General features: G+C 36.9%; 2 protein-coding genes across 3 annotated transcripts in view; one reads left to right on the plus strand and one right to left on the minus strand.

The window, feature by feature from the left end:
• Positions 1 to 8249, plus strand: part of ABCG8 (ATP binding cassette subfamily G member 8) — a 13244-nt gene extending 4995 nt beyond the window's left edge. For both annotated transcript variants that reach the window (XM_018085112.2, XM_018085113.2), the window contains exons 4-13: positions 1 to 187; positions 593 to 725; positions 1812 to 2081; positions 3948 to 4113; positions 4204 to 4296; positions 4616 to 4815; positions 4943 to 5019; positions 6364 to 6631; positions 7168 to 7295; positions 7771 to 8249. The exon at positions 1 to 187 is cut by the window's left edge and continues 52 nt beyond it. In XM_018085112.2, the coding sequence (XP_017940601.1) occupies positions 1 to 187; positions 593 to 725; positions 1812 to 2081; positions 3948 to 4113; positions 4204 to 4296; positions 4616 to 4815; positions 4943 to 5019; positions 6364 to 6631; positions 7168 to 7295; positions 7771 to 7908 (1660 nt within the window). In that variant the 3' untranslated portion in view covers positions 7909 to 8249. The remainder of the gene's footprint in view (positions 188 to 592; positions 726 to 1811; positions 2082 to 3947; positions 4114 to 4203; positions 4297 to 4615; positions 4816 to 4942; positions 5020 to 6363; positions 6632 to 7167; positions 7296 to 7770) is intronic.
• A 12273-nt stretch (positions 8250 to 20522) lies between these two features.
• Positions 20523 to 97379, minus strand: LRPPRC (leucine rich pentatricopeptide repeat containing). Its single transcript, XM_008932906.3, has 37 exons — positions 97180 to 97379; positions 94849 to 94971; positions 94045 to 94166; positions 93896 to 93954; positions 93066 to 93152; positions 92457 to 92583; positions 91259 to 91403; positions 90364 to 90506; positions 89987 to 90092; positions 89798 to 89905; positions 83885 to 84003; positions 83176 to 83269; positions 79851 to 79920; positions 76693 to 76720; positions 74391 to 74448; positions 73132 to 73238; positions 72841 to 72918; positions 72461 to 72514; positions 71632 to 71745; positions 70308 to 70438; positions 68899 to 68984; positions 67056 to 67260; positions 59248 to 59372; positions 58578 to 58684; positions 46759 to 46827; positions 46391 to 46481; positions 43666 to 43808; positions 43469 to 43556; positions 39495 to 39618; positions 35799 to 35887; positions 32400 to 32604; positions 30278 to 30417; positions 30000 to 30115; positions 27084 to 27158; positions 25437 to 25521; positions 21957 to 22099; positions 20523 to 20651 (listed from the first exon to the last, which is right to left on the minus strand). Exons 1-37 carry the CDS (start codon positions 97373 to 97375, stop codon positions 20595 to 20597), a joined length of 4017 nt encoding a protein of 1338 aa, XP_008931154.1. The 5' UTR covers positions 97376 to 97379; the 3' UTR covers positions 20523 to 20594.
• Between the last annotated feature and the right edge of the window lie 46800 nt (positions 97380 to 144179).

The following is a 144179-nucleotide window of genomic DNA, read 5'->3' on the forward strand; positions in this document are numbered from 1 at the left end:
CAAAATCAAGTCTGGTCAAATCCTGATCAACAACGAACCCAGCACTCCCCAGCTCGTTAGGAAATGCATAGCACACGTGCGGCAGGATGACCGACTGCTCCCCCACCTGACTGTCAGAGAAACACTATTGTTCGTTGCCAAACTGCGCCTTCCGAAGTTTTTTTCAGACTCACAAAGGAAAAAAAGGGTAATTAAGCTGTTGGAAAAAAGTAAAGTTGTCAAAAATGTGTCTGACAGGAATTATCCAAGAGATCCTGTGTGTTTGGAGTCAGAACAGCTAATCTGATATTTTTTCATGTAGATTATGAATTATACACCTTTTTCATCTTTCAAGATAGAAACCAGCAATTGTTCCAAAGCTCATAAAAAATGACAATCTAGAGAAAGCATTACAGAGGCTGAAAGACGAACTAAATTTTTGATCGCTGAGTCTTTTTTAATGTTATCTCTAAAATCAAGAGTGTCTCTTGATCACATAGCTCTGAAATATCCAGACGAATTTTAACCACGTTCATCTTATTTTCAGTTTTATCTATGCACGAGTGTCCAAATGAACACTTGCTTTCTCTCTGTTGCCCTTCGGATCCCGCAGGTGGAAGATGTCATAGCAGAGCTGCGCTTGCGCCAGTGTGCCAACACCAGGGTAGGGAACGAGTTCCTCCGTGGCGTTTCAGGAGGCGAGAGGCGGAGAGTGAGCATCGGTGTGCAGCTGCTCTGGAACCCGGGTGAGCAAAACCCTGACACCTCGTGCCTACCACAGACCACCCGGGGATAATGGGGCAGTAAATGAAGACAGGAGCTTTCAGGGAACAGTCAGACACACTGCCCCAGGGGCAGCTTAAGGAGTTCATACCCAGAACACTTAACCTGGCACCTCCCTCTGCCAGAGGTTACCTCTCCACAGCACACTTAGACACAGTGACCGAATGCTGGTCCATTTGCTTAAATTGAAATCATGGCTGATCACAGATAAAACTGTAATTATTACAGTAATAATTCTGTAAACAGAGTCTTTTTTAGCAGCTGGCCCACTAGTGTTTCTGTCACCTTGGCCAATGGAAAAGCGGAAGCAGACCAAGGCAGAGCCCCCCTGGGATACTTCACCCACTGCTCTCACCCACCAGCACAAAGACTACTAAAGTTGCCTGAAGTTACCCTCAAGCAGTGTTCTGTTCTGTGCATACCAGTGTAACATTTTTGTTTATCTGACCACATACCACAAGTTATTTTGGAAGGCTGCTGGCCTATTGTAACATGGAGATTGTTTTCCTTTCCTCTGACCCAGCCCCCATTTACATGTACAGTATTCACAGGGAAGGTAATTTTCTTGGCTGTATAGTCAGTCCTTGCAGTGTTGTGCAACTCACTGACATGGCTGGCTCATGCAGCAGGTGAACTAGAAACTTCCATTGTCTTCAGTAGAAGCAAAATAAGAGGCTAAATCCACAGCTGATTTTGCCGGATTGAATCCCTTATCTGATCTTATATATATCAAAAGCACTACTAACCTGACTGAGTCTCTTGTTAAGCAAGATTTTACATCAGTTTTTTCACTGGGAAATGGATTTGAACATTTTTTGCTTGTACAGGGTTATATTTTTGTAATTATGGAGAAAGTAAAAGATTTTTTTATTTTGTAAGAAGCGATGCTCAGGAATAAATGCACTGGTACTGAAGTAAAAGAATGTATTTTTTTCCTTTAAATTTAAAAATAATCAGTGATATTTCATGCACTAGCACCATTTCATTTAGAACATATTTTCCAAATCAAACATGCTGCTTTCCACAGCTAAACTTATTGCATTTGGCAGGAATACTCATACTTGATGAACCCACATCTGGACTGGACAGTTTTACTGCACATAACCTCGTGATAACATTATCCAGACTGGCCAGGGGAAACAGATTGGTTCTTCTTTCACTTCATCAGCCTCGGTCAGATATCTTCCAACTGTTTGATTTAGTTCTTCTGATGACTTCTGGACTCACTGCCTATTGTGGAACAGCTAGAGACATGGTCCAGTATTTCACAGAACTAGGCTACCCCTGCCCAAGGTACAGCAATCCTGCAGATTTCTATGGTCAGTATCAAGCACTGCCAAAAAAAAAGGTTACTGGAAATTATTTGCTTTCATAATTGTCTAACTAACATTGATTTTTGTAGACAATAACTGTCTTAGAAATGTCTTATAACTGACTCAAATCAATATTGCAGCAAGTTCCATTTTTAATGAGATCCCTATTTCTCAGTACAGAAAATGTAAGAAAAACAAGATGTATGGACAAAATCAATTTTTTAAAAAATCCTCCTTCTAACCCTGACAGGTATAGCAACTCCTCCGCATGTTTAGCACACTTAACCATGTTTTAGCTGGTTGAAACTTTGACTGGGAAAGACACAGATAGACTGATGAATTGCTTTCTGTAGCCAGTTCTCTGACTTCTCAATCAAGAAATGTAGAAGCTAGTTTCCCCAGAGTGAGCAATAACATGTACCTGGAACAGTAAATGGGAAAGAGAAGTCTGCCCAACAGAGCACACCAGAAGGGAGGAAAAGCTAACCCAAAAAAGCAATCCTTTTACTCCTCAAAGAAAGTTTACATGGTTTCAAATACTTCTTCTTCTGGTTTTTGCAACGTGGAAAGGGAATCTGACCCTCTTAATCTAATGGGCGGGAATCTCTTAACAGAGGCTGGTTCAGTTGCAGCCCTTAGGTCTTTGCACTCAAGTTGGCCAGGAAACCTCACACAGACACCAGTGAGTGCTCTGGAGTAACCTCTTCAGCTGTGCCTATGTGGCAGGCAACGTCAGCTGTGCAGAGATAAACAGAAGTTAAATTTGCTGTCAAGCCCTACAAAAAGACCTTTGTCACCATCAGGGTTCAGAGCAGTCCTCAGCCAAGGACAGCCTCGGGGAAGGCTTGAGCACCCCTGGAGGGGAATGGGGAGGCGGTCCTGGACAAACTTGTAGCTGCTGCCTGCGGTTACAAACCCCTATGACACAGAGGTAGGGAGGGATGAGGGAGGGAAGTGGAAGATCTTTTAGCAATACGTAGAGTCAGCACCCATAGGAAAAGAAATATGGGCAGCAGGAAGGCGGAAATAGGACAGGATGGCAGAGGATCCACAGCAAGAAGGAGCACATGATGGAAACACACAAATGCTGGTTGTGTGTCTGATAGAAAAACAGGAGACCATGCTAGAAGGGAAGACAGGGCAGATTGAACTAATTTCTGCTGGACTCCTGCTAAGGAGTGGCTGAACAGAGATGATCAGCCCAATGCAAGGAATCAGGAAGTGTGCAGCGATAGTTCTCTCAGAAAGCATCTGCAAAACATCAGGTATTGTCAGTCTACATTGAAGATCAACATAGGAAAATACTACTATAAGTTTAGATTTTTTAAAAAATCACTTTGTTAAGTAAAAAAACAATGCTAAGTCAACCACTGTCTCTCTATGCTGTCCTTAGATAATACCCCTTTTGGACTTTCTCAATATCTGGTAAAGTTTATGGCACCTCCATAAGATACAAATAAGATGATAACTGTAATTTTTCAGATGAAGAAAGAAACATGTGATTTAAGTCAAAGTCACATAAAAGATTGTAAATGCCTACACACCAGGAAGGAAATTCAAATAGCTTTTTTTCTCAGCACTCCTCTCAAGGCACTATGAAATTGCGACAAATCTGAAATAGTAGTTTATAATATTATAATAAGCAATTATGTAATCTCTCAGTGATTCATTGAATCACTAGGTAAGAAACACACACATGAACAATCCGTTCATCTCTAACTGCCTAAGGTAACTGATAAAGTTCTAACTATTGTAAGTCAATGCATGTACACAGGTTGTACTATCTGTTCACAGTGAAATCCATGATCCTAAGCACATCATAAAGTTATCACTTCTATAGCATATGGACTTACATCAAGTAATGTCTTGCAGTTGATTTGACCAGTATCGATAAACAAACTGCAGAAAAGGAAATGGAAAGTCGAAAAAGAGCAAATACTCTTGCCAACTTGTTCCTAGAAAAAGTCAAACATTTCGATGACTTCTTATGGAAAGTTACTGAAGGAGACAATGTTGTGACCACAGTCAGCAACCAAAGGTAAAGAAAAGAGTGTCATACAGAGGATCTGAAACAATAGCTACAGCCTGTGTTAATTTCATTTTTTTTTTCTCTTTTTCTTTTGGACAGGTCCCATTTAAATTCAGAAGAGGCTATCAACATGCCTCACCATTCAAGTGATCAGTTACCAGGAGCCTTAAAGCAGTTCACTGTATTATTAAGGTAAACTTCTCTTCAGCATAAACAGTTATGTATCATGCCCATTTGCATTTTAAATCATAAGAAAGAAGCACAAAATGTCCCATATCCATTGCCTTCCTTCAAGCTTTCAGCATTTCAGGCCTGAAATACTCAGTGGCTACAGATGCTTTATAGCTTTGATTAGGTAAAAACCTTTACAGAAAGAGGCAGCCCAACTCCCATCACAGTCAAAGTCAGCAAGTTCCATGAATTGATTTTAACAGTGTTTGGGGCAATATCTCTGAATGTGACTGGTATTATTAAGTACTGTATCTTACAGTCAATGTTGCTGTTTTCCTAGTCGTCAGGTCTCCAATGACTTCCGAGATCTTTCAACGTTACTAATCCATGGACTTGAGGCCCTTCTTATGTCATTATTAATTGGATTTTTGTACTATGGCCATGACAAAGATGGACTCTCTATTCGTGACACAACAGCACTGCTGTACATGATAGGTGCCCTAATCCCATTCACAATAATTCTGGATGTTATTGCCAAATGTAAGTGTCAGTTTTCTTGTAAACATTGTAAGCAATCAAAATCAGAAGATTCCTAAATTAATGAAAAAAATTAAACTTATTAATACAATCCAAGGCCTAAAACAATCTGTTTTTTCCTACTCTGCAGGCCATTCAGAAAGAGCAATGCTCTATCATGACTTGGAAGGTGGAATGTACTCTGTTAGCCCGTACTTCTTTGCTAAGGTAACTGGTTTTGTTGCCAGGAAATACAAACAGCTGTCTTGAACATTAAAAAACACAAGCAAATCAAAGACTTGTTGTATAAACAATCACGTTCATATCAGATTTTGTTCTTTTGTGTCTGCCAGCTAAGGCTATCATTCTTGCTTCCTTGACATTAATAGATTAAACCTCATACTACTTTAGATCTGTTGCCATAAGTCATGGTTGAGATCCCACACCAGAGAAGCCAAAGAAGAATCTTTCGCTAGGCTGTTTGGCCAAAATTTAAGAAATCTCAAACTCAAATTTGAAGGCTTAGGCAATTTTACATACCCGCATAATTCACTGAAGCATCTCTGAAAGTTTGCTTACATGTCTTGATCTGTAAAACAAAACATTTGCATCAAAATCTAAAGAAAAGGTAAAACAGAAATTACAAACTGTGATGTTTCCAGTAGTAGTTTGGGTCTGTGGTGGTCGGAGATAAAAAAGCTGTATTAAGTGCATAAAGAGCCAGAGTTCCTGGAATTAAATTTAGAACTTTTTTTAAAAATTACATTCTCTTTTTCACAAGGGTTTAGAATAATCCCTTCTTTGTGATGTTGCCGCTGTTAGATGAGTTCTGCCTGCCATGGCATCTGTAATTTAGGTTTCCATTTCTGCACAAGATTTTAAATGCTTATTAGTGGTTGCCAGAGAAAAATATTCTCTGCATTGTGTCACAAAGATTGCACATTATTCACAGAGAAATCGATGTAATTTGTTACAACCTTAGTATTACAGGATAGTAGCAACCCTCTTAGGAACAACTAATGCTCTCTTATAGACCTCTTCAGATATTTGAGAACATCCTATTTATGCTTTTGTTTTACAACAAACTAAGCTGCTAACTGGACTGCCTTTGGGAAAAGGTGGGGAATGGACCAACAGCCAAATTTGTCTCAAATTTGATCTAACACTAGGTTCAACCAAATTGGGCCAAGTACAGTAGCCATGAGTCAGGCACAGTATTGCTGTTATCAAGCACACCAGTTCTCAGGGAAAGCGTCATAAATTCTTAGAAACTGCCCAAATTGTAACAAAACAAGACCTCTAATATATAACAGGAGTCCTCTCCATTTAACAATTAGCTACAGGCAATGTCACAACTGGAGAAAAAACTAGCGTGGATTTCAGTTTCTGCTGCGGATTGTTTTTGCATGTCATTGACAACCCCTAACAGGGAGAGGATTCTGTTCTAGGGGAGTATTTCCTGTAATTTTTATAAGAAGTCCATAAGTACATTAGGGCACATCTCATGTGGCTTTGTAATTATCATTCAACAAATTCTCTTTTTTTTATTTAATTTTTCTTCTCCCTGAACAGATTTTGGGGGAGCTTCCAGAACACTGTGCTTTTGTTATAATTTATGGAGTTCCCATCTACTGGCTGGCAAACCTCATTCCTGAACCAGAGCGTTTCCTGCTGAACTTCCTCTCGGTGTGGCTGGCTGTGTACAGTGCCCGTGCCATGGCACTCTGGGTGGCAGCGCTGCTGCCGACCTTGCAGCTCTCGGCCTTCCTCGGCAACGTCCTTTTCACATCGTTCTACCTGAGTGGTGGTTTTGTGATAAGCCTGGAAGGTCTCTGGACAGGTGAGACAAGCTCCCACCATCCCTCCAAACTGGCTTGGAAACATCAGTGGCTTTCATCACTGACTAGTTGTTGTGATGCTGCAGGAAAACTCAGCTTTACTCCTACCTTTGCGATTATCTTCTTGGATGGTGACAGTGGAGTCATTCATTTTATATAAGTTTCTCCATCTGAAAATGAGGGAAAAGGAAGTTTGGTCAAAAAAGCACTAGTGAAAGGCTTGATTCTTATGTGGTTGCCAAACTTTTCAGTAAAAAGAATTGTATTCAAAAGACGAAGATGGAGCTCCAGGAAGAGTTAGTTGACAGTAGGAGTTTGATGGATATGGATATTAGCTTACTCCTCACTTCCCATCTCCATGTAACAACGTAAAGTATATCTGCTATTTTGTCCAATAATAAACTCCCACATGTTTACAGCCTCTGGCTGTCAAGAAATGAGACAAAGCTGCTGTATTTGGCAGTAGCACAGCAGTTTTTGAGGTCTCAAGTTTTGTGTATGTATATCAATTTCTTTCGTTCTGTTTTTCCTTTTTCAGTTCCTTTTTGGGTTTCTAAAATCTCTTTCCTCAGATGGAATTTTCAAGGAATGATGCAAATTCAGTTCACTGACCGGAAATATGAAATGACTGTTGGAAACACTACTTTTCAAATACCAGGAAAATTTGTAAGTTGGTAACAAAAATTGTTATAAACATTAGATGTTATAAACATTTAATTGTTTCCACAACAGGTGGAAAGCCTGTCATATTTAAATGGATGTTGTAGATCTCAAATTTGGCAAGTGCCAAATCAATGCGTGAAGTCATGTTACACTTAGTATATTGTAAATTTGTCCTTAAAGATGTCCCTATAGCAGTCACTCATATGCCTGCTAAAAAGAAAATAATCGTGGGCCACTATTTTCTACACAAAACCCAACTATGCACTTGCTGAAACTGTTCAGAAGCTGAACTGTGTTCCTCTGAAATAGGAATAGTGTAGCTGCAACCTGCTATCAAAAAACTCCGAAAGATACATCCAGCTGGAAACCAAGGGGGAAGATGGCATGGGCCAAGGGAACTCACATGTAAAATACACTTCACAGATCCAGCATGAAAATTTTGTGCCTTTTCCCAATTTCGTGTTATTGGTCATTACAGATCATTCAGTCTCTGGACTTGGACTCCCATCCTCTCTACGTGAGCTACCTCATCCTCATTGGTATCATTTGCAGCTTCCTGCTTTTATACTATTTATCTCTGCGCTTCATCAAGCAGAAATCAACCCAAGACTGGTAACAGCAGAGGAGGCAGCGGGTGACAGCGTCCCTTGCAGGAAGGTAGGGGAAGAACGAGCCCAATTTTGGTCCCCCCCGGCAGCCTCCCAGAAGAGGCGGGCGCCGGCAGCGCGGCTGCCACAGGATGGCAGCAGAACCCCAGGAGTCGGGATGCGGGCTGTGCTCCCCGCAAGGCTGCCACGGACCGCAGCTTCAGCCTGGGCTGGGGGTTCGGGGTGGGCTTTGGGCTTTTTGTTTGCTTGACACACGGTTTTCATAGGTGACAAGGCATATATGAGCTCTCCACACCTGGATACATTCTGAGCTATGGGCGACCGATTTAAAAGGCCCCGTTGCACATTGTAAGAGATGATATTTTAGTATATAATGTTTGAACATGTAGTGATCACATACTTAATTCAAAGAACTGCGAGAGAAAAGGATCGAAACACTACTTTCTGTGGTATATATGACATTCAGCACTCACAAACACAGCACAGAGGAAAGCAACACAGAAGATTTCACAGTTGCTTCAGGAGAACATGTGCAATGATGGAATATAGAACTGTTAACTACTCTGTGTTATTTCTAACTCCTTATGTATTTTAAAGCTTTGCCTTTATATTCCAGTTAGATGCTGATGATGCCCAAAATAGGTATTTGCTTACTGTAGAGACGATAACAATAAAATTATTTCAAATACATACTAATTGATTGCTATTAACAACATCTTTCTCCCTGGCAGTACAAATCATAGCAATTCACCAAGTTTGCTTCCTAAGGTTCTCAGGTGGAAAATACCAACCTGCCCCTGAGTAATTAAAAATCTAACAATGCAATCTATTAAATGCTTGCAATTGTGCACCTAGTTTTGCTCAGAAAATTACTATCAGTAAATAAATGGGCATAATTCACACACAGTCACAGTAAGTGCATGTACAAATTAGGTGTACAGTTGTGAGCATTTTGTAAGATTAGCTTGCTGCTTTTAAATGTTTAGATGCACATCTCCGTTCTTATATACAGAGACCCAAAGCAGATCGACTACTTGACTTTCATTTACATGTTCCATACAGTGGAAAACTCCTCCTGTAATTGGCTATAATGACCCAGATACTGTTACGTAAATCCCAAGGTTTGGTTTGGCTTTTTTTAAAGAATTAAGAATGACAGAACATCCATATTTTATTGTTCAATTTGGCAGTTAGGACTGCCACATTACTTTCCACAGATTCCACGAGGTAATATATTCCCAGGAAGACCTCGGTCTAAAGATATTAAACAGGACTGATAAAGTAAGATCTTCAGCCCTAGGCAGTAGTAGGAATCCAAAACACTCCAAGGTTCTTCTAAGGCAAATTCTACCATATCTTTCTGGTTCTGCTGTATTTGATTTCAAAAAAACCCACTTGATCTGATTTCAGTGCCATTTTGAAATTATCAGATTTTCATTGCCTTTTAATGGCAAAGCCAATTCTTTCAGTCCAATTCAGCATCATTAAATTGTCAGAATAGCAGCTTCCTGTTTGATTCTTAATTATTCCTTTTTATTATATTTAAGACATTTAATTTTTTTTTAATGGTTTACTCTTCTTTGTAATGATCTGTTGTGATTAGAATCTCTTTTATATTACACTGAAGTTTTAAGGGTATATATTGGTACTTCTAGTCTAAACCTCTATTTTCAAGGTATTTAGAGGATTAAATTCTAGGCTGACTCTCTGTTGTGAATTCACTTTGATGTTTAATAAAAAAAAAAGGAGAGACACAATGGGAGAAATTAAAGACATAAGGGACAGCTCTGAATTTTAGGGGCATATTGTCATGCACAGAAATCTTCAGGCATCTAGATAAGAATATACCATAGCCTTAACTTTGAATTTCCTTCCTTTTGTGAAATTAGTCAGGCTGCTGACATTACTTAAACAGCCTTTTTCAATTTAAAATTCCACCCTCTTAACATTATGCAGCAGGACCAAACGGTGTGAGTGTTTCAGAGGTGGTGTTATGACAAGGGGAGATGTATACATAATGGGGACTTGAGCAGTGAGCTGAGGAACAGCCAGCATGTGGAGTGGAGGAAGAGCTATCATAGGAGGTGGCCAGGCCTCTGTTTACACAGAAAAAGCTCATATTCTATATACTACAATTACATTAGCACACTGCCTATGATCATATCTTGTTTCCTTGATGCTGAGAGATGGGGAATATAGGCTGTGATTATTGTTACAGGCTTTAGCAATAAGAAGGTAGGAGCCTTGAAATACCAGCAATTAGCGTTCACGCCTAACAATAGCATGCTGTGGGGCTGTGTACAGAGAAGAGCACAGGGAAGAGTGGGTGGATGACACACAACCTGCCCCACTCGCGCTACCAGGAGTTGCAAATAGTGCAGGTTTAGGGGAATTATGCATCTCTCAGCCAGGGAAGCTCATGCCGTATGCTTTGGCCTCTACTCACACTTCCACAGCGGAGCTGCTGCAAAATCAAATGGTCAGCGAGGCAACAGAAATCTTCCCACGAGTTCTAATCAAGTGTGCCGCTTTCAGCTGGGGTAGAGTTAATTTTCTTCACAGTGGCTGGTATGAGGCTGTGTTTGGGATTTGTGCAGAACACAGGGTTGATAACACAGAGATGTTTTTGTTACTGCTGAGCTGGGCTTACACAGAGCCAAGGCCTTTCCTGATTTTCATACTGACATGCTGGCAAGGAAGCTGGGGGTGCATGAGAGGCTGGAAGGAGACACAGGTAGGACAGGTGACCAGAACTGACCATAGGGATATTCCATACCATATGACATCATGCTCAGTATATAAAGCTGGAGGAAAGAAGGAAGGGGGGTTTTGGAGTGATGGCATTTTGTCTTCCCAAGCAACCATTACACATGATGGGGCTCTGCTCCCCTGGAGATGGCTGAACACCTGCCTGCCCATGGGAAACAGTAAATTAATTCTTTTGCTTTGCTTGTGTACATGGCCTTTGCTTTCTTTATTAAACTGTCATTATCTCAACCCATGAGTTTTCTGGCTTTTGCCCTTCCAATTCTCTCCCAATCCTGCTGGTGGGGAAGTGAGCAAGCGGCTGCGTGCTGCTTGGCTGCTGGCTGGGGTTAAACCACGACACCAAGGCTAAAAGTCATAACTGAATTTCAGTACAGCTTTGCTCTCCAAGTTTCAGAGTAGCCATTCCTTTTCCTTTGACTGGCCTGTATCAGCAGCAGCTCGCTGTGCCCTCCTGTCTGCACTACCTGTACCAGCCTAATCAGAGTTGCTGCAGTCCATAGCAATCTCAACACTAAAGAACACAAGGAAGACACTGCCCAAAACTTACTGTGCTGTCTGTTCCACACACAACATTCAGTTTGTTACCAACTTTAGCAATGTGGTTAAGGCAGATGTGCCTCTTGAGCAGAGCACTGCCAGCTAGTCCAACAATGCCACCACCCCAAGGATTCACCCACTGCTGTCTTTGCTCTCCCTGTATCCTCCCTGACCAGCTTCAGAAGGGAACCCCTCAGCTGTAAGCCATGGTCTCCTGCAGGCGACTCAGTGAAAAATTGGCTTTGAAATGGCACCACGTTTAATTGGTCACACGGTTTCCAAGTTGTTTTGTCCAACTACTGTTTGAACTGCCCAGGGCACAACAAAACTGCAACAAGCTATGGGGCTTCAGTCTGCAGACAGGTCAGAGTGGGGAGGGGGACTATCAAATACAAGCAAAAATAATATTTGTAAGGAAAATTCACCAAATTTAGAACCAAAAAAAAAAATCTTTCCTGGTTACATAAATATTATAAAGTACTGTCTGGACAACAGAACTGTGTGTTGTTACAGTACCTCTAGAGGTGGCATCTGATCTGTAAAGAAACAGGTAAGACAAATTTGTCATTATTACTTAAGTATTTAATATACAGGCAGAGGTAGGAAGATATTCCCCAATTTCCACTCCAAGTTTACGCAGTCTCTCCACTTGGCAAATGAATAAACTTTTTTAGCAATGGAAAATGGATTACAGAAACACTGCTCTACATATTGGCTTGTGGGTAGTGGCAGTCCTCCAAAATACTTTTAACTCGTCCTTGGGAAAGGACTAGCTTTCATTATGGCTAAGCTAAATTAATAAGTAGCTGCCCAAAGTTTCGTCCCATATTTGTTCATTGCAAAATCCATTGAGAAATGCTAAATAAGTAACAAGTATCAATAGCCATTCCTTTCAATAAAAGTAAAACTCCATGACATTCTTTTAAAAATAAATCACAGACAATGCAGTACACGTGGGGATTCTTTGGGTAAGAAATCGCAGGTGTTGGTATGTCCACTTGGACCAGAAACAACAAACCTTTCAGGTTTTAGCCATAATGATTAATTTTAATGGCAGTAGACAAGAAACAGTGTACACAGAGCTCTGTGACATGCTGACTTTTTTTTTTTATGCTCGGAGAGCCAAGACAAGCCCTTCATATGTTAGCAGCTATTAATTAAGGCAACAATGTTTAAGCAGTGGGTTGAGGTAATTTTTAAACCGCTTAACCCTTTTAAGAACTGAGGAGCTTTAGAAAGCATATATATGAGTGTGTGTTCATATTAATACGTAGATGTAGAAGTATCTGCACGAATGGATTACATACATATGTATATACACACACAACTAATGCCTATGATTGCTTTTATTTTTTTTTTTAGGGAATATTTAAAAAGCAATTCAGATCCATAATTTATAAAAGTGCTGTTGCCAATTTATATAATTAATTATAAAACTGTTTGCTGACATTTATTTTGTCATTAAATCAAACTTAAAGGTTATTTTGAATTGCAAATTTTGTTGGCATTATTTTGCTTTCATGGTCACAATTAGATACTTATAATGCTTCCAGTGCTAAAAACCTGCAACTTTAACCCCTCAATCCTCACACCATGGCTCCCAAACCAGCTTCTTCCATCAACAACACATATGTACCTTTTGCTTCTCTTTAAGAACCTGATCAGATTTTGCTAAGATTCCTAGCATTTCTCACTACTGTTTCTGCCTAACACAGTATTTTTTCATGTTTAACAAGTGGGTTTAGAGGCACAAATGTTAATGGACTGGCCAGAACAACACGGTGAGTAAACAAGCAATGCCACTAGCCTCAAAAAAAAATTTGTATTTTGTAAACAAGCAAATTAGCCCAAATTTTCTAGCAAATGCAGAGCAATTGGAAATCTATAAACATTCACAAATTGTCAAAACCAAAATGCACAGAACAGGAAATTTTCAATAAACTCTCACTGCCTTGCAATAATATACAACTGTACTAGGTAACAGGTAACATCATCAGCCTTCAAGACACTACCTTTGCTCACTTTCATTTACTGGGGACTGGGGGAAGAGTTTAAAAAAACAACAACAAAAACTTCTTGAAAATAAAAAAATCTTCATGTTCCACTGAGAAAGTCAGAAGAAAAAACACCAAACAGCACAGCCCCCACTCCTATGCCTGTGTAGCCTCCACCAGCAGCTCTGGCCTGACACAAGTAAACATCGTCTTTCTCATGATTCAAGTCACGATGCTGGGAAGACTGCCCAAAAAGAACTGAGTATTATCCTTAACAAACACCCCAAATCTTCTATGACTCTTGGTTAAAAATAGCTAATCACCTTGTGGCAGTGCTTCAACCGATGGCAGAAAGGCATGAAGCTGAAAAATGGGAGTTCCAAACCAGGCAGCAACAAAATGTGGTACACAAAAACTCTGAAAAATGAGACACGTGCTGCCCTTATTAGCTGCAGCCAGGTATTGGATGTTATGCTACACAAGGCAGTTGCTGGATTTTCATGTGGGTAAGCTGGAGGTCAAACATGTGGTAGCCATCACCCCAAGAGACTCTGATCTCAGCTGAGAAAGGCAAAACACCAACAACTTCTTTGTTCTTTTATCATCCACTTAACAGAATCATTTAATCAATTTTCTGGGTTGTAATTCTTAGGAATAGGGGCACATGCTGCCATTCCCTGCGGAGCCACAGGGGCATTCCAGGCCCGTGGGAACAGGCAAAAAGCCAGCCCTGTCCCACCAGTCCCACAGTAATTCTGGGCACAGTGGCTCTGGCCGTCCTCACCACAAGCTGTACCTGCTTCCCCACCTTCCCTCCCAAATCCTACAAATACTCATGTAAAAAGGTATTTTGGCCAGGTATTGTTGTTACCAAGAGGAGAGTGCTGTCTGGTCACAGCAGAACTAAGCACCGCCAAACACTTTGGACAAACTTGCTCCAGGTTTGTCCCTTCTGAAAGCAAGACAAAAGAAAAGTGAATGAATATTTTTAGCTTTATGTACTTCCTAGGGAATTTCTAAGTGCCTTTGTACTAGAAAAACGCCTTGCAGCTCTGTAGTATGCTCAGTGACAGGCGTGTGATAAATTTCCACTGGAAAAAACCCTTGAACGTGACTGACAATAGTAAAGCCACAAATTACCGTAATTTTATGCCCCCTGCAGCTAGTGGTATAAAACATAGTTTTCAACCTTGTTTTTACTTGCTGAATTTAGACAAATTTATGTTATTGATGACAGTGAGAAAGACACTCAAATACAGAAATTGCATTCCTGGGCATAAAAACAATTGGAGCACAATATTTTATATGTACTATAGGCACTGAAAAAAATATGGCTGTCATTAAAAATATAAAAAAGATGGAAAACTTAAGGGTTCAAAATAATTATTTTCACATTATATACATATTTATTTTCAGATATCACACTTGATCAGAGTTTTTTGCTCCTCCCTGGAATGTTGAACATGAACCAGGTGTGGCATGCAATATTACTAGCACACTCTCTCTGAACATTAATGTTTGAAATACAGGCTGTGTCAATACTATCATGAAGAAAAGCAAAAACCTTGTTTAAGTCGTCTACAGATATACAGTTCCTAATGGATTTTCCAATGAGCATATGCTTTCTATCGTATTTCTAATTTTTAGAGTGTAATTTTATTTACAAAGGGTTCCGAGGGCCCTAAAAATGGGCAACTGTGTAGAGATGATCAAGCTTCACAGTTTAACTAACCCCCACACAGACTGTTCAAGCTACTAACTAAACTAATGGGAGGAAAATCCCAGGGAACTTTGCAAGTAATAAGGGCAACTGCATGATTTATTTTTGGTTTAGGCAGAAAGATTTTCAGAGTATGGCTAGGTAGTGGGCTCAGCAACCTGACACAGTTGCTTCAGTTACAACCTCACCTCAGGCTGCAATCTCAGTATCAGAACACGCGAAGAAACGGTGATGGTCCCAGTGCCACACACTGTCCCGTATTCAGACTTCTTTTTAGAAGAAGAACCCCAAATTGCACTAACAACACACTTACTCCTAACAGTCGCTTTCGAATTTGAGGAGAGGTTGAAGAGGCTGCTGCTGGAACAAACTTCCTTTGGTATTTGTGGCAGATGAAGATGCTCCTGTTCCTTCAGTTAAGCAGCTGTGATTACAGGACTAGTATCATCCCAGCTCCCCATGGTAGAAAGGCATGAGGACCAGGTTTGGCTCAGCAGCTCTGATTAGTCCTTCAGGGCCTTGTCCTTCACTGAGCTGGGCTTAGCAGCCAACACACCCTTCCAGTCCTTGCTGCTGCCACTGCCTTCTTCTCCAGCAAACCTCAAGGAGAAGTGGTTGAAGAGGAGACAGTGGGAGTCATAAGAAAGGCAAGGATCCTTGGTTATCGCCAGGGACATCGACGTCATCGATGCGACATCGACCACACAGCCAACAAGCTGAGGGTTCCTCCTTGCTCCCTCATGGTCCTTCACTCCCAATCCAAGCAGGCCTAAGCATCTTGATGAAGCTGCTGGACTTATCTTAATGAGACCCACAGGACCAACACCCACCCTTCCCCCTTCAGCATTTTGCCCATACTTCCCATCCCTTCAGAGTTCCTCTGCAGTGGTCCTATACTTTGACAAACATTCTTCCCAGCCCACCTCCCATAAATAAAAATCCAGCACCCAAGAAGCATTTCAGAGTTGCCTTTGCCAGCCTCAAAGGAGGCCAGGATGACTTTGTCCTGTCCACACCCACCTACTTTCTCTCCAGTCCAAACTGTTTTCTATCTTAAAGTCCACCCTTTACTCCTCCCCTCAAGACTTATCTCTTATCTACAACTTCCCTTTTCAGATCTGCCCTGGTTTCCTGGACTATGGGAAGAACAGCAGATGCAAACTACTTGCAAAACCAAGAATTAAACTTGCTGTTGGTTGTCAAGACTCATTGCTGTGAGAGACTGAGGTTTGCTGCTTTCTGAACCTTGAGTTCATTGGCACTTGCAGCTGAAGGAAATTAAGACAAACACAGAGCTACAGAGAGGTCTGTAGCAATCACTGCAGACAATCTCAGTTCTACAGATACCACTGCTTTATCATGGTGTTCAAGAGTAATCACGTGAGAAATTGTGAAGCATCAGCCAATTGCAATATAGAGGTTTAGGAGTATCAGAGAGAAACCTTGCATTAATAGCTTTATCTAAAAGTAGATCAATGTGGAACCCCCGTCTATAGCAGGCACTGCATTAGACAGTTTCTATTATCTCATTTTCTTAATTACAGGAAACAGTAGAGAAAACTCAAACCTCAAACTTCCATATCTGCTCTTATTTCCATATCTAATGGGAAACCCAGTATTTTGCTCCTGTAGCTGAGGATCTACATACACTCAGAAAGATGCCCTCAGATTGAATTACAGTCTCAGTAGGAGCCTGTGACTTAAAAGGATATTCGGTTTCCTCTGATTATTGGTTCACAGAAGCACTGGCTAACCACCAGAGGCTGAAGCCATTCCGGAAAGGAAATATCTTTTGGCAGTTGACTTTATACAGAAATTATGAGAATAATTTTAAGAAATGTAGAGAAATCTTTGCTTAATAAAGGGCTAAATTCAATGACAGTCTCAGCTTTTTCTTACATGTTTACCTTTTTCACCTTTACAGCAACAATAAACTGGTGCAGGAAATTGGACATTCCTTCTAGGTGCTGACAAATTTCTCACATTGAAGAGCAAAACCTCCTGGTCACATCCATCACTTCTGTCACTTTCTCCTCTGCTGTGTTCCTGGGGAGTCCGGAAGCATCACGCATTCAAGAAAAGCAATAAATACAGTAGTGCCCCGGTGAACACACCACCAGTCTGCTTCTCTGTCAATATGTGCACTCGTGATTCTACCTGCATGGTTATGATCCTCCCTTGTCATGTAAACTGCAGCTGGAATCCTGCTGACTCAGGCATTCAATCTATAGAACCCCCATGACTCTCACTGCCAGAGACACAATGCATTCAGCTATTCCATTTTCAACAGTGGGTACATATTAAGGAAAGTCTAAAGACAGCTACAAGCCTACCAAGCTACAGTTCTTGCCACAGAAAAGGGTCTCAGGAGACAATGGGTCGAATGAACTGTTTTAGTAGATAAGGATAAAACTACAGCATGTAATTATCATGCAGCAAAATGACTATATTGGTGGTTAACAAGGAAACTTTTCCCATGTTGATCTTGACACCCCAAAAGTCTCTTCCTCCTCCCCCTGCCTCAAGGGGAGTGGGGGAAAAGGCAAACCCATAATGTGGCACAGGGCAGAGAAGTGAGATTAAGTCATCTCAGTTCAAGCCCAGTCAAGACACATGATTATGCAAACACATACACACTCCCACAATTTGCTTTCTACAGTAACATGTCAGGTCATTTCATGTCAGCAGGCTCTCAGCTTCCCACAGAGGCCTCTGGAAAGGCACGCTCCTATCTTAGACACTGCACCTGGTCTGGATCTTGCACAATCCCAGTTATGCACTAGCCAGTGGCAAATAATTCTATTCTGCTTTAGAGGGGTGCATGCTATGGTCAGTGTAATGGAGTACGTTTGGTATCTGGACTAGTAAATCACCATGACAAGTTCACAAGGCTGCCATTCTGCATTTTGTCATGTTGCAGGTTTCTCTTTTTGAATATGAAGAAATAATGAAACCGCCTACTTATCTGGTGAATAAATCCCAACCTTCTAAACTGCACTTTTCTTCATGCTTGAAATGGCTGAGTCTCAGCACACCGATGCACAAGAAATATTATCACTTCAAGCGTGTCCTTGAAGAGTTGGCACAAATGCCGATTCCGCAAAACCTTCCCGCTATAACCTTGTTTCAGACTGAGATGATTGTGTCCCAGAGTGGCACAAATCCCTCACTGGCCCACATTTTAAAGACAGGAGAGACTGTACTCCTCTGTGTATATCATCACTTAACTGTATATGAAACATTTACTCGAACAGGGAATCAGAAGTAGTATCACACAACAGCAGCCCATCCTTTGAATTATCTCTGCCTTCCCATTTATACCACAGGGTTTCATGGGTCTGGGCAATTCCCACATGATCCCAAATGATCAGCTTGTCCTTTTGCCCATTGCCCTGTCATTGCTGCCATGAAACGCTGGTTCTGTTTGGTCTCATGCTCCTGCAGCACCTCATTGACATTTAACCAGCTCAGCAGCCAGCACACTCAGCCCATAACTTTCCATGAGGCCACTCAAAAGGCAATTTTGGAGCTGAAGAAATTTCATTTATATTTTTCAGTTACAGGCTGTCAAATTTACTTTCTATTTCCACAACTGTAACAATTCAATTATAGGGCATGATTCTGGTAGAATTCAAGTGAAACCAGCTAGAAGGAAAATGCAAATGCTAACTCACAGCAATCCTGCACAGTCAGACCCCATCATGGGCACGTGCAACACACAGCCATGCATCTGGCTGCAGCCTTGTGTGCTGCTTTCTGTCTCAGAGGGCAGCAGCCAGCAAACATGACCTGTCGGTATCACAGCACAGGCTACTGATGGGGGCAGTGCCTGATCCACAGCCACATGAGATTCCACCTCCTTGTCAAAAAAGGAGTCAGGATCCACAGGTCTGCTGTTAACTTCCTCTGTGATGACCTGGTGTTTGCTCCAAGTAATATTCTCTTCCTTATCCCTTGTGCTAGTTCAGCTCCAGCAGCACACATGCCCATTACCTCCAGTTACAGTCAGCTGTGACTCCATTTACAGGAACATGTGAAATGGAGAGATTCACGAGATGACCTCTAAAAACAAGAGCTGTGGCACTAGAGAAAGGGTTGCCAACTAGTTGACACAGTCTTCAATTATGCTGCTATTACACTGAAACACATGTAATGTAGCTGCAGCTTTAGAAAAAAGAACCATCTCCATTTGTGAAATGAAATAAACTGAGTCCTGGCTAGGCTTGCTTTCAGATAGGGCACACAACCATTAGGCTATGAATGAAATTTCAAATGTTAATGCCTTATCCTGACAACCCAGGAACAAAGGGTGCCAGACGGTTAGAGCCACGTAGCTGCCGTATGTTGTTGAGCTATGCCTGTGAAGTGATGAAGGTCACTGTAAAACCACACCACCGATGGAGCAGGCACTGCTAGCATTCATCCTGGTTGCCTGGAACACAAAATTTACCATTCTCCCCGCTCCTGATTAGTGAAATCTCATTTTTAAAGTACAGCAGGATTTTTTCTGTGTGTTTTTCAATAAAATAGTTGATTAAATTGTAAATTTCACTTTAAAAATATTAGGTATTAATTTCTTTTTTAACTTTGATACATTCAGGTTACTTGCAAAACTATGAGTCTTGCAACATTTTGCCGAAACCTTGTATGCACACAAGAATTTTTAGTTTTGCCTACATGGGAAAACCTAAAAAAGACAAGGTTAAGATAAGGTTGAAAATATAAAGATTAATAAACAAAGTTATGAAATGCACAGAAACAAGCTTTCGAACTGCATAGGCAATGTGTTCCATTAGTTATACCAATGTGTACATATGAGAGTTTCCATCATTATTCACAGAGATAATGGCTGTATTTTCTATTTACTGTTTCACCTTTGTAATTTATATGCATCTTATTTTCATGGCCACACAACTTCAGACTGTAAAACATCACATCAGAATAACTTCACTCCCATATTCGTACAAACAAAGTGTGCCTACCAGTCTCCCAGCAAGTAAAAACTGCTACCCTGCAAATAATGGGCACTGGGTTGTTTAAAGGGCATGTTTTCATGGATATGCAGTTCTTGTACCCATAAAATTAACTGGACCTAGAGTTATGAGAATGAATTGAAGATGTACAGAACTACAACACACAAGCCAGTGTAAGAGGTGGAAGTATTTTGTCTCCTTCCATGTAATATCAAACACCCAAATGAGATACTTAACACAAGAAAGTACAACTGGGAGAAAACTTATAAAAATGTGTTTATTTTTTATGTAGATAGAGCTGAATGTTGAAGATGATGTTCCTTACCCTTACACTTTCACCCCAAAGTACATTGACCGGGCAAAGAACAACAAAGGATAGGACAGTCTGCTTAAGTTACACACCCCTCCAGCAACCCTCTTGATATACACATATCTGGCAAATCAACACAAGCAGACAGACAGAAGAAGTTATAGCAGATCATACACCAAAACGGAATATCCTAGAAGGCTGCATCTTGTATTACATCAGCAATTTTAACAGCATTTCTATTAATGAATGTTTCTATCAACTGCAGTTACGGAAAGTGTTGTTAGTCACAGATTTAAATTAAAAATTACACATGACAACATGCTTTTTAAATTTTTTATTGAATGTAATATTTAAACAATTTCATAAACAACTAAATCATAAAACCGTCTGTTCATGATGCTTCCAGTCTTCTGTTCCTCCATTTTTCCACATAAAACTTGAATGTCTCCTATAAATAGAGTAGAATAAACAAGTTCAACATTGTTTCAACTGTAAAGTTACTAATTCTGAACGAAGTCTTATGTCCTGACAAAATCTGTTATTCTCTGTCATGAAAAACTAGATCTGTATTGAAGTCTGTATAATTAAGAGAAATACCAGAGAGAGTGAATAAAAGGAAAAGGAAAACCTTGCCAAAAATGCATAATGAAGCTTCTCTTACTAAATGCAATAATATAATCAATTTCATTTTTTAAATGAAAATACTTCTTAACTGCAATCTGCAATTCTGTCAAAAAAATTGAGATGCTTTTAAAGACCAAGCTGCATTAGAGAAAAATTGAACAGGGAAATCAGAAAATGAATCATCTCAGTGACCTGGAAAAAACACTCTTATTTTCACTAGCTACATACAAGAAACAGACATTCTAGGTTTTAAATTCACCGTCAAAAAAATAAGTAGATTCTAAATTATGTCAAAGCTGCAGAAAAACACACCATAGCTGTTGAAAGGGTAAACCACATATTTTATGCCAAAATTTTTTCCAATCCTTTACAAAATTAGAAAAGAAAATCATATTTATCATGAAGCAATGTGGAGAAACAGTATATAATCAGATCTTTACAGAACTATAGAAAAATATTTGTTTTAGAATATAAAAAGTGGTGAGAAAATAGGAATTAGAAGTTTGCTTTGACAGGCAAAATATAACAAGTCTTTAAGATCTGCTTAGCAAAAATGGTACTAATAGACTTTTAGCCAAAGATGTACAACTATTTGCAGTCTTGACAGATTTAGCATCATGCCACTTGCCACCCTCAAGTAACATATATTTGCACATTTGCATACATTTGCTGGCCAGGCAGCAAGAAGCAACACTGCAATAGGAATGTAATTCCTACAGTTCTAAAATCCCACCCTACTAGTGCAGCAACTTGTACTAGACACAAAACAGGTAATTAATGAAAACTAAAAGCCACTAATTGCTAATGAAATACCCATTCTGTAAGCCTTTTCAAGTTCAATTGCTTAGATAAATGCCCCAAGGAAATTTGATAAAGGTACACCTGTAGATGAGTGCCTGATAACAATGAGGTAGTTCAAATATCTTAAGCCCCAAGAGGTTTTATTTCCTGAAGTCAAATCCTGTGCAAGATTACTATAGCTCCTACAACGCTCAGGACTTCATACACTACCTCCTTTGAGGAGTCTCTGCAGAGACCTAGTCCCTATTTAATTATTCATGTAATTTGGTTTACTAACATTGAACATACGCAACTCTGCAGATCCATTTCTTAATTAGGAAATACTCACAGGGGGTTCCGTGAAAGGGACAGGCTCTCCTGCTTTCTTCAGAAAATTTGCTAAAGACTTCAGAGATAGCTCATGCAGCTGTATATTCTTTGCTTTTGTTCTCTCATACACAGCCTTTGCAGATGCAACATCCCCATCCAATTCTGAGGAAAAAAATAAAACCCAAAAAATCCCAGTGGTTACTTGTTTCTCTTTTCACCTGCTTCCATGATGTCATGCATTCCTACTACTTGCCAAAACACATTCTATATATTTTAATATACAATATTTTAAATATTCTGGATATTCTTTGTATTCTATATATTAATAATCTATATATTTTAATATACAATATTCTAAATATTCTGGATATTCTTTGTATCCTACTGACAATTTACATCAGACAATTTACATACAGCCATTCCTTTTCACCTGAGGCTAGATAATCAGTTCCTTCAAGCATGTGCTGGAACCACAAAGGAGGAGGAGTCGCACAGTGTAAACACACAAATGATAAAAAATAAAAACAAAAGCTAAAACATAAGCCACCCAAATTCAGCCTAGAGGACTCTAGAACAGAATGTTATTCCCTTAAGTAAGGGCAGAATATTGATTGTTATGGTTGCAGGTGCTGGCTACCTGAACCTAAAGGAACAAACAAAACAAAGGTCATACGATCATTTTAGAACCCAAATTGAAAACCATTTCATCCTATTGAGCAGGAAAAAAGTTTTGCTGACCCACTAACTCATTATAAACCTTAAATACTTAGGCAACCAATAACATTTTTCAGGATATTCCATGAAAGGCACCACCCCCTACAACAGGTTCTAACTAATCCATTCTTCATTTATTTAAAACATTATTAACTTCTAGCTGGAATGGAATGTATTTCTCCTTCCTCTAAAGTGGGAGAGGGGAGGAACTCCTCCTACTACATTGACTCATGCTTAACCATCGACTTCTCTGCTGCTCAGACACTTCCTTGAGAAGCATCAGGATGAAACTGAAGTGACCCCTGACAGTTTCACTGCTGCCCCCAGGGTCCTAGAAACAGTACAACTGTTCCTAGCACCTTGTGAACAACAAGAAAGCCATCATGTCCAGTTGAATTCATTCTGCTGCTTGGGAAAACGCAAACACCTGCAGCATGAGAGCTGTCTTAGCTTTTAGTTGTTCACATTTGGAAACACCACCTTCGCAACCACAGGGCCTACAAAAACAATGGTTCATAAAGAAAAGAAAAAAGCTGTCATTACGCAGAAATGGATAGCTTGTGTCCCTTTCTCGTGAGAAAAAGCTTCCCACTCACATCTGGGAAAATGGCTGAGCTCCTTTTTGAACGTGGGAGGCTACTGCAAAAACTGCAGGAAATGATGGCTTAATGAAAGCATAATAGAAATAGTTCACTTTCTATTTCTTTAAAATAGATTTATTGTATGGGAAACACCAACAAAAAGAGCTAATACTTAGATTGCATTTAATGGACCACACAAATGTGATTTTACATATTTCTTTTTTTCTAGAAAGTATACAGCAAAGGATTATGCATCTCACCAGATAAAGGAAAACTAGTCCTGGCAGTGGATCACATCACAAGACAAGGAAAGAAGTAAATGTCCTTTTATTTGTTCTGTCACAGATGTTTGATATATGATCAGACTTCTTTCAGCTGTGATCTATACTCTACTATATCTCTGCTAAACATATAAACAATTATAATTTTATTTGTCCATTTATTTTGATAGCTAGCAACAGTAAGAACCTGTAGTAATACTACACTCTTATGTTTCATTCCCCTTTCTAATTAACTAAAAATAACAATGGCCTGAAAGGAGAATCATTTGTTCTCTTGAAAATTATGATAATACAAGGTTGGAATTGGCCCAAAATAAGAAATCATGTTTGAAAGCTCATTAGTTTTAAAATATATACTAAAAAAATTCTTTTATTTAAAATACCTTATTTCTACCCCTCGTGGCTAGAAAACAACCTAAGCACAGCCTTCTGATTTTCAATTGCGCTAAATATTTTGCTGATGATCACTTTAACAGTCAAATGATCAATGTCTCATACAGGTGAGGTGTTTGCACAGAATAACCTGGGAACAGCTTTTAAAACTCTCCATGCTGATACTGAATGTCTCCTCTAGAACTTGCTATGAGCCACCTACATCTCTGCCTAAAGAGAGCACGGCAACCATCTGTTCACATAACAGTGTGGCTTCATATGTTGAATACACTCCAATCACTCTTTCAGGTATAAAAGAGCAAGTGACTGATTCTCTGCAATCTATGAAACTGCTGTACTATGATGTAGTTGGGAAGGATACTGAGAAAGCTGATTAGTTCACTTACGGAATTTGTACTGAGGTAAAAGCAGCGAAGAGGTAATGATAGTGTAAAGCAGCAAGTACAGTGTTGGTGACAGAAAGGCATTGTTTGTCTTATAAAAACATGTTAGAAAACTTATCCTGCTGTGAATGAAGCCACAAGGGTAAACAATTTTGGTAGTGATTGCTGTTTGGAATGTTTATAAGCATGCAAACTTCATAAGTTAGATACCACATCATGGGAATTTCTACAACTTGATTCAATAAATATTCCTTTAAATAAATAAATATTCCTTTAACACCATACCTTGGATTTAAGTTCGAAGTATTTTACCTAATTATTCCTATTTATCTCCTCTGTGACAGACTGGAGCACAAGGACTTCTGTCATTGTATTTTTTTGCTTCTAACACACATGTGGGAAGTATTTACTCCCTGTAATAAAACTGGAAGATGACAGAGTACCCAAAGCAAAGGACTCTACAGCAGAGGTGCAAGCTTCCAGCTGAGTGTTGCCATAGGGGCTGTATGTCCTGGTTTTTGAAGAGCGAGTCTTGCAAATAAACAAAATTTGATTTTTTTAGAGGTGCTCATTTTGACTTTAAAGAGAACTGATGAGCACTTCAAATCAACTATTTGTGTAAATTCAAATGAAGGCATCTGCAATATTAACTTTGGCTAAATTACAACATGTATAAAAATCTACACTAATAACAGTAAGATCCTTTCACCTTAGTGATAGAACTGATCACTTACAATTTTTGAACACACACACACACACACACACACACACACACACACACATAAAAAGGACCCAATATACTTTCTCCATGTTTTTTGGGAAAAAAGCTAGATTCATTTTAAAAGCCATTCATTTCTACAGTATTTTTCTCCATGGGTTAGGATGGATTCCTTTTTATTCCATGAAGCCCCTGCTTATCCTCTATGTGTCAGTTGGTTGCTCTTCCATCCTAATAGCCAGGACAGTGCACACACCCAACAGACTTAAACAACAAAAACCTCAGATACCCCAGTATATCCTTATGATTCAAATTGTAAAGCCACTTACACACTGTAGACCCTATTCCCCTTTATAATGGTTTCCATGACCTTTCTGAATGTCTCAAGAGTTCTTACTATAAGAAACTATTCCAAGGAGAGTAAATTACCATAACATCTCAAGAGGTAACGGTATGCCACTTCTGGATCTAGATGCTCAGGAATCAGTTCTAGAAGTCTTTCAATCACCTTTGCCTGTGAAATTTAATGCACAGACAAAAAGAGCGTTAACTTGAAATCTTAAAGAACAAAACAGAATCACCAAAGTTAGAACAATGACTTAGAACAATGACTTCACAGCTTTGAAGTGAAATGAAGTGTACTGATAACAAGGAATGGACCTGTGCGCCTGAGAGAGGACATCATAATTTCCTTCCCAAAATTCTGTATGCAGAAACAAAACAGTAAAAGAAATGTTACAAAAAGTGTAACTAATATAATAAGGGAGTAAAATCCATACTCAAGAAGCCTAAATATTACTGTCTCTTTTTTTCAAGTAAGCAATTAATGTATTAATGAGAATATGTAAGGATTTCAACCAATTTAAAAAAACTGCAAAACACTCAGCAGCCTTCATTGACCTAGAGGTCAATGGTAGCTATGATCAATGCTTAAAAAGCATTAGATCACTAACTAATGTGTTTAAATTTGGGGCCTCCCTCCCTTAACCTCTGATTCCAGTTTCAAAAACTCTCAGTTTTGAATTAAAAACAGTTTATTGAAATTATTAACATCTTTATCACATACTATTAACTTAAATGTGTTACTAAAATTTCTGCTTGACAAACTAAAAACATTCAAGGTTTTTAGCTCCTTCTACAGACACCAAATGACAGTGTTTATCATAATCATATTTATCATCACCACTTCAACAGAAGAACTTTTAATCTCTGAGTATTTAATGTTAATTTCCACAAAATGTAAATGTGCATTTTCCTCATTTGAAAAATACTTATTCTAGTTTGTGTGTTGGTTGTCTCCCGATGCTGCTCATCTATGAAAGAAAAATCAATGTGGTTTTGCATGCATGTGTGGGTTTTGGGGTGGTTTTTTCGTATTTTTGTTTGTTTGGTTTTATTGTTGTTGTTCAATATTGGATTTGGGAGGTATTCAGGACTTTTTTGTTTGGTTTTTAGGGATTTGTTTGTTTGTTGGAGGAGTGTTGGATTTGTCTTGTTTTTGGTTGGTTGGTTGTTTTTTTTGTTTACTTTGAGGGGTCACGTGAGGAGGGAGGGATATGAGTAAACAAGAACATCAACAAGAGCATTTCAAATTATAGGGAATGAGCACAAAACCAGGAATCCAAACAGATGTCCAAACCACCACAAAAAGTGATATGAAATGTGTCTTTTAATGTAAACATAGAAGCATTTTATCATTAGAGAGAGATTGAGGTTTTTTTTGTATTCATACAGCGTAGCCAATAAAACAAGTACTTTCAGGTTGTGATACTGAACTGGATAATGCAGTAAAACATTTAAAGCACAATGTTTGTAGGATATATAGTGTAACATCAGAAATGTAGGAAATTACTGAAACAATGGAAAATATTAAGTGCACCCTCCTTTCCATCATGATCCACAATGTAAACTGTTCCTTTAAATGTAACCAGTTCTGCAAATGAACCTCCCCCCTCCCTGAGAAACCAAATAAAACTGTCAACTGTGAAGTTCAAAATCCAAAACACTTTAACAGAGGTTGATGAAATTGTATTCTGCTACATATAAAATTAAATACATGAAAAAAAAAATATATACCTGTCCAGGTTTAGTTGCTGCTCTAGACATAAAACTCCCTAAAGTTCTCTTCTCCTGAGCTATTGCACCACACCTCTGAAGAAAAAGAAATGATTAATGTAGCAGACGTGAGCAGGTTAGTGATAAACAATAAGGTGAAAATTTCATATTACAAATGCTTAAAATAATATCCTAATATATTACCTATTTACGAGGTAAGTAATTGACCATTAGATTGAAAAAGAAAAGCAAAAAACCAATCACAAAACAAGTTCATGTCATGCACCTCTTTGGTAAACATTTTTAAAATGGTAGCTATAGTTTGTTTAAAACAATAAGGGAAAGAATTAAACTAATACTTCAACATACCACAAAAATGAGATTTAGGACTGCAAAAGAATGAAAAAGAGAAACACTATTCCTCTCCAATTATACTGCCAAGCATTCACAAGTGAGCTAGGGATCATAAGGTTAATTATACATTTAATAAGGTGTCAGGGAGATAACTGCTCGTTTCTTTATAAAAATTAAAATGTACAAAGCAAGTTCTCTTTAAAGTATAATTACCTACACTTATGCATACAAAGGACTGATTTCAATCTCTCTATTTTATAAAAGGCTTTAACTGCAATAGACAGTGTTTGAGAGAGAAGTTGAACTTAGAAAAGTTTGAGACAGACTAGATAAAAATCAAAAATCTATCTTACTATAAAAACAAGGTCAAAATAAAATATACAAGACAATATTTAGTGTATGTTTCTCAAAGATGTCAGTCTTAAAACTCTTACAATGCACAGTGCTTTTCTTTTTTTTTTACCAGCTGCAATATATCTGTACCAAAATGCACAGCAAAAAGAGAATATTGTGCATATAAAAATACACATATCATGAATTTCCTACAATCAATTAGTGTTGCAGACATATGCAAACAGGAAATTTTGGGTTATGTCACTATGAATGTTCTGTATGTGAAATATGGTTCAACAAGGTCTTTCAGGTCCAGGTGAGAAGATGTGAAGCCTCATTCCAAACAGACAAAAATGTACTCGTAGTGTTCTGACAAAAAATGGCTTTATGGTGCTAAATAGAGGCAAAATATTGACGGGAGAAACTTGCAGCATTTTATTGCCATTCTCATCTACTGCCAGTAGATGCTCTGAGAGGAAAGAGTCTAGTTGAAGAAATGTTTTCCACAGTCCCCTTTCATGTTGAAAATATCAAACCACTTTTGACTTTCAGCAGCAAAAGCATTCTCCCTCCAGACAGTACAAAAGACACTGCTGCTGTTTCATGAACTTTTCAATAGATTCCTATATGCATTTTTGAAAGCAAGGAGTCTCCATGTATACACTAATATTTCAGATTATTACAAGAAAAACAGTTAATTTAGATTGTGGTTTACTTTTCAAAAAAATAACAATGGAGAGTGATTATTCCTATTTCTAGTTAGCTATTAGTAGAATACTTGATCCACACAGCAGTCACAAATGTTTAACACAGCTCAAAGTTTTTCCTGCACTGTATAAAACTCAATTTTTCTCATATACAAGAAGTTCCAACTCAAGCTTATCTGTGAATATCCACTAAGCACAAAGTATTCTTAACATGAAGAAATTCTCCCCCAGGATATAGTGGATACAATCTTATTTCAAGTATACTGTAGCTATGAATGTAATTCCAATATTTGGATGCTGTTGTAGTAAGTTTTAGGAATACGTGAACGAATATCCCACGTTTTTGAAAATTTTAAGAACAGACAGATTTTACTTAAAAATGCAAAAACCTGTATCTTCACAAAGGCAAGAAACTGTGACCAATTTTCATTCACTCATTCCATTTCATTTATTTCAATCAAAAAATCAGGAAGGGTAAAATAACTTGAGACTTTTTTTTCATTTTGATGTTCCCAACTATACAGCAAGAGGGTTTTATATCAAAATTGTTGAGTCTCCTTTTAATTTAATACTCAGATGACCATCTAGGTAAAGCAATAAGCACAGTAAGGGAACATACAAATAATCCAAGCTCCTGCTGTAGCAGAAGTAACTGAATACATTTGTTGGTATGCATTCTGCTCAAAAAACGGTCTCGGAATATCATGAAATATCTGATGGATGGAGCTTTTTCTTTAACAGTTTAAAATACTTAGTTTAAACTTAGTTTAAAATACTGGTAAATGAGTAGCATGCACTACCAGGAGATGATAAGAGGCCTCAATTTGAGGCAGGACGCTGCACACACATCAGCATGACTGCTGGACTGTCACCTGCTTGGATCGTACTCTCTGACAGGGTCTATTTGTGCAAGCTGCCAGAGCAGGTCCCAGCACCCACAGTTCATCCCACCTCTGCTTGTCTTTGCCTTTAGCTCTGTACAAATGGCATGAACGCAGCTGTTTCAATTCCTAATTCAGCTGAGACTGTGACCCAGAGACCAACATTTGGGTTTTAATGCATCTGTGACAGTCAAATGAATAGAAAGCAAACCGAGCTCTTAATAAACTTTGAATACAGCATTTACAATGTTATAGCAGCCAAGTGAAATAAGGTCCATGAAAAGCACACACTGCCTGCTTCTGTTTTGCAAACTGTACAGCTGTAAGATATTATGTTTACAGCACTTAAAAAATCAGGGGAGAAGTTGCAAGGAAATGGTTTGCAGGAAACAAGTGATGTCTAGCAGAAAACTTAATAGTATTTGCAATATACAAATACTTCCTTTATTTCCTTCAGGGTATTGGAAGACAAAATCCCCTTTGACTCTGGCTACTGATAGTAGCTCATGGTTTGGAGTAGTCTAAACAGTGCACTGCTACTCACACTGTAATTCAAATGCATACCAGTACTAGTCTGTGCTATACAACACCTCTTTTTGACAATTTCTCAGTTAACCTTTGAAGAGCTCTAAGCATTTCTGTACCTCTCGTTATGTCATTACCTTTATCAACGATCTGGCATCATCCACTCTGTCTGCACTGACATACTGAAGGAAAAGATCCGTGACAGGTCTGTAAATTCCAAACTGACTGGCCAGTCGTTCTGCCATCACACCAACTGCAAAATGATGGGTACACAAGGAAAATCTTTGATTGAAAAGTCACTTTTGTAAACTTCACAGGCATGATTTATGCTGACTGAGCAGGTTTTACATGTAATAGCTCTTTCATAACACCTCTGTCTAGTCAGAATATTTAAATATCATTGCAATTAACTTACATTTTTCCAAAGCTGGTTCTAATCCTTCCTCAGACACTTTTCTTAACAAATAGGAAATACTTTTGACAGCTTGATCAGGATTCTGTGCACCAGAGATAAGCAGAGGCTCAAGGTATTCCACAGCAGCATCAAGGTCATTGCTAGGAAAAGAGATTGAACTGGTTCAGTTTCTGAAATCAAGATTTCTAAACCTAAAGAAACAATTATATTAAAGTTTTTGTTTTCTATATCAAGTTTATATTTCCTAGAAATAGTTTATAGCAAAATATTAATGAAAAAAAATTACTTCATTCAGATATTGTAAAAGTGAAACCATTTATGATTGAATGAATAAATTAGGCCATACACAAAAGTTTAAATGGCCTTTGACCTGTAGAAAGTTTAAGTATTTTTTTCCTCCTTAAGAAAGAGTAGTTCAGCTTGCTGCTTTAGGAGAATGTGTCCTGCAAATCTAGAAAGCAAAATCCAAACATTAATGGAGGGTATCTGAATAATTAATGCACATAAGTACAATTTAATACATAAGTATTTTTTTTATGCTATTCAATTAATTATTTACCTGATTTTTCCAATGCCTGCTTTTTTGGATGCAAAAGACAATCCTAAATGTCATTTGGTCATTACATTAATCTAAATGCTTTTAATCTTAAAACTTAAGTACAGCAAATGTTAATAAAATCATGCAGGAAGTATTCACCGAAGTGTAACCTCTACTTCCAGCATTCTAAAATATTCAAATGACAACATCTCTTATCAGTCCACTCTAAAAACTAATTCAATTGAAAAAGAAATCTGAGCACGATGAATGCTTTTAGGTGAAGCAGAAACACAGCACATTTGAGAGCTATGAAAAACCCTTTGAAAACTTTATCAGAAACATGAACCTACCAATAGCTGAACACGTATTAAAAATATCTGTAAGAACCTGTTTTTCAGAGTTCTCAAGGTACAGATTGCAAGGTATTTAAGAATATATAGGGTGTGTATTTTATGCTGCTAAGTCTTTTCATACATCCAAGTGAGTTTCAGTATGGGAAAAGTTAATGCCGCTTAAATAACATCTGTTTGCATACAGCAATTTATTTATTTATTCTTGTCACCAATCTGCATTTTAAGAATACAACCTGACTTTGCAACACTTTTATGACATGGAAATACAGGAAAATATAGCTTACAAGACAAATATTGAAGTAACTCTCCTATCTGAAGTGTTTAACTTAGGTCCATGCACTAGGACTGTGTGCCAAGGACCACCCAGATCTAAAAATTTACAAGATCAGTCCTTTGTACACAGATTGTTTTTTCAGTGTTTGTAATATAGTAAGATCACTACTGAAACAGGTTTGAGTGGCTCTCCTTCAATTTAAGTCCTCTTGTTGTTCCACACGCTCCAGTGACTATTCTCTCTGGTGTGGCATGACTGAGGCAATTGGGTATCTGTGATGTACTACAGAGTTCTACAGCTTTCCTGCAGAGTCAGACTCGGGGGGGGTGGTCTACCTGATGAAACTAGTTTGAAATAAAATAACAGAATATGTAGGATCCTTGAAGATTGGTTCCTGCAAAGTATATTTGAGAAGTTGATAGTGTGCCCTTTCTCCTACAGGTGCTTCGCCCATGCACATGCTGCACAGTACCAATGTATCAACTAAACCAGAAATGCCAGGCAGAGCACGATATGGAATTAAACAGTTGAGTCACAGGATACTCGAAATGTGGGGATAATTATCATAGTTGAAACTGTGGCCTAAATCAGCACAGGATTCAGTTTTACATTCAATTTTACATTCAGATTTCATAGATGCTGCTTTTAATCTAACCCCAAGGACACTCTTTACAGGTACATTAGAACAAAGGTGTCACAGCTAACTTACAGCACCAGAGAAGACTTTATACTCTCCTAAATGCTTCACAGTTATCCCTGTATTTCATTAAATTATTTGCAGCCCCAAATGTGTTTGGGAAACAATACCAGAACAGAACTGCATGGTACACTCAAGTTGACCAGAATTTTAACACCTAGGACACTGTAAGAATGGAAATAGAACTAAATGGATAATACCAGAGATTTCCCACTACTCTGCAGAAAAGAATTACATGCACTAGTCCTAGAAATACTTACGTTTTCATATGAGCCAATGCAATAGCATTAGCCATTAGTGAGGCAGAGAGACCAATTGATTTTGTGATGTCTTCCACCATGTTTTTAAGTGCTTGCAGGTTCTTTAGATCTCCTTTTTCTGCCAGAGCCTGAACGAGAGCAGTAACTGCTGGTCTGGAAGGCAACATGCCACTGTCAAGCATTCCTTTTAAAACAGCCAAGGCATCTAACAATGGTAAAGAAACAAGGCAAGCAGAAATCAGACTTTAGCTCAGAAGGCAACCATGCTGCTGGTATCATTAATCCTACCCGCTTAAAAACATGTACAGAAAAAAATTATTTTGGCAAACTTCAGCCTCAAAATCGCTATAGTGAATTCCAACTTGAATATATACACATACAAATAAAAACTTCCAACAATAACTTAGGTTAAAATCCCATAATATTTCAGAAATAAAAGGCATTAAGCTACTTTTAAGATTTCAATATTTTTTTAGTAACCAGCCTAAAGAAATCAGCTGTGCCATACATGTCCCTCCCTTATGACTTCAAAGTCCTGACCTTTTTACCTTGTTTTTTCTCCAAACTATAATCAGTTTTCTTTACTAAAAACCAAAACTGTTGAATACTTAAGAACAAATATAGTTTAAAAATGTAGTTCATTATTGAAACTGAAGTATTATATTGAGATTTGTCTTTTTAAGTGTGCACCAAAACTTTTGTTTCCCAAAATTTAATTTTTAACTAAAAGTATGGGACACAAGCCTCCATACAAGACCAAAAACTCAGAACTCAGCAATTACCTGAAAAACTCCAAAGATTATAGCAATTACCTATGTTAAAAACACAAAGTCAATCTCCTGTCCATCTGGCACAAATTCTCCAAACCCACAGCAGATGAAGTCACCCTTATTTCTCTAAGCAGAATTCTTGTCAATTTATGTTATACATGAGCAAACACACGCAGAAAGACATGCCCCTCTGGTAAAAATCTCTTGCTCCCTACCAGCATAGGCAGGATTAGTCACAGATGATAATTATAATACCAAGGGATAACACTTCTAACATAATATACACCCACATGAACTCCACAGCATTAGCATTCCAATTCAATATGCAGGTACTGCAGAAACCAAGTATTACCTTTTACAAGACAATAAGAAAAAACATCCTGTACGCCTAGCCTTCCTTCAGAGGAAATTTTCTTTCTGCCCCCCCTCTCCTTCTTGTTAGGGAAAAAAAAAAGAGCAAACACATCAGGGGCAAGATTTGCAATACTTAAAACCCAGTCTTAGACCACATGCCAATGTTAAGTTGTCTCCTGACTGTAACTGTGGACCTCCCTCTAGCATGGAGCACGACCAGCCTTCTCAAGAACAAGGAAAGAGAAAGATTTGAAAGCTGCATATGTGCAAGACTACTTCAAGAAATTACGTACTAGTAGCATATTGGGTAATTCTGCTTGTGAAAACCAGTCACTCATCTTTCAAAATTCTTTCTCCTATAAACTCTGCAAATTTCCTACTGTGAATCTGAAGTTGTGACTCTTTAAAGTAACCTGGTTTTTACCAAAAAACTAGAAGGTATTAGAGTTCTTGTTAGTATACTTAGGGGCCTACATAAAAACCTTTGAACTATACCCCATTACACAGCAAATAATGTGGTGAACTATATTAGGAAGTGTTAAAGCAATCACAGGATGCAGGTCAAATGGAGTTCACCAACAAAGATGACAAAAGGAGTGTGACCAAAAATATTTTGGGCAATCTATGAGCCTCAGAAAATGACCAATATGGTTGAAATATTTAGTAGTTTGCATTTTAAAGGCTTCCCTTAGAAAAGAGAGGCAGTATCTTTCAAATTAAAATAGAAACAAGGATCAAGTCTGACTATTCAATGAAATTACCAGAGTAAAGCTTGTTCTATGCACAAGATAAAGGAAAATAAAATTTTGCAAAGGGATGTAAACTTCTTGAGAAACTTTGTACTGTGCAAAAAGGAAGCTTTTTAGAGTAAAGCAAGGAAGAGAGTTGATATGGTAGAAAATTTAATATGCTAGCTAAAAAAATCCCATATAGTTAGTGCAACAGACTGGTAGAATATAGAAACATCAGTGATGTTCTGAAGAAGGGAAGAATTTTGGTGTGCAGTAGTAAGGAAGAACTGGCAAAACTTTATGGCATATTGGAGAAGAAAAAGGAGAAATTAGAATAAAATCAGACAGAAAGTCAGCTGTGAAAGCTGAAAAAAAAAGATCTGCCGAGAGCGAGAGAAGCAACTGCATTCACCAAAACACTTCAGTCGATGACAACTGGCAATGATGTAAAACTGGAGACTGAATGAGGAAGGCATTTATCAGCTACAGGAAAGAAAGAGTACAAGTGAGAAGATGTGTCTAAACGCTCATCTTGAGTGTTTTAACGTAGCTGATGTTACATGGGTATGGGCTACTACAGCTACGCAAAATGGAATGAAATAAAATGATGGCAAAATCAAAAATGGATTTTCTGGTATGCCTTGTAATACCCAACTCAAATAATACATTTAAGTTGTACACAGCTGCTTTAATGCTTAAAGGTACTGACAAAAGTATGTATCAACACTGTACTTAAGACTTGCACAGCATTGCACTCCACCTAAAATTATGTGCCTGCAGAGTTTTCCACTCTTGCAAGAGTTCTACAGTACAACTAAATAAGTTAAGTGTAACGCTGCAGAGGCGACCTCTAGGCTGCAAAGCAATCAATGCCAACAACTAAAACAAAACAACTGTAAACTTTATCCACCATCTTGCTGGCTACTCTTACGTACTTTTCAGCCACCATTTTTTTTTCCTATCATCATTGTTACATTAAAAAGAAAACCAAGCCGAATATTTTGTTACTGTTGGTATTGAGAACTATTAAAAAGTATTTGATTAAGTTTTTAAATCAATATTATAATCATTTAGTGCACAATCACGCACATTTAACAGTCAATTTAACTCATCTGGTATCTCACACAACCAACACAATATGCAAGAAACAACTGCTGGGAATTGTTTCAGATGCTCTAAAGTATGTTAATTTCCAAAGCAAAATGACTTGTGCTGTGAATTTTAACACACTTGAAAGCCTGTACTTTCTCTCGTTCTGGAGCACAAATTTTGCATGTCTGAAGAGCTGTGATTCATCTTAAGAAAACCCATCTTGTGTTAAATGGAATGGAAACTGGACTAAGTGGTCAAATGACAAGTACATTCATATTCAAGCTGTATTATAAATGCATGTACAGTAATTTACGTCTCTCAGCTACCACAAAAGGCTCTTGATAAGCAGGTAATTTGCTAAATGGACTCCTTTATCCAAGTATTCGAAGGGCGTTACAAGAAAAATCTGCAGAGGCATTAATGTGACGTAAAGGTCAAGCATTGTGACATACCTTTCAAATAATCCCGCCTAACTTGCGATATGATGAGGAGGCTGCTGGCAGCACTGTTCAGTGTGAAGCCCTTGATGTGGGTCTCAGCACTAAAAGAAGCAGACATTTAGAAAGGAATTACTGACATGCTTCTGATACGATAATAAATGGTTGAGCACCAAGGTGAAATTATAAAAACTACTGTTCGTATGTTAAAAATATTGCTGCAAAATATCGACCTGGAGACAGCTTTTGTGTTATCCTGTCAATGGTTATAGAAGGATAATTTTTTTTTGCATTCTGACAGATGACAAAGTTGGAAGTGAGCAACAAAAGAAACAAAGTACAAGATTTTTTTTAAACAATCGGTTCAGATTCTTGAATGCTGACATATTAGATGACTAAAATAACTGCATGCCCTGCATTGTTCTGTTATATCCCAAGCTGGATACTTTTTCTTCTTTTTTCAATAGTCACCATAATTATAAAATATAAAACTATTCTTTCAGCAATAAAAAAATGAAACATTTATTTTCAGCACTGTATATTTTAAACATAAACTAAAGCATATTATGAACTAACACCATGTCATTTGGTTGATTAATTTTCAAATTTCTGTCATCTAGATGTATACAGGTTTTAAAGTGAACATCCTACATTTGCTGCCTTAGCCACGTTAAAATTGTATTTTGCTTATCAATTCTTTATCTCCTCTAATACAAAACTTCACGTATGTATATAACAAAAACAATCTTTAATGACCTTGCTAAAGCTTTTCTAACATTCTGGAAATTAGTAAAGAGAGACCAACCAGCAATTACATTGGTCTTATAGTACAAAATGTTCCTGTTCCTAAATGACATACAGCCAAGACCCATTTTTAATATATAAGGATAACTTTACAAATGTTCATTTCTAGATTACAAAATCTCTATAGAGCAAAGGGGGGCATTGCCATTTACCATATCAGCAATCAAGATAAACCTCACTGATCATCTTGTGGCAAACAACTGAGCAGCCTACCTACTTGAACTTAGGGGCTGAGCGGATTGGGAGGTAAGCAGGGTCATTGCTAAATTGTTCTCCTCAATCCCAAGAAAATCCTTCACATTGCACACAATATGACTATCCTCTCAGTCACTTTCAGCCTCCCAGGCTCACAAATGCAGTCACTGGACTCAGGATTTTCTTACTCTCCCAACCAATCCCCTTAATCCCTGCCTAAGCACCCACTGCTCAGTTCCGCCTTTTTTTTTTTCCTTTGTCCCATCTGTCAAAGCCCTTAAGTCAACAATTCATGCATGAGACTGTAAATTACATATAACAAAGGATTTACTTTCTCCAATCTTCCAATCTTTAGTGTGATTAAATAGATGTTAGCTACTATTACAGAACTAATCCATCATTCCAATACTCCTAAATTTCTATTTAAAACTTCTTGGACTACATGCAGTAAATATTCCTCAAAACAGCTCTAGAATGTGAAAGCAACTACACTTGGACTAACCAATAGATCAGTAATCTGAGTTGTTTAGTGTTTGTTTTTTTCCAAATGCAGAGTAGGAATGTTATTTCCTTCTTCTCCCACATCCCTTTCTCACGGAAGTTTCTCAGTTCTTATAACAGGAGGGAAGTTTTAAAATTATTGTACCTTTTTAAATAAAAAATTGTTATTTTGTTGCCTATGCTAATGCTCACAGTAAGACTGTGTAAATATTATTTACATTTCAGATGTGGCTTCAAACAGTAAAAAGAGTATTTTATGAAAATATTAGGAGCTGCACAGGTTTCAGGCCACATTTAGACTTTGTAAGAGTAATCTCTTTGTAGTATGAGTTTGGAAAAATTGTGAAGCACGCAGAAATGTGTGCAAAACACAGACATTTGTTATTTTTCAACCACAGGCACACACACAATCATTTTCTCCATTTCAGTGAATAATTTAAAACTTACAGACTTTTGAAAATGCTTAATATAAGCATGATTGTGTTACTAGAAAAAAAGATACACAGATACATCATAAACACTGCCAAGACTAAGCATGTTCTGTCTTAATGCAACAGTGACCTGTTACAGGCTTCTTGGAATGTCATTATTTGGCATTTCTATGCTACAACATGGAGTATGAGAGTTCTGAAAAGCACAGGGGTTATGATGATGGCTGACCAGTGACCAAGAATAGAACCTCTTATAAAATTCTATTTACTTTGCTCTTAAATATCTCAAGGTTCAGAGGCTTAGTCCTTTAAAACACATTTCCAACTTTTTTAGTATTTCAAATTACTTGTTTCCTACAACACTTATGTAAAGTGGGAATTCTGAATAACTTAAATACTAGCAACAAGAAACCACTTTCTTTCTGCTCTTCCAATCTGCAAATTCCTGCTGGTAACATGCATTACTTTTGCATCTTCTTTACAAGAGTGTTTAAAGCTGCAGAGCAGGGAAGAAGTCCATCCATGTACAAATCTTCAGTAAAATGTTTCAAACTTCTTCCCTGAAGAACGTTTCAATACATCTTTAGATACCTGAGTATTTTCTGTGAAACAAACTAGCTAAATTTCATCAACATTCTTTGTAATCCTAAAACATCTCCTCTCCATCTTTTTCTATTTGTAAAGATTTATCAGTTGCCTCCATTACAGGGAGCTTAATTTGATAAGCTGTTTTAGTTTTCCCTTGATGTAAGCCATATATCCAGCAAGCACAAACATTCCTTATCATAAAGCCTAGTTACTGTGACCTATTTGAAAAAATATTATTTGTTCTTCTGAATGCAGAACTCAAACACTTTTTCAATGAAAGACATTTCTCCAGTCTAAACACTTTTAAAGAAAACATGAAAATAATAAATATAATTTTATACTACACTGTTCCTGGTCATCAAAAACTAAGCTAAGTCTAAAAATTACTAGGTTTTTTTACAGTGTTCTATGCTTTAGATAAGTTACCTACAGGCACTTTCAAATTCACTGTATTCAGTCAGTGAGTACACTTGACAACAACTAGTCTTGTTTTTGCTGAAGAAACCAAAAGACTTAAAATCCTTAAACTTAAATTTTTGTTCTTAACTCTACACCGACAAGTCACAACACTTGTAATTTGAAGCCTATAACCTGACCAGAACACACATTACAGGCAATAATTAAAGCAAGTGGTGTACCATATAACTCACTAAAGGTTAATTCAACTCTGTTGATTCTAATAGTTCATGACAGCAGGTTGGATTTATTTCAGAAGTGTAAGAGTTGGATCTAAGGTTTATGGTCATCTCCTAGCCACTGGCATCAAAGTCAAACGTACCATTTTGCATTTGGCAGGCAGCCAGCTGCCAGGAAGTGTGGGCAGGGTAAGACAGGCATTGAGGGGAAGGCTCACGGGCAGCTAAGTGAAGGAATCTTGTCTGTTTGGATACTGCTCTAAAGAGGAAAAGGCAGACTGCCAGAAGGGTAGACTTTCAGCTCTGATGCCAAGTACATTTGTTCACACTGTTAGTTCAAATAAGTTATTAGCAATACATACTGACACTCTAGTACCTTTTAAAAATATGATATATCGCCCTATGAAAGGCTAGTGTATTTCTTACCGCAGCTCCTAATGACTAGTCATGACCTGTTTTCCCATTAGAAGACAAGGACTTGCCTGAAAATGATCCAGAAATTGTTTAACCACCCTCTCCAAACCAACAAAAATCTGCCAAACAAAGAAAAGCCTTACATGCGTTTCACTTCAATGGCTTCTTGAAGACAATTCTGGGCTAACAATGCTCTTATAAGGGTGTCATAAAAATTATACTGAAACTCATCCTTCCCTTTTGTTTTCATGAAAATATCGTAGGCCTCTAAAGAAGAAAAAGAAAGTCAAAAAGAAATGTCAGATTGCGATAATGTTGATCACAGAAAGAAATCACATTGCAAAAGGTCCATCTTAAATCTATTTATCCTTTGCTTACATCTTTAAGCCCAAAGCTGCTGATCACAGTTTGTTCAAAACTGCTTGTATACAACAATCGACACATACTTCCACAGAAGAATAAGTTTGCTACTGCTCTTTCTTTACACGTGGCTGTTGCTTCAATACCAACATAGCTGGTTAGAAGGGGAAGACTTGGGATTTTTAAAGCAACACCTAATTCTGGGGTATATAGTTACAGCATCTGGTACGTGATCACAACAGCATTTAACAAATAATATAGGAGGTGACTCCAATATGGGGAGATCAAATTATTTGGCTACGACAAGATTTATACAAAACATACAATTTACAAATATACAGATATTTAACAAGTAAACTACACTGCATTTGTTTGACTGATTAACAGTTTTATTTCATGCATTCACAATAACTGTCAGTGTATGAAAAGATGTTACCAAAAAGGGGGAAAAAAATGATAAGCACACTTTTCAGTCATTTATTTTTCTGAAACAAGATTATACAGCTATAAACATGCAGCTAAAACTGCCATCCACACTGTAACATACACTAGAAAGCTGTGTTAAGAACCATAAATGTTCTTTTATGTCTAAACTGAGACTGCATGTTTCATTTAATGATTCATAAAATAATCCATTTGCTAATTCAAATCACAGTCACAACAACATTTACAATTTAGTCCAGAAATAGCTGGACTATCACTACAAATTTCACAGCTACGCATCAAGTTTTTTCTTATACTTTGAAAGTAAAGATGAGGGCAACTCATTTTAATCTTACTGACACAAGAAGCATCACACTAACCACAGTTATTTGTGTGTTGTGGACTTTTAACCAAAGCTGTTGGTATGCCTTTTGGTTTGAATCCTAAACTTCTTCAACCAAAGATTATACATAAAAACTTCCTGAAATGTAAGCACAGAAATGACTATACGTAAAATTTGTTATTTACATAGCACCAAGTTAATAGAATTAACATGGCTATTCACGATCTACTTGGATGCTTGGAACTACATTAAAAATATATATGAATGGAGATAAAGGATAAGAATATCACAGGAAAAATTAAATTCACTTCTGTGCATGTGAGTTTCACGTACACCAGAGAGACATAAGAGTATGACTCATAACAGTATTGGCATTACAATAGTGATTGCACTGTCGACCAAAAGACCAATGAAACAACAACAGGATCACACAGGAAAGGTCTTTAAATCCTTCATCACTTTTACTTGTAGGTCTGAAGTTAAGCTCGGCCTGCAGCAATGTGCTGAACTTTCTTGCCTGCTCAGATGCTGATCACCAGCATTCATAGACTCTTTACATTTAAATTCAGAGAGAAAGACTTTTTTTCTTTCTGTGGTTCTGAAATCTGAGGTACCAGCAGACCAGCAATCACATTCAACAGTATCAATAAACCTTTGGCTGGTATCATGTGCTACAAATGCAACTAATGATTTACAAAAATGTAGCTGACTGGTGATAGGTTTGTTCTTTCTGCTCATAAATGCCTGTTTAAATTCTATTTTTTCAAGGCAAAAAATTCCTTATGTTTAGAGACTCCTACAAAAGCTCTGCTGTCTTCAGACTGAACTACGATTTCACTCTGTGTTTAAGAATTGCTTTGTACTGGTTGGGTACAGAAATGGACTTGCTACATGAATGTAAAGCACATCATACCATTAATTATCACAGTCCTTAAAATGCAAGATCTCTTTCTACAAGGAAATGTATTTAATTTTTTTTTTAATGACTTGTTCAATGAAGAACTAAAATAATCTTTGTGTCAGTTTTGTTTTCCTCTTCTAGGATGTTTTACTGTGTATGTTAGTCTGAACCTCAGAATGACTATACTATTTAGATTATTTTCTTAACTTTATTTTGCATCAGTGCAAGTAGCATGTTTGAAGTATTATCAGCTTATGTCTTCTTCAGGTGGAATCTAAAATTACTAAAGTATATTAGCATTCAAAAGAGAAATTTCTTGGTTTTAAAATAATATTCTGTTATACTAGCTGTTTCAAGTAGAAAGATTTGTTAGAAAAGTGACAACTTGCCAAGAAAGTCTCAGCTCTCAAAACAGTCAAATCTGTTTCAGAAATTGTGACTGCTTGGGATATGTATTCTCTCACTGAGAAATCAATATAAAAATGAAAATATGACTTTGCATAAATCAAAAACTCCAGAGAATAGACTACCAAAACACATGTCAGAGTTGGTAAGTTCATGAAATAGTTACATAACTAGATTGAGTTAATCTTTTTCCCATCAAAAAGCTGCTCTATTACATTCACACCAAAATTACATGACACTGTTATATAAAAAAAAGCAACAGCTTAGTCTTTTTAGGTTTTCTTTAAGGCCAAGATAATGGTTTCCAAGAAGAGAAGAACTGTTTTCCAACACTGTCTTTTTTTTTCCTTCCTTCCCAATAGCTCTAGACTAACTCCTCTCAAATACTGCATCTTTAAGTAAAAGAAGATGCAGAAAGGGTTTACAGATAAATTCAATATCCAGTGTCATCACAGACTGTGATTTTATATTTTTGTTTTAAACTAGTCTTCTTGCAAAGTCCAAGGCATATTTAGTTTCCTCCTGCTCTCAACCTGATTTAGGACACCAAAGGCACAGGACATTTTTCTAGTGATAGTGTTTTAAAGTACATTTCATTAATTTTGCCTGATTTTAAGTGAAAATGTTTCTGCATTTCTCATTTACTTATGATTCCCAAAATTTACCAACAAGCAGAATCTCCTGAAAACATTAACTTTATTTGTGCCATAACACTCATGATTCTTAATGTGATATTGCACTTGCTATATACAGAATGTCTTGACTCAATTTCAGACTCCTAATCTATACAGACTGAATATTTAGACTGAATAACTCTATGGAGTGATTTTATTCACAACTTAAGTTAAATGTGTCAATGACTGATATATTCTCCTTTTAAAAACTCAAAGCTTAAAAATCTGTGTGTCCAACCTGTAAAATATACTGATTACACTCAGAGAATTACGAGGTGTCTTGCTTTATAAATTTTCCTCATTCAGCAAAATTAAATTCTTTAAACCTACTGAATTCTATTTTCTAAACCACTTTCAAGTGAGGTACCTAGTTACTGTAGTACAGATGAAGAAAATACGGATTCCCAGAATATTCAAATGCTCTGCTCCTTGGTAAATACTAGAAATAGACTGATTTGGAGCCAGGCTCTTCTCAGGGGTGCTGAGCAGAAGGACAAGAGGAAACAGGTAGAAATTGATGCACAGGAAGTTCCACCTGAACATAAGGAAGAACTCTTTTACTGTGCAGGTGACCCAGCACTGGAACGGATTGGCCAGAGAGGTTGTGGAGTCGCTCCCACCGGAAATATTCAAGAATCCTGCGCCATGTGCTCTAGAATGACCAAGCTTGAGCAGGGAAGTTGGACCATACAACCCACTGTGGTCCCTTCTGACCCATTCTGTGATTGATTCTAATCCTGCTTTGTAAGGTCCAGTAAAGTTATTTCTAACTCTGTCCCCCTGCTCAGGATGAGATGGATACGAATGGATTTCCAGTGATTAAACACAGACTAAACCAAAGGAACTGCACTGAAGCACACTCCTCTCTTCTATACAAAAGTCAAACATAAATGAGTAAATCAATTCTGTTTTTATTGGAGACAGGGAAGCTTGCACCAAAGAGCGCTGCAGTTAATTGAAACCTTAAAATGGATGTGGAAGGGGAAGAAAATCCAGTGGATTTCAGTTTACCTTTTGCTTTATTTTTTCTGCAAAGCATCCTTATTTTTCTTTCTTCCTCAATAGTAGCACTTAAACTTCTGGTATCTTCATGCCTAACCTTTAAAAGATACAAACATTTAAGTTAATGCTATCTGTTTAATGTTGTTTTTTATGAGAAGAAATACATTCAAAAGTGATGTTAACCAGGAAAGTTAAACTCCAATTACCTTAGGTACCTCAAATGGAACAACCTGGCCATTTTTCTCAAATATATCAGCAAGTAAAGTTAGCGTTTTCTCACGAGGAACAATATTTTCTTCTTGAATTTTAGTCCAAACAGCTTCAGCCTTCCCCCAGTCATCATTGTTCTCTGAAACAAGATTAAAATCTTCAAATAAAAGCAATTGAGAATGTACATACTTATCTAAAGTGATTCAAAAAAGGTGCCTCTGGAAAATAATTAATCAATTAGTCACATACTTCTGCTTCATATGATCAGCAATTTGAAAAGTTCTGAACTACTTTAATACATAGAGGATGCTAGAAGATGTAAATAGAAAAAAACCCCAAAGATTACATGAATTTTCAGATGAACGAGCAATTAGCTAGAAAGTATTACAGAAGTGATCCTCCCCACTCATCAGTTCTATTGTTCTTGATTGTTAATTGAAATTTATATATGCATCACTGTACGTAACTGCAAGTAAATAGAAAGCTGGACTTCAAGCAAACAGTTAACTACTATTTGACTACCTAAGCAGGTGCTCTCATGTTGCCTTTACGTTTTCTAGCTTTGTAGTCACCAGTTGTGAAGCATTTTTGACTATCAGACACTACTGATCTACATCCTGGTAAAACTAAGCTCTCTAAAGCAGAAATGTCCTTCCCAGTGAGCTGCCTTGGCATTTTATTTAAATCAGATTTAATTCTCCTGCTATACATGCAAATTTCGTAAATTCTTCACTGTTGCTTCTGCCACAGTTTTGAGTTCCACAACTGTAAGAGATCCCAGCAACTGGAGCAAATTCAGCCATGGAGACAGACATGATCCTTGTGGGTCCCTTCCAGCTCAGGATATTCTGTGCTTCTGTGGGGCTGGAGTAGATCAGCAAGAAGAGGAAGTCAAAGAAGATGAGTTCTGGGCAGCCTGGAGAAAATAGGCTAACAGGGAATGCAATTGCTGCCTTCAATTACCTAACTAACAGCTACAGAGAAGAGTGAGTCAATCTCTCCTTGCAAGTGCACAGTAAAGGATGACAGGTGATGGTTAAAAGCTGCGGCAATGGAATATCTGAGAATGATCCAACCCTGGAACAGATTGTCCAGAGAGGCTGTTTGATTTCCACCATTAGAGGCACTCAGAACTTTACTAAATAAGGCCATGATGTGATCTGACTTTGGAGCTGTCCTAGCTCCAGGAAATGGCCAAGCTAAAAATTCCTGAGGTTCTCTCCAGCACAAATTATTCTGTGATTCTAAAAAATCAAATGCCTTGTTTTCAACATTTTTGATCACTGCTTGGACTGGATGGTAGGTTCTTTTTTTATATGCCTAAAATAGATCTGAAGTTATGGCTTAGGTACACAATGACGGCTCTACTATACTTGTGCACGGGGCAGCTTTGATAGGTAATCTAAAATGGTTGAAAGCAGGATTGTGAATGGGTTTTGTCTTTCGTGGTGACAGAAACCTACAAATGTTTTCCACTTCTTTGAATAGATGGAATTGGTTCTGTCTTCTGAAAGAAGACTGAAGATTTTGCATGACAGAATTTGATAAACTGTATCTTCTTAGATTCTCTTCCTAGCAGGCACACTGTCAGACTTAGTCACTGCCAGAGGTGAACAGGATGAGCAGAGAAATAGGAAGGCTCCCTCCCTGTTGAGACAAGATTGATTTTCAGGCCTACTTGATTTTTGATGGTGAACCAGTATGTGCAAAGCCAGAATTAGGTAATGCGACAGTTTCATCTGAAGCTTTCCAAGGCTTCAGGAAATGAAAGGCAGGAAAATTCTCAAGGGGTCTCTGGTCACTTTTTCTGTGGAAGTACTCATCTCTCTAGCTTGAGCTTAGTGCAGTGGGGAAGAGGTCTCTTTCATTACCATATAGAAAGAAAAAAGACAGTTCGAGTAGTATTTTATTTAGCATTACAGCATCACTAGTCTTAGTCAACCCAAAACATACATGAGGAACAGCCTAAAATTAGTTCAAGCTCAAAAGAAAGCTTTCCCGTCACCAAATATATCAAGTTGCTATAATGGCTCATTAATACATATATACACATATATTACCCAAGTACATAGCAATCACTATAAAGCTTTATGTCCTGATTTACTATTTAGTGCTCCATATCCAATTTTAAAACAATACATTTTTTCAAGACTTTAAAATAAGTAAAGGTTTCAAAAATTTTATTATGATACACTGAATAACAAAAAGAGCACAGACTGAAAAATACAGAAAAGAGGAATGAAAACCACTACAGACACATTGTATGTGTCTATAATACAGCAATGAACTTTCAGTTTTAAAAACTGTTCCATTACTATAAATGATGCAAAAGTTAGGTTGTGGCTGGTGAAGAACTGGTAAATAAAATAAATATATGCACCTTTCTGAATCAGGAGACCTCAGATTTTTATTAGCTATGAAGAGAACATATGAGTAGGTTTTCTTCTTTAAGCATATTGAGAAGCAAAACAGAATTAACTTTCAAATTACAACACAAGACAATAGCACGGATTGGAAGACTTGTACTATATAAGTGCTACATAAGTGTTCAGGTCTGCAGGTAAAAACAAAAACCTGACCTCCCCTCACTTGCAAGATGCCTCAGAAATGGCACCCAGGCTAATTGCATATCAATATATAACTTCTACCCAAGGTTAATTCCTATCCCCATCCACAAAAGAAAACAGATTACAACACGAAAGAGATCTCAAGCTCACTTACCACACAGTTCAAGCAGGTAGTAGTACATCTCATCTCGATCACATTCAAATAGATTTTGAGTTAATTCTACCAAATGCTCCAAAGTTTCCATCTTTCAAAAGAAAGAAGGAAGAACATAGTTATACCTCAGCCAAACAATTATTTTTCTATGTGCACAAACAGAAATACATAGATAGCATGTGTGCATTCAGCTAAAATAATATTTCTGTTTAAGTACACACCAGCATTTACACCAAACATTAAGTTCACCTCATCAGCCTGTCACATGTCCTTTCACAAACATAAAAGTCAAGCGAGGAAATATTTCAAAACAATTTTTCCTGGAATATAATGACAGTTCCACAGAACACATCATATGAGTCACATACCTGATTATTTGATATACACTTTTTTGCAAACCACTGCAATCTTCCGGAGTGTGCTCTCAAGCCAGGAGTCTGTAAGATATTTCCACAAGAAGAAACACATTACTTCACATAGAACATTCTAAGGAAAAGTAAACATAATACATGTATTCATAATAAAAGTTCATGGCTTTTGTTTGAACTCCATTTGGTACAGACTACCACATTGTACCTTCTTGGCACCACTGAGAAGTAGTTCTTCCACTTAAATAAACTCTTAAAAAAAGACAGGAAAAGTCAAAATTCTTAAAGAAACATGTTACAAGCACCCCAGGACTCATGTCCAACATATATAAAACAAGTTAGAGAAAAAAAAAGTGTGCAAAGCATCCATCATTTTTACATCTTACCCTTTCCTCCCACAGAGTACATGGATTTATTTGCTTTAAACTACCTTGTTTTAGCAAAGGATCATTTACAGAGAGGACTTGGCTTTCATTTCAGGTGTCTAGATTCACATTAATATAGCTCAAAGTAATTCCAAGGAAATTTCTGTTCACCCCTACAGAGAAACATGTTTTGACTCTTGAAGGCTTTTAGCTTGCTTTTAGCTTTTATTGTAAGAAATCTCTACTGTTTAAATGTGAAGTGCAACTTCCAAAATTTTAATGCTACTTTGCATAGAAGCAGCAATTTGAACAAAAAGCTCTGAGAAATATTAAGTCTTAGTTCAAAAACAGTGGAAACATTACCATTGAAAAAGTCAATTTACCAACACCCTTAAATACAAATAATTTCCTTTTCCCATATTCTCCAACTGCAGAATTATTACCATTGCATCTTTCTGAAATAATTCAGCATACACCAGAAAACCAGCATACAAAACTTCAATCAAAACTGTTAAAATTTGCTAAATACACAGGAAACAGTGTTCTGCAGGGTAAATCTTAGGCCATATAATCCTACCAATCACCCAAACCATTTTATGCAGTCATTGTAAGGTTTTGCAAAAAATAGGACACTAACTCCACAGATCCTCAACATGGAGCATCTCTATGAGTTTAGCTGTACTAAAAAATAGTCTCCACCCAAGAGGTTACAGAAAAATACTAGCTTCTCAAGTATTTAAAAGTGGTATATATAAACACAGTTTTGCTTTCCAGGTACATGCTTTTATCCCAATTAATTGTTTGTTCAGTTTTGTCCTCCCTACAGTTATTTATATTTATAGGTACCTGTTCAGTGTTTTGTAAGAGATACAAGCAGTTTCACATAAAATATGCTTAAAACTAAGTAAAGAATTAACATCTTACACAACAGGCTCTTGATACACAACAGGCTCTTGAAAATGAAAAAGAAAAAAGTATGTTGCCTGCATTTGTAGCTAATCCTCTTTAGGACATGGTAAAATTCAAATGCTGAATTCACTTACAACTTCCAATATCACTGCTGATCCGAATGCCAATGAACTCAACAGCTCCAAACCTACAAACTTTTTATAGTAAATCCTTTTCTGTTCAGAAATGATTGATGTGTCTGTCACTACAAGGACAGCTGAGTTATACAACAGATATCCTTGTGTTTCATTTTGAAATTGAGAAGTGTTTTCACATACTGCAGGTCTCAATCATCAAAAGAACATCTAGGTCAGATTAACTAAATCTCCAGGGCTTGCCTGATAGTCCATATTTGTAGCTTATCCCTTACAATCTTAGGGAATTTTAAACATTGCATTTAGCAACAAGCAGTCTTTCTACAATACAGCAGACTAAAATACAGAACAAAAAAAAATGCACAGAATAAAAAAAAAAAAAGGAAAAACTGTTACTCTAATTACTCTTCCAAATTCCCATTTACAATTTTGATCTTGCTTGTTTCGATGGACAAAAAAAAACCCAAACCTGTTATTGAGTCTTAAAGTATTTTTGTGGGTTTTGCTTTTTGTTTTTTCCTTTTGAGATTCTCAAGCAATTCATACAGCATCTAAACTAAACATGGAGGTTTTCTGGCTTTTACATTCTCTCAGAATATGGAACAGTTTTACTGTACCAAAGCAAAGCCTGTTATCCTCTCCCTAACACACTGAATATAGGAGAATATAAAATGTCAGAAAACACAGCAATACTCTCCCTTCAGTGCTCTTCCACTCTCCAACTACCTGAGGTTTAGTGGATCACAGTGTTTCTAATAAGTGGTTTCTTTTCCATGAATTTTTCTGGATGCCCCTGGAACACCATAGATCTTTTGGCAAAGGGTTGCCTCTACTACTTTCTGCTGAAAACAACCAAAATGCTACCACTTTTTGTTTGTTTTCAGTCTAATTTCTACTAGCTTCATTGGAAACCTCTAGATTTTGCATTAGAAGATGATCCACAATTGATTTTTCTTTATCTTCTCAATTTCATATAATTTAATGGTAGTATTTAAATAATTCCCAGTTTCACTGTTCCTTCTCTAGGCTAAGCAGAACTCACCTACTTCATCATATCTCCTATAGAAACCAGTTCATACTCTTATCAACTTTGTTACTATCTTTCTGAGGTTCAACTTAAATGTGGTGTGATTCTTGGGGCATCCTGTGCAGGGCCAGGAGTTGGACTCAATGATCCTGATGGGTCCCTTCCAACTCAGCATATTCCATGTTTCTACAATAATTATATTACACTTATACCTACACCAATTTATTTACTGATTCTGTACCTTCACACACAGAAAGGAAAACTAGCCAGAAAGGGAAAAAATATGCTGCATCTTTGGAAGAGCTCTTGTCAAGCAGCACTCAAAAATCATGGAAATGCAATGATCCCAACGCTTTAAAAGCATTTGATTTGTTCTCCTCCTTCCTAGAACCAGTCGCTTCAGACAGGTGATTGAAGGAGTCCAATCACCAGATTTTCTGTACTAACATTTTTATTTGAGGTAATTTCTACCTCTTACAGCTGAAAGAAAACAGACTGTCTGCGAAAATACTGACCTGTCAGAGAGGAATCTATTAGATGTTTTTCTAGATTTTTAGATAATGATAGAAACATTCAAATTCTGTTTACATTAGCATTCTGTAACTATTACAGTCAATAGAGCAACAGTACTTTTTTACTTTCAAAAAAACTCTTTAACAAAAAAGTTAAATAATTTACAGAAGACACACAGAAATATTTATTTACTTCTCTCTACTTGCCTAAACCAAACTTTTTCCTCTTTAAACACAAAACTTACTGAGAGAGAAAAACCACAAGAGACAACTTACAGACCAGAAACCCTATCTTGCTCAAAAAGATGACTTTTGGGAAACTAGGAGCTGAATCCATCCCCTAACAGTGCCACTTTTGCTCTAGTTGGTTTAGGTTGCATAATTATTTGAAAGCCAGCAGAAGCATTTTTCATTTGGCATACACATGACATGAGATAGAGGACTTCTTTTTTAACATTCCAACACTGCACTCTTACAAATTACTACTGTGCACTGTTTGGCAAAATAATTCTTACATATACTGGTCAGCTTACTCTGGCCCTTCTTGATGTAACTTCACTGTGAATAACACACCAATTCCAACCATTAGAGTTTAACTCTGACCTCCTTAACTGGTTTGTTTTCTTCAAAATCCCTGTATTTTCTCTGCAAAGTTCATTCTTTTCTTAGGGAAACAGTTCTACTATAATCACCAATTCAAACATATTGGAAGCAAACAGCCAAATTTTATAAACATTCATGTTGCACTTTTTAATGATATTCTTTGGAAGGCTAGATCCATTCATTCCTCTCTTTGCAGCTGAAAAAGTCAGTAATACTAAGAGACAGCTAATGCTGCTGAAGGAAGAAGAACATTTCATGAAGAGTTACATCAACAGCCATAACAGACTTATGCTACCAGTACCAGAACCAGTTACTGAGATTTAAATGCCAAAGCAATGTCTTGCAAGAAAATGCATTACTTCTTGGAACAGACAGCCTTGAACAGACAGCTATAAGAACTGATGTATGTCATTTCTAACAGCTCTCCCTAACATAAGCATCAGTGAAAACAGAACATCTGATGGGAAGTTCTTAATTTAAAGGCAGATTTTTCCCTGATTCCACAAAAATGCCTATGAAAATCTCAAAAATTCCAGGCAGCTTCAACAAAGCCGGGGATATTTTTGCATGGCAGCTTACTTGAACACAGTTTTTTACAACATAAACACTGTATGTGTTTTGCTTGAATCTTCCCCTTTGTTAAAACTCTCAGCAAAAGTCTTCACTTCTACTAAGCAGTATGTGTACTTCTTAATCAGAAGTCAGAAGAACACACAGGTACAAAATTCCTGTACCTTATGTAGCCATCTTAGCCTAGTTGCTAGATAAGATGGAATTATGCCACTCTTCTATTATGTTTTTTCCTCTTATTAAACACTCCTTCACCTTCAAATAGCAATGCATTAGTTTTCAAAAAATACACATTAAAACATTTACTTTTTTTAAAAATAGAGTTCATACGCATGGAAGTATACTGCTTTTTCTATTTCTCACATTATAAAATTTATAGCAAAATATAAGTGAAGTATCATAGTGGGATACACAGAAAAAAAAGAAAGCTGGTTATCAGCTCTGAACATACCAAATAATACGCAATAGTCCAAAAGTTTACCAAAGATCCACCTTTGGAGATGGAGGGATCTAATTATAATCTATGCATCGAAGCAACTTTCCGGTTGCAATCATATCAGCTGTCTAATAAACTATTTTAGTTCTCTTCTAGCTCAGCTTTTCTTTAAGTTTTGTACTATCAGGATGACAAGAGCTACACTGCATATGGTTGGCAATGGAAGCAGTACTTTTTCTAGAATTTCATTTCCCACTTTGAAAGAAGTTTAGTTGTCATGGATTTAAAAAATGGTTTCTTCTATGATGGCATAGAAAGATCCCTCACTCACTTTACTCTCTAAAAAAAACCAACCTTGCAAACTGCTCATAGCCAAAATGGGATTTCTCTAAAAAATTAATTATTCCTTTTGTTCCTTGTAAGCAATTTTGACCAGAAACCAATATGACTAAACACACCACAATCCGTATAATACTGATGTCTTTAACAAGAAACTCATCTGAAATATCTGGACACTTGTTCAACTTTCTGGGCAAGGGCTAACTGTATGAAAGCCTGAATACAATTATAAATATACCTTCAATATAACTACTTTTCACATTTGATGAGGGTAAGTACTTTAATGCAGTACTGAAGTATTAAAACTTATGAGTTGCTCCACTGCAAGTCATGCATGTATTTGATATTTTATTTGCACTACCAGATATCTAATGAAAGACAAAGGGACACATGTCTACATACCTACCCTCCCTAACTCTCCTGTTATGAGTGATTAGATTTCAGGCTCATGCCCCTTTCCACCTATCCTACAATTACCCAAGATAGCAACCAGTCTAGTTCTATTAGGTTAATTTTTACATAAAAAGCAGCAGTTCACAAAAAGAAAATACCAAGCTTACAGTCTCCACTGGGAAAGTTTTTACTGTTTGTTTGTGGTTTTTTTTCCTGAAGTATGTATTTGCCTCGAAACTTCTGTCAGCTTCACAGTTCATTGACTTTACCAATACAATTAGTATCTGTTGAGTAAATACTCATGACTTAATTTACTTCACTTGAAAGAGACCTATGTGCTACTTTATGTTAGGCAAACCTTAAGAAAAAAGTAAGGCAACTCGATTATTTTCCAAAACTAGTAAAATAAAAATAGGAAAGAGTTTTACAACTTATTCATTACTCATGACAACTGGGATTGATGTATGTTTAATCACTACTGGAATGTTCTACATTTGCCAGTAAGATTTCCAAGATAAATTAGGCAGTGAAGTATTATTATTAGACAATAAGAGATCTTCACAACAATAATCACACTGGAAGAAAAGGTGACATAAAAAACATGCAAAAACCCTGCTCAAAACAAAATCATGAAGAATATCCTAGACTCAAAACATAGCAAAAATTTGCACTTGGCCTTGAAATGTGGTTTTATGTTGTATGATGAATGAAAAAAGCATTATAAACCTCTTCCTTCTAACAGAAAGTCCCTGGAGCTAAGAAAAGAAGCACAGCTCTTGCCATGATCCCACATTCTGAAGATATTACTCTCTCTCTTTTTGGAAGGAATTTTTTCAGTAGTCATTTCCTTTACCAAATTTACTTTATTTGAAACATATTCCTTTTCTTGAAGAGAGCAATACTTAAGAACTTCTAAATAACGTGCGCTGAACTAGTAAGCACCCTTTTTTTTAATTAACCCACATACGTGCATGGACACAAAATCCAAGTTCACTAATGACTAACTCTATTGGAGTCTAGTTTCAGAAGGAGAAGTAATGTTTTTCTTGGACTCAGTAATAAGAAAATTTTTTTTTCTTATAATTATAGGGCTTGTATGCCTAAAAGCTCTTCAGCCTTTCCCCTCCCTCTCAGTTGTATACAGTTACTCTAATAAAAGCTATTACACCCCCTACAAACTATCCCTAAATCTCAGACCACTGTTACACAAACATTTAAATTTTGTTTTAATCATCTCCACTCTTTTCTCAACAGGACCAAAAATAAGTCTTTGTAGGTAAATTCAGACACTAGATATAACCATCATTAAATTACACATAAACACCCCCCCCTAAATCCTGCTGTCACAAATCAAGAAAGCATCTTCTACTGATAGTTTATCTCCAGCATAAAATCAGCAAGACTCAATTTTATGATGTAGACTCTTAAAAAAAGCAATCTGGATGAAAGAAGGTTGTAATCTCTCAATATCAAGTAGAAATATTCTCATTGTTTTTATGGTAGATTAAATCCAATGGCAACTGGTATCTTGAGGTCTGCTGACAGTGGATGTCACAATTCTTTGCTTAAATCTATTTACCTCCTAAATTAACCTGACATCTGTTGATAGATATATTCCTGTACACTATACTCACCCAAACCAGTCCTTTTGTCAGGTCTCAGATTTCAGCAGCAAATGCCTTTTCCTGCATTTATTCACATCAGAACACATTTCATTGAACTATTTCACATTTGTCCCTCAATTCTTCACATAAATGTCTTGAGATATGTGGGATATGGTATGATATATTTAACTATTAAATATAAATGACATATTTAATATGAGAGCAGAAGATGAAGATAAGTATCACACTTAATTAAAATCTGGTTAAAAGAATTCTGAAGCCATGCACTATCCCTTCTCATTTTCAAGGCAGGTTCCTCTAGTGGTAGCAAACTGTACAGGTTGATCTGAAAAATTTTGCCATACAGTTCTGAGACCTTTCCCTATATTCCAAATACAGTAATTCTCTTAGCCTTCATTTGCAGTAAAACCAAAACCAGAGCAGAAATGAGAGCTTTTACTCTTTCATTGAAGTAACAAATTAACAGCCATTAATTTAACAGCTGATGTGATTTGATCTAGAAAGATTTCAAGAAGTTATCTCTCAGATAACACAAAGACAGTCCAACACTGCTACCAACCCATAGTTCCTATCGGAAGAGTCCATAAGCACTCAACTAAAAATGCAAGTAACCTGTTATTTTTCTGAATGTGGGCCTTATTTGGTGAAGTATTTTGCTGTGCAATGAAACTTCATATGAAGTGCAATGATTTTATCAATACAGTGCAGAAATGGATTTAACACCAGTTTTAAACCTTGCATATTTAGTCACATGTGTAGTGTTCATTTCTACTCCATGAAAACATGGTTTAGACTTCTGCTAAGCAGATTTATAGACGAGCTTGCTTGAACCTCTGCTGCAAGATTGTTACAGCAGTGAATGATATATAAATCTTCTAACTCTACCAGAAAGGGCCAAGAGTGGACATGGGCTTCATTACACGTAGATTAAGCAAGTATTTTAATAGCTGCAACCAGCATGAATAAATGAAGAAAAAAGGTCAAATCGAAATGTATTCAACCATCATGCATGTAACACAGCTGCAAATACGAGATCTTGGTGCAAAACTCAGAGATTAAAAAAAAAATTAAAATTGAATGAAAATGACGGACATCAACTGTACTTTAACTACTTCAGGTAGTGAAATCTTTAAACCTCCCTGCAGCATGAAAACAATAGAACAAAGTAACAGGTGACAGGGAGAGTAAACAAATTCCCCTAAGGTGGTGTAACATTTACTTCTTCATTCCTACTTGCCTGGATGACCTTCAAATTAGCACAGCTCTTAACCACGAGCTCTATTAGGTTAATAAAGTGACAGTCAATAACTGAGTTACCACAAGGGATTTTCAATTGTCCAGTACTGCCAACAGGTAAGATTGGAGAGATCTGGGGGACTAGGCTCTAGAAAATTCTCTTATCATTTATACATCAGACATAAAGAATACTAGGCCAAGCAATTCTAGATTCTCTGATCTACTACCTGGAGTAAAAAATAATTACACAAGATCTCTCTCCAGGAGGAAATTTGATTAAATACTTTTGAAGTAAGACAACATTCAGGCAAAGCAAATATTTTTCTAGAAGGTACTTTTCCCTTAATCCCATTCATTGAAAATCCATATCCCTTTCTTTTAGCCTACATTAGTTTTAATGGAGTTTATTTTTGTTAAAGTCAAAACATATTGACTTGGGTTTTTCCTCTTTTTCTTTTTTTTTTAATGAAAAAAAAAAAAAATTCAAGGACAAAAGGCAATTAAGCTGCCTTTCCAAGCAAGGGAAAAATCCTAAGTAGCCAGGGCTAGATTTGATGACACAGAAGTCATACTATGCCAATCCAAGAGAAAGCAAGTTAGTATGTGACCTTGTGGTAAGACAGATAGATGTGCCAACTTTGTTTTGACAGGATCATCTTTGACAGACTCAAGACAAAAGCTTACTTATCAGTTGAACTGCACTTAAGAAGACTAAATCATGCACTGATGTACTACAGCACCCAGTGGTAGAACTTGTTTCCAGTGTAAAGCAAAACAGCATCTACCAGCACATCCATCTACCACAGCATGACTTCGAGGGCTCAGGAATCTCCAGGCACAACTAGAATAAAATAGACTTACATTTCACAGAGCAGCCAAGGCTACCTTATTTGGAGCCATTGCCTCTGAGAGCACAGACTTTCAAAAGCTTAACAAGGCAGTCCAGCAGCACTATCATACAAACTCTGTGATGCCTCAGAAACTGCATTTCCCCCCACAGTCTTCTCAATCACAGCTTCTCTTCCAGTTAGCATTGCTTCAGAAGAGACTTGCACTGCCAGACTACTACATGCTTCAGTCTGGTTGTTCTAGCACTGGTCAGATGCATTCTCTGCCTCATCTCCTTTCTATTCCCCTTTCCTTCTTTTATACTTTTAGTCTTGCTGTTCTTCCAGCAAGGAGATGAGCCCCAGAGCTTTCAGCTTTCTTGCTATATCCCGAAACACAAGTTTATATATATGCATTCACAATACGTTTGTGGTCAGATAACGGAACATACACAACTCTGATCTGATTTTTATCTCACTCAAATCTTACCCTTCTTTCTTTCCCAGTATTGCTACCTGCTCACATTTTACCAAAGATTTGAGATTTAAGAGTCATTTTCTCATTGCTAGGGCTTTGAGTTTCAAGTTTTTCAAAGCAGCACTTGTCACTAAATTCCACATAACCGCCTCGAGTACCTCTGATTTCTAAAAATAGTCAGAGTAAGCAGAGGCAGTGGTCTCCAGTGAGTAACACTCCATTTAAGCAACCATATCCTTTAAGGTTTTCATATCCTTAGCTCCTAAGGAAACTTTTTCCAGCTTCATTACTACCCTTGTAGATACTCTTCATTAATTCCACAGACACTTTCAAAACAAACAATATCATTAAAACCAAGTGACCGCCATAATCAGCAATATTTGATGAAAGTACATGCTAGAAGGTAATCTATGCAACAGCATCTGAAAAGCTTATTTCATAAGCAAAGAAAATAGAAAAACTATCTGAGATGACCATCAAGAGAAGTAATTTAGTCACAAACCCCACTGGACTAGAGAAAAGGATACACACACACCCTGTACTCCATCTTCCACATTACACTGATTAGGGCTTTGACTTCCCAACGAAAAAAAAAAGCAAATAGGAACTTCCCTAAGGTTTAAAACAATAAAATTTCCTTCTTCGGCAAATATCAATTTTAAGATTTCTACCCTCCCCTTGTGAAAAAAACTGTTTTGAAAATACTTAACATATTGTTATGTAACACAACCATATTGAAAATATAATGTATCATATAGTAATCGATTTTGTGCCACTTTATCCACTGGTAAAATACACTCATACTATTCCTAGCTAAAGTCCTATACTACTAATAATTCCAGATTTTAAAACAGCTTTTCCTCAACAGCATATACAAAGCTATAATTCATGCTACATAGAAGTTAGGTAAAAGTAAGAAAACCTACTTTAAATAGCTTAAAAGGCAGGAAAACTTCCATTTAATCTCCAGGTATTTGATACTTAAGCATCTGTGGTTACTAAAACTTATGATCCATTACCAAATACTGAATACCTGCAAAGATATTTTGGTAGCTATTAAGAAAATGACAAAAGTTTCAAAGCCCCACAAATTTTATAACTTCCTTACTTTCCTATTCATGACTACTGAGCTCCAGACACCAATATAAATTTTGAGAAATTAAATGCCAGTATCAAAGAAAGAGCTGCTAAATCACATGAAGTTACAGTTTTACTCATTTAGCTTTAATTTTACTTCCAAATCTCAGATTTTATCCTTTTACCTCCTATATGCTTTAATCACTGCAAAAAGTACTCAACTCCTCAGTATCATCTACTGTCAGATACTGATATTTTTTTTCTTCTTGTGTATTATGAGATTTTGTGCTCCAAAAAACCCTCTCAGAAGAGAAATATCAATGCTTCAGCACTGTGCTTAGCAGTTTCCCTTCAGCCACAGCAGGACAGTATTGTTCCACCACAGACAAACAAGTAGATCTTCAGTTAAGATTTTTCAAATGCTAGAATTCTATTAGACAATTCAAGTAGGGATAACTGGTATTTCAAATACTCTAAGGGGAATTAGGAGAACAAGCATTCTTTGCCTTAGGAAAGAAAAGACAAAAAGAGTTGTGTATGCACAAAATACAAAAATGTTGGGGACAAAGTATTACTTATTCTGCAAGATGCCTCCTCCCATACATTAGCTGGAAAACTTATGCAGCATTTTAAAAACATACAACTGTGCTAAGAATAAAAATAATCATAATCTGGGCAGACTCTGCAGCTGCCCCTTTGACTTATCAATTTCAGTAAGCACAATTTCAATCAAGTCTAGATAAAATATACTAATCCTAAATAGACTAAGTTTGTCACCTACCACTTCCTATAAGCTGCTTACTATCCTGAAAAAGGGAGAGAGAGAAGAAATGCTAAATTAAATGCCAAACAGTAGCAGACAGCACTTGTTTGGCTGATTAACTTGTAGACAAGCATTACAAATAAATCTGAGCATGGTCTGCAGCAAATTAAATTCCAGTGCTTTTAAGAACAAAGAATTCCTTCGGAAAGAGGATTAGCAACTTTACACCCAGGAATGCCGGTTTAATTTAATTGTTCCACAATCCGATATTTAATATGCAAATATCATTTTGATATATAAGAGCAAATTTGAAAAAGTGAGGAAACAATTTCAACATACAAGACGACTGTCTCTCTTCTGAACTGTAATTATACAAAATAAAGCTGGCCGAGGTTTTTTTATTATTGGAATTGAATTCTATTAACATGAATCAGAACAAGTCTAATTAAAGGTTAAAAACTTTAAATGTTTCTAATTAAGAGTCTAAATAGCTGCACGATTAGAGTACTATAGTTAAAATCCCACCTCAATGACCTTCCTGGCCTCTTTGTATTTTCCTGTTTGCAAGAAGGCAAAGAAGAGATCATAAAGAGCCATCATGTCACCATGTTCTCTGCTTATAAAATCTGAAACTAAAGAGAAAATAAACCGCGTTAATTTACTAAACATATTGATGCATTTTAATATTTATGTCAGACATTCCTAATACCAATATTTTCCAAGCCTCAAAAAACTCCAAGAATAAGCTATAGGAAGATAAATTTTGAAACATACGGAATGATTACAACATATGACACAATTTGTTGAAGCTTTGTGCTTGAGCATATTAAAAATGGTTTTGTTTACCTGCACTACATTTTGAACTACAGTCAACAAAACAGACAAGACTATATACTGGCACCCTCTGCTCATAGAAAATGAGGATATTAGGTTTCTGAAATGCAGAACTCTTTGAAAAACAGATACGTTGCTTCAATGCTGTATTATACAAACATCAGAGTTGTTCTACATTTAAAATTATAATCAATTTCTTAATCTGAAGAACGTAGGCATCATTTAAGTGCTTTAAAGTTATACATGAAAATGCAAACAATTTTTTTCTTTCAGTTGAAAGAAATTATGCACAAGTCCTGGAAGAAAAGCCTCCAGAAAACACTTCATACAACCAGACAGCATTTGACTACATGACACTAACCCTTTTGTAGAAGATCAGCATCTCCTTTTTCTACCAGTCTACAGTAGATGTTATGAAGTTGAAGAATTTTACCATACTTCTTATAACAGTTGATTAAAGCTTCCAGAGCTGCAGGCATGTCATCCCTTGTGGAATAAAACAAAACAAGAATAAAAACAAACATTCTGAGCAGAAGTAACACATGCTGAAGCCATTTTAATCTTTAAAATTTCATAGAAAATTCATTTAGCAGTCTATATATAATTCAAGTGTGTATTTTCCCCCTTGACTAGATAATTTTTCATTGCATGACCACTGTCCACTACAAAGGTGTAAATGGTCCTCATCATTAGACACACTTTATTTTTGAAGTAATATTCTTAAGCTCTGCTAGGTACTATCTTGACTAAACCTAAATTTCATGGAAATTTCACTTTTTGTTTCAGAGTTCTATTTTTCTTGCTTGTAATACTGTGCACACTATATTACATCCAAATATCTCTGTTTAGACATTTTCAATTTCTAAGTTCTTTACAATTTTTCCACAGCATCATTGTTTCAATACAGATCTCCAGAATTAACTAAGATAACCACAGCTCTTTAGATCGCTTTATACTTGTTCTATGCCTTAACAGACTGGATATAAATCATCTGTTGACTTCCACTTCAACACAATGGAAGGGTTAGCATTTTTCCATTCTATATGAAGGTCAGAGTGCAGTGGATATTTTCTGCTAAAAGTATAATTTTTGCAATTAATTCAACAATATATTAAGATATCAAAATGTATTTTATGCTGGCCTAACCACGTCACAGTATATATCTATGTACTAGTAAATTAGTGCAGAACATGCTGACTTCCTTAAATGCACTTACTCAGGAGCCTTTGAGCAGCAAGTGCAAGTAACACGTAATAGTTCCATTTTTGATACCCCAAACCTTCGCTGAATTTTACCGTCTGTATACATTATTAACTCCTTCAGAAGTGTACACAGTTAAAATGCAAAACTGAAAAGTCATAGAAACAATCACATCTGGAACTTTTAACAACAAATATGAATTAATGTTCTATACTGTGCAACTGAAAGGATTACAACCCAGTCAAAACCAAAACAAAATAAAACAAAAAAATCCACCTAAAACAACAGAGGACAACCACTGGTAAAAACATGTGAAGTTATTCTTTGAAGGGGAAGGTTTAAACTGAAACAAACTAAAATCACACACACAAAAATGTAGTAAGTAGCCAAACAGTCAGTAAAAGACTGCATTTTAGATTTCAAGAGTCTTAAAAGGAAAAAAAGAAATCTTTTTTTTAAATATCACTTTACAGCAGCAACTGAAGGCTATAATAAAACTAAATAATGATTTAACATTCCTGAAGCAACTTTATTTTTGATCAACAGAACCTTATTGAAATAAGATATTATTGTTAAACAAGCCCAATTCAGATGTCCTCTCCTCACATTACATTTCTTGTGCAGCACAGATTTTGCTTTTTCCAAAGAATGAACTATCTAGACTACTACGTACTACTTCCATAATCTAGGCTAGTATTTCAAAAATTTTTAAGAGTAAAACACAGGAAGAATTAATTTTGTTCAGAAATACTGGCATTCTTAAAAAGAACCTAAGATGATGAATTTCTACCTTATCCCCCTTACTGAGCCCTGTTTACAGTGCATCTTCTGGCACCCCATGGAGTCATTTGAATTTTTGTCATTTGGGGTGAAGACTAAATTACAGGTTAATTTCAAAACTGCAAGTAGATGTTTCAGGCTAGATTACTGTCATAAAAGAGAAATACTATGGTAGTTACCATAGTCAGATATAAAGATTTATGTAATCAGTATTTTTCTTCTGCTTTAGATGCAAGTTCAGTTAACATCTAAAAAAAACCAGTTTTACAGAAAACTACTCAATTTCTAGGGAGGCACAACAACATTTACACATTTAAATTAAAGTTTTCAGTGATAAATCTAGCTTTTCAAACTGATGCTCAAACAGCCATAGTATTGTCTCGGGTGTTATTCCTAGAGGATCAAAGTGACTGTTTTTAGGTCAAAGCTATCAATAAATGAATAACTAATTGGAATGTCATTCAAACAGCAATACTAACAGTTTTCTAGTCTCTAAATGTATACTTCTGAAGGCAATAATACTGCACATACAGAGAAAAAAGGTCAGCGAAGAATGAGACAACAAAAATGGAAATATTGTCCTTGTTACTGGTACTTACTGCTCAGAGAGGCTGAATAAGTCTGCATTTAAGGAGGTCAGTATCATACACACTGATTTACACACAATTGTTTTGAATCTATCAAAATCAGATATATTTGGTTAGTTACATTTCATCAACCAACCAGTCACCCACAGCTTACTAGAAGACAGGGTTTATAAAACAGATACACTGCTAAAACTGGCAAGAGACAAATATAAAACAATAAATGACAGAGAAGTTCAGACTCTACAAACAAATTGTTTGTACCACCACTGCAAAGGAAAAATGATTAAGCTTATGCTGGTACTTGAATTTGTACAATTTGTTCAACAACGTGCAGTATTTTTTAATTGTCACAAACTGCATTTAATTCCAAGTACCAGCAGCTACTTTTGTAAGTAGTTTTTACAGTCCTGTTAGAAAACGAAAATCAGGAACTCACTGCAGGCTTCAAATTTCAAGTAGAGGTAACATTTTAGTGAGTTTCTTGTTATGGCTAACTTTAAAAAAATAGAACTGCACAAAAAACTGCATTAAAAGCCTGGTCCAAAATTACCATTCAATTAATATGGATCAAGTCAAAAAGGTAATGAAGCCCATACACTCATAGCCATGTTGGAAAAATCTGATTTCTGGTGTCGGTTTGGAATAAACAGTATTTAAAATGTGAACATAGATGATCCACACTTCATTTTGAGTTGGCCAGATTACTACAGCTTTAAGTCACTCAGAAATACTATCTGTTCAGGACTAATACCTGTTCCACTTAAAGATTAGGTGTATTTTTTCCGGCACATTGAAACTCGTTCTTTTAAAAAAGAACATATACTGTTATTTTTGAATGACAGAAGGAGCCTCAGCCATCACTACATTATGCTTGGCCCTTATGCAGTCCCAGAAGAGTCCTACTTTGGCTATTTGTCAGCTAAATTGATGCTCAGGTTAAGATATCAAGTTATTTGATTCTTTTGGTTTCTGTTCAGGAGGTTTATAAAGTCCCAAGATATTATGGGTCCAATTTTACAAAATATTTGTGGGGGCAATTTTAATCACACAAAACTATCTGAAGAGCCAAAGTTACTCAGATGTCAAGAGTTTCTGCAGAACGCACTGTAGCAGGACTGGCTATAATGTGCATGGATATGTCAGTCCCCTTTAATTTCCACAAGCCACTCTCCTCTTGCTTCAAGAATGTAGCACTAAATCTAACCCTTTTACTTGTAATAAACAACTTTCCCAGCCAGAGAGTCTGCCTGATAAAAATAAGACTCCAAATATTGATTTTAATTGGAATGAAGTGCTGCAACATTATGCATAAAGCTTTAGTGAAGTGGCAATTTACCTAAGGGGTTTACTGATTGAAAAGCTCTCAAACCTGAAATCACTAGAGAGGTAGAAAGAAAAAAGGGACTCTCTGGGGTGGGGGTGGAGGGTAGCCTGGTAAAACAAATCCCTCTCTACAAATCTGAAGCAGATGTTAGTGTAGAGGGAAGTCAATTCAGCAAGGTGCAATCAGCTTTACAAAAATTATTCTGTTAAAAGAGAACAGGCTCTTGATAGAGCTAAATGTGTTTCTGTTCATCTGCTATACTAAGGAATCTTCAAGGAGACTGGTGTTGCAATTACAACTAATCCTCCCCAAAAAATTAACTGTGTTGAAGGCTTTGTAATTTCCCTAGGTACAATTTAGCTGTCACTTACTTTAAAATTTACTCAAACATGCGTTCGGAACAGCACTAACTTCACATGTCAAGTGCTTTCCAGCCAATTGAGTCTAAACTGGAAGTCGGTGTTAAACAACTGAATGATTAGACAAGATAGCTCATTTCCCTGCTCTTTTGTTCAGAATAAAATGCCACATTTACATTATCAGACTCAACAGGATTTTCTGACAGAAGGAGAAAAAACCCTAGTGAACACTGTCCATAGCAAGCACATGAAGCCTGTCATTTACCAATCATCCTTCAAAAAGCAATAGCCATGAATGTAACTTAATTACGACCCAATGATCCTTGACGAAAAATCATCTTATCACTGTCCTGTCCCCATAGGGCAAATGAGACACTTTTGTCCTTTGGCACTGATGATGCTAAATTCCTAATTGCAATAATGGAGTAAGAGAGCCAAACATCCCTAATTTCGTTGCAACACGTAAAGGGTTTTAATACAAATATTTGAAATAAAGCCGCTAAAAATTAGAAAAAAAACCTCTCCCCACTAGAGATATTTTTCCCCCACTAAAAATACCACTTAGTTTAAAAATATGCCTATTTTAAAAAGTGCATTTAAAAGTCAAATAACTTGTGCCACTGAATGATCTCAACCAAAACCGTAACTGAATTTAACTCCATGAAAACAACAGAAGAAAAATTGTCAAGGCACTGCATTCATGCTCTATCTACTACATAAGAAACTAATCAAAATGGATTTATATAAGATTAATGACAAACAAGCCAACAATGCTTTACCAGACAACACTGTATTAAAATACACTAACCTATTTTAAAGAAAAACAATCCAACTATAGCATTTTGATCATTTAATATACAGATATTAACTGTTTGTGTTTCCTGACTTAAAACTACAAAATACTTTGTTCATATGGTCTGGAACAATGTTTTCACAGTTTACCTGCAAATTTTCTTCCCTCTGCTTAAGAACATTTCTGATAGAGGGAATTAGTAAATTTTAAATTTGAAAATGTTTTGTTTCTTTTCTCAAAGGTGATATTATTCAAGGAGAACAGAAACAAACCTATGTTAATGAAAAAACAGGAACCATATCAAGGTTTTAAGTTATGTATTCCTGGTTTTAGTTGTACAAAAAGTTGGCTCGTGCATTTTTCTTGGAGGAAAGAAAAAAAAGCAACAGTAGTTCATCTGTCAATTTATCATCCTGTAAATAGGTATTATCCCATATTGTATAGGACAGGAACAGCTGCAAAAACCTCTTCAGCAAAACTGTTCATGTTCAAGTAGGTTTTCCCTGAGAGCTGTTAGAGGATGTAAGCCAAAAGTACAAACCTTAAAATCTTAAGAACTTTTACATGGTGAAGGTAACACAAGCTTTTCTAATTATTAGCAGCTGGAAGAACCAGTTCAAAAGTAAGATGTATTTTAAGAAAAAGAACAAGCTCTTTACATCCTTGCAGATTTTAGAAACTAGGATTTTTGTCATATGGTCCAGGGGAGGTTTATCACCTTGAATGACAGACCAAGATTGTGCTTTGTCCCGTCTTGAGAAACTGGTCAAGGTCATAAATAAAAATCAACACAATTTAAAGCAGGGGGTAGTTTCCCTTTCTCAGGGTCAAAAAAACCCCAAGGTAAGTCTGAGTTCTCTCTCTAGTTACTTCAGTTAAATATTTCTCAAAATATTAAAGGCAAAATGTACAATACTAGATTTTGTTAGCTTTTGTCAAGTTACGTGTCCATCATCAACATTATTTTCTTTTCCGTGTTCTGCTGCAAATTGTCATGTTTAACATGGATTAGGACTTAAAAATTTCAGAATATTCAGGACTGGAGAAAAGGAGCAGATGAAAACATTTTACACCTACGATTGTTGTAATCTTCAAAAGCAAATCATAGATTATTTTACAAGCAACTAAAAAGTTTGAAATAAATTAAGAACACAAAACACTATCAAAACCACTGCTGTGGAACATTAAAAAATATCCCAGAGTTAATTTCAGAGGTATGCTGATGACCTGCAGCTAAATGACAGCATTTCAGCATGATACTTGAGCTGTAGGATGGCAAACAGTAAGCACTACTGCTGAAAGAAACGACTAACACGTATTACACGTATTTCAGTCACTCATAACTTTCAAAACAAAACAAAACAAAAAAACACAGGAACAAAATCCCAGCGAAATGCAGTTATTCCTCCCAAGCAAATTATGCAGAAAAAAACTTCCCATTTTTGTCTACCATTGAAGAGGAATCAGTCTCTCCACCCAAAAGGTAGTAAAAACCCCACAGGAAATGAGCTTATTTTGCACTGGATTTGTATATATGAAATGTAGTAAGAGTTATACAGGTGAGTGCCAATGACTTGCAGCCACACAATTCCACAGTCTGGAACTACTTCCTCCTTTATTAATCTAGTCTCATCAAAAATCTCTGCCTTTGTTAAAAAAGAAACTTTTCAGAATGTTTTACCAAACATTTATAATCCAAAAGAACATAGAATTAAATTAAAATAACACTTATTGTCGTCCTGCTTTTCATCCACAGATGATCACATCTTTATCTACATCATCCTACACTACCTCTCAAGTGCAAAGAACCCAAGCAGCACCAGGTACAGCTTGCATGTCAAGGCACATAAAGCAATTATGGAAAATGCAGCTGCTCTTACTGCACACTGCAAAGCATATCAGATATTTTTGCGACACATTAGTTACATATGATTGCAGTTAAATTATTTTCATAAACATCTGCCTTTTCTTCTGATGTAACCAAGGCAGAGTTGCTGACTGAAAAGATGTACACTATATTCTTAATTGTTGACCACTATACTAAAATACTAATTTTAGAAGAGAATGCACATTCATCTACCAAGAGTTACATCTTCTTGACAAGAATTTTCAATACAGAAAATGTTACACAGACCTTGCATACCCAGAGTACTTACAAGAACTAAGAAATCTCTACATGGCTGACTTACATGATATTATGAAAAACTCACTCATTTCATAGGCATTATATTTAAACAAATAACATTTCATTTACATGAACCAAATCTCAAGAAACTGATTAATCAACTCCAGCTGCTAGAGTTTAAAATCCAGGAACTACATAAGTGACACAGAAAAGAATAATAAAAGGATTGTACATACAGTAAAGGAAGTGAAAAGAGACCCTTTGCTTAATTTTAATAAGAAATTGTTATATAGTTTATATGCACATTAATTCAAATATTCTACACCTCATACTGAAAATTTATGTGAAGGAACATAACACGTGGAATTACAGATACTTCCTGACAGAATGACTGTATAAAATTCCTTTTCTCTAAGAAATAGTATTAAGAGTATATATAGGCAAGACCCTCCCAAGCATAACAGACAAGCCAGACAGCTTGTTCTTTGAATTTTAAATTCATCAACATAGCAGTCTATTGGCAATAATATCAAATTATTTGAATTACGTGAATTAAAAATATTTCAGTGTTCAACAACTACCCTTCAACCCACCTGAGATATATTGGAAGGCACAGCAAAATAATGCTGTTTTGATGGGAAAACACACACCACTTAACCACGAGAGCTGAGACTACACCTATCATGCTCTGAATAGCTATCTTGTCAAACAGACTTTAGAACAAACTAATTCATAAGCATATTCCAAAATATAGCCACTTCATCTCTGATATGACCATAAAACACAGCTGTTGTTCCCACACATGATGTCTGCCTGATGAAAACAGACGTAGCTAAATTAGGAAAACATGTTCATTCACTACTGTTCTTAGTGTTGTGTGTGCACGTGTACACGCTTACGCACGTGAGCACTTCCAAACAGGCATGTGAGCAGCACACACAGGTCATATAACACAAATAAATACCATAACTTATTTCATCTGAAGCCCAAACATAGCTTACTTTTCAAGGTGAACGGTAATCAGGGGGGAATGAAGGACAGGACTTTCTGCCAAGCCCAGGTTCACAATGGTCTCGTGTAACCGATTCACTGTTTCAACTTCACCTCGCATGGCAGCGGCATTAAGAATGCGGGAAAAAGATGCAACTGTTCTGCCTGAGATAGGAACATCCTTCTCTTTCATCTCCGTTAGAATGTTAATAGCATCTACAATGAAACAACACAAAAGACCCTTAGGTAATTTCATGTAGGGAAAACAAACTGCTATTAAAACAGCATTTCAAACCCAGCAGGAATGTAAATTCTGGTGTATAATGCCGATTTCAAGTTAATTACTACTTGCATTTCTAAACGAGACTACAATTATAAATCCACAATAGCATGGTTTTATCATTTTGCTGCAACTTTGACTACAAATTATAGATAGGAACTGTGTGCCCACTCTGCACCACATAACCCCGTACAGTCTGCCCTATAGCTGCAAGATTCTACTAAATGGATGCTTTTATCGTTCAATGCTAACATCTGCTAAATCACTCCATTGTTTCTTCAGCAGATGGCTTGTCACGAGGCCAGATAATAAAGATATGTTTACACTGTATATACAGCCAGACTAATGGTCTGATACCGATAGGGCCTGTTTGCTGTGTCGATACTAATTAGCCAAGGAGAGCCAATGAAAGCTTTCTAACAGACTGCATGTTAAAACATTAGGTTCATTAAGCTTCATTAGTAAGGCAGAAACAAACATTTTGGTATACGGAATAAGTGCATTTTTATCATGTTTTATAATGTTCTTAATTATCGAATAGACAGAATGTTTTGACCACTTTACATTTGGCTACACTTATGAATTATTTTATTTTCTGAGGGACATTTATGCTCCTAAAAGCAAGCTCATCTTTTCAAACTGCTTAATGTAGAGGTGGTCATGATCTGATTTATTATGATATGGAAAACATCAGTTTCATTTATTTTTTTTTTAACAATAAGCTTAATAAGAGGCCAAGACAAATTTCAAAGGAAGATCTTACATGAAAAAAATTACATAAGCTTGTTTATTTTATTGTATAGTGTTTTACATAAAACCATAACATTTTGTATCTAGGCTTGGACCACACTTTTATGGTGTTAAGCCCTCTACAAAATCATAGAACTCAATATTCAGAATTACCTTTTAAAGTTGATGACAGTCTACAGTTCTTTTCAAGATCAACCAAATCATGTAAACTACAGAATTATATTAGACTACATGACAGAAATTAAAGAGCTAACAGCTTAATGCAAACATCTAGAAATACAAAATAGGCAGTTTGCAAAAGACTCATTAAAAGCCAAAATTTCCAGGTAGTTTGCAGATTAAATCTAAAATTCAATAACAAACACATAAAAGAATAGTAACAGAAAAATATATACTTTTTATAAAGTTAAATGATTTGTTGCAGTACTTGGCTCTTATGAGAAGGTTATGTTTATAGGTTTTATGTTCAGCCTTCAGACCTTCTTAAGCAAAAACAAAGCCATTAGTCTAGGCACATACGCAATTTGTGCCATAAGTCATGATCTTCAAACTCAATCCAAACAGCAATGCTAATAAAAACTAGCTGCAGAAATGCAAAAAGCACTGAGCTGTGCAAATGTAAATGACAAGCTTGCCAATCCATTAAAACTAATGGCCTGCACTGTCCAAGCATCTCTGGTTGAATTCACATGCAAATTTGTATGCAAAATGTTCAAGTACTTTTCAGGACATGATATACCATTAATATCAACTCACATTTTTATTCTTGAGCCAAGATACCTTTATTATATAGCAGAAACACACAATGAAAGCAAATGGATTACCTTCCACTCTGCCATGCTTTTCTAAGACTTCTACCAGTGCTATGTACTTTCCAGTGTCAAGAGCAACAGGTGAATTCTTAGGGAAGCTAGAAATTAAAACATTAAGAATCGGATCAAAAGAGGTTCACGTTTTATGGATTCAGCTTAAAGATGTATTTTTAAAACTATATAACATGACAACAGCACCGAGAGCTAAAATTATAATAAAACTTAATGGAAAAATCTGATAGAATTTAAAAAATGCACAATTAAAACATGACTCAAAAATTATCTACACACCTTCCCATGCTAAAAATCCAAAGGTTATGTTTCTGAGAGGGAGAGAGACTGTTTAATTAATTAATTGGAAGTTATTGCATAAAGTAGGGTATTTCTCAGAAGCCTGGGAAGAAAACATAGTCGATGTGGCTGCAACAAGGCTACATTCTATATAAAGAAATATTTATAAAGAAAACGAAACTATTCACCTATGGTAACAAGTTAAAGGCCACTATTTTGAAGTTTCTGCTATGTGTTTGTTTTCTTTTCTCTGTAAGTATTAAAAGTTAATTCCTCCACTGTTGTTTCACTACGGTGACTGTGTGAGAGCAGTAGTGCAGGCAAAATCAATACACTACTGTTATTTGCAGAGTGGCAAATTTCTTGACATTCACAGCTCAATCATTTCACATAATTTCAAACACTAGCAAGGTGTAATAGCACCTGCCTGCTAACCTACCGTAAAACCAAAGCAAGTATTTTGTGGGCGCAGATGAGAGAACCTGAAAGTAGCACGTAACTTTTTTTATATTCGCTGTAGCATCAGACCAAAAGGAGCCTTTCACGGGAAAAAGGATAGAAGCAAATAGAAGGATCATCTGTAAAAATTTGCTCCAGGATAAGTCATGCATAGCATGTTTTAGCTGGGAGCTAACTTTTACAGCCAAGATACAAAGCTCAGAATATAAAAATTTAAAGCAGAATGCTTGCTGACAGTCTTAAAATGGCATTACCCAAACTCTGCTATTCTAAAAACAACATAGGTGTAGCGCATTCTAAACACATTCCTGGTGCTTTCAAACACACAATACAGGTACCTTTTTCCCCCTTAAATGAAGCCAAACTTCAATTCAGACATGACGTATGTTTACAATAAAAACAAAACACATCCTACGTAGCGAACTTCCTTTTTCAAAATAAATTAAAAAAAAATTACTGACCACACAAAGTAGCTGCTTCTAATGTTCAATTATACAAAGCAAATTTTTTGTTTCAAAAAACCACACCCATGACTGTTTTAAATGCACATACATTGGTGGGGAAAACTAATTAAAAATGGATGAGGGGGTTAATACTCAACCTACTTAATTCAACAAGGTCTGTGTATCAGCATAAATCTCTGTGACATGTTTCAGTGCCGGTGTACTTACACTTTTTCTTTCAGGTTCATTGCCTCTTCTACATTATCATGTCGACAGCACAAATTTATTAAGGCTGCATAGCCACCGACAACCATGTCCGGTTCGTATTTGGCTTTCACTTCAAGGGCTTTTTGCATATTCTAAAAAAGGAACAAAGCAAAGATGTGAACTAGAGGAAAAGTCAATCTGACATTAAGATTCTTATATATTCAGTGTACAGTTACATGACTGCTTTAGTGCTTTTAGTAGTATAAGATCACATATGAAAACACAGTGCTGTAATGCTTTAGCAAATTTTGAGATTGAAAGTTATTTTGCAGAAATTAATATTTTTGTAGGACACCTCTTACACAAGCTTGAGATTACAATTTTTCTTGCTTTACATTTATATTTCTGGCATGTTTTAATGTAAGACTTTTTTTAATCCAGAGACCATAAAAATTATCAACCCAAATTCTAAAATAGTTCTTATTTACTTGAAATTCATAACAATTTTCACCTGGTACACTGTCAAACACATAACAGAACTACTTTCTAAAGAATAAGAAACTACTTAATAATCCCATTGAAAGCTTATTTTTCTATAAATTCCTATTCATACATTTGACCACTTTGAACTTCCAATGGTGTTTGCATCTAGACTTATTTCATATGCAAAATGGTAGAGACACACAGCTGAGAATCACTCTTTCTAAATTGCATTCTTAGCAACACAGAATATTGTGCTATCATCTGCATGACTGTTACTGTTCCTATATCCACAGCTTTATAGGCAGGATCATACTGAACAAGAAACTGAACAAAAGTGCGGTGATACCCCACAAATTACAGACACACACTAAATGAATGTAAACTACAGCTGGACGCCTGCCGAATGAAGGCAAGGGACCCTTTATCTCAGAAGAGCTTTCCTCCTGCAGGAAAATGGAATTTCAATCCCTGCATTAACAACCTAGTAATATTTGAATTGCAAATGACTAGTGCATGTATCAGTTGCTTGACAATCTAGATATAAGAGACCGGAGCCATGGCTTGAAAGGACATTTGGCATGTATGATAAACCTATCACAGCTGTTACTATCATTCACTTTGCAGATTATTGTAAACAAACTTCAGCAACCCCAAAACATGCCATTCAAGGTGTTGCTGAAATTAGTTAACCTTTTGATTTAATTGCTTTTTGCACTTATGTTTGATTTATAAGCATCAAACCATGAAACCTCAAGCACTGCACTTGTCTTTGCTTAACTATGTCTTTCCATAATACAGTCATTTATGTCCCTTTAAAAATATAGCTATGTGTTTCCAATTATCTCTGCATTGCTTAAGATACCTCTTCTTCACAAAGAGCATGTATGAGTTGTTTCAAGACATCTGTAATAGGCTGGTTTTCAGCTTTTCGCTTTTCTAGTTTCTTCTCCAAAGCAGACACGTCAGATTTAGCACTCTAAATGGAGGTAACAGAAAGAATGTCAGTTGCAAAAACACCCTCCCTGAACAACTTGTCGGATCACTTTAATAAAAGACAGACAAAATAATCCTCTTCTTTCATACTCGAAGAAATTTTTTAATCATTTAAGGTGCTTTTATCTGTTTAAATAGTACATACTAATTGAAGATTTGAGTCAGAATACACTAAAAAAAAAAAAAGCATTAAGTCGCATATCTACAAAGGTCAACACTACTCTTTCTCTCGTACTCAGTTCTTTGTGTTCAGGGAAGTAGGGAATAGAAGCCTGTTTCTTTTTCCGTCTCCACTTTGCTCAGATCAGGGATGTAAAGACCTGGCACTCCACCATTAGAAGCAGTATGGATTTATATGGTTCCTGCCACTCAAGTGGATCACTGTAATTTACAAGCATGAATTAAGCCTCACACCACTACCCTTAACTAACTAGAACTTTCAAAAAATATTTACCAGACAGGGAAACTGAGGCACGAAACCTCAGCCAACTCCAAGGTCAAGTATTGGGTCTATGTGAAAATCTGGACAGCCTTTACTCCTACTCTGGAAAGTAACCTCTGAACTTCAAATGGTAGATTTAAATAACGTTAATATACTTCCATGATCTGAAAGCTAGCGATTACACTTCATCTAAACCCCATATCCAAACAGTATTATTACAGTAAGAACAAGTATAGCTATCTGTGAATTTACTTACTTCTGGAATGTCATCGGTAGACAGGGATTTTTTATGACACAGTAACCTTGCATCCTAAAATGCAGTAAAACAAAAATATCACTAATCTCCCCCAAAAGTTCAATCTCTAAGTAAGTATATAGTACTAAAAACATTCAAGATCATTATATAATAGCAATGTTAAAAAAGCTGTATTCTGCAGCATTATTACACTGACTTGAAAAAGCACTTATTAAATGTATCCCTTTCACATATGAAATGAAATCAGCTTCAACAGTGAAAAAAATCACGGAAAGGTAAAGAGGCTTACATATAATCACTGCATGAAGCTATTTATTTTGCAAAGGAGAATATATTCACAGATTTTTTAGATTCAAAGCAATTGCTATAGAACCACAGACCTTAATTAATTCAGGAACTTGAGAGGAGTCCAGCAGTCTGCAAATGCCGCTGTAGTGGCTTGTAGGGATAACTATATTCTGTACCAAGAGGTGGGGAAAAAAATTATATGAGTTTTGAAACACAACCAAACTGAAATTTGTCTAACAGAAATTATCTCAGACGTAATTCAAGTCTCCAGCTCTTGCATGTCATTGAGAAGTGGTCTGGTTGTACTTAAAAGCAGCAATTTCAAACCTAATAGATACATGTCAGGCAGGACAGGCATTATGTAGCAAAAAATGAAATGGTACCATCTCCTTCAGCTGATGGAAGTATTGTCTCAAACGCTCCTCCTTGGCCTGTACCTCTGAGTCACTCATGCTGTCAATCAAGTGATAAAGAAAATAGCCAACAGCTTCTGTGGAAAAAAACAAGAGAAAGCATTCCACTAAAATTACCGAGACTGTCATGTTATCAAGATTAATTTATAAGAAATCATTTTGGTGTGAGATGTCACCCTGATGAGAGGCTCTGAAATGGCAACAATGATCACTGAGGCATAGAGATTATGTGGTTTGGGAGCACATATCTAAATGGTGAGTGAAAGGAATATTAATTATTTTCAGACCTAGTGACAGCTTTTCAGTACAGAATCTTACTTCAATCTATTTTTTTCCACTACTGTGTGACAGAAGTGGTACTGCCCAAGGCCTTCCCCCCCTTTCCTGCCTGCTACCCCAAATAGTTGCCACAAATATTTTGTCATCGCTCAAAAGAAAAAACAGATTTCTAATACTTTGCATATTTATTCTGTACATTTTATCCATTATATTCCATTACCAAGATACATTAAATATCGTAATATTAATATAATAACATACAAAAATACTTTAACCATTAGATAAACTAATACTGAAGAAATGGCCTATTGGCCAACGAAAATCTAGACGAACAGATTTCAGCAAATAGTGCTAAGTTACTTGTCTAGCAAGTGAAAAAATATATGGGGTCCTGTAGCCAAGAACAGGAAGAACATCAAGTATTGCCTTCTCAAAGGTTAGCTGTCCCCATACCCCCGTGCCCCTCTGGCTCTGAAAGGGGGGGGTGGAAAACCCTAGCTTTTCTGAAAAAAAACCCCACATCATACCAAAAAAGGTATACTTATTTCAAAGTAGAAGAACTGGGATATTAAGTAACATTTTGTTTCACAAAATCAAAAGAGCTACTAAAAGTAAAACCAGATTGAAAGACTGCATTTTCTAATCTTTTTTTAAAAGTATTTAAGCATTGATACTGTATTCATTCTAAATCTCCATTTTGGACTATACATTTAGAAAAATAAATTGTTATCAGCAAGATTTGTTTATAATTCTAAAAAAAAAATATATATATCTCACGGATCTCACAAAATATGCTCTGATTATTTGAATCAGGATTTTACCCAACATGTTTTCAAATTTCACTTTCAAAAAGAAGCAATCAGTGTTTACTGTTGTAATCCCTCAAACCCATCATTACACAGAAGAACGGATTTGTGGATAAGTTACAATCATAGAAATTGAAACTCTACCAGTAGGTCCTGGAGGCGTCAGGCAATAACGTTCATCCTTGTACAACAGTTCTGTTATCTGGTGAGACAGAATAATCGTACATTGCAGCCAAAAGAAGCAAGCAAGGACAAATAGTATCTGAAATTGAATTCTCAAAATAATAAAGCATTTCTCTGTTAAAGTATTATTCTTTACCACATCATAGTCATTCCCTAAGAAATACAAAGGGTTTTTTTGTAAATAATAGGTTTTTCTTGAAAAAATATTGCAAAGAGAAATGCTTTCTGTGGTATGGCATTAAGACAGAGACACTCTAGTATTCTGTTTATATATCATTCTACAGAAAGTTACCTATCATAAGACACTGCTTAAAGAAAATATTAACCAGTGTCACTCCTGGAGATGCTACAATTATGTTTCAATTTATTGAAAGGCTGAAACTGGCCCATAAAGCTTTTTTAAAATTTGAAAGAAGCAAATACATAAAAAACAAAGGAACACCATTTATCATGCTCTGCTAGAATTAAGGTAACTAGTACAGCTGTTGTAAATAAGTGCAATTTTGCATGACAAAATATGCAGCTATAAAAATTAATTGCATTCAGTTACATTTAGCGCACATTTTATCCTTCATACAAACTAAAGAAATACACAGATTTTACTTCCTCTGAAGAAAAAGAAGCATTTACTTAAAAGCCCCCACATCCTACCTCCAAATACTTTAACCTAAACAACATCCCTTTAAAAATCCATTTGACTGTTCTTAAGGAAATTAAATCATTTTAATTATTTAAATCTTCAGTTAGAAAGTGAAATTGTGTTTCAAGAATATTCGTTTTATCTGCCATAATTCTAGAATGCAATCTCAAAGAAGTTAGAGGGAGATGCACTCTCACTGCCAAAGTGCTGTGTTTTAAGTAATTACAAAAGAAAAGGAATTCTCAACTTCAATTGTTCATGAAAACGGATAAATAAAGCCATAAAGTATCAAACATGCTACTGAATAACTTATCTATTACTTTTCATTCTATCAACAACATGGACACAGTGCACTGTTAAACTACAGTTTTCATCTGCCCTTTTGCCCTCATCTTCCTACGACAAACGAACACACACTACAATAAAATCCAAGGAAGTCATAACACAGTTCTTTTGAATCAAATCTCAGAATACTGAAAGGGATGGAATATAGAAAAAAATTAATGTGTGATATTATTTCTAATGCTAAGTATCTATTATTTCCCAAGTTAGCATTTCTTATTTTAGAAGTTCAATGCACATTTTAACTCTTAAATTTAGTGAAGACAACAAAATTTATCTTTCTTCCATTGAGAAGAAGAGGAAGTAACTCTAGTTATTATTTCATACGCAGACCAACATTATTCAGTTCTCTGACTGTCCTTCAAAATTATTTTCGTAATGGGAGCAAGAGAGATCCCCTTTTTTATTTTCCCTGCCCTCTGTTTCTTTGGGGGTTTTTTTATGCAAAAAACAAAAGGAGAGAGGCAGAGAACAAAAACACCCTCTCACCAGAATCATCACACAACAGTAAACGGCAGAAAAATGTAAAAAACCCTGGACTGATTTTATATAAATCAGTAATCAGTGACATTCCAAATGCCAAGTTCCATTTTACTCCAAGATTTCTTTGTAAAATCTAAAATATCCTTTCATTAGTCAGCAGTAACAGTACTGAAGAATAAAAACAAAAAGCACAATGCGTCCCTTCCCAACCTCTGTAACCACATTCCAGTCAGTATGTGCCAACATCTATTCTAACGTTCTGCAAAATTTATTGACCAAGTTATGTTGCAGCATTTTTCTAATGTAGCCCATACCAGGGATGGCAAGATGATTAGTAATTTCCCCTTGATTTCATTCAGTTGATTTCAGTGTTTTAGGTTATATGACCGAAACTTTAAAAACTAATTGTGCCTTCCTATTTTATTAGTACTAGGGGGGGGAATAGGAAGTAAGTTTAGGGAGGGCAGGAAAGTGAATTAATGTCAGACAGCACAACCATGGCAGACCTTGTTCCAGAAGCTACAACTATCTTCAGCTGTAACAACATTGATCTAAAAATTGCAGTAGCATAAGCTACTTGACATGGTAACACCACATTTGATTTTTCACAATTATACTTAACTGTCCAAGTTGAAACCTCAATTTCATACACTTGTACAATCTGCCACTAACAGAAGTCTTGCTCAAATTAATCAGGTCTACAATTATCAGGCTCAGAATTCAGATTTACAGTAATGCACCAAAAACATGCAGTGCCTAAAGAATCTGAATTTTATTTACAGTTTTATCTCCACTTACCTTACTCCAAAGATGTACATCATCTGAGCTGAAGAGGGCAGCAAAGGATAACAAATTAAAAGCATCAAAATGATTTTATGCTTGTATCTTTCTTTAAAACAACATAGAACATTAACACTGAGGATTTTATTATTTAGATAAAATTGAAATACAGTAGTGGCCACATTCCATTTAAACTAATTTTGTACAGAGTATTGGACTTTTTACTATATTGCATATGGTCATAATTTCTGCTAAAAAACTTAAAATAATGCAACATTCTGAACAGACCACTTAAGACTAGAAAGAATATGGTTTAGTTTTATTTTTAGTCCATTTCTTAACATATCCTACTTGTACTTTTTTATTTTATACTTCATTCTATGCAGCATTTCAAGAAAATAAACTTTACTCAAACAAACTGCACTTTACATAGCAAACGCTCAATATGTGGAATTTGCTAGAGCAAAAGTCTAGGCTCCCATGCATTAGATTTTTAATAAACAAAAATAACTCCAAGCAGCTATTAATGCATTTATACTACGCAAAAAAAAAGAAAATAATAAAATCTCTGAATATATAATATTCATTATAGTTGAGATAAACAGATAATATTTTTAAAAGTAGAAAACCAAACAAAATTTTCCCTTCATAGAAAAGAACTTGGTGAAGAACACTTCTCTGTACATCATGAACTTACAACCAAAAATCATACATCAACCAGTTCACGAAAGTATAGAACCCTGACATCTTAATGTAAAACCAATTCTCTGAAGTATAAAAATCCTGACATATTCCTATAATTTGTAGAACATCAAAATTCTCACTAGAAGCTGTAACTTTTCAAGAACTATAACTTTTTGGCAACTATAAAACAGCATTAACACAGACAAGAGAACAAAACCTTATGACCTAATTTTATCTTCCTATAATTCTCATAAGAGGAAAATAAGATGTCAGTCTGAACAGAGGCACAGAAATTTGAAAGTATTCATAGAAGTTTAGGATTTTAGTTAGGAGGTTCAAGCCTTTGAAACGTATATTCCTTTTGTGCAACTGCTACTTGTATTTGAAAATGAGTCAAATGTAGGTCCAACAGAGACAGAGAGAAGAAAATGTCATCTGTGAGGTTAGTTAAGCTTTGTTGGATGAACTCACTCCACCACTGACAGCATGACAATGAACTGCAGATATCAAATGCATCAATTTCCTAAAGTACTTGACTCTGAAATAGTAATGGTACATCAGGCAAATAGAATGGGAATACTTTGAAGCAGTTACTAGAGAAGAGCAGTTTCAACAGAAATCCATAAACTAGTCTGCCACAGACATTGTTCATGTGTCCTTGGTGTCGCTACCCTGTACTTTGGTACGCCAGTCCTAAACTCTGCTCACTTGAACACTCAAAACCTGTGTTTAGCCATAACATTTTGCTGTGGCTTTTACAAAAGGTACAAATACACTTCTCTTCTATCCTATCATACCCTCAGGTTTCATGTTCAGGTTGTTCTAGTTTAAAAGCAGCATTAGGTTTAAAACATGAAATGAAACATGAGTTGCCATGCTTTCAGAAAGAGTGTATGGGTGAAATTTGGGGAGAGTCAACTTTGTACATAGCTTCTGAAGCTAGGCAGCAATAAAGGCTCACAAAAGAGGAATATTACAGAAATAAACCAAAACTTATGCCACACTTACAAGTGGCAAGGAAAGCTTGAGTAAAAAGGAAAAAACTACCCCCCAAAAAAAAAAATCCCACCAAAACACCCTCAACCTCTATTTCTGTCAGAATTCTGAGATTTTAGCCCAGATGCCCAATAACTATTGAAATCACACTAGTAGGAACTGTGTCCATGATGAGGGGAATAAATGTTTCACTTGAGAAGACTGTGACTTTTAGCAACTATTTTCCTAGCAAGATGGTAACATTTCCAAGATTCTGAACACCTGTACAGTTCCCCAGTGGAAGGGGTATTTCACGCTAGGGTTGGCTGTGTGTGGTAAATATTGCCACGGTTTCCTTTCCAGTGCAAAAACTGCTTCAACTGTATACCTACTCTTACAGAAAGAAAACGTGTTACAAATATCTGTTACTTTAATTAATACATCTGAAACGGATGATTCTGGGACTGACTGCTAGAAGGAATAGCAAAATACCCCTGTTGCACCTAACACATTTTTTTACTTATCCCTCAGATGTCAGTCAGCTAGGGCCTAGTTAACAAACCAAATTTCAACACTGGTTTGCTTTTTCCTCTCCTTTTCCCACAGTAGAGCAGGATCAGCTAGATAGAAGACACAATTTACTAGGAAATTATTTTGATCATGTTCACCTATTATGTTTCACTATTATCCAACCTAAACATAGTTCTAACTCATACTGATCGCAAACTTTTAGAAAATAACTTAGTGAACAAAATCAGCCTTCAAACCCTGGTCCTGAGTATTAATAAGTTACCTCCCTGGTTCCCCATGGTGTAGGTATGCTGAAAAAAACTCTTATTCAGAGTCCTAAATGTCTGGCTGGGGCAAATGCCCCAGTGCATGACAGAAATGCCTGCTAATTCACAGGTACTTGCATAAGCTTAAGACAACCTTGCAAGTTAGCAAGGAACCCTCCTTGCAAAATGGGACCATATGGCTGTGAATATGAAGTCCTGGCAATGTAGCACAAGACCAGGTGTTACATGTGAGCATTCATGAGTCATATTAACCCAGAGGGCACAGAAAGATAGCTGATGTAGCAGAATATGCTAGGCTCCTACTGGTATTTAGCCTTCATTAAGCGACCCATTACTTTACTGCTTAATAGTGATAATCTTTAGGGAAATCTCAGATTAGCATAGCTGTTTATAAACAAAAAAGTGAATAAACTCCCAAATGTTTATACACTGGTAAATATCACAGAACAAACAAGAAAAGTGAAGTTCTTTTCAATCTACTATAGATAATGCTTTAAATGTATGCTCATCTATAGCAGAGGCAAGGAAAATGAGGAAAGTAGGGAGAAACAACAATATCCCCAGCTACTTCTGGAATGCTACTTATAAATTTTCAAACATGGAGTGGGGGCCAAAAGACCGAACAGACTTGTGCTCAACTAGACAAAAAAGAGAGGGAATTTTGCTACAGGGAGACAACAACAACAACAAAAAAAAAAGGTATTCACATAGCAACCTTACCTTTTGAAACCCGAGATGAGACTGTTTCTAAACAGACGACAATCAACAGGAGGTGTGCTTGCTGAAGACACTGTAAATGAAAGAAATGTTTCTTAACAGTCATCGTAAAAAAAAAAAATCCCTGAACTGCAACAACTCAGTAGGTCATGTAAACAGTCTGTTATTAGAAAAACTATTTTTGTTAGTTTAGTAAATGTTGACAAACATTTATAAACCAAAATTTAAATACCAAGGTATTTGAAACTGTTCTGGTTTTATCAGCTCTAAATCTGCTCCATTTCAAAAGGGATCAAGTATTTAGAGAGAGATTTTTTGCCTTTAATGTCCATAGTTAATACATTATGTTTTATATGAATTATTTACCGAGCTAAGCGTCTTTATCTGCAAAAAACGAGAAGACCAATTCCAAAAAGCAAAACAAACCTCAAACAATCCTAACGAAGAAAACTTGGGATATTAGTGCTGGAACAAAAAAAGATCCACTGGAGGTAAATGGTTTGTTAATTGTTTCAGACTGAATACCTGCCTTAACATAGGTTTCACAATTTTGCCTTCTATTTTTTTTAAATAATAAAATACCACCAAAAAAACAATAACAAAAAAAAACCAAACCACCAAACCAAAAACAATGGCACAACACTTTCTTAGATGTTTGCTTCTGCTAGTGTAAATGGCCTGACAAGAAAGAAAAAGTAGTTCCATTTAAAGTGCTATCCACTGAAATAAATTACACCTAAGGGGATAAAAAGAGAAAAATACACAGTTCTAAATGTTAATATTTACAGTAATATTTGAACACATAGGAAACTTTTGCAAAATCAATTAAAATTAGATGTCCCTGAGAGGTCATTTACAGTTATGCCTTATGTCCTCATCTTTACATCACTTCTTGGCTAAATATTTCAAATCATTCTACCTTCTTCCTCTAGAATTGCTGTCTCTCCTTCCAGCACTTTAGACAAGCAAAGAAAAAAAATACAGTAGTAGGTGCATTTATGTCCTCTATGAAGTTATTATCATCTCACTTCAGCATCACAATGGAATTAACTGCTGTAAAAACCTGAATGCACAGGGCCATTTCAGCAAGGGTTGCAATATTGTACACAGTAGGAGAGAACCAAAATAAAAGCACCAGCTCTAAAGAAACACGGAAAGTAAAAGGCAGGAACGACATGCTAAAACCACTTCCTTAGTCTAACTCCAGACATGTAGAAAATCAAAAGTTTTAAACATTGGAACATTTATTTTGTTTGAAAATCTCAGGTAAAGTTGGTTTCAAGACACCTTCAGCAGAAATTCCCATCCAGTATATTAAACTTTTTGCTCGTAAAAAGACAAGCAGAAAAGCATCTTAGTATGCTCAGCTGCTGCTGACAATCGGCAACCTGGTTTCCTTAGCAACAAACAAGTCTGAGAAAATCAAGGGGCTGACAATGAAGTGGAATGGAATGGCATGATAAAGGGAAAAAGCGGCTCTCATGTACGCTGCCTTATGCGTCCAGATTCCTCAGCTGATGCTTCACAGTTTTCATCTTGTCAGTAGCAGAAATCTATACATTATAGGGCATGAGAAGCTGAATCAATACACCTAGATAGCAGCCAGCATTAATAACCAGCCTTCGTCTCCTGACTACACTGATGAGACCATCTCAAACTATTTTCCATGCTGCATCTATTTTTCCCTCTTTGTAATACTGCAAAAGGAGAGAAGTAAAAAAAAAAAAACAAAAACAACAAACCACACCAAACAAAAAAATCAGCTGTTTAATATCTGTGCCTTATCATCACATAGGTGCTAATTAGATTTACTAGCATTCATTTCAGCTTGGTAAACTATTTACGGAGTACCTTCCTTTAAAGCTCAAGTTCAAAGAAATTTGATACGTCTTCATGAATTATTAACCCTAGTCTTTGTAAACAGAAATACCACTACAAGATTTAAATTCAACTCACAGACAATAGCTAAACAACATATTATGTGATACAAACTTCATGACAGTAAGGCAGAATGCACACTACTATATGTAGTAGTAGCACAGTAGCCTGTATTGTACTTTTGATATCATATATATTTACCCTATACCAGGTATTTGTCTTAGAACACATCAAAACCTGACTATTTCAGTAAACCAAAATGAGTGTGCAGTGGTGGGTCTACTTTTTCAGGAAAAAAAAAAACCAAATCTCAAACTATTTCAGCTTCCGGAAGAAATTTCATTGCTCTTAATAAAGTTGTCCTTTAAAATAAAATTCCAAGTTATTTTTAGGTGCTCAGTTTTTTTATGGTCAATGGTTGGGTTTATGCTTTTTGTTTTGTAATTAAAAAAAATAGTGGCAAAATGTAAGGTGAATGTTAAAGATTCACTAATCAATAAATCTCCAATATCAAAATTAAATCACTGATTAGTAACTACTCAACTTTTTCATTTGCAACACAATGGCTTTGCAGAATCATGATGTATAGACCACTTATTTCTATATTTGTTAAATATAACAGTTCATGTCAACTGCAGCAAAAGACTGCTTAAGCTTTTCCCTGATCCTTGACACATAAAACTGTTGTTTACAAAGAGATCCTTCTGTATCAGAATTTAGCCCAAATTTAGATATTTTATTAACATCTCAGTACAGAAGGCAAATAAAAACTGTATTATTTAAATTTTGAAGCGAATCATATATTCCTACTTAACCAAGTAAATCATCCCATGCCATACATTCAGTTGATGACATAAATTAACTTTTGCAAGCACTGAGAATCACAACAGTCTTAAACATGCTGCTACAACTTCAATGCCTAATTAACAAATCACATTTACACACAGAACTTCCATGACCAGCAGATCAGCAGAACACCCCTGGGTTAGTGTCAGTGCCAATCAGTTCTTTAAAGCTGGTTCTTTCATTATAATTCTGTAGTACTTCAGAGCCATATCATTAGACCAGCATTCTGTTGTAATTGATGCAGCAAACAAATGCAATCCCAGCACTGACCACTTGACAGTCATTGTGCAAAACAAACCGTTTCCTTAACCTCTCCAAGTACAAGAGTGTGATGCTCCTATCACAAGCACAGTAAAGATATTATTTGCAAATAACCTACAGGTAAATCTTGTGGTCAGGTTCAATACCACAGAAGATTTTAACCACGATACATTGTTCAGAAGTGGTAGTTTTAAACGGTCTGACATGTCATCACAGAGGGAAACTTTGCTCATTTCCCACGTATCTTTAAACCTCATATACTAATGCAAGTAAATCTCTTAGCCTACAACCAATCAACACTGCTGCTGAGTACAAAGTAACATGCAACATGAGAAATACTTACATATAGAAAGAACATTGTCCAATCTTCCATTTGTTGCTTCACATCTTATTTCTGCTACATGGAGTCCAACACCTTCAAACAGGCAGCCATTTTTCTAGAGAAAAAGCAATCAATCATTGGAACTTCACACAGATAAGATGTTTTGATACTTTGCATTTTAAATGCTTTCTTCCCAAAGGACACTGGCATTCTTGTACTGATAGCTGTTGAGAAGGTGCTCTACAGAAGTCTACATGGTTGGCCAAATAAGTTGCTACTGATCAATATTTTGTATTAAAATCAACTGCAAGAGACAAAGTTATCAAAGGCAGAAAGACTGGGACACTTAAACTATGTCTGCAATTCTCAATTCTTCAGCAAATAAGAAAAAAAAACATCCACCAGAAACAACTGTAATACTTCCAATCCCCAGTTTAAAAAAAAGGGCATTATCATTTATTTAGCTTTCCACTTCAGGAAACAGAAAGCTACTAGGTCTGGAGTAAAATATTTTGGTTAGCTCTAAAGAAAAAAAAGAAAAGCAGCAGGAGAAAGATATGGTAAACAAACCGAATCAGTGCAACGACTGTTTGAAAAGTAACTATTCTGACCAGGCTTCATCATACCAGGTTCATGTTTAGAGTGCTACTGTGACCTAAAGCCTCCACAGAGAACACAGAATAATAAGCCATGCAATAGTCACTTTTACAATTTTTAAATGTAAACTCACCTTCAGCTGGGCACGAGCAGTTTCACTATCAGCAAAATTTTTAAAAACATAGTCTGTGTATGTTTCTGCATCAAGTTCCACACCCAACTCGTGCATCAGTTTGAGGACCTCAAAGACACCTATGAAGGCAAAATTGGTAAGGCTAAGCACTTCAGAAAAATGAAAACTTAAGAATCAACATTTAAAAATAAATGCTGCTTTATAAAAAAAAGGAACTGTCTCCTCAATTTCCCTCCTTGAAATTGCCATGAAAAATCCTACATTTTTATTTTAGATGTTAACAGAATTCTTAATTGTGAAATTTAAAACAGATTTACTAAACTTCCTGTTTAGTGCTGTACTATAAAAAACATGAAAGTTCAGTTTGGAAATTGCTAGTATACAAAGTTGTTTTCTAACACAGTGAATATATGAGTTATTCATGTTCGCAAAACACCTTTTAGAGCTATATATCAAAATGTCCATAATACTGTGCATAAAAAAAAATCTGAAATATGATGTAAAGTACACAATCAAATTCAAGATACAAACACATTCTTCAATACATCATACATTCTTAGCTTTGTTCCCAATATCCAACCCTGATTAGGAAGGCAAGCATTTAAGATTTGTCTCTGGATTTATAACATGGATTAATAACATGTTTGTAATCAAATAGGTTGATTACTCTATCAACACATCAACTTCAAACTGGAAATTCAGAAAAAGGCTGGAGTCTCACAAGCGAAGCTACATCGTAACTTTTACAGGGTTCAGGTCATTTTGCACAACTGGACTGTATATCACTTCTCTAGATATGCATCTGAAGAGAACAGATGCCAAATAGTAATAGTCCAGCAACTAGAGTGTGGTTTTAGAGTATGTGTCATTCTTTTTAAATGCTCACACTCTTCTGATTTGCAGAAACTTCTTACAGTAACCTTAGTTAGCAAACTCTGCACCCCTGTCAAAACCAATACAGGTATAATCATTTTTTGCTGGTCTAAAAATGATTTGTCAGTTGCTGCAGGACACCAGTACCAAACAGCATATGTTTTTTTCAACTTGCATTTCATACTTATTACTTTAAAGATGTCCAAAGTCCCTGTCTTTGCCCTGGAGTGCCACCTATGGAAAAGTGACACTTCCATGAATATTTTATGGAGTGCACTATGGTGCAAATAATCAAATGTGAATTCCCTTTGAGCACTTGAAAATACATGCAGGCAAGTCACACTAGATTAAAGTCGCATCATCTGTTCAAGTTTGCCTTAAACAAAACTCTGATTTTGGACCAGAATCTGCAAAAATATGAATAAAGAAATAATTACACTCAGTACTTCTTGGTACCTTTCTAATGTTGACAGCTGGTTTTCTATTTCATGTTTTCAACTTCCCAAAAAATACATCAAGTCCTCTTATGCTCAAACCTTTGCAAAAATAACTGTATCTGTATCACTAAAAAGTAGTTTGGAGACCAAGAACTACACCCCATAGAGAATAAGGTGTGGTAAACTAGGAAGGTTTGAGTTCAAACATGTATCCAGACCAAGAATAGAAAACAGACTTGTTAAGCATCCTCATTCCCTAGTAGATAGAGTAGGGCACAGCTCCTGAGCAGCAACGGGCATGTACGAGGAATGGAACACCAGCACAACAGGGAGCAGCAGATTAAGGAGGAATACCATAACAATAATGCACATAACCAAACTAACTGCAAACTTAAAATGAAGGTATGTGTGGCAGCCTTTTTTTTTTTTAAGATTGCTGATGTACGATTTTGAGGGGACAGAAGATTAATGAAAACCAACACAATTTTGCATGCATTTTCTACCTCACTGAGAGCAGAACTACTTTAAATTCAAATAAATACCTTCCACAATACAAAGCAATGAAGCACTTTCATTTCAATTAAAATTCTATAAAATTCTCAAATGCATGCATGAAGAAGGATTTGAGCATTGTGTGTGGACTTTTAGAAATTCTTTGCTTCTCATGCTGGAAAATACACTAACCTCTTCTCTCTCTTTAAGCCAAAGAACAGACTAGAAAAGACAGACACAGAAGTGTAGTCATGTTCGTCTAGAACACTGGTCTCACAAATGTTTTTGAGAACATCACCAAAAACATGCATATTGATTTAGAAATTATACACATGTACCACTGTACTGCTATATTATGGGCATTATAAAACATACACAAAACTAGAACATAAAAAAAGGATAAAATATTTATTTATTAACAGCCTGCTAACAGCCCAATGGATTATCTTGCACACCCCACTTCAGAGACTACTGATCCAGAAGACTGGGCATGACTAAAACCCACAGTCAACTCTCCTGCTTGATCAAGAACAGATTTTTTGAGATCTCGAGCTGATGTATGAAAGGACACAGGAGCTGAGTATACAGAATCAAATAAATGAATAGGTAGAAAGACAGAAATAGGGAACCAAACACAGCCAAACTTCCGTTCTTCTTTTTGTCAATAATTAAAGCACTCAAACACCCCAACAGAACAGATTCCAACCTCAAATCAGTATAATGGAGAACAAATATAGAAGAGACAAGCTATGAGATTGTCACAATGTTTCCAAAACTGAAAAGTGAGGCTTGCATTTTCGTCCACCTTTCATTTCCTAAATTTTTCACAGTTAAGTCATGCCTTCTCCCTAAAGCAGTCCCATAAGAACAGGAGGAATTTCTAAGGCAGTTATATACAGTCCTACATGTGCAAGGGCAGTAAAATTTGGCTTTCAGCATTTTTCTAAAGAAACAGAAAACAAAACTCCAGTTCGAAAAGTGATGTCACATTCAGGAAAACATAGTATTTCATACACTTTTGCTGTGCTGGTAATTTCAGATGCACTCAGAATGTTCTTTGCCAGAAAAATCTGTCTATAAAACAGTATTTCAAGCAGTTACTTTGAGCAATTGCTATCCTTATTCCCCTCTGGACGCAGAGTCTTATTTTCCAAAGTAAATTACCATTCACTAACCGTGCTGTTTGTATATAACAATAGTTTAGTAGAACCCAAAAGTAAAATACACAACTGACTTTTAAAAACTGTCTTTAAATATAACATGATCATTCAAAGATGAAGGAGAGGTATAAAATATTCAGTAACAAGCATAACTCAAATATTTCTGCTTATTTACACTAGGCCCTCCTTAGTGCATAACTTGATACGAGATCACCTTCAGTGCCAGTAACAGTTTCACATTCACCACATGTTGATGTTTGAAACCCTGCAAGCTCTTTCCACTCCTAAAAGTCTAATAAATACTAAGGAAATAAGTATTTTTTAACTTATATAATGGATGCACAATAAAGGAAATGCCCCACCTGAAATTATTTGCCTGGCAAAACGACTGAAAAGAACTGTTTGCTGTTTAGGGTAGTTAGGCTCTCTAAGGTTCATGTAAAAATGGCCCTGTTTAGTTTCATTCCTCTTAACCACCGCTTCATTGCTAACTTTCATTCAAATATGATTCCAGAATACAGAAATTGCAGAATTTCACTTGATATTGAGTGTCAGGTTTTTCTATAACAAACGCTAGAGAAGCGTGTAATTAAACATTGCTACTGATTGTACAGTTGTTTGGGTCACACTCTATGTGTGACCAATTCAGACATTCGTACACTGCAGTTCTAAATAGGTTTTTGTTTATATTCTGTGTTCTTTAATGATTATTTAGTCCACTGTCTACATCCTATCAGATTTTTAACAGTTTTTCCTCAAAGTTATTTTCCATTTCCAGCCTTACCTATAGCAAGACACAAAATCAAACACAATAGGCTGGGCATTACTACTTTGTTGAGAAATTAATTATTACCTCACTTGTGGTATGAGCTGTGATACAGTGTCCATACTTCTGTTCACTCAGCTCTATTACTGCTGCTAGAAAGCACCATTCTGTAATTTACTATGTACTGTCACCTTTAGGTTCTCACTGCAGTATTATTGCTTGGTCTATTATTTCTATGACACAATTTCAGGATGGATACCTTCTTTTTTCCCTATTTACTTTTCTTCAAGTGTATTGCTTCTATTTTTAGATATTGGATCTCATTCTTTTTTTTATTATTAACTTTAAAAAACTGAATGCAAGCTTCCACATGGGAAAGAAGACAACTTGTTTCACTGTTGAGCAAGAAGAGTTATGCTGATCTTTCATTACAGAAGCAATTGACTCGATATGTTCTTACCTAATGTATTTTAAAAATCGAAAAATCACTTGTGTAGGTATGCACAAAGCAGTAATGCTTCCACTTGACATTATAAACTTGGACACTAAGCACCAGGATACAAAAATGAGTTTGCAAATCCACAGTATTATCCTACAGCTAAACAGAAGTATATGTATGCAATGCCTTTGCAGACAGAAAAAAAAGGCTCTAGAGAAAATGGCTAAAAATGCTAGAATTGAGGGTTCCTTCATCAGTTTTCTTCTCAATTTGCTTACATGACTTCCAGCAGGAACTACTACCCAAAGCATAGTTGATATCTACACTAGGAGTCCAAATTAAGGCAACTTCTGATCTTGACAAAGACTAAAAGAAATAGAAAACCTAAGTTTCTCTTGACACTCACATATTGCTTCAATTTTGGGAGCTAAGTTTAAATCTAAAAACACTTCCAATGTCTTTTAGAATTGTGTTAGTGAGTTGAAATTTACCATGGAGTAACAGAAGGCACATTTTTTCAGTAGGCAGCATCCACACAGAGAAGTATAACACCAATTTCAATTTACTTATTTTTGGCAACGTTGTACTTCAAGTAAGTCACAAAAGACTCAACTAAAACGACATTGCCACACTTTTAAAATATCACAGAACTTTCAAGGATTTGAAAACCTGGGAGAATATAAACCTGGGAAGTAGTCTAGCAGGAACAGAGCCTAAGGAGTTAATAAAAACTGAATATTGTTTTCACAAAGGCTTTTTGAAAAAGACTTGAGACATTTTTATAGCCAGAAACAATTAGGGAATACTTGTTTCAGCATTTCTTCCAAACTGGAATGTGACTGTATATTTAAGATAAAATTGCGATATGAAGAGTCTGCTAAAAGCACTTTTTTTTTGTTTGTGCATTTTGTTTGTCACCCAGTGTCACACTAACAACTCTGCATCTCATTCTAAAGCACATTATACTGTGAGATAAGATGAAAAAGACAGTTTTTTGTTTCCCCAAGGGGGAAGTACTTCTGTTAAAAGCATCTTTTTACAATACCATTCTTTCTGAATTACCAATAACGCAAACCAAAGAATTAGATACTGTACTCTAAAATTTAATATTTGTTCAATTCTTATTCATATCCTGTAGACATCCCCATGTGTAACAGGGGAAAGTATGCTAAATGCTTAAACCTACTTAAGAATCCCAAAGATTGAGCATTTTTGTCCTTCAATCAGTATGCTGTCAGGTCAGGCTCACACATTCAGCGATGGAAGTTTTCTCCTGCAGTTTTTATGATTGTAACGAAGCTCATGTTTGGTTTAGCAGGCAGATAATAAGAAGCTGGCTTGAAAAATGGACTGGGTTTGCAGTCCAAGAGAGCTACTATAAACTAACCTTTCTTTTAAATTCTTCACTTGGATTTCAGTTTCTTCAAGAGTAAACTCTAAAAGGTAACAAGCAGCAAAAAGAACTGGTGGGAAGCAGAAAGAATGTGAAGAGTTAAAAAGATAACTAAACACTCTCTCACATCTTTCTGTGCAAAGGTAGACTTGAAATTTGTAGAACTGTATCAAGATTAAGAAAGAGGTTTTAAAATAGGTCTTTCTGAAGGACAAAATGTTTGTAACAAGGATAGGCGCAGCAAAGTCTTCGTTTAATTTCAAGAGTCTGATGAATCTCATGCAAGTGTTGTAATAAAGATTTGTGCACTAGGTTTGCAATAATGCTACAGGAGCATTTATCAGACAACTCACCTTTAAGATTCTTCTCTTTCTGATGCCGAACTAGCAGTGGCCAGGAATAGTGAGGTCTGAGTGGCAAGCCTTCCGCTTTCATCATCTTCATCACATCAATGGCCAAGGCTGAAAACATTCACAAAATAATTAAACAGTGTCCAAGTAGTCTACATAAGCATATGTAAAATAAACTAAATAAGCAAGTACCTGATTTGTTGGCCTCCAAAGCACAACGCAAAATAAATGGTAATGGTGCCGAGTGCATTTTCGCTTCTTTTAACTCGCTACAGAATTGCTTCAGCTTTTTCACAGGCTGCAAAGAATTTCAAAAATTTATTTCATATATTTTTCAATTTCTCAAATTGCTAAGAACATCAGATTCTTCTAATGTTTAGAAAATGGATATTGCACACGCCAAACGTAATTCCTTCGTAAAAATCAATTTACTATGCAAGTTGATATGAAATAATAAAATTATTCTTTTGCTCTTGAAGAACTGTGCAAAAAATCTTTGCAGTTGCATTAAATTAAATAAATACACTGTTATTAGTAGATTAAAAAAAAAGTATTACTATTCTGCTTACCATATCTCTATTTACACAATGTTGCAAGAAGAAGCTACCCTGGTCCATATTATCACGTGATAAATGACTAAAAGACTTCAAAATACTGAAGCTTATATCTTCAAAGCCATGAGTTATCAGAGTCAAACACAGGTTCATTGCATCTAGCAATTGAAAAACAGAACAACAAAATTTAAAAAGCGCACATAACAATTTCTCATCAAACTACTAAAATCAGTGAAAGCTAGTAAAGTAAATGTTTGACAAGTACCATTAACATACTTTTAAACATGATTAAACAATCAAATTTGAGACTATCTTTTCCAGAATTCTTCGGATTTGTTAATTAAATTCACCTTTCTCATTAGAAGACTATAAGGAAAAGTACAGAAGTATCACCACTGCAGCATGACAGAAAGAAACTAAGTAAGAGAAACACATTTCTAGACACGTCAAAAAAAAAAGAAAAAATGGATGAACTATAATTAACAGTTATCAATGAGATCACACATACTGTGATAGAAAAGTGATTTCCAATGTAGGTAATAAAAAACTATATTCAGTATTTAGTATCCCTTTTTTGTGTCAGTCACAAAGAGCTCTCACAACAGGAATTTTAACAGTGGTGGTTGAAGAAAGGACTCCACACTTGCTGCTTTCCTATAAAATCCTAATGAATTTTAGAAATTTAAAAAAATCCATAGATTAATTTTTATGTGCAAATGATTAATGCTGGTTTATATTTAAATTTTATAAAACGTAATCTTAAACAGCACAAATGAATCCACAAACTAACAGAAAAAATATTTTTTTGCCTCAGTATTCAAGAGAAAAGTGCAAAATTACCTATTTTTGAACAAAAAAAAACCAAAACCAGCTTTCCCCCTCCAGCCTGCTACAGGAACCAAGGACATACCTGGAATTAATTCCCTTTCAAATTTTATGCGTTGTTTAATCTCCTCGATGTACTGTGGATATCCAGCTTTGGCAAGGCTAAAAATCACCTGCATCAAAATTCTATCCATAAGGTACCCTTCAGTCTTCTCAACCTCTTCCAGAGTCTGTAAACCAAAGTAAACTTAACTTCAATCAACTCCAAAGTGACTCCAAACAGAACACATTTAAGAACAAAAATAAAATTAAATAAAAAAACCAAACAAAAAGCTGTGTTTTTTCTTTTTTTTTAAAAAATACAGGTTTAGATAAGCAGAACATGGCATAAAGAGAGAAAGAAAGAATACCCAAGAAGTACTGAGAGAGTCCCAAACACCTTTAGACTGTAAAAAGAAAGAGGGACAGCTAAAAGGGATATAATAGATAGTTTCTCTCTAATATCTAATAATATATGAAAACAGCACAGGTATTCCCATTGTGAGATGATTTTCAAAAGAAATTACTTTGTAAAGGGAAGAATAACTAGTCAAACCTTTTTTGAAAGAATGATGGTTGATAAAGATTTGTTTAATTTTTAACTCACAGAACAAAATTATGTTTCCCACATCCTCTTCCTTGATTTGGTCCTCTACATCTGATACTACTTATTAAACTCGTGATACTACTAATTAAGATCAAACCAATTTTCTTTTCTCATTTTTTCCCTATATTTCTTTGATTTAAAAAATGTAAGAGAGAATACTTGAAAAAAATCAGCTTGCAGTTACATAAAGGACTGCAAAGCGGCCTCATGTTATTAATATCTAAGTTGTTGGTATGAACTCTCAAAAAAAATTATTTTTTACCAGAAAGATCCTGTGGCTTCAATGGCAGCCAAAGAATGGCTCAATGGAAACAAAATAACGGAGGTTTAGTTTTTATTTTCATAAATAAACACATAAATACCTCACATGCACTATTTGCCTTTAAAAAAATCCCTAAATTTTAAATCATTCACTGACAAATCTATCTTCTCAGAATGAAGCACCACTATCAAAAGACAAGTATTTTAAACAAATCATGAGTTTGCTTTCAGTTAACCAGCTATTCAGATGCAATTAAAAAAGTAGTTAATTACTGCAATAATTTTTTATTATTCCTCCTGCATGAATAGAAAGCATTCCAAAGCTATACTGAACAAAAGATCAAACAAGTTGTATTTAAACTTGAACTTGCCATACCTTTTTGATGCTATCAGCATCACCCTTTTCAGCATACACATTCAGCAGTGATAAATAGGTATCTGCACCTGGTTCAACACCAGCCATCCTCATCACTGAAAGGATGTTTTCTGCACTCTTCATATCTCTAGAAGAATTCAAAGAAAGACCCTCAGTATATTTAATCAAAATATTTATTGCAACTTCCACATTTACCCATTTAATTAATTAGAACTGGAAACAAAGACTGCAACAAGCTTAGAGAAACTTATTTTAACTAAGCAAATCCCAAAAGGTGAAAGTGAAAGTCTTTTAATTATTGTATTACTTAAAATACTCTTTTAACTTTAATAGATGATAAAGTTCAGAACTAAGTGCAGCAATTTTTTTTCAAACACTACAAAAGTACAGTAATTTATCTTGAAATTCAAGATTTTCAGACACAAGAAAAAAAACTACTTTGTTAAATAGCTCTGTTTTGCTTCAAAAATGTATAAAGAGACAGTCTTCTATATATTATTATTCAAAACCATCACCCTATTCTGCAGCATGTAATTTTTCTGTACAGTATCACTCTATATTTTAGTAAAGCTAAAGTAATCGAAAGAAAAAAAATGTATTAAACATTACCCTGCTCTTGCATGACCTTTCACAAGGCTACTGAATACTGCCTCAGTGATTGGAAGATCTTTGTTCTTCATAAATCCAAGAATCTTACTGCAAAATATAAGACAATCAATGGGTATTTTTGTTTTGAAAAGATAAACACTGCTGCTCTGCTGGACAAAAAAACCCACTAAAAAAAAACTCATTAAAAACCCCCAAATCCTGATGTTAGTGAGCAATTAAATTTTGGGATGCTGCACAATATGCTTATAATTAGGTAATTTTAATTTTTTTAATATGTATTTGTATTTGCCACTTTTAAATATGCAGACAGAAGGGTATCTTTTTTTATCTTGCCTGTATTTTTATCTTCCTTTTACTCATTTCTCACACCCCAGAATTACACTGTTGCAACTTAACCTTGCTAAAATTAAAATGTTAGACAGACGTCCAGCAACCCCTGTGTAACAACAATAGACAGAATTACTACTGTTTGCTCCTCAGTCCACTTTGTTCTCAAATGCCTTTCCCAGTAGCCATTTTCTTACAAAGGGAGTAACCCTTCATAGCCTCATACTTTTTCACGGTGGCTTTAGAAATGACAAAACAAGTTCTGAGCGAGGTGAATACAACTTGAACACACTGGTCTACCACTCATTTTTATTTTGCTCTGCGTAGATTTCAGCAGACTACAGGAAATTGCTCCTCATTACTTGGTTAAAATATACTTAAACCTCTTCTTCACTTGGCTCAATTTCTATGAAGTACACAGAAATTAGTTTTAACATTATTGGTAGGGAATATGAGAAACAGATTTTGTGGAAATCCCTTTAAACATAAATCTAAAAGAATACCTTGCTCCTTCAATGTCACCCTCATTGCAATAAGCAGCAATCAACCTTTGGTATGTAACCTACAGAAAACAAAAAGGTGAAGTTAATGATTTCCAACAAAGAAGTGGATACTACTATTAAGAATGAAGATATTACAAAAGGGTACCTACTCGATTGGGCTGCACATTTGCTTCCTCCATTCTGGCCAAGAATTCTGTCGGAGAAAATTTGTGCTCATTCTGAAGGTAGACCTTAAGTAAGGCATTGTAATGGCTTGTATCATACACAGCACCTAAGGAAATGTTTCAACCACAGTCAGTGAATGTAGGTTCTCTAAATTCAACATGTTTTTTTAGCTTTCTCAGGTAATTAATTTCATGCCAATTTTACTCTGTATGAACTTATCAGACTGCTTCCTTTTATTCACCTTTCAAATATCAGACATCTATTTAACAGCACAAGTGTTTATAAAAGGACAAAACATAACAAGAGCACTGCCCATGTTCATGTGCATGCTATCCCATAGTCTCTACATCTGTATTTATTTCACAGATTCAGCATTACTATCACAAAGCAGTTCATCTATGCATTATCTATAAATAAATGACTTGTTTAAAATAAAAACATCATCTGACAAAATACGTGGTAACACTAAGAATACTCAGCCCATCATCAAGGTAACATCTAGCAGAAAAGTAAAATACAATAATGCAAATCAAGCAAAAGTCCAATTTAAGCATTTTGCAAAAAAAAAAAAACCCCAAAACTTTAGATTTTTTTATTAACACCCCTAGATGTCAGTATAACCTCCAGAATTAGAAACTCACCTGAATAATAAAATCTACTGCTTATTCCGTAATAAGTACAACCTAACTTGTTAAAACCTAACATTTAAACACTATTAAAATACATTGTCTTTATTACAGAAAAAGTCCTTGTTGTTCTTGCAAGCAGGACTAACAAACCCAACATACCCAGTTCTTTCATCTTGTCCCATATCATATGGGCTAGTTCTGTTCTTTCAGGTGACGACACCTCTGGTAAGAGAGCACCACAACTTCGCAACAAAAGCAGGGTCTGGTTACTTCCTGGAGATCCTGCAAGTGGAACAAAACCACGAATTTCTTCATGAATAACTATACATTCAATATCAGAAAAAAGATTTGAGACCGACCTACTGAAATATTTAAGCATTTTCTACAGAACGCAATTTTCTCCAGACTGAAGGTTTTTACTGAACAGGATACCCAAATGATTAAACAATGACACTACTGTGCACTATCAAGAAAAAGATTTGTGATAAAACATGTCATTTAGTACAATAATGAGCTCAGCTGAGTAGAAATTTTAAAAAGTACAACACAAAGCCCTAAACTCAGATTACCTAGTACTTTCAATTTCCCAACTCAAGATCCTTAGATCTCCTTTCATCCTAACAGGGGTGTAACTTTCTCATAAATTTCTAAACTGTCAGAATACTTCAGACCAATTCAATACTACCCCAAAACTGGTAGCCAGAGTAAATATAAACCTCCATTTCCACTTCTGTCCATGCTCAGTATAAAATAAATGAGATCATTTACATCTAGAGAACAGTGAAGGAAAATGCAAGATTATGCACCTTTTCTGATTCCTGCACTAGTACCAGATGTTGAAAAAGTAACTATAACCTCATCTCTTCCTTGGACTTCACTACTGCTCCTGAGGCAAATTAAGGCAGAACTTCAGAATCTATCACAGTTTACTCAATAAGCTGGAGACACATTTTTATTCTAATCACATCTTTACATCTAAACTCAGCAATTTCTAATAAAAATGAGAGTTTCTTTAGAAAGCAGCATACTGTAAAGTATGACCACCAAGTCATACTTGACTAACTTTTAAATCCCTGCATACAATTACTTCCTGCAACGAAAATGCCAACACATCTCCAGTTTCATAATGCCAGTGTTACAACTAGTGACTGAGTACCTTGAAGACAAAAGAAGACAGAAAAGGTTTGGCAGTATGCGTATGGAAAGACGCAGGACAAGAGATTCACTGCAAGCACCTTCTTCAGGCATTTTTTGAGTTGTAATTAGAAATGGAAGAACAATACAAACACAGGCAGAAATCAACACTAACCTCCCACACTTCTGCTAAATTAGTTTCATTATTGTTCATAAAAAAGGACTAAATTTTCATATGGAAATATTTGCCATTTATTCTAACAGCATCCGAGTTAAATCTCTTGTGAGGTTCTATGCTTCTATTTTTAAATACCGTTAAAAAGCCAAAGGAAACCACTATGAACAATTAATGTTTCTGTTAATATGACTTCCTAAAAACTGTGTAACGAGTCAAGGTTCATGAAGAACTATTTGCAGAGAAGTTTAGAGACATAAAATTCTTGCAAACCCAGAAGCAAAACTTAAAAGTTTATATCTAAAAAACCAAAGCAGTCAAGATCAGAAAGGATATCACACGCAAAAAGAAAAACTAAAAAGTTCAACAGAAAGAGTGTGAATTAAAGACTCTGCTTTTAAACAGTGAAATGCAAAGCTTTTAAAAGCACAATCCCAGCTATACAAGCCATTACAGTCCAGAGCAATACACAGCAAAGTTTAAACTTAAAAAAAATACATGCTGTCATTGATAAATATTGACAGTAGTACTTAGTGAGTATCTTCAGCAACTATCTCCATTGACTCATCCTAACTGGTACCAAACCTCATCAATTGTGGCAGCCGGTTTGCAAAATACTAATGTGGTCTGCCTACTTTAGCCAAAGAGGTTTGGAATCTGTCAGAATGAACAATGCCTCAGCTACCTGTTTTTGTTTAATTAAAAAAAATAAAGCTTTCCTGTCATGAATAACCACAGTTACCTGGTAATGTGGAAACTTGGGGATCACCTACATATTTCCCTGCCATAGTTCTGCTTTAAAACACATAATGTGTTAAGAACAGCATGGTTCACTACAGTCACTTTAAAAATATACTATATAAACCAGATAGATATGATCCCTGTTCAGAGAGTACAATACAGTTATATGAGGAAGATGCAACATTACCAGATTAAAAAATCCACAATAAGCAAGGCAATATGTTAACATTTATTAAAAGTACACTGCATTTTTACAAAAGAAAAAAAATCTTGGAAAAGCAAACATGCATTCAAAGCCAAATACATCTCTAAAGTATTTAAAGACTGTCCATCAACATATGCAGCAGATTAAACAACGCTTGAAGACAAAAAATAAATTAGAACTCCTTCAGTTCATTTCCTTGGTTTGCTGAGTCATTATACAGCAGCTTTAAACTTACCTGCTTTGCTTATTTCCTGGAAGATTTTTAGTAGAAGAGATTTAGGAATGCGGCCGGTTTTTCTGACAGAGTTATCCACTCTATTTAATGCCCAGTCAAACTGATAGGTTGGTCTGGTTCGAATTTCTGAAACAGGTTCTTCTTTAACACTTCCTTCCTCTTGATGTGCAAGTGTAAAGAACCTTATTTGGTTCATAATATTTCTGCTTAAATAAAAACAAACACAAAAACAGAGATTACACTTCTGTGAGTCATTTTGCAACCACGCCAGTCACACAGCGTCAAGAAGATAACGCACTTCTTGCTACTGTACAGCGTCTCAAAAACATTCCATACTGATACAAACAAAGAAATATAGGTGATTCGTTTCAGTGTCTTTCTATTTAAGATATAGTCATGTACATTTTCTCACAGTGACAACTGTTTCTCTGAGATTTGCAGTTAGATTCACCTCGTTAATTAAATGGTTCAAATACTATTCCTACAATTATTAAAATTTTTAAGTCATCCAAGTGCTATAAAAATCTTATTGTCCTGTTACAGCTTCTCACAAAAGCTCTCACACTTTTGAAAATCACTTCAAGAACAGTCACAGACAGATCTTCCAGAACACAGCAAATCAAAGCAGCAAATCACATCTTTCTTTTCAATTCAAATACACAAAAACTAATGCAGAGGTCAGTATTTTAGACAACAATAGCTTAAAGAATAATAGGATCATTCTCCATCCTGTAGAATTTACAATAGCCAGCATGAAGCATCCTTTCATTCTGCCATGTAAACCAAACATCAACACTGGATTTGTTCAAATATTTATTTTCTCAAAATAAATTAAGACAACAATAAGCATAATGAGAAAGCGTTATTATTTCTAGCAAAGCAAAGCAAGCTTGCCTTTTTTTTGAGAATAAGTTGATGTACATCAGAATACAAAAATGGTATTTGTGCCACAGCAAGATTGTGAACAGCTTGTGCAGGTGAAATTATCATTTCTCACAAGCATTTTGGAAGTCTGTTCTCAGTTGTCTTTACAACTGCATAAAATAAACCAGACTATCCTCCTCCAGAATCCTATACAAAGAAAGTAATACTTGCTGGGTGGCAAAAAGAAGATTCAGCAGCTTCTGAAATTGCCCTCTCTCATCTCTGGCTCTCTAGATAGCTTTTCAGCTAAATTTCTCTAAGCTCTCCAGACTAATTTAAAAAAAAAAATAGTTGTACTCCCTGCTGTTGCAGATGCTCCAGGAGTGCTATGCAGTAACAGGTGCACATTTTGTTGAAATGGTAGCCTAAAAGTCAGGAGTGCTGGCATTCTCTACAAAACAATCTTCCAGACCTAATGCTTTTTCACAGGTGTATCTGCTGGTTGTTTCTCATCAACCAGTGCTCATTTAGGACCAGAGGAGAGGAAGTCCAGTGGAGGGGAAAAAGCTTGCTGGTGGCAAGTCAGCGTTTCAGAAGCATTGGCAGCAAACTGCTAAATGGCAGAAAAATCATCACTGGGGTAGAAAAAACAGACTGGTTTTACCACGTGGTTGCCTCTTGTGAGCAGGAAGTAGCCCAAACACAATTTTTTCTTCGCTCTTTGAAGTCTTGACTTGATAACTGAGCAGGCCCTAAGTTCTATAAGTAGCCTGAAGCAGAATCTCTTTCCTAATGGAGCCATGAAAAGTTTATTAGATGATATTTGATTCCTGAAGGTATTTCAAAATATCCTTTAATAATGAGGAACATCACTATTATTTGGCATTACCTTTTTCAAGCATGCCATTTTTTTACATTGCTCAATCTCCTCAAGTTTCCTCCTGAAGAATATTCCAGAGATCAGCAAATTATCTGCATAGTATTTCACTAGGGAAAGGATAAGGAAGAAAGAATGGAAGAAGGGAAAAAAGACTGCTGAAAAAGGACAGATCCCCTCCTTCAGTCCGTTTTAGCTCCTTCTAGATATAAGTTCCTACTGATTCCTTTGGGCTAGCTCTCATTTTAGTCAGATCCCTCTGCAAGCTTATTTAACTCACTAATTTGGTACAACAGCAATTCATCCACTTTTACAAAAAATTAAATTACTGTTCCATCAGGTTAGAGCAAGAACAGCTCATGATGTCCAAACCCCACTAGAATTATCCAGAAAAAAAAAGAAATTGAGAAGGAATAGGTGCTTAAAATCAGAGAAAATCGAAAGAATAAAAAAAAAAAAGGGGGGAGTGACACCAAAACTGAAACACCACTTCTGGTGGTAAGCAGTTTGACAGATTAACACCATCAAACTTTTTTTTATTGTTACTAGTTAATGCCATCTCTCCCTAATAGTATTCCCAAGGGAGTAATTTTCTTTCCTTCCTTCTCCTCTTCTCCTTCTACTGCATCAAGTAAGGAGACACAGGGTACTTGCCGTAAAACAGAAATCATTACACTAAATAGAATAAAATTCAGTAGTACAAGGTAAAAATAACAGTAAGATAGTAAATTTTAACTCCTCTTGGGTTTAACAACCAAATGAGATGTCTATAACTTAAATAACTCTTTAATAACACATAAACAGCAATACTCAACTTTTAGCTAGCCAGTAGATCGCTGTAAGAATGAAACTGCAATGATTGCAAGTTCTTTGTTTTTTCTTAAAGATATAGATAAAAAAGAAAATGGTATCATCTACTCTTATGTACCCATTAAAAAGCTACTTGAAAGCTTTTCAGAATACTCCGGAAAGGTTGGAAAAAATGCTTAGGAAGCCAGCATCAACAGAGGGCTTACTGTCTTTGTAATACAGAAATTTATACTTTGATTTCCATGAACAATCTAAGCACAAGTGGACAAAATGCTTGAGCTTCAGATTAAAATTGCAATGTCTTTTTCTATAAAAACCTACTATTGTTTTATAGTATCTTTCAAATTATTAAACTATATCTTATGACATGTAGCACACTTGTAACCATAAACAAATTGTTATGTATGGCTTTTAAGTCCTGTGCTTTGTAAGATTCTCCATGGTCAAGTCACAAATATCTTAAAGCACTTGCACAGCTCCATCAGATTAAGTATAACAATAAATACAATATGTGCATGCTCAACATATGCTGGTTAGCAGCATGAGAGGACTCTAAAGTTTCATTTGTAACTAAACTCTCCTGCTTAACATTTAGTATAATGCTATTTATAACCAAAGTTTAGAATATTATAGTATATCTATGACTACAGTTGCACACTGTAAAATATTACTTATATGAAGTGTTATTTTTGTACACTCGACCTTCTGAAAGATGAGCAGAATTGGGCATTTGTATTTACACACAAACACGCACCCCAATATTATCAAATATGCTACTGGTGCTTCTCTTAATTTATACTGATTGAAGACATTTTAAGGAATGGCAACATAGGAGTCCAAGTTTCAGTCTGAGACAGACAGATGAAAACAGTATGAGAGTATAAACCTCAGGAACTTTCACTAGCATTCAACTAAATTATAATTATCAATCTGAAATATTGATAGTTTAGTGTAACACTCAGGTATACCTCCTCATATGGAGGCCTTCAGCATCTGAATAAATTACACTTTTAGCACTATTTAAGGCACTGTGTAATGTTAAGCCAATCCCATAGTAAGACTTTGTTAAAAATAACTGTGGCTTCAAAAGCTGGATGAAGCTGCAGGGATCTACTGTATTCAGTCTGGTACTTAGCACTACAAATCAACTAAGAACACAAAACTTAAGATGAAAAAAAACCCTAAGAGGTCACTATTGAATAAGATGAAAGACTGAGCAGACCAGAAAGTCAGCTTCCAAAAAAGATGCAAACTTAACAAATTAAGGGACGTAATATCAGTTTGATTTCAGGCAACCGAGTGAAGCACAGAAGAACGCAGTAGATGACATACTGAAAATTTATACTAATGGCACAACTTCCCCATGAAACAGAAGAAGTCAACAAAACAAGGCAGTTATCCATGCATCAGGAATCTCTAATTTTTAGAAGTTGAAAAACAGCACATGATTAAGGGGAATAGAAAAAAAGCAAGGATAAAAATCAAGGTCATGTTAACCTTTCCAGTCAGGAAGTCACCTAAAAGTGCAGTAAGAAAGGTTTCTAAATGTAAGAAAGATAATTTTAGAAATTATACATACTTCTTCAAAGGGAAAAAAATTCCAGATCATACATTGTTCAGCTTTCAAGAAATGTTAATTGCAACCATTTAATGTAAATTTTAACTATCATATCATTACTAATTTAACAAGGAGATGAGGTGTAGGTGAGAATAAGGAAGAATGACTTAAGTAATTTCTGAAAACATTTAAGATAAATTACACTAAAGACACGTTAATAGAACTTACTCAAACTCCAGTCCTTTGGAATTACCTTGAAAAATTTATGGAAGTTGTGGGAAAAACAGAAGCATAATAAAAAATACAGACTGATGTACAGGCTTTTGGTAACACCTCACCTGACAACCTCATAAGCAAACCAAGGAGATACAATGTACTTCTAGTTACAAAATATGGGTACAGTAGCCATCTAAACAAAAAATTTAAATATATATATAAAATTAAAATGTGGTTTGTTGCAAAATTAGAAATATTGTGTGGGAGTCTAAATGAAGCTATCTCCTGACTCAGCTAGGAAAAGACTGGTACAATCTATGTCCATTCAATCGCTTCAGAAACAATTTGGATGATAGAAAAGTTAACAAACTTATCAAATTTGTGGATGACACTGTAATGGTGGCAAACTCCAACAAGGAGAGTCTCAGACTTCAGTAATCTTGATTACTTGATGTAATGGTCTGAAATCAACGAAAAGGAAACTCAATACAGACCACAAAACGTTGTATGTTTTGGACAAAATACAAATGCAGAAACTTAAGATGGAGTTAACAACAGTACAGCCAAAAAATACTGAAAATGATCCACCGCTAAACATGAAATGTTACGCAGCAAAAAAAGACAACTTCAGTTTCTCAAATCTTAAAAAACAAACGTAGATTAAAGGCAGATAATGATCAGCTTGTCATGATGTGTTTACTCCATAAAAAAATCCCCAAGTTTAAAAGACTCAAAGGACTCATCTATCCCATCCCACTCTCCAGAAGAGAAACAACTGGACCTAATCCATTAAGCACCACATGGCTAATATTAATGGCTATAATATTAATTTTAATGAAATATTTGAACAGGATACTTCAGTCAAACTTTGTAAGTAGGAGTATTAAAGTGAGATTAGGAGGGTGAAAAAAATCTATCACACATCACCTTAACATTTCTGATCCTGCCTCAGTACTAGATGTTAGATTATATGGTCTTATGATGTAACCCCATTTTTTCAATTATTTTAATGAACTTTGTTCAGAATTAAATGCTGTGCTACACAGCACAATGCATGATACTTCTGCAAGGGTTGCAACAAGTGCTAGCATTTACTTTCATCAATTACCTTTAAATGGCATTTTAAGATTTTCTCTATGTGAAACATGATATTCACAAGCACATGAATCTGCACAATATACTTCAGATCTGGAGTTTCAATGAGCAATCTGATTTTTCCCCAAAATGTGTAATTTCTCTTTACTATCCTTCAGAACTAAGAGAAGCTCAAAAGGATATCCTAAGCTCTATAGAGTGATCTCTCTCCTATTGCCACAATCACAGGAATAGAAGTATCCTTCTGATACCGGAGTCTTTACACCATCTTCAGCTTTGCCTCTGCAACTGCAGACCTCACCTTCACAGGAAAGGTTAACCAATCATGCATTTGTAATCCCAACACAAGTGGCAATTCTTCACCTCCAATTTAGCTTATAACATTGGGAAAATAGCTGAAGATAAACTCACAGAAAAACTTATGCACAGATGAAGTGTGCATAGAGAAATTTATACGAAGTCAGCTCGTAAAATTTTTCTGTTTCCAAGTGTTTAGTGAGAATCCCAGTGCCTACTCACATACTTAACATATTTTCCACATTTTTAAAGCAGACTAAAGGCAGTGCCTTGAATTTCCTAAAGGAACATATCTTCCACAGCAGCCCAAACAAAAACATCCGATCTTTCTCAAAACTCAAAAAGTAGGTGATGCCAGTGTTCTCCCTTGCAGCAGAAAGTTTACTTTCTGTAAAACTTGACCAATTCCAAATATTTGAAAAAGAATTACAAAGTCACCATATGGATATTTGCCTCCCTTTATCAGAGCCACAATAAGGTAGTTGCTATGCTTTTTCTAAGAAAAGTACTGAATCTGCAAGGCAAAAGGTGTATGAAATAGTTCTCAAAATAAAGCCATGCTCCAAGTAGAATAATGGTAAACTTAAGAGAGTTAAAATTCATTAGTGTACATAAAAGCACTACAGACCCACCTTAGTTAAACTTCCTAAACATAAGGCTAAATATACCACCTGAGATCCCAGCATAATTAACAAGACTGTTAAACAGTATTTCCCCTGACTTAGCTATGATCACCTATAAAAAAAGGCCACAATATTCAGGCTGCTGTATACCTGTTTCACTGAGATAGAGTTGAATCTTGTAATAGAGAAAAATTAAAGTTCCTTTACATAGGCTGAGAAATCTCAAGTTTCTTAGGGAATACCTAAAAATTTTGCCTAAGTGGTTCATCACAAGTAGAACAGAAAAACTTTGCTGTGTACTGCACTGAGGATATTAGGAAAAATTCCTTCACTGAAAAGGTGGTCAGGCATTGGTACAGGCTGCCTGAGGAAGTGGTGGTCACCATCCCTGGAAGTGTTCAAAAAACATGTGGCACTTGGGGACATGGTTTAGTGGCAAAGATAGCAGCATTAGGTTAACAGCTGGACTTGATCTTGGAAGTCTTTTCCAACTTTACATTTCTGTGATTTCTTGGGAAGTATCTATGCATTTTATATCCATCAGTAAAACACAATAACTCTGTGAAACTTCATTACAACAGAGTATTACCAAAAGTGAGTCTACTGTATGTCTCCTGTGTTTTTAAAGACCATTAATTCTACCATTTTGCTAATGTAATTAAGCATTCAGTTCTACGTTTTTGTTCAGTGGTGATGGATTGCTGAGTATGATAGTAAACAGTCAAAAGCAACTTGTTTGCAGCTAATTAAAAAAAAAAAATTAAATGTACCATGCATTCAACCATGAATCATTTGGGATTTTAACTTATGGTTACTCTAAGCTCAAATCGAATCCCCCTCCACTCCTTGATCTGAAACAAGACCTTTTTTAAAAGGATATTTTCTCTCCCAGCTCACCAACATGCTTCAAACACACCACAACATATCAAAAGGCAAGAGTCTTTACAAGGACAACTTGAACAGCATAGCACATGTGCCTTCTGCGCTGGTTTTGGCTGGGTTGGAGCTAATTTTCTTTAAAGTACCAAGTATGGGGCTGAGTTTTGCACTTGTGCTGAAAACAGATAACACAGAGAAAAGCTCGTGCAGGAGCAGCAGCATTCTGGCAGGACCTGTGGGCTCCAGAGAGGAGCCCACGCTGGAGCAGGTTTGGTGGTTTGATTTCTTTTTGTTATTGTATTGATTCTCCTTGATTTTCCTCCTATCATGAAAGCTATACTTTCATGATCTATGCTTTAGGAGCCTAACTGTTCTCCTTCCCTGATTTAGAGCCAGACAAGCTGGCCAGCAACAGGAGGGTGGTCAGTGTGGAAAGAATGAAGCCAATACCCCTTCTCCAAGCACTAACTTCCCCACAGCAGCAAGCTGTAACATCAAACCATAACATAATCACCTACATTATTTAGAAGAAAGTCCCCCAAGACATTCTGATGTTAATGCACAATCTACTCTAAACACTCGCCAATGGAGCAGGTTTGTTACATTCTTGACAGTCAGACCCAGCAACAAATTTAGGCACTATTCACTTAAGTGAACCTTCTGTGAACAAAGTTCCAGTAAATAGTTTGTATCACATAAATCAGCGCAGTGCTGAAGTTTGCTGCTATAACTCTGAAGTTTGTTGCATTGGTCTGTCACAGTTTATCTTAATAAAATTGCATGGCATGAGAGTTACAACATATAGTTCAGTATATTTCACATTCCGTACTAGAGGTGGTCAAGTGAAAAATCTGCCTTAGATCTGAATTGCTATGAAACACTTCTCAAGCACCCAATGCAACTGGTTATCCACCTGCTATCCTAACCCATTTGCAGAAGAAGTTTAGATTAAAAACCAGAGCAGTAACAATGCTTTGATGAAACCTCAGCTTGAATGTGATGGTTGCTCCTTCACATCTTTAGCCCAGTCAACGGATCTGCAATTTTTCTGCAACTTTTATTGTTATCAGAGTCACAGACTCACCTCTGAACTGACTTCATTATGTTCAGTGCTAAAGCAACTATATCAAGCATATGCAAGCATATATATACAGTCCTCCTGCAAAATGCTAATCATTCCTTTTTATTTATTTAATCTTAAAACAGGTGTGTGTACCCTTACTATTCCAATTAGAACTTTATGAAGTCTCTGGAATTTACTGCAGTGGACTGCGTTTCACTCTCAAAATCTTGAGACCTAAACAGCAGGTACAGTAAGCTTAAGTGTAGTCCATGTGTCATTCTAATTCTTCAAAGGAAGTCCATTTGCAGAAATTAAGGCTTGAGTAGAAAAAGAAACAACAATGAATAGTTACTTAAGGTAAAAAAAGCGAAATGAGATCATATACTTAATACCTGCAATTTCAGTTCATAAGTGTTACCTTTGCTTTACAGTTTGTGGTCTAGAGCATCACTTGTGCTCTAGCCCATCCCATAACGTGACAATGAGACAAACATTTTAGGTGAAATCTTATTTTAGGAATGAAATTACTCAACAGAAGGAATGCACAAAAAGTTTCTTGCTGCAAGAAAAAAGCATTGGGGGGGGGAAACAGCCAGAAAACCAAAACCCAGCTGTTTGAGCCAAAATATCATTGCAGAAAGCATTTTGAAGCTGTTTCAGAAACGGAAAAAATGGAAAAAAACTAGAGAAAAACAGCACTTAGTCCTTCATCAGTCATATGTGAATTTCAGTGAAAAGCACTTCTTGCAACAAATTAATTTAGGGAATTAAGCTTCACACTGAGGCAAACTTAATTTAATTACTAGAAAGTAGAAAGGTTTATTCATGATTTGCAGACAACTAAATGTGTGGTTCTGTTGCCAACTGTTGAGCAGACATCCTCCCAGTTCCCTGGTCCTTCCTGAACCACTCTACTCCATCCTTCACACCAACTATAACATTTGATAGCATGTGATACACTTCAGTGACTAAAGCCAGCAGAAAACTATTCTTTTTTACCAAATAAAAACAGCCCCAGAGTAAACCTGATAAGTACAAAACCTAGCGCAGGTAGCAACAACAACTTTATTTTGGAGGTGAGACTTCCCTTAGGAGTTCCCAATGCTCACTCTTGTCTGTTCCCAAGCCTCCTTCTGAACCAGTGCTAGAACTCACCAAGTCATCTGCTGAATGTATCTATCTAGAATAGCAGAAAAGTCTTGGCAGAAAACCAGAACAGTTAAGTTACATCGACTTAGAGGGAGCAGCAGAACTGTAACACAGCACAAGAAAGTCAGGACAGAGCAACTTTCTCCCTTTGGCAGCACTAAGTTATTTTATCAGCTCACAAAGCACTGCGTGTCTGTAGTTGTGTTAATGAATAGTTGTGTCTCCAGGCTTCCTGTAGGGCACCAACCACATATTAATATGGTCAAAACCGCAGTCTGGATGTACACAGGTGGGGCAGGCTGAGTTTTCCCACCCTACCTTCGCGATGGGAGAGGGAACCGCGGCAAAGGAATTAGAACGTTCCTCCTGATAAGAGAGTCAGAGGGCACGGGGAGGAAGCCCAGATTCCAACTCTGCAGTTACCCACAGTCAATCACAGTCATTTAGACTGGAAAAGACCTCCAAGATCACCAATCCCAACTGCGACCGATCGTCACCATGTCAACTAGACCAGAGCACAAAGTGCCACGTCCAGTCGTTCCCTGAACACCTCCAGGGATAGTGACTCCACTCCACCCTCTGGTCTCCCCCTCCTCCTCCACCCCCCCTCCGGACTGTGTGTCCCCACCACAGCCGCATCCCCGGCGCTCGGGCTCTGCTTCGCTCCGAGCGCCAAGCAGGACTGCGGTGGCGGAAAGGCGCGGGTCCGGCCTGGTGAGCCAGCCCGGTTGGAAGCGGGCCACACGGCGTGGCTTTGCCCCGCGCTCAGCCCGAGGCCGCCATCCTACGCCCGGCGAGGCCAGCCGGCCTGGGTGGTGCCGCGGACCCCCGGGGCAGACCTGCGAGCGGCGCCGCAGGGCCTCGCGGCACGGGCGGCAGTGTCCTTGGTCGTGCGGGGCGCTGCCTCCGCCGGCCCCGCCGGGCGGCGCGGGGTCTGCACCTGTCGGGCCCGCGGCGGGTGGCGGGCGGGGCGGCGGAGCGGCAGGAGCGGGGCCGGGAGCATAGCGGCTGGGAGTCGTCGGCCGCAGCGCCCGGAGGCAAGCCGGCGGAGCTCATCAGCGCGGCCATGACCGCTCCGCAGCACGTTGAGCCGCGCGCCGGCGCAAGCAACCGCCACCGCCCCCCAACGGAGGGAGCCAACTCATTCCCTGCAAGGGGGGGCCGCTCAGCTCCGGCCCGGAGTGAAGCTCGTTCAAGGCACCGCGCGCCGCGCATCCCCCCCCGCGCGGCTGATGGGCCGTCCCAAAAGAGCCCGGGTTGGGCGGCCCGGCAGCCAACCCGAGCGGCTCCAGGCGGGAGGCGGGCGGCGCGCGCCGGGAAGCGCGGGAACCTGGGGGAGGGAGGGGGAACAGCGCTAGAGTGCGCCGCTTTCCCTGCGGGACGCTCCGGGAGCTCTTCCGTGGGGTTCCGCGGACTCGCCGTCCCGGCCCGCCTGGGCTTTCCGTCCCGGCCCAGCTGCCCCAAGTTCTGCTCCCCCCGGGAGCACCGGCGGTGGCTTCGGGGGCTCGAAACAGAGCGCCGCTCCCGCACTGCCACGTCCCGCGTTCCAGGCCCCGCCAAAGCGTGGCCGCTGGCGCGCAGGCGCGCCAAGGAAAGTCCCTCGGCCGGTTCCAGCCCATTAGTAGGAAGAAGCAGGTCCTCCACTCCGTGTTGGCCGGCGTGTGCGCCGCGCTCCAGGGAAGCAGTGCTTGGGAAGCAGCGCTTGTCATCCCCTGGGAGCGACTGGCAGAGGGAAGAACCTTAATGAAACCAAATGTAAACAGTAAATCTCTTCCTGAGCTTGCTTATGTTTACTGAGCTGCCGCCCGCATCTGAGCTTCGTTTTAGCATCCAGGTCAGAGCTGGTTGCTGTAACGTAAAACATTAAGCAAGGTACTTACAAATTAAGTACATGTTTTCATGCAAAACCCATGTCACTGTTTTTGCGGTAACTTGCAAATAATTACTCCAAGGGGCAGGTTGATTTTTATTAAATCAACTACAACCAGCCACTTTCAACTGCGCTTTACTTGAAAAGATTTGTAAAGCCTCATCATCAAGATGCGAAGAGCCCAGTTTAAAAGTTATCTATATATACATATGGATACCGGTTTTTGTTATTTAGAAAATTCTGGATACTCAACAGTTTTTACTATCAAGCCCTAAGTCATGAGTTACAGCTAGTAAGACAATATTTGTGATGTTACTGCTTATGGCTTCTGCTGTATCACAGTGTTAATATTTCATGGAATACAGGCTTCAGTCATAATGAGGAAGAGCAAAACTTTTTAACCCAAGTACAAACCTAATGCTAATTATTACGCTGGACTGGATATGTGATCTCCAAACTTGATTATGGACTAAAGCCCCTGGGAGCTCACTCTAGTGACACAATAAAAAAAATGTCTGCATTGCTTACAATAAGGATGAGAAATGATAAAGTGAAGGACTGGAAGATAAAGAGAAAATAGTTAAATTACACTGGTCAGCATAATAAATAATAAGTTCTCATTGCTAAGACTTCACTGCTGCTGAATCAATAAAGAACACATTAAGAAGTGTTTAGAAAGAAAACAGTGGGACAGATGCTGACCAAGAATTCCTCCAAAGGACATAGAAAACACAAAGGTGCTTGTTTGACAGTCCAGCTGGTGGATAACTCAATGCGAAATGAAGGCTGCTCAGAGAGGAGCTACCTTTTCACTGCCCAGTTGAGAAGTCATAGACATGATTCTGGTTTAGAGGTAAAGACAGCTATTTCCTTGATGTGAAAAGGAAGCAAAGTCCTGGGGAATTAATTCAAAATGTCGTATAGATGAAGCAGTAGAATTAGGAAATTATATTTGCTGAAGTTCTCTGAATGGATGAGAGAATCTAGATCACGTTTATCAAGATTTCAAAAAGAGGAGAACTTTAATCAGTGAATTGACACATAATGTTTATGGAGTTTTTTCCCCTCTCTAAGCAGACCACATACTCCAAAAGTCTTGGCCTGATTCACTCTGCACAGGGAATTCCATTAAGAATCCCCAGAATCCCTTGTTATCCCTGGAGATAACAATTAATAGGACCAGGTTCTGTTTCTGAGATCTGGAACTGGTCTCTGGTATTGATTCCTTTCTCTACAATAGTTTCAGCCTACGCCAGACAATTGCCTGACATAGGTTGAGGAATTAGCATCAATCAGCTTGGAACTGTTTCCAGTAGGCAGTTTGGTGATGGCCACACTGTACTGGAGAGGGGGAGGATTTATAAACCAGAACTCTGGCCAAACTCTTCCAATTGGCTCACAGGCCACAGGATGGCTCTGGTTATTTAAGGTAATAGATGGGCACTGCCTACCTGCATACTGCCTCTCCTGGAACTTTTAAGTTCTGATAGGGTGTCTGCTTAGTTGCATTGAGAGTTTACCATAAATTCTTAATATTAACTTCTAAAATTTAATTGAAATGTGTAATGGGAATTTCCAAAGCAAGAGTTAAAATAATGTGGTAATTAGAGCTTTCTTCACTCACTCTCCTTCTTTCAAATAAACCCCCATATGTATAAAACAGCTAAAGTAGCTTATGCCACAGTTGGCTCTGGAAAATCAGAGAATCCAAAGTTTAAATTATGCTATAAGTGCATCCCCAGGATCTCAGTGTAAAAACTTTTGGAGCAAATGATCCAAGTTGTGTCAAAAAGCCTTGGCAACAGTGAAGGAAACATAAGAGAACATGCAGAAGAGAATCAGCATTGGCCTAGGACTATTGCCTTTAGGCAGTTTGGATGTGGCTGCTGCATGTCAGGGGGCAAAATGGTAGCAGGAATCGCAGCTATTTATGTCATATAGGAGGTTTATGAGATGTTAACCTTTGAAGAAGTTGTGGTCTGTGCTTGTAGTGGGGCCTGGGTGAATTCTAGGGGTCCTTTGGGGGTCTCAGAGGTGTCCTCTGCCGGCACTTCTGCTGACTAATGGAGCCATCAAGTCCCTATTGGAAAGGTGGGGTTCCTCTCTAGAGATTTCAAGGCAGGATGTTTTAAGATGAGCACAAAGCATGCTGTAGTGTGTAGGTTAGTCTTGCCTCTAACCTCCTGATAGCTTTGCCTGTTCTTCCCATTCCCTAGATTAAGATGGCCTCATCTAGAGGCAACTCTGTGCAGATGACACCGGTGCAGTAGGACATCCATCTTTCCACTGTCAAGGTAGTGTATGATCTATGTTACACAATGGGGTGAGAGAATATAGTTCCCAGCATTCATTTATTGGCTTAATTTGTCTTGAGAAATGGACTATCAGGAAGGTTTGCCATGGAGAGAATAATTTGGGGCATTTACTTGAGACTCTGGGGGAAGGTAGGCCATGGAATTGAGAAGATGGCAAGGTACTTACATATATGTATTGTTAATATCTATATTGTTTTTATTTCTGATGACTGATTAAGGATAACCTTAGATTTCAGACAATGTGGTACAGAAGAGGTGCCAGTGCGGAGAATATCCATCCTTAATATGTCTTGAGGGAATGTGACAAAGGAACTAAAAAGTGACCTAAACCTGACTGGAAGTTTTGGGTGAGACCTCTTGCCTATTCTCAGGCATGCAGTTCACTCCTGAAAGAGGTGACTCTCAAGGTAGTAAAAGACTGAAGGATGAAGAGGAACGTGGCTCTCTGTGGTACTCTGTATGTTTATATATAGATATGGATAAATCTGTATACAGATACTCTCATGACAGCAAAGAAAATCTAATTCTAAATTCATGCTTGCTAAGGTTTTTGTACACTTTTAATATCTCATTTCCGTTTTGTTCTAGGAGAAAGTTGGATCAGCTTAAACTACTCGCACTCTTGTTATTGCAAACTCTCACATTTTTCTGTTGAATCTCTAAATATTCCTCAGATCTTGTGAAAACACATATTTCAGGTTCATTTGAAAAGAAAAAAATTTAAAAGCATGACCTGAGAATGTCCGCTGAATTTAGAGAAAAAATAAGTTAAAAGAGTGGGGTTTTTTTAAAACCAAAGTGTGATTTTTAGAGCCTGAGTTGCTTAATGCTAGCAATGATGTGATTTCCTTGTTTGGGACATTTTCCAGATTCCCAAGTTGCCTCCAGCTATTACTACATAAGTGTCTTTCAGGTCATGTAGTTTGGCCAGTATTACATGGAGCAGGTACTCCATACATGTTTTATGGAGCAGGTGCTCCATAAAAAATCTCTAGTTGCAAATAAGGTTGAAGTCAACAAGTTTTTTGAACTAGTCAGATTTTATTTTGAGAGGATGAAAATGAAGTAAGATATTAAGAGCTACATAAGTGAGGGGGGAGATGGTACAAACATAAATGTTGTTCAGAAGGAAAGTGGAGAAACGTGACACAGAATAGTTTGAGAGAAAGGAAGGAGAAATCCGAGATGGAAGTAACTGAGTAACTCACAAGGTTCCTGTTTTGGATTTGTGCAGGAAACACTATTGATAATACAGGAATGTATTCACTACTGATGAGCAGCACTAACACACAGTCAGGGTCTTTTCTGCTCCTCACACTGCCACACCAGCCAGGAGGTTGGGGTTGCCCAAGGAGCTGGGAGGGGACACAGCCAGGACAGCTGACCCCAACTTACCAAAGGGACATCACATACCATATGGTGTCATGCTCAGCAATAAAACTAGGGAGAAGGTTGGCTGAAGGGCCACTGCTCGGGGACTGTCTGGTCGGTTGGTGTTGAACAATTGTTTTAATTTACATCGCTTGTCTTTTGTGGGCTTTATTTCTCTCTGTTATTTTTCTCAACTCATGAGTTTTCTCACATTTACCCTTCCAAATCTATTTCCCATACCGTGCTGAGGGCAAGGGAAGCTGGCAACTGTATGATGCTTAATTGCTGTCTGAGATTACACCATGATAAAAAGGGATTGCTGTTCACATTCAGAAACAAGATCAAAGTAAGCACAGCTCATTTTCAGGAAGGTAGTGAGAAGATTCTTTTTTTTTAGATTTTTTTCTTTTTCCTGGAGTTTTAAGATTACACTTTGTTACTCAGATGCCTTTGGAGGTGTATTGGGTCTAGTTGAGCTCATTTCCCCATAGTAGCCCTCACAGTGCTGTGCTTTGGGTTGGTAGCTGGAAGGGTGTTGATAGCACACTGGTATTTTGGCTACAGCATCAGCATTGTAACATTCCTTCCTCAATCGAGGGCAAGATCCTGGGTGGGGACACAGCCAGCTGACCCAAACTAACCAAAGGGATATTCCAGACCATATGACATCAGCTCAGTTATAAAAGCTAAGGCAAGGAGCAGGAAGGCAGGCATTCATTGTCTCCAATGGCTGCCTGCTGAGGGACTGTCTCGCATGCCAAAGCCCTGCTTCTCAGGAATGCAGGCTGACCATTGCTGCACATGGGAAGTGTAGAACAAACTCCGCTATCTTCTACTTCGCTTTGCTTTTGCATGCGCAAGCTTTCTTCTGGCTTCTGCTTTAATAAACTATCTTATTCCAACCCATGAGTTATTTTCCACCTTACTCTCTCCCCTGTCTGACTGGGAAGGGGAGTGATAGAGCGGCTGGGTGGGCACTTGGTGTCCAGCCAAGGTCAACCCACCACAGGGGGCTGTTTATCTCTCAAGGGTCAATTGCTTCCCCTCTTCCCCCTAGCAAAAAAAGTTCCGCTATCCATACTGTAAGTTTGTTTAAGTTTAAGCCAATCTCAGATTTTATGGAAACCTGGCTGCACAGCTTTGATGGTCTGGCATATTGGTTTGGCATATCGGTTTGCTGTGCCCTGAGGAACTGGAAGAGGAACTAGCAGTAGCAAGTAAAAAATAAAAGAGCCAGGTCTTAGGATCTGTAGAATAATATCTAAGTATTTTGTTGAAATTACAAGCAAGAAGGCAAACCCAAGAACTGGAGGAAGATGGATAATAGGAAATTTGAATGGAAAATTGCTGCTTGAGAGTCCTATTGATTTGTATATAAAGAATGCTCAGTTTTCATGTAAAACAATTCCTTTCCAATGGCCAATGGTGACTTAATCCCTAATAAAATGCTGCATTTTTTTCCTTATTGTATGTATCCGTTAGTTAAAATGTTTCTGCAGGCAAAACTATGCCTTTGCTCTTGTTTGATCTAACTCAAAATCTTTGACGAGCTCTTTTAGAGCTATATTGCACTGTAAAATAGTTATTTCCACTGAAAACGCAAAAGAATTTATCTCCCTGTGCTCCTCAGCTATGTTAGTTTTGCAAGGTTAGTAGAAATTTTAATAAGTAGTAGTGCCTTTATTTTTGTAACCAAGTCAGCAGATCTTATCCTGGCTATCTGCGGGGAGTAGATCTGATGAGTAAGAAGGTGCTTTTTTTATATAGTTACTTTTCAGAAGATCACAGTTTGAAAATGGTTGTGACATAACTGGGTCACATCTGAAATTTTTCTATAAGCTGCATAAAATGAGAAGTTGAGGTAGCTGCTTTTGTCAGAAGGTATATTCTTCGAGCTGCAGTGAATCATACAGCTCAGAGATTTGCATATTCTACTGTTACTGAAAACTGCAAACCGGTCATAAATCTGTAACCAATTAGTAGTCCTTCAGTATCTTCAATCTGTTGCATTTAAATGATAGCAAAGTAAGAATTAAGATATAGATATATAGATATATAAGCTTCACACACTTTATGTTTCCTGTCACTGCCTTTGTTTTACATGTTTGCTTGCGGGCATGCTGTACTACAAAGAATACCATGTCCTGAGGTTTGGCTACTATGAGTATTGGAGAGGAAATAGTTGGAGAAAATAGTAAAACAAGTTTCAGGAATGGTAAAACTGTATTTGAGCTGCCTGTAGCTCCAGTATGTAATACACCTTTTTCAGATTTTTATGCATGCTTTAACTTTTGGTAGAAAGCAGATGTGAAATGATTAGAAAATCATACAGATTGGTGGCTGGACTGGGAAATTATAATAAAACATGATTAATAAGATTACAGATTTTAATTCACATAAGAATCCTGATGCTGTTTTTATATCAATGGGCACTCTGGCTGAGTCTCTGTAAATCTCCTATCCCAAACAATGAAAAATTTTAATCATTCTGGATATAAAACAGATGAAGTAAAGAGCACCTAAACTCTAGGTACCTGCTTTAGTTCAAAATATTTGAGGTTTTCTTACACGGATTCTCATTTATCTTTATAGTTACCGAATATTTTTTTAGTCATATGGGATCCAGAAGGGTTAATCCAAAGGCCAGTTAGACTTTGCAAAACCTGATCCACTAACATTAAAACAAATGTTAAATCTCTTGGTGTATACATACAGTATCTGTATACCTCACACACGTCTGCCTCTCTGGTTTACATGCCAGGGACAGATACAGCACACTGCTATACATTTGTATGGCTCATTTGCCTGAATAACAAGTTAGTTTCATTCAGATCCTTCAAATACGATATAGCTGTCTAAAATGGTAGTTGGATTGTTATCTTTATGAACAATAATCAAAATAGCTTTTACTGTATTAAGAACTTTCATTTATCTGTTTATTTCTCTTTCCTCAGAGTAGGTCCACAAGCCTGACTGACTAAGACAGAAATATCTGGGGAAGTGTAAAATAGCATTTAGAAGGGCAAAGACCAAGAATCTCTTAAAACATATCCATCCCTGCTAGAAAAAGTTTTTTTAAATTTTTAAATTTTTTTGGCAGCTGATCTGTTTTGAGAGTTTTTATTATCTTGCTAACTTTTCCATCATCCCTGCCCCACTGATAAGTCAAATGCCAAATCAAATGTTTGTATGGCTGTGCTCTAACTGAGGAATAGTATTTCCAATTGTGAAGGCAGGGCAGAAACAATTATTTTTTATCTTTTTTTTAAGTGCCAATACTGATTCTGTTACAAAACAAAACTTTGAATTCAAGTGTCAATTACAATTTCATGTAGAAAATTTATGTTTTTTCCCTGGCTTTAATTTTTTTTCTGAAAGTGTTTCTTTCTGAACTCTAGCGTTTAAAAAGTTTTAAATCCAAACAGATATACTTACCATAAGTAGTGTTCAGTGGTGGCCTTTTCCATGTTGCTTTAGGCCCTTGAATGGGTTTTATGGTTTTTTCATGTTGCATCATATAAAAAAAATCTGAGTTTTTTTTTCCCCTGAAGAAGTGCACATTTATGGTGAAAGATTTTTCTAGCTAGACCTGTGCATGCACACACTGAGCTGAGGACAAAATGTCAGCTCAACTGAAATAAAATTTTCAGTTAATGAAAGTCAGGTCCAAGGGTGAATTCAAAATTTGCTTAACAAACAGCTTCAATTCCTTTGTGGTTTGAGAGTACTTTATATTTTCCTCACTACTTAGCTTTTATACTAGTAAAAATAAACATTTGTCATTAAATACTGCAAACTCTATCAAACATTTGTTTTCATAAACTTCAGTTAGGATTACTGGAAAGGGTATCATGTAACTGGAGAGAGTAACCTGTTTCAGCAACATGGGTTCTATTGCTGATATTTTCCCATTGCTGCAATGTGTGAAGGCTGGAAAGTTCAAATATTTCCCTTGGGGCACATACTGTCTGGATAAATTAAGATTAAATAACAGTCAAATATATTGAGCTATCCAAGGTGCAGCACAAATGATCTCTGCAAAGGAAGAAAAAATTATTAGCATTTTAAACATATCGCCTATGAAAAAAACAGCTTTACTTTTCCGTAGTTTGTCTAATAAATTACTTTAAATATGTGAGTTTGTGGCATAAAAGTAATTGTGTTTTTCTGTAAACTCACGTTTTAAAGGCATTAATCAAAAACATGCAAAAAAGGTGGTATTTTTAGCAGTGTGGGAAGAAATATTTCAAACATGGATTCACTCTGCAAAATCCTCTGCTTATTATTGGAAAATATATGTTCTGATGAAGCCATGGAACACTTTTTGATTATTTTACTAAATCAGTGACTCAGACAAGAATTTCGTGCTCCACTAAGTCTGATTTTGAATATTGACTTAAAATGAAATTTAAAGAACATCTTTGTCCCCATTCATTTTGTTTCTTGGATGCTACTGTTCTTTGGAAAGTACCAGTAAGAGCTGCTTAATTTCAGAAGGAAGAGCATATTGCATCTTTCCTAGTGAGAATTTCTTCCCACATATTTGTAATATTTGAGCTGAATAAATGTCAGCAAGGAAAAAAATGAAATAACCAATTCTTAAATAGTATGGGTAGATTTAGAAACTTGCAGGACAAACTGAGATTGAGGGATTCTTCCTTCTCTTCTGCTTTATGTAAAGGAGCTTCTGGCTGCATCTGATTCCTGGAAAATTTCACTTTCGTCCAAGAGACCAGGTGTCTCTCCAGCATGCACTGTACTAGGTTTGGTGAAAATCATGCTGTGTTGGCTTGAATCCTGTTTGAAGTTTAGGCAATCAATAATCTTCAGTTATTCAGAATTTCTTGGTGCCCCAATACCTGATATAATGCCTCATTGTTATGTAGGTACTCGGTAGTCAATATTGCAAAGAAAAAGCAAGGAAGAAAGAGATAGTAGGAAGAAATTCTTTACTGTGAGAGTAGTAAGGCACTGGAACAGGTTGCCCAGATGCGGTGGATGCCCCATCCCTGAAAGTGCTTGAGGCTAGGTTGGACTGGGCCCTAAGCAGCCTGGTCTAGTGGAATGTGACCCTGTCCATGGCAGGGGGATTGGAGCTAGGTTATCTTTATGGTCCCTTCCAACCCAAACTGTTCTATGATTCTATGATTTTAATGTAAGGAAGTTGAGATGAGTCATCACAAGAGATTCTTAACAAATCTGCCTGGACCAAGATGTTGATTTTAAATGAAAATCGGAGAAGTTCCAGAGAATCTGGAGTATGATCTGCTACTGTTGTAGCAAATAAGATGTGATTTGGGCAATGTAATATAAGACAACTATTTAGGCACAGAACCTCAAGAAAGTAACAGGCCAACTGATAATGGACTTCAACAGAGAATTAAATGCTGAGAATACAGTTAATGTTAACTAGCATGATTTCATAGAAATAAGGTCTTGTCAAATGAAAATGTTATTGTTCTGAAGGACTACTGGTCTTGTTGATACAGGTAACAACTGTATTGGTACACTTTTATTAAGCATTTGACTTAATGACACCAATTAAAAATGATTGCTCTTCAACAACAGTAAATTCAGAATGGGTTAACTACTAAAAAACAAACTGTATTTGCTAGGAATAGTTAGCAAAATAAATTATAGTCTAGTAAAGTTAGAGAGAGAGAGTTCTTAGCTTAGTACTTTACTTTAAACCTAAAGGAAAAGTCACTGTTGGAATTAGTGAGAATAGTCATGGAGCAGAAAGTGATGGAAATGGTTCACTTGCACACAATTGTTTGGATAATGTTGTCAGCTGGTACAGAATGAACAATAACCAAGTTGTTTCAGCACATGTAAATTCAGGTGTGTTGGAGTGAGTGGTCACTGCTCAAGAGGACTTTATTAGAAAGGAAGCCTCCATGGAGATGTAATATTACCTCCGTGGGGCCTGCCCGTGAATGTCCTTTGTGTGGGTCAGGGCAGCACTAGGTGATGGGAGGGAGATGTTGCTGGTAATGAGAACACCATCAAGTGCTGTGATCAGCTTGATGTGTGCTTCTATGAGGTCCTGTATCTTTCTTTAGTGTGTTAGACCAATGCTATGCTGTACCCATCCCCACTTCTCTGTTTAAATCCTTCCACATGCTTCTAATTAATGAACATTTTCATCCAGTTTTACTGTGTATCCTGAAAAATTCACAGAGGAAAGAAAAGGGCAGAACATGAGTCAAGGGATTTTATATATAAAAGTTTAAAAAAATTTGATTTATCAAGTAAATAAGCTTAACCTTGTTGTTCTGTTGGAAGCAATGGACTATGTATCAAAGTGTGAGGCTGTTGTGTGAACACAATTTGATGTCTATGGGGGAATCAATCTGCCACCAGGAGCTGAGAAACACTCTGAGATAGGTAGCAAGGAGGATATATTAAAAATATTTCCCTCAAACTGTATATTGCTTCTGAGTCCTCACTTGTGCCATGCTTTTGTGTTGGCACAAGTGTTTATATAGTCGTTTGATGAACCAGGTGGATTACAGAATCACAGAATATGCCAAGTTGGAAGGAACTCACAAGAATCATTGAGTTCAACTCCTAGTGCTTACTTATCCCCAGGAGTCACACCACGTACCTGAGAGTATCATCCAAATGTTTCTTGAACTCTGTCAGACTTGGTGCTGTGACCGCTTCCCTGGGGAGCCTGTTCCAGTGCTCAACCACTCTCTGGGTGAAGAACCTCTTTCTAAAATCCAACCTAAACCTCCCCTGACACAACTTCAGGACATCCCCTTGGGTTCTGTCACTGGTGACCACAGAGAAGAAATCAGTGCTTGTCCCTCTTCTTCTTCTCATGAGGAAGTTGTAGACTGCGATTAGTCTGGATTAGTTTTAAGACAGATCATCTTCCCAGCCCTATACACTGCAGAACCACACAAATCATAGAATAGTTTGTGTTGGAAGGGACCTTCAAAATCATCTAGATTCAACCCATCTGCCATGGGCAGGGATACTTTCCACTAGACTAGGCTGCTCAAAGCCACATCCAGCCTGTCCTTGAACACTTCCAGGGATAGGGCAGCCGCATGTTCACTGGGCAACCCGTTCCAGTGCCTCACCACTCTCACAGTGAAGACTTTCTTCCTAATATCTAATCTAACCTACTCTCTTTCCATTTAAAGCCATTACCTCTTGTCCTGTCACTTAAAAGTCCCTCTCCAGATTTCTTATAGGCCACTTTTAGGTACTGGAATGCTTCTATAGGGTCTCCCTGGAGTCTTCTCTTCCACAGGTGAATGACCCCAACTCTCTCAGCCTGTCTGCTGAGAGAGGTGCTCCACTCCTCTGATCATCTTTATGTCCCTCCTCTGTGTGTGCCAACACAAGGTGATTACAAGGAGGGGGATTGTGAAGGAATGGAAAGCTAAGAGACTGATGGTGCCTCTGTTGTTTTAGCATTGATGCTATTGTAACCTGTCAGTATCTTTTCAGTTTTTAAAATGTGATCTAGTGAGTTACTAGTCCTCATTTAAGTGAAGATTTTAGTAGAATACTACTAAATTGATTCTAGTACTGCTGACAGGTTCTCATGGTTTGTAATGCTCTAATTGAAGTCAGGCCAAGTAGCATATTTTCCTGTGTCTTACCTAGGGAGTAGAAGTGGAAGCAAACAGAAGGATCCTGGTGACAATTGCTAGCTATTCATATACTAGGTATGATCTTCATTAACAGTATTACTTAGCTTCTTTCAGCATTGAATGCAATTCTGGAGGTAAGCTTGATATAATTTATCAACAAGTTTGAACTTTTATTGTAACATAAGAATTTCTTGAAGTATATATAGAAAAACTAAGAGTGAAAACATGCCTGATACAGAATAAGATAGGCACCACAAAGATTTAATCAGTGATGCTTTAAATTTACATTCTGCATTCCCCCCCAAAAAGTTGAATGTCCAGAGAAATCTGTACAGTCACATCCCAAAGTTGTGTAGAACTTCAATGTAAGGATTTCATCAATAGTGTTTTAGGGTGTGCAAGGACTTATGGATAAGCTTAATAACAATTATATTAGTTTAAATTGCTTCACTTGCTGCAATTCAGTACTACTGCACACTTTTTCTGGCCAGGTTATGTTTGAATCTCTGATACTTTGCTCATTCCTAGCTTAAAAGTACCCGCTTTCATGTAGGTTCATCTACATTTAACTCTCACTATCTGGTCAAGACTCTCCATCTTCCCAGAGTTTTAGTAAAAGTTATTTGTACATGACAAAATTCAAGCTCAAACTTTTAGAAAAGATTTTTGCGAGAGCAGGATAGGTCAAAAGAAGAATGAAGTGCCTCTCTTACCTAGAGGGTCATAGGAAGTTAATATCTTAAATTTTTTCCCAATATTAGCCTTCAGAATTTAGCTGTTTTCTTCTGTTTTTCAGTTGTGCTTATGTGTTGCTTTTATTTCCTCATTTTTGGAAGGAATTTATTCACTTTTGTCTGTGTTTTGATTTAGTTTTAATTTCTGCCTATAAACTTCACAATTTCACATTTACTGTCATCTTTTTAACTACTCGCTTGATAACTCCAGCCACTGGCTCAAGTGTAGCTAAGGCATATCTTTACTAAGATGTATGTGAGGATACAGATGTGCCTAAACAATTGTGGGGTGAAGACCCAAAAGTTCCTTGAGCAAATAGGTTTTCTTTGAGAACACCAAACTCTGCCATGAATATTTGATACATGGGTGAACACACAAAGTTTTTCTTCTACATCTTTTTGTATTTCCACCTCTTTTACAATAATTTCTCCCTTGACTTTGACAAAACATTCTTTTTTTCAGATTAGTTCTAAGAATTACCTTAAATGTAATTTGAAAATAGAAAAAGAAAGCCCTTTTACTTTAGTTCTTTTGATTTTTTATAAAATTTTTAAAAGAAGATGTTGTGTTTGATTTTTGTGGTAGCAGAAGAGAAAACACTGTAACATTAGTTAGTATTTTTTATCCTTTAGAAGAAGATACGTTTTCAATGGGGCAAAGTATAAATTACTTTCTCAGTTACTCAGGTTTAATGCAATTCATATAGCACAAATATCTTATCCTGCCCATTGTTTAGCCTTCCATGGAATCTATGAAGAAAAAAGTACATGTGGCTCACATTTCTAATGTAAGCAAGTAAAACTTGGAATTCTTTACTTTTCCGTATTGAAAAGTATCAAAAAGAACAAAATATATTTTTTCCCAGTCCATTTAAAGTTTCTTGGGCTTGGCTCATCATTAGATTTATACTGGGGATGAATTTGGCCTCTATATTTTTCCTATCCTACAGATATTTTCCCACTCAAACCAATTCTTTTTTTTTTTTACTTTTGTTCCAAATATTTCCTTCTAAGCCTTTTCCTAGCCTTCTCGTGATTGTCACCATCCATTTTTCTTCCTTTCCTCGTACCTTTCCATTTCTTCAAGTAGAGCTCTTTAAACATTTACAGTTTCAGAAAGTTTCCAATCTGCCATTACTAGTAAGCTTTTAAAAGAACTCCTCATCTAGAAATGTCTAAGTAGGACATTGTTACTTAATCAAAAGATTAAAATATTTTTTCTATCTATGCGCCAATTTAAATTGTAACACTTTTGTAGAAATTCTTGTGTTTGGTGGTTGTTTCCTTAAATACATTTCTGTGGGAAAGGCAAAGGTTGTGAGCATCAGCAAGATATGCCTTCAGACTGTTTAGGTTTGATTGCATTGCATTATAGAATGCTTCATTACTAGTTTAACCTCTCAGAGGTTTTCAGCTGCTGTTTTATTTAGCTATACCGACTACACTGCCTACAGCAACTCCAGGCAATGATTCCCCCAGTGGCATGCATGAGCTGCCCTGCTCTACTGCAAAAATACATTATGGCTGAATTTGCCCTCAGAGTTTGGAAAGATCTAAAGTCTTTGGAGACTAAAAATGTGGTTTTTCCTTTGTTTTAGCTGGCAGTATGAGCCGCTGGCATTTCAAAGCGCAAGTCATTAGCGTCCACAAGGGTGATGTTAATATGTCTGTGTTTCAATCTCAGGACATTTTCCAGTTGCTTCTGCCACAACAATCTCTGCCATCTCAGTGCTTTTTAAGCCCCTTGTGAATTCAAGTAAGCTTTGCAATGCCAGTAAGAATCACTGTAGACTTTGTCTGAAACCAGTTGCTACCTGATTTATTCTTTTTTGCAGTAGCTGGCAGTGAGGTTGAAAGTCTTGCATTCCCCCCTTAACGTGGGGGGAATGAAGAGAAAGGGGGATGTAATGTTTAGAGACCTTAAAAACAATCAAAAGAAAAGCTAGAGGATTTGGGACAACCTTATTTTTTTTAATTATTTATATTTTTAAAATTGAGGAGCTATGATTTAGGCTTACAATAATACTCAGTTGCCCATAAAAAATTCCCAGCAACAGTGATAACAATGGCATCCAGAAGTAAAGGCAAACTAAAGGATCAATTGAAGCAGTCAAGAGCATAGCCTGAGGGACCAGATGACAGTCCTCATTGATGAGAAGGATGGAACCTGTCAACAAAGGTAATGCCTTGCGGGAAATGCAGTAAGGCAACACGGAGATCAAGGGCTGACCCTTTCACCCAGTGTGTAAGTGCCGAGTGTAGATGTACAGCGTGTTTGGTCAATTGCTACTTGCTTTCACTGGGAGGAATGTCAGAAATATTCCCCCTTCCCTTTTAGATTGCTTTACTGTATTCCCTCCAGTTCCCAGCTCAGGCGTAATCCCAGCTCCCACAACTAAGAGGAATGTAATCTAATCAGAGGGATAGGGCAGAAGAATAAAAGAGGTCTGAATGTGAAGACAACCGAGCGAAGCTAAAAACATAAATGTTTTGGCAAGCCTTGCCAGTTTTAGGCATTTTGCATTTGGTCCTGGGGAAAATGAAGTGCCATGGTGCCAAGCCAAACTGCCTGGGGTCAGATCACAAGGTTTCACAGCCTGCATTGCCTGTCCCCACCATGTAAATATATAAAAGGACTGGGGATGAAGAAATACAGTTTCTCTCTTAGTTTTCTTCTGATTCATTATTTGTTTCCCCTTTAACGTCTTTAAATTTGGGAAGAACTCTGCAGGGGATTATTCTCTGAGCTGCAAGCAGAGTGGGTCTCTCTGGCATGGGTGGGCTCCTGCCCATTCCTGCCGCCTGCACCAGGCACAGGTCTGTTAGGGAAGAGTGGGAAGGGTCACCTGCGCACGTGTGCCCACCCACATGTCTCTGCCACCTTGTACCCAGCAGGGTGAGGGCTTAGTGTGAGAGCTTGAATGGAAGGGATAATCCTGGATCATGTTATAATTACTGCTTCTCAGTGGATTTGGTGCTTTACAGAACTGAATTCCTGGCTCATGAAATATATGAAGAGTCCCAAAAGGGTTGTGGTTTGGACAAAGACAATGCAGATCTTCAGAGATGCAGGTAGTGAGATGGTGGTGTATCAGTAAAAAAAAATCTCTGTTCAGTTCTCCTATTTAGTTTTACATTAATTATTACATTTGTGGATAAATATAAGGCTTTTCAGATGTTTCTAAAATCAGATTTCTTGAAAATGGCACAATACCTTATTCTGGTCCTGAGTAATACGCCTTCCTTTGTCTCACTAACTTTTATTCATACTATTGGAAGTGTGTATATTCATTCTGGCCACTTCCTTGGGTTGATGTGTTATAGTAGCAAGTAGGTCTGGTCCAGGTAAGACCTTACAGAAACTCATGTGTTACTCTGAATGTTGGTAATATTTTATATTGTATGCTGGTCTGACCTGCTTACACATTGGCCTACAAGGAACTAAATCTTCAATATAAATTTCAATTTTGATTAAATTGTAGCCATTCTGGGCCTGTGCAGAACTGGAAGTGGTAAGGATAGACAGTGAAAGAGATTAAAAGCAGAACTCAGGTGTTGGCTAATTCACAGTAACTTCAATGGCAACATCTGAGGAGATGGATGGATTCTTTTTTGTGTGGAAGAAGATCAAGCTGTCTTATGGGAACTGCAGCAGTAAATTTATGGTCATGGGAATGAAAATTCAGACTAAAGCTGCAAAGGAGGTGGCAGTGCTAAGCACAGACTTGTGCTGGTTTGACTTCCAGCCCTGTATACCAGAGCACATCTTGCCTGCTTTTATTTGATTTGGACATGACTGGAATGAGCAAGTTACCCTCTTCTCATGCTCTGAAAACTATGTTAAGGTGCTTCTTTAGAAGTGTGAATCTGACAGGGTTCACAGACAAGTACCAGAAGCAAAAACTAGTAAGCCATGTCTTGTATTTCTCCTTACCTGAAAGTTGCACATCAAAAGCAAACATACACTTAGAAAGTTTTGTACATGTTCTGCTGACAAGAAGAGACAAGGATGAATGTGGCCCTGTGTTCATGTAACACGTCTGTAGGATGTAGATGTCCAGTGCATCTGCATCCTAACAGGTTATCTTATCAGGCTGAGTGATCTGATGTATTTTCAATTTAATTTATTATTGTTTATTTGCAAAAACATATTCTTATGAATAATGGCCAAGTTTTCTTTATATTGTTCAAAAAAATAGCATTCCATTTTATATAAATTCAACACAAATTGTTTGAGAATAATTGTCTGAGAATAGTCAGTATTCCTTTTATATAAATTCAACAGAAATTGTCTGAGAATAATAGCTACAAGAGGTTCTGTTTTGCATATCTATCATTCTTCCAGTTGGATGCTCTAAAAGCATCTTACAAGCAATAATAAATTTAACTTTACAACACCCTGCTGGTGTGAATGAATATTGTGAACATTTTTTTAAAATAGGAAAACTGAGGCATAGAGATATTAAAGCAAAATGCCTCCAAGGTAGCCACTGGCATTACTTTGGGATGCTTCCATTTTCTGTCAGTGAAAGAAAATGACACTACATTATCAAACAATACATTATCAAATTGATGAAAGTGTAAGGAAAAAGTTTTATGATGCTGTCATCCCTTCTGCACTGTTTGTCCCAGGAAAATGAGTGATAATCTAGGAGGATGTTCATGATTTTAAAGAGAATCACTTCAGATTAGCTGGAAAGGTCTGTTGTGAATGTCATCAGACCTTTTGCATAAGGCAGTGCATTAAATATTGTGACTCTTATAATTTGTAATAATGTACAATTGTATGTGAACGTGACTTTTAAATGACTTTCTAAAATAAATTGTGAACATTTTATGTTTTGATAATAAACCCATTCCAGATTTTCTAGACGTGCATTTAAAAACATTTCTCTTAAATGGGCAGAGAAATATTTTAAATTGTCAATATTCTTATAGTATTATACTGTAGTATTCCAACATAGTATTACAAACAGAAAGATATAGAAAAATTCTCTTCATTTTTGCAGATATTCAGTCTTGCTAGTGCAACAGGAAGTCTTAAAAAGCCAAGGGAGAGATATTGCATGACGTGTTAAAAGATTTTGCAGATTTATAGTACGCAATAAGCTTACTATTCACACAGTAGACACCATTATGACTGTAGCCCATAGGTGCATCCAGTATTTAATCTACACTCTGCTCCATGGATATGAGAAAGGTAATCAAAACTGATGGATCTTTACAATAATGTAAAGTTCCTTTGGCTTTAAACACAGTTGTTATATTTATAAATTGATTATACTAGCTGTCTTGAGTTTTTTGTCTTCTGCTTCAATTAGCTATGGAAGAAATTTTTGATGGAGTTTATTGACAATACTACAAAGCCTCTGCAAATCTTTGTACTGAGAGATCTGAGGACAAGCTATAGAAAGTGTCAGAATGGATATCAAAATCAGTCAGGGCTGAAGGCAACCCTTAGTGAAAGTATCTGTGGCATAGTTACACATCAGTGTAAAATTTACACTATTTGTAAAAAGTACTCTGCCTTATGTCCTTACTGTAGAAAACTTCAAGTTTCTCATATATAGCATCACTTAGCATTTATAGACTTGCATCTTTAGAATTTTGCCTGTGATTCACAACCTCCTTTGCAGCAAAATAACAAAGGAAAATTACATATATAAGTTATTCATAAATTATTTCAAACTTGAGAAACCGTTATTTATAAATGTATCACTCTTGTCCGTCATGTACTTATTTTAGCATCTAGTAATTTGTGTTGTTTCATTATTTATAATATGCTCCTTATTTCAGTTACTTCACAATTTATTTCTAAGTTAGTCAAATAAATTAATTGGCATTAGAATGATCACACATCAAATTCCAAAATGGGACTCTAGCTAATACCAATTGCTGTGTAGCTGCTTCCAAATGTAATTACCTTGGAAATCCTGACACAGGAAGCAGGGTAACTTACATCTAATTTTGCAGGACTCTAGAGCTCCTTCCTGCAGGTATGTCAGAATGCTCTACCTGAAACTGAGCATTTACTTTTGAGTTGAGCATTAGCACTGATATGCTGCGTCTCAAGGAATTAACACAATTAAGTAAGTAAGTGAGTTAAAGAGAATAGAAAGCAGGAGTCTGTGTACAACCAATTCTGATTTATTTGAATCTCGTCTCTATCAGTGTTCTTAAAAGTAGCTCTGTGTCAACGTAATTAGTTGCTCTGGCAGCTTTTCAGGGAAGGAAATCTTGCTAACTTAAATATTGGGTCTCTAAGGAATATTTTTTCTTTCCATATTGAGAAAGTGCTGTAATGTGGGGCTTGCAGGATAGATGTTACTCATGAAACATTGAAATCAGTGAATCCTGCTTTAGAACCTCAAGATGTAGAATAACAGCTGGTTCATCATGCTTCACAGACAGACCACCTCAGTCTCTGAAAAATCAGAATGTCTTTTTCCACCCTTGTTCCTCTGATTAGAGAGTATTGTGATATTCTCATTTTTTCCTACTAAACTGGAAATATCCTTGTGGGTTTTTCTCCCTTAGTTTCCTAAGTAAGCTATTGCTGAATATCCTCCATTTTAGCTGGATGGGACTCAGTTCCTCTGGGCTGACAGTATAAGAAGGGGAAGGCATTAAAGTAAAAGCTGAGCAGCAGAGTTGAACCCTATAGTAAAGTTATTTAATCAAATTGGTTTTCACCTGTTCACAGAAATACTTGATAAAAGAGTTTTGGTGGGTTTTTTAAAAGGCTATTTTGTTTCAATATTTGTTCTTAAGACTCAGTGATGGGAACGCTTTGAGTGCAATTGGAAACTTGATCAATTTTAATATAAATGCTTATTCTGAAAATAATGATTTAAAGTTTTTGTAAGACGACACCCTTCAAAAGATTAGTCAGACTAATCTGGTTGTACTACCTGGTGAATCTATGGAAATCCTGTGAAAGCCAGACATTTTTGCACACCAGAGATGTAGAATTACAAGATTTGAAGTTTGAATATGAGTTTGCTACTCAGTTCTCAGTGTCACCTGAACTGGAAATGTGCTTGGATCTTTACTTCATCTCTGCAGAACAAGGTGGCTGAGGATCCCTCTTCCAATTTTTTTCTATTTAATGTCATTAACATCACTGGTTGTAAAGTTCTGCAGGCTCTAAATGCCTTTGAAAATTCTCCCCGTGGTCCATTAAAACGAGATTATTAATGTTTTTACTTGTATAGTACTTTGGACTGAGGACACTTCTCAGACACTGACCTAAATTGTACCTTTGAGCATACCACTGATAAAAATGGAGTCAGAGAACTTCATACAGCTCAAGATAATGTAAGCAGAGGACCTCCTAGGTCTTCATACCAAATATGACCACACATAGCACATCTCATAACTCCCTAACTTTATCAAAAATCATTGTGCTGGGGAGCAGCCTTTTTGCTTTCGTCACTCAGATGAGAAGCTGCTTTCCAGAAGCTCCACAGGAGCTTCCTTTAGCAGCCTTTTGGCCCACATACAGACAGTCATTCATCTGCCTGTCATGGCTCCTAAATGGAAATTCTTATTTCTTATATTTCTTAAAAGAAATCATCAGCCTCAACAGATCACTGTCTTCTCATATTATGCCATTAGATAGCATCTTCTTGCAGGATCATTCCAGTTTGAGGAATTCTTTCCTGAACTAGGTGACCTGAAAGCTTCATCGTAAGGTGTCACCTAAAGGGTCTTCCCAGCTGTGTTGTACATTCATATCAGTAGATCCTCAACATAAAAGTCTCATCTGGTACCAGTTTGGTATCATTTGCCTTTCTCACACTGTCATCAGATTGTCATCTGCAACTCCTTCTGTCATCACTCATTACACCAGAATCTCACTCCTTATCCAGCTGTTGGATTCCCAGCTTGCAACACAGATTTTGTTATTAGTCTCCAAATGCACAATCTTGTGTTGTATGATAAACCATTTCTTCGTAGTTTTATTATTCCAGTCATCGGGTCTTTCTCTGAGATATGCTGAGCACTGTCGACCCATCTCATCATTTTTCTGTAAAGGTCACAGAACTTTTGACAAAGTTTGTTTTTAAAATTATCCTGGAATATTTCCACTAATAACTGTCTCAGACTTGAAATGCTTATTTTCAACATTACTTATTATTCTATGCTCTTAGATCAGTTCCTTATGTACCATGTTTTCCTTTATTAATTTCATCTCTGATTTTCACAGGTAACAATTTGTCAAATTTTTCGTTGGAAACCTGGCAGAGATTTTCCTCATTTCTTATAACCACAAACTATTGAAGAAAAAAATGAGGTTAGACAAACATGAATTACTAGTGGAAAAATCCTTTTTTTCTGCTATTTTCCATTCTATTTATTGAGGAATTTCCTCTAGTTTCCAGTCTTTCTTGCTGATTCTCTCAAAGTTATTCCTTTTATACAAGTATATTATTTATGTGTGATTAACAGGTTTTATCTCCTTCTCAACCTGTACAATTTTCTTCCTGACTTTAAAGACTATTGTTCTTCAGTCCCCATTTAGAAAAGATGTTCAAGGACTTCAGTATGGGAAGTTTGAATTGAATGACTAATCCCAAAGTGAGAAACAAACAGCTGAACAATGGATTTTCTTGCTTCAGCTGTTAATTGGAATTTTTTAGCTCAGGAAAAACAGAAGTTTAGCTGATAGTACCTAATACAAATTTTGTATTTATTGCCTTTCCCTTTTTTTATGCCTTCTACATGAGTTCTAATGGAGGATTCACGAGGAAACCCAACTGGCAGTCACTTCCCTATACATTTTATCACATATCCCAATAGAGTGACATTTTTAGCATGCTTTTCCAAGTTGTTACATTAACAAATTTGCACTGATTTCTTTATCCTGTCATCTAAAGACCACCTTGTAGTAAGACAGTGAACTTTTACAGCATTCCATAGTTGATGCACTGTCTAATGTCACAAATGTCTGCTCAAATTACTTCACTAAGACTTGAGAAGAGTCTACATTGTGCCTTCCATTTGAGCTTGATTTGACAGAATCAGTCCCTGCGCTAGCTCATGGCACTTATCAGTTAGTCAGCCTTCCTCAGGGAAGAGAATTTAGAGTGCACCATATTCAGTTTTCAGATCAAGCCCTGTCCCCTTAGGAAGCTACGTACTGCATTATTAAACAAGGTGCCATCAGCCGTAGCACCATGCTTAAACATTCAGTCAAATAAAAGACGACATCATTAGGTTAACTCTTTTTTCACCAGCCTCATTTATCTTTCAGTGATCTAAAAGGAAACACTAAGACAAAGAAAAGTTTGCTACATCTTTCTTTTAATTTCTCTTGAAAGTGTGTAAATGTGGGCAGTAAAACCTGTCTGATGTTACAAAATAATGATTAAACAATGCTATATGAGATAGGATTTTGCAAATTACAATTTTTAAGTTATTTGAGACCAATGTATTGTTTATTTTCTAGTTTTATGTGTAGTTCTCATAGAGACTACTCTGTATGTTTAGATTTAATGGTCATACCTATGTGCAACCAAATTCTGATGTTTGCTGTGGCTTTAAATATATCAAAGACAGAAAAGTTAATCAAGCTAATGGAGCTAAATAAGGGAAGAAATTGCTCATAAATATAAAAATCCCTTTATAAAATATATTACCTGTTATACTATCAGTGCACTTTACAATAAGGTATAAATAGACTGTGATCAAATTATGCATATATCATCAGGAATTATGGATCCTTTAAAGTATTTTATATTATTTCAATCAAACTGAAAATCACACAGAAGGAAGACATGCTCCCCCTTGAAAGTGAGTAGATTCATGATATATATTTTAAGATTTGCATTTTAAATCTCCTTGGGTCTTCTTATATTCAAAGTGCTTTTTTTACATCTTTATTTTTCTTGTCGTACCACAAATTGTCAAGAATCTCTGAGAAAAGGAAAGATATCCTTTTTAAAGCTTCATGTTGATATAAATATGAAAATGGATTAAACTCTGCTTCCAATTTTCAAACATATGTACTTCAATGAATATTAAATGGTAGACCCATATCATCATCATGACTTATTTACTTTGTAGAGTTTTTATCAAAAAAGGACTGGAGTTTGCTGTGGAGCGTGAAACTCCACTGTAATTGAGTTTAGAGTGGTAAAACCACTAAAGAGGCCATGGCCCCAGAGAGTTCCCTGAAACCCACCTGTCAGCTGGTGTTACATCACTGATCCAACAAGCCGTGCCTTCCTCTTCCCGCTAAAGATTTCTGTGGCAAAAAGAAAAAAAAAAGAAAGAAAGAAAGAAAAAAAGATGAAAAAACACTCGAAGTTGCTCCTAGAAAAAAAACCCTCTGCAACAGCTGCACAGTGTCAGCAGAAATAATGATCTGAAACTCAGCCTCCAAGGGATGCTAGTCTGGGTCTTAATTCTGTAAGGTGTCATTTCTTTCATTGCAATGCCATTAAACATGAAAGTAATGGAGATGACATGAAGTATTCTTTCACCAAAGTATAGCAGGAGAGAGAAAGGGTGCTTCAGGATATTGACAGGAAAGGTGTCTTGTTTTGCTAAAATGATCATCTTAAAGTATCCATGCATAAAAGCGGCCATTTAATTCTCACTATTTTACAATTGAAATCTCACATTTTAACCTTGTAGCTTTTGAAATATATGTTCACATGAAAATTGAAGTTGTAAGCAGGTTTAGTTCCACAGTTTTGTTCAGTTAAAAGCAGTTTTTTGCAGGTGGATTGAATGACTAACAAGACTAGTACTAGACTACTTTATAATCGTTGATGAAATCAGTCCTCAGGTGAGGTGTTCTTCTTGCAGAACTCTCTTTACTTCAGTTGAGTTACTGCTGTGCAGGATCTGGTTATAAACCAATAGGGACCGGTGGTATTTAACAAATGGTTCATCTGTTTTCTGTGCAGCAGACACTTAGATCTGAAGCAGCCCCCGCCCCCACTATAAGTTAAGCATCTGCACTAGCCTTTTGAGCAGAGATGAGGAGACAAACAACATGGGAAATAGCTTTTTTGTGACACTCATGGTGATTCCTGCAACAAAATGTCAAGGCAAGCCAGCAGAGCAGTTTTCCAAAATGGCGTGATTATTCTATTTTTGGCATGAAAAGAGGCTTTCGTCTTCAGGCTGTCAAGTAAGTCCCTTGACAAAAGCGAACACCTAGCTTCAAAGACAGCTAAATGCCCAAACCTTATTTAAGATCTTACCTCCACTGAATTCACTGCCATTCTGATGTTGGATCAAAGTCTATAAAAGAAAAGAGTCCAAATGTTTTCTTTTGAGAAGATGTAGCTGATCATGTTAAGTCCCTTTTTCAAGAAAGGGAAAGAATCTGCTCTGTTAGACTTGGATTTGTTTCAAAGATTGTGGCTGACAGATGCATTGTTCTGAAAACTACTCCTGCCAGTTTTTTTATCTGTTACACCTGCATTAATATTCAGTGCAAATGAGTCCTCGGTTTGGTCTTTGAATTACTACTGTGATCATCGGTGCTGAAATTGAGAAAGGATATAATATTTCTGCTATATCTTTGCTGCACATCGAAGTCTGAAATAGTACATCCTACAGGAGATGTGCTGCTCTAAAGAGTTATCCTGCTGTAACATGCTTCAAAAATAGTTGCTAGGGGGAACATTACAAATTGCTGTGCATTACCTACTTGATCTTGGCATGCAGGCTCCCTGCAAGTAGTAACTCCAAACTGGTTTGCTGCTGGACAAAGGTACACAGAAACTTCCAACCTACTCAGGGAGGAATTTGGACTTGCAGCCTACTCCTGAAGGAGAATAAGGCTGTTGTTAGTGTGGGTGCTTTCCTAGCTATATGGAGGAATGGTTTTTTTAATCAGGGAAGTTGGCTACTAATTCAGTGTCTCCCAGTGTTTCTGCTTGCTTTCAGCTTCAGACTCAGAGTCTTGAATGATTATTTATGAACAACATTGAACTGAAGATAACAAATGTAATCACTCTCACTGAAGAAATCTCTGATTGTCCATCTTTTCAATATTCTATGCATTTTTGCAATCAAGGAAACCTTTAGGCATATAATGATGTTAAAAACTGTGTGTTGAGAAGAAACACACATTTTAACTTCAGCATAATTTTTGGTGGCTATCTGATAGAAAACTTTTTCCACTCCCAGTTGGTTTTCAGTTGGATCAACTCACTGATCTGGCAAAATCTGATGCTATGGGATCACTAGACCTGACATGAGGCAAGTGGTAGGAGCACAACACTACAGAAGGACAATCTGAGTGACATTTTTGCATCAGTCTTAGTTACACAGAATAAGAAATATCATAAAGTCACTTTGGAGTTGATAACAGTGCTGTTTTATTACACTAAACAAACAGGGAAATTGTGACTCAATACCTCTCAATGACCCTGCTTTTTCTCCCCTTACTCTGACCACCACTATAGTGCCTGCATTCACATCAGCCTTTATTTTAGAAGTACATCAAGAAGACAAGAGTTGCTTAAGTGTTTTCATAGATTGTCACAGTCTTTTCCACATCTCTCTGACTGAAATACAACTTCTTGTCAAGAACTCTGCTCACACACAATGCTTTCTGGCATCTGTATTTGAGAGGCCTGAAATGGAACAACTGAAGAAACAACGATGCCCCAAGGAATTTACACTTTGATATTTGTGAGAATGCAGCAAATTTCAGGTGTTCATACTTGTCTTTATTGTGCCATGAGAGGTTTTAGCAATTGTTTTGGACTCTATGGTAGTGTATTTTAGAAGTCTATGCTCCTCAGTGATAACAGAGTATTTCTGCTTAGAGAACTGCTGGAATGACAGTGGTGCTGTGGATTTGACGGTTGATATCTGAATATGGAGTAGCTGAAAAGAACCAAAAGAACAAAACATTCCAGTCTGCATGTCTTCAACTTTCATTACTTGTTTTTCTGTCATATGAGGGTGGTAATTGGGTTATATTGTCCTCCTTACTGGAGATTCAGGAAAAGTATGTTGTTACAATCTGTTGCACATCACACTGGTCTATCGGTTCTAACAGTTTACTGAAGTAAGTGACCATTGAAATGGCCACAATATATTCAAGGTATTTTATCATAATGTTGTGCAGCTCTTCTGCAGAAGACTCATTACTTTTTGAATGTGCTTGTTGGATGTTGATCAGCAGCTTTCAAATAAAACACATTCACAAATTATTCACACGTACCACCCAAATGTCATGGATGTGAAAAGTTATTCCTATTGTTAAGCCTTACATTTAATACCCAAGCGTGGTATCAATAGCCTGTCCAAAAAGTGATTGAAGGATATATTACGGGTATTATAAACATTGCAGAGATTAACTGATACTTTCCCTTTGACAAACTATATCCAACACTAGATGGCACACTTGGCCTCGGGATCACAACCACTTGTGCTTGCCCTTCCGTTGCCCAAGCGCCTTACCTAGTATACTAATTTTGAAACTTCTGTGATCTTCCCTAAGCTGCTTCTTTCTGCAGATTTTGAAACAAACATTTAAAAATCACTGAATAGAAAGGAAATAGGAGAAATTGGAGTGCAAATGTTAGTTTTTTAAGCAAACAGCAATTCATACGAAAATAAGAAGGGGGTTACAAAACTATTTTCAACATTTTCCTCCTCCTCTGTTCCATCTCCATCATCTATTATTCTTATACTTGCAGATTAAAAATGATTACATAAACTAAAAATAAATTGCTTCATTTCAGTTTGATCCAAGTCAAAATTTTACTTTATTTTATTACAGTTCTTGATTTGATCATTGAACCAAAAATCCACATTTTCAAGATCCCTAAAGCAAAGTGATACACTTTGCCTCTAGGCAGAGGCTAAGTGTATCACTTTGCTTTAGGGACATTTTCAAATGTGTCAAGAACTGCCTCTGCCTATGTCAGGAAATAGTAGGAAATAATGGGATTGGGATTAAATAGCGAAGTGAATGGAGCTGACAATCTAATGCGCACACAAAATGACATTCAGAAATATTACTCTAGCTCTAATCTGGTCCTGTGAGCTGAATGCCCATACATCAAGTGAGGTCTTGGAGCTCAGTCTCTGGTTTAATTGCACTGGCCTTGATGATGGCCAAAGCCCAGCTAGAATTTAATCTTGCTGCTGTTGTAAAGGACAATACAAAATGTTTCTATAAATACATTATCCCCAAAAGGAGGGATAAGGAGAATCTCCATCCTTTATTAGATGTGGGGCGAAACACTACCAGCACGGGTTTGTGAAAGGCAGGTCCTCCCTGAGTAACTTGATCTCCTTCTATGACAAGGTAACCCATGTAGCAGATGAGGAAAAGGTTGTGGATGTTGTCATCAGTAAAGTCTTTGACACCATTCCTCACAGCATTCTCATGGAGAAACTGGCTGCTTATGGTTTGGACAGGTGCACTGTTTGCTGTATTAAAAACTGGCTGGATAGCCAGGCCCAGGGAGTGGTGGTCAATGTATTTACATCCAGTTGGCAGCTGGTCACAAGTAGGGTTCCCCTAGGCTCAGAATTGGCATAGGTCCTGTTTAATATCTTCACTGATGACCTGGGCAAGATGATCAAGTGCCCCCTCAGTCAGTTTGCAGCTGACACCAAGCTGGGTGTGAGTGTTGATCTACTGGAGAGTAGGAAGGCTCTGCAGAGGGATCTGGACAGGCTAGATCAATGGTTCAACAAGGCCAAGTGCTGGGTCCTGCCCTTGGGTCACAACAACACCACACAGGCTAGGGACAGTCTAGCTGGAAAGCGGCCCAGTGGAAAAGGGCCTGGGGATGCTGATTGACAGCTGACTGAACATGAGCCAGCAGTGTGCCCAGGTGGCCAAGAAGGCCAGTGGCATCCTGGCTTGTATCAGAAATAGTGTGGCCAGTAGGACCAGGGCAGTGATTGTCCCCCTGTACTCAGTGCTGGTGAGGCCACACCTCGAATCCTGTGTCCAGTTCTGGGCCCCTCACCACAAGAAAGACATTGAGATGCTGGAACACGTTCAGAGAAGGGCAGTGGAGCTGGTGAAGGTCTGGAGCATAAGTCTTATAAGGAGCAACTGAGGGAGCTGGAATTGTTCAATCTGGAGAAAAGGAGGGTCAGGGAGGACTTTATTGCTCTATAAAACTACTCAAAAGGAGGTTGTATCCAGGTGTGGGTCTTCCTCTTCTCCCAGGTAGCAAACAATAGGATGAGAAAAAACGGTCTCAAGTTCTGCCAGAGAAGTTTTAGATTGGATATTAGGAAAAATTTCTTCATGGAATAGGTTATCAAGGACTAGAACAGACTACCCTGGGCAGCAGTGGAGTACCCATCCCTGGAGGTATTTAAAAGCCATGTAGATGTGGCACTCAGGGACGTGGTTCAGTGGTGGACTTGGCAGTGTTGGATTAATGGTTGGACTCGATGATCTTAAAGGTCTTTTTCAACCCAAACAATTCTATGCTTCTATGATCTCTTGAGAGAGAGCTTTCCATGGTATTACAAAATCTCCTTCAAACCATGTTTTGGTTATGCGTGAAAAACACATACTGCCCTTTCTTGCTGAAAGAGTGGAAACAAGACACAAAGCATGGCTTTCTGTCAGAAGCTGGGAGCACTGGCCTGGCAAATGCAGGCATTGAACAGAGTGTGGAGGTAGTTTTTGCACTCTGGTACCTCTTGGTACCAGCATTTGCCCTAAATGTTTAAAAATAATTAGGCATCAATTACTTCTAAACTGTTCCACCACTGTAATTTAAATTTTACCTGCATTGTTAATTACTTATATCAACCAAAGTGAGAAGGAAATCAAACCATGGAAACCTTAAGAAGTGAAAAAGAACCTTATTTTACTGTCCACACTAGTAACAAATGCATTGATTTTCGTAGTTCAGCATCCTAATTTTTAGAAGCACTGAAATAACTACCAGCTGGATAAAAAAATGCAGGAAAGACAGCCCTGTCTAACTGACACAAACTCACAAACCTAATAAAGGGAATGCAGCACTGGAAAGTACAAAAGTCAACATGTCAACATAAATCAACTTTGTCAGAATGAAACAGATGAGTCCATTTGTTGGTAGATCAGATTAACGTAAATCAAGGCACTATAAAGGTTATACATTATAGGGATTTGTGCCTGGTAAACTTTCATAGTGGGATCAGAGATAGTAATCATCTGGCAGTGGGAATAAAAAGTCAAAGAGAAGCTTAAACGCTGAATCAAAAATCAGTCCTGTTAATGTCTAACATGCTGGGGTCAAAAATTCATACGAGTCCAGCTGTGAAAATAAGATGGGAGCTGTATTAGTTTTCTCCATTCTGTATCTCACATTTAAGTGTTGTCAGTTGATGAGGGTTTGTCCCTTGGGAATTGTTGTGGGGTACTTTAGTCCATGTAAAGTGAAAATTTTGCATCACATAGAGGGTCTTGTGAAATTCTGTAAAGCATGAGGACAACATGCTGAGATTCATAATGGCAAGGAAGGAACAGTAGAAACAGTAATCTGCCACATGCCCTTATCTAAAAGTGGTTCTTGACAAAGAAGGCAGCATGTTTGTAGTGTGGAAGCTAACAGAATCTGTAACACATTTGAACAGTCAGTGGTTATTAATGGATAAAAACTGGTAACTTTAGACTGATGTTGACATATAAAACTCTTTAGAATAAATAGAAATCCCAATGGACTCATTCTTTTCATGCCTTTCAGTACTATTTCTGTTTGTGGCATTTTGTAAAGTTCCATTAGTGGGTCAAAAGTTTGATGTAAACAAGCAATAAGCTCTCTAGCAGGATTTATATACTGAGACAACTTGAATTAAGAAAACAAATCACACACAGCTTCTTTTAGGCACATGTTGCATAGTGTCTCTGCAAAAATTTTACAAAGCCTTTTGTACTTTGTTCATTTTTCCTCTTTGTTTTCAAATAATAAGCTCACAATTCATTGTTTATAATTCCAGAAAATTCTAAATTTGTGTAACATTTCGATATCATGGTTTTACTATGTACCTAAGAGAAAGAATCTGAATCTAGCAAAGAATGAACTTTAAAAGAAGTTAACACAGTCCTGCTTCCTTTCTAAAAATTATTTCAGTTCTTGGAATATTGTTTAACCTCTATGATCCAAATTCAGAGCTATTTAAGAAGGGCTTTTCTCTGTATGCATCTCTACTCTCCTATTTGTGGTCAGCAATGCTTTCCAAAGAGGAAGATGCTAATAAGTACATGTCACATCGATCTATGAGGGATACATTGCGTGCTTGCGAATGGCATTACACAGAATTGTTGATTTAAGGTATGAAAAGAATTTTCAAAAGTGTATATGTCTAGTATATTTAGCCTCATTCAATAGATGGGGCGCTGAGTGACATAAAAAATGGGGGCAGGCGATGTCACTACGTAACTTCTTCTCTTGTGGTGGTCTAAATGTAATCAAAGGAAGGTTGTGAAGATGTTGGCTGAGGCTGATGTGCCTGTGAACCTGTTTGTTTCCCCAACTCTATGACTATCTATTTGTGAGTAATTGAAGCTCTGGAAGCTGGAAGTCACAGCCTGAAACAGTGATTTGTTCAAGATAACAATGACAGCTGTGGCAAAATCAAGATAAGATTACCCAAATATCCTGATTCTCTGTTTCCTGTTCTGATTATTGAGATCATGTTGCCTCCTGCCTTTTAACTATAGTGAAAACAACATTTTAACAATAAAAATAAAGTTCTCATGCATCTATTTATCCTTTGAAAATACAAGCCAAGAATAATGTTTGTAACTAGTGTAATGACATGGTATCAGAAGCACAGGTTCTACTACTCTTACTTGGTTAAATGTATTGTACTGAATATTCCCACAACTCCCATGTGGAAGACAAGTGCTACCTCTTGTGAATAAAGGTGGGAGAAACACACTAAGATGTACAAGTTTCCTCAACAAGTCATAAGGAGTTTGACTTCTTGTTCCTGACTTACAGTTCTCATTTAGTGGGGAAAAAATTTAAAATCTTATGTGATAATAAGATAAACATTAGTGCTGATGAGCTGAAAAGATTATAACCAGGATCACAAAATGTAGGGATTAATATACAGAATGGCAATGAAAGACAATGAGTGACACAAAGACAGATGACATCACTTCATATATTCTATCTTGTAGTGATTTTACTGACCATAGATTGTTATGGGATGATGGCCTAATCTAATAAAACATGAAGCTGGTTAAACAACTATTAACAATAAGAAGATCTGCAGTTAAACTAATAACTAAAGTAGTTTACTTCCATTCAGAATGGTCTCAATTTAGTTTAACAATTACTTATGTGGAAATTATTTTATTTGCCACGTAAATCTACTCGACTCCGAAATGGGACAGAAAGTTTCTAGCTGTTCAGAGTAGCACCACACTGGTTAATGACATAAAATGAGAACTAAAATATGCTATTTTAATAAGGGTGTGAATAATAAATACAGTGAAATGCCAGTGTTGTGAGGCAGGCAGTCATTGATAGGGCAGTTGAAACCTGATCCTGTGGCACTATGAGTTGTGGTAGGCCTACAGAAGAAAAAGGGACAATACTAGGTCCGAACTAGGAGCTCTCTGACCATTTGTCAATTAAGGGAAAAATACAGTACTGGCAGAAAGATCTTCAGACAAGTATTAAGGGCAATCATAGACTTGTAGGGCAGGTGAAAAATGAATGATCTCACCAAAATAATGGTAGTTGTTTTAGACAGAATGTGCTCAAGCTGGGTTTCATTCCAGGCATGAAACCTGCCAACGTTGAAAATGTCTTGAATTCTTTTATTGTAACTTTCTAACTTCGTTCACTGGTGTTGATTCAGTACTGCTGGGTACTGACTGAGACTGAAAAATACATCATGGGTGGAAAAGTACTCCTTCCTGCAAACATCTGAGTTTTCTTGGAAGTTCTCTGCCTGAATACTGACCTGGCCTGACCCTATTTAGCTTGTGAGATCTGATGAGATCAGAGCCTGAGGTTATGGCACTGAACTAAGAAAAGTGATAACAAAGCAAAAATGGCATGATTGACAGGGTAGTAGGCTGAACACAATAAGCCTATGGAGAACTATGTGTATGTATTCCACTCCTTAATATCCCCTTTGTAGATAAGAAAAATAAGCCTTACCCTGGAGCTAAAATAGTAATGGGATGAGGGCTGCCTGCCTTACTTGATGGGCATAAACAATAAGTATATTATACAAAGATGGATTACTGAAATGGAAAGTGGGTACTCATGAGATGCTACCTTGAGGCAGGACTGAGGCAGGATTGAAGAAGGAGCCATTCTGGACCCTTGTGCTGTCTACTGTTATCTCCTTTCAGTGGCCCCATGTGTCTCAGTAAGCTGGGATATGACCCCGTGTAGTCCAACTTTAGTGCTTTTCACTGTCAAGTTCATTGAGGCTATAGAAGATTATTTTGCTTGGAGAAAAAAAATAGATATCTGAACTCGTCACTGAAAGCATTTACAGATAAAAGAAGTAGTCAGCAGAAAACTATCTGAAGAGGTTTCTTTTGTAGTGCACCAAGGAAAAGCAGCTCCCTATGACAATAGAAAAAATGGCAATAGAAAAGTTATGTAAGGAAGCTCAGGTTTGTTTTTTTTGTATCTCATGTTTTTCATTAATCTTGAAAATTATTGAGACACATGCTATTAAGGTTGTGATGTAATTGTATTGAACTCATTTACCGGAATTCTAATGACAGATTTTTCCCTCTGCAATGAGTACTGAAAGTAACTTCAGAAATTAGGCCAAGTTGTGATGTTACTTTGTAGTGTAATAAACAGAAACTCAATTAATATCAAAGGAATTGTTCTATATTGTTATAAAATACCTATAGTTGGTCAATGTTGAGAGCCTCTGTATTTCAGGTTCTCAGAAAACTAGCATATTTTCTAAGCATCTTTCATTTTTACAGACTATTTTATATGCAAGCCAAAGGCTCATATAGATCTTCCACTTGCTTGGAACAAGCTAGGACAGATCAAATGTCCCTGAGGCTTTTTTCTCTGGTATTTCAGTTCAAGATAGAAATGCAAATCCATTTAATGAGAAGGCTTCCTATTTTAGAGATTCATAACTGGTTTGCAATTCCTGGATGTGAATTAGAGCTGGTGGGAATTTTTCTTCTGAAACAAATAATGGAGAATTAGATTTCTGAAGGAGTACAAAATTCCATAGAAGGGAGAATGCATAGTTCTAAAATTATAAATGAATAAAAGTTACAAATTTAATGTATTTTAGAGTACTTCTGATGAGAATCTCACAGTTCTTCTGGACCTGTTAAATTGAACATAAAAGCCACAATTGTTTTAGTGCAACCTGGAATATAGGGATTTACTTCTTTACTAAAATATCTAAAGTTATTGTTTTCTGTTCTTTCAGAGGATATTAATTAATTTGGAAAGCAATAGATAATTTTCTTGGTGATTTTTCCAAGTACAGTTTTATTTCCTTGTGAGGCATACTTGTGAGTGTTATTGCTTTACATTCTGTATAAAACTCAAATGCAATAAAATCCATAAAATCCTTTTAGTACTGTTATTTCAGTTATTGCAAAGTACAGTCAAATCAGTCAAATTTGTAGGAGTAGTTTTGCAAGTACTAAGAAGTTGCTTGCGGAGAATAAAATCACTGCAGCAGGGACATTTAAAATCCGCAATACAAATAATTTTGTAAAAGTGAAGTGGTCCAACTTCAAGTCTTTGTTACTGACCTCATGAATATGCTTTTCAGGCATCTGAGGCTGCTTCTTGGAAAAGATGATATTGGACAAATCCATGATTAGAGCCTTTGTAATGTTAACCATCCCTACTGCGCTGGAATTGATTACACACATTTGGTGAAAGGCAATTTGAATGGTAAGTCACTTAGTCATATTCTCGTTTTCACACACCGTTCAGCTTCCTACTGTCCTTCTGCTCATTCTTTTCTCTCTTCTCGCAGCATTATGCTCAGCAGGTCCCCACCATTGTTCAGCATAGTTTAAGATGGCATTAAGATAGAAAGATTGATGTAAACATGTGGAAAAAGCTCCCAGTGAAATTTCTAGGCTTCTCCAGTGCACACACAGCAACAGCTTCCCAATGTCCCTGAAGAAAATGGAGAAATTATCAGCATTTTACTGAAGAGGCGAACTAGTTGCTGCAAGCAGGTTGAAGGCCAGTCCTGCAAGAGGCTGGGCATTCTTACTGTACCAGTGAAGTTTGAGGGAACAGAGTATACTCAGCAGCTATATGTCTTAAATTTGACTATTTAACCAAAGAAGCTGTTTCCTGCAATGTAGAATATTGGGGTTGAAAATTAACTTGAAGATTAGAATTGGGCCAAAACAAAACCCAGACCTCAACTCCAAATCTACATCAAATTTATCTTTTCAATGATTAAATTTCCACATATGAGCATGGTGAAGCATGAACTTTGCATTTTGCAGATTGTAAAATAATTTGATTAGTTTTTTACCAAGAGCAGCGTCATAGGAAGGCTCAAGTCTAAACTGATCTTCTTCCACTACTTCAAGCTCCATGATTTCCTCTTTCTTTTGGGACTCTCATACTGACATTTACGTCACTCATATGTCAAACACTAGGATTATTTGATCTTGTTTAAAACCACTGTCTGAGTTGCATGGCAGCACTTAAATGTAGCTACCCATAGCCACGATTCTAACAGTTTTGAGGTCTTTTCGTGACAGCAAGGCTGTATGCTGAGAGTTGGGGAAAAACACTCGTAGCTGGCAGTGCAGTCTTGATTAGAGGTATTCAACCAGAGTCTGAAGCTGCAAAGTGTATTCCTCAGTACATGTGAGGAGTATCAGCATGGCAGTTCTGAGGCAAGAAGTGTGAGCTGCTAAAATGGCTTAAGGACCAGCAGTACATTAGCACAGAGCTTTGCCCTGACTTAAGAGCCCATGTTTCTTGTAGAATCAATGTTTGGCCATCTGAGCTACCTGCCCCAGTTTAAAAAGCACCTGAAGTGCCAGTGCAGGTACAAAAATACAAGGTGGTAGGATGCAACAAGACAGAGGGGAAGTCAGGGTGATGGAAATATCATCTCAGAACACCTTGGGCTAATTAATATGAAACTGTTCTCAGGCCAATACCTGCTCCTTGGAGCTGAAGACCTCATTTACAGCTTCATTATGCAGTCCTGATAGATAGTCCCTTAGGTCTGCTCATGCTCTCACTGGAGCCACCAATAGTATTTCAGTCGAATTAAGGCTGGGCAGTACTGGCCCAAAGTCTGGGAGTAGAGGTATTGTGAGAATCTCCAAAACACCTCAGAGCAGTGATATCTTTAGAAACTGTCTCTGCAGGAGCTAAAAATGCTGAGATCTCACAAGCTGTGCATCAGCGATCTATACAGGCAAGCTAAAGGACCCTCTGGTTTGTCTTCTTTTACAACACAGAGCAGAATTTCTCCAGTGATCCTAGTTTTATTCCATACATCGAACAGCCAACCCACAAAATGAGAGGGAGAATTTTACATAACGTACTTCCTATGTGATGCCCAGATTTCCTCAGTAAGTGAGACTCTGTATTTGCTGTCTTTTACAAGCACATTGAAAAGGTCTGAAAAATCACTTGCATTCAATGAATCTGACTTTTACAAATGTATTCCAGTCTTGGAAAGGTTTATACCTTTCCTGTGTGGACTGGAGGGTGCAAATCATGGTTTCTTTGCTGCCTCTGTGTCAGGCAGCATTCCCTAGCATTCCTTTTTTTTTTACAGTAAATAACTCTGTGCATAAATAAGACCCTAAAAATCATTTCTCTTTGATAAATATTTTAGTGAATATTCCTGCTTGTACAGGGCTCTCTTTGGTTCCCCTGAAGCCAGATCTGGCCCACATACAGTGAAAATGAGGCTGTCTGCTCAACATGCAAAACTCCTTATGTTCTAGCTAACAGTAAGCATCAAGTAAAAGGAAAAGGACTTTTTCTTCCTTTGTCTTCCAGCGATGTTAGCTTAGACAGCCACAAGCACATGATCATTTACATAAGGAGGGAACTGCAGAGCTGCTGCCAACTGCCCATAGTGCCTGCCAAAAACAGATGTTAGATGTTACTGTTAGAATAATGTCTTCTTCAGCTTGACATGTGAGTGCTGCAATCTTTATTTAAAAGGAAGAGGAAAAAATATGGTTGAATTAATGAAATGGAGCACACAACATACGGTCTGAAAAAATTATAATGTAAGGGAAAGTACTAGTTGTCCAATTGCCTGAGACTGCTAAATTCAGCTGGGTGAATTTGTCACAGAGAACTGTTCTGGTCTGGCATGTAGATGGATTTGGTGACCTAACAGATCTGTTGTATTTTCACATTTTTATTCCCATGACTTCACATCAATTTTTAAATGGTTTCCAAAAGGCAGCGAGTAAAACTTACTGTAAAACTGCAGAGCTCTATATTGAATAGCATGATGCTAAATCCAACATTCTTTGTTCCCAAAAATCCTCATGTTAAGTATCAGGTAGCATTGTCACAAAAAGTGTGATTTATGCTTCAGTTTTGCTATAATCTTGCATGAATCCTGGGTTCTCTATAAAAATACAATTGAGATAAAGCTTTTTTATTCTGTCTCTGAGGTATTTTATTCATATATCTTATGGGACAAGAAAGAGCCTGTCTGCAAAGTTGCAAAATATTATAATTTATTTCTTTGTTTTCCTGTCT

This window comes from Manacus vitellinus, unplaced genomic scaffold, assembly GCF_001715985.3.
Source record: "Manacus vitellinus isolate BGI_N305 unplaced genomic scaffold, ASM171598v3 scaffold_8_pilon, whole genome shotgun sequence".
NCBI classification, from domain to species: Eukaryota; Metazoa; Chordata; class Aves; order Passeriformes; family Pipridae; genus Manacus; species Manacus vitellinus.

Bases quoted from the DNA above. Each gene is read 5' to 3' on its own strand.
- LRPPRC (XM_008932906.3), bottom strand. From the start codon at position 97,375: ATGAACCAAATAAGGTTCTTTACACTTGCACATCAAGAGGAAGGAAGT. The intron at 76,721-79,850 runs GTAAGGTTGCTA...TGCCCTCTTCAG, and splicing joins CTCATCTCGGGTTTCAAAAG to CTCAGATGATGTACATCTTT. The intron at 20,652-21,956 runs GTGAGTATTTCC...CTCTATTTATAG, and splicing joins TCCCTTTCACGGAACCCCCT to GAGACATTCAAGTTTTATGT.